The sequence below is a fragment of the Mizuhopecten yessoensis genome, unplaced genomic scaffold, assembly GCF_002113885.1.
Source record: "Mizuhopecten yessoensis strain PY_sf001 unplaced genomic scaffold, ASM211388v2 scaffold10829, whole genome shotgun sequence".
Taxonomy (NCBI): Eukaryota; Metazoa; Mollusca; class Bivalvia; order Pectinida; family Pectinidae; genus Mizuhopecten; species Mizuhopecten yessoensis.
This window is the reverse complement of record NW_018408742.1, coordinates 1305666-1449844: the sequence shown is the minus strand read 5'-3', so window position 1 is coordinate 1449844 and position 144179 is coordinate 1305666. Positions and strand designations below refer to the sequence as shown.

The 144179-nt window shown below is 35.8% G+C and overlaps 6 protein-coding genes across 27 annotated transcripts in view; 3 read left to right on the top strand and 3 right to left on the bottom strand.

The window, feature by feature from the left end:
- LOC110462732 overlaps positions 1–255 on the top strand; it is a 3178-nt gene extending 2923 nt beyond the window's left edge. The window contains exon 4 of one of the 2 annotated variants that reach the window (XM_021516857.1): positions 1–255. This exon is cut by the window's left edge and continues 748 nt beyond it. The gene's annotated coding sequence lies outside the window, so the exon portion shown is untranslated. The other variant, XM_021516855.1, reaches the window with a different exon arrangement.
- Positions 256–264: 9 nt separating this feature from the next.
- Positions 265–12331, bottom strand: LOC110462731 (general transcription factor IIH subunit 2-like). Its single transcript, XM_021516854.1, has 14 exons — positions 12183–12331; positions 11093–11207; positions 10413–10499; positions 9800–9905; positions 9471–9576; positions 6434–6524; positions 5366–5453; positions 4254–4330; positions 4003–4033; positions 3612–3675; positions 2407–2510; positions 1832–1940; positions 1398–1437; positions 265–492 (listed from the first exon to the last, which is right to left on the bottom strand). The coding sequence occupies exons 1-14, from the start codon at positions 12236–12238 to the stop codon at positions 352–354; spliced, it is 1215 nt and encodes a 404-aa protein (XP_021372529.1). The 5' UTR covers positions 12239–12331; the 3' UTR covers positions 265–351.
- Positions 12332–12504: 173 nt separating this feature from the next.
- LOC110462729 (dynamin-like 120 kDa protein, mitochondrial) lies at positions 12505–37619 on the top strand. Of its 3 annotated transcripts, XM_021516851.1 has the most exons (30): positions 12506–12693; positions 14544–14943; positions 15242–15373; positions 15563–15659; positions 17659–17712; positions 19052–19128; positions 19591–19647; positions 19946–20050; positions 20536–20622; positions 21291–21367; positions 21713–21830; positions 22294–22368; positions 22504–22575; positions 23143–23242; positions 24117–24247; positions 24756–24828; positions 25864–25936; positions 26424–26539; positions 26781–26845; positions 27666–27742; positions 28098–28190; positions 28785–28857; positions 29487–29642; positions 30484–30592; positions 31486–31619; positions 32604–32690; positions 33230–33346; positions 34929–35022; positions 35286–35396; positions 35765–37619. In XM_021516851.1, the coding sequence occupies exons 1-30, from the start codon at positions 12656–12658 to the stop codon at positions 35827–35829; spliced, it is 3063 nt and encodes a 1020-aa protein (XP_021372526.1). In that variant the 5' UTR covers positions 12506–12655; the 3' UTR covers positions 35830–37619. The 3 variants fall into 3 exon arrangements, with proteins under 3 accessions (XP_021372528.1, XP_021372526.1, XP_021372527.1); XM_021516852.1 differs by lacking the exon at positions 17659–17712; XM_021516853.1 differs by lacking the exons at positions 34929–35022; positions 35286–35396; positions 35765–37619 and adding an exon at positions 34518–34790 and having other exon boundaries at positions 12505–12693.
- A 4438-nt stretch (positions 37620–42057) lies between these two features.
- LOC110462727 (putative uncharacterized protein DDB_G0271606) lies at positions 42058–91371 on the bottom strand. 16 transcript variants are annotated; one of them, XM_021516841.1, is made up of 17 exons: positions 91094–91371; positions 87476–87525; positions 87027–87080; positions 85313–85463; positions 83455–83537; positions 82673–82735; positions 82059–82121; positions 80787–80849; positions 76844–76915; positions 65720–66070; positions 64598–64631; positions 64118–64209; positions 58936–59283; positions 48712–48792; positions 46537–46603; positions 45707–45847; positions 42058–44965 (listed from the first exon to the last, which is right to left on the bottom strand). In XM_021516841.1, the coding sequence occupies exons 1-16, from the start codon at positions 91272–91274 to the stop codon at positions 45738–45740; spliced, it is 1863 nt and encodes a 620-aa protein (XP_021372516.1). In that variant the 5' UTR covers positions 91275–91371; the 3' UTR covers positions 42058–44965; positions 45707–45737. The 16 variants fall into 16 exon arrangements, with proteins under 16 accessions (XP_021372516.1, XP_021372521.1, XP_021372524.1 ...); XM_021516846.1 differs by lacking the exon at positions 48712–48792; XM_021516849.1 differs by lacking the exon at positions 58936–59283.
- A 4473-nt stretch (positions 91372–95844) lies between these two features.
- Positions 95845–138284, top strand: LOC110462789 (degenerin-like protein del-10). 4 transcript variants are annotated; one of them, XM_021516963.1, is made up of 12 exons: positions 95845–95906; positions 96816–96869; positions 114609–114889; positions 121544–121711; positions 127542–127709; positions 128547–128671; positions 129452–129633; positions 131715–131868; positions 132649–132714; positions 134311–135838; positions 137622–137713; positions 138113–138284. In XM_021516963.1, the coding sequence occupies exons 3-12, from the start codon at positions 114627–114629 to the stop codon at positions 138229–138231; spliced, it is 2865 nt and encodes a 954-aa protein (XP_021372638.1). In that variant the 5' UTR covers positions 95845–95906; positions 96816–96869; positions 114609–114626; the 3' UTR covers positions 138232–138284. The 4 variants fall into 4 exon arrangements, with proteins under 4 accessions (XP_021372638.1, XP_021372637.1, XP_021372639.1 ...); XM_021516962.1 differs by lacking the exons at positions 95845–95906; positions 96816–96869 and adding an exon at positions 96883–96947; XM_021516964.1 differs by lacking the exons at positions 95845–95906; positions 96816–96869 and adding an exon at positions 110145–110203.
- Positions 138285–142161: 3877 nt separating this feature from the next.
- Positions 142162–144179, bottom strand: part of LOC110462787 (allantoinase, mitochondrial-like) — a 19574-nt gene continuing 17556 nt past the window's right edge. Inside the window, exons 10-11 of the mRNA XM_021516958.1 lie at positions 144153–144179; positions 142162–142780 (exon numbers count right to left, since the gene is read on the bottom strand). The exon at positions 144153–144179 is cut by the window's right edge and continues 6 nt beyond it. Coding sequence (XP_021372633.1) covers positions 142646–142780; positions 144153–144179 — 162 coding nt within the window. The 3' untranslated portion in view covers positions 142162–142645. The remainder of the gene's footprint in view (positions 142781–144152) is intronic.

The following is a 144179-nucleotide window of genomic DNA, read 5'->3' as shown; positions in this document are numbered from 1 at the left end:
GGTAGTTCTAGTTTGACCTACCACCCAAGTATGGTAGTTCAAGTGAAATTTTCACCTCAAGTACTTTTCTTCTAGTGGGACAGACACAAGATGATAAATAATGTATATATATACAGACAAATTTTCTAGGTAAAAGTAAATAAATACCAACAGCAGTTTTTAAGTTTTGCATATTATTCACTATTTTCAGGATGATTTTCTATTTATCATAACGTTTATTATCATTAAGTATTGCAGTCAATAGAAGAAAAAGAAAAAGAAAAAGAAAAAAGACTGATATCAGGTTTTATTTTGTTCTTTAACAGTATACAAAAATATAAAAAAAATGTAACAAATTAAAGGTACATTGTATCAGGTTAATCCGACAAACTGTTGTGAGGATTCTTGTGTTTCCCTAGAACAGGCACAGCCTGGGCAGGAATGTAGTGTCTCGTGGATAAACAGATCACAGTCTAGACAGTACAGCTGCTGACACCTCCCACACTGGTACACCTGTAATATAGGTAACAAACAGGTAAAACAGGTCACATACAGGTAATAGATCACAATCCAGACAGGCTGATATCGCCCATAATGGTACACCTGTAATACAGGTAACATACAGGTAAAACATAGGTCACATACAGGTAATAGAGGTCAGTCTAGACAGTTCAGCTGCTGATACCTCCCACACTGGTACACCTGTAATACAGGTAACAAACAGGTAAAACAGGTCACATACAGGTAATTGATCACAATCCAGACAGGCTGATATCGCCCATGTACATGTACCTCCTGGCCAAATATTAGAATCATGGACTTTTATCAAAGTCAGTAAACTTTTTACCTTTTAAAGCCCATGTCAACTCTGACCCAAGGTAGTGCTCAAAGATGACCATTGATACACAATATACTAGCCAACGTTTTGAACTGCTGGTCTACATATCGTGTCCTGCTATTATTGCTGTCGATCTAGACCTTCTGGTTATTTAGAAAATTTTGCTTGCACTTTTTAACATATTAAACCTCTGTAACCTTAAAACTAGGTCAAGGTCATTTGTATGAGGAAACTTTATAGCACTCCGTCTCGGGCACCTACTGGTCCCCGGGTTTCAGTTTTAAAGAAGAATATCTTCCAAGAATAAAGCTAGCGAATGAAAATATGAACAGAAGATGCTGCACCGTACCATAAGTTCGCAGGCATTAGTACATAGTTAACCATATATACAAACTTAAAATACACCTAGTTAATATACAGTTAATATAACAATACACACTTAATATAAAACAACAAACATGTACCCCAAAAATAACATACAGGTACAAAAGTAACCTGTGGGGCCCAGCCAGGAACACCGATACAAGTAGCATGCCGTTGATAATCAGTCTTGATTCAGTCAATGGAGATGTGTACTTACATTTGGGTCTTCCACAGCAATTTGGCATGAAAAGCAGCATCTGGAAACAAAAAGTAAAACGTTCAATAACCTTTCGGCTCCAAGTCAGTTACCCTAGTACAGGTAATGCTGTACAACAGTTACCCCAGTACAGGTAATGCTGTGCAACTCAGTCTACAGTGAAACTTGGTGTTAATTTCAAGAGGAAATAGTCATTGCAAAGTTGGAACTTGTTGTATACGGTGGATTGAAACATATATTCATCAGTTAATTCCCCTGAAGTTAAAAACTTATTTGACCTTGTTTTAAAAAGTGGGAGAAAAGTATATGTGCTTTAGAAACACTTTTGCATCATTTTATTTTGTGGAAAACTTTTTTCACATTGTTATTATGAAAACCAATAGCATTAACATCATAATTATTAGATGTAAAACTACTGTTATAAAAGTACATACACTGCTGAGTCTGTGGGTATACTAGACACTGGAGTCTCCATAAAAGTCTCCAGTGGAAACAGGTGGTGGTATGACCGTGCCAAGTGTGGTGCTGATACTAACGTCAAACCTTTAAAACAAATTCAAAGTCGTGTGTACTACGAAAATCTAGTTTATCATTACTAGACAAGATATTTTATCAATAAAACTTTTCACAAATGTGTGTGTTGGACCCTTAAAAAATGCTCCTATTTCACTCTACCCCACTTATACCTTTGTTTTATGCAAAAATTAATCCTTTTAACCCAGGGATGCTTCATACCAAATTTAGTCAGGCCTAAAGTTTCATAAATGTTCCTTAATTCAAGGGAATTCCTTAACTTAAAAGTTTCCATAGGAAAGAATTACTTTTAAGGGGCAAAGTACCAGGTGAGCTAATTGCCAAATGATGTGAAATATATAAAGAGATAGAACACACTAAAAAATGTTCAACTAGCGTGTTGCAAAATGTGATTTAAATTACTTTCATGTGTCAAGTTGCACCTCATCATTACACTTTCTACAAGGGCACTAAATAATAAACTTATACTACTTACCACAGGATTTACATTCAATGGGCAGCTCACAATATTTACTCTTACACTGGGGACAGAAATAACCACTGCTGCTAAAGCCTTGGTTCACCTTGCTGTCCAGGTGACTGAAACAAACACCACTCCATGATTATACTGCTAATGGCATGCATATTGCAGATAAAACAAATAGTGTTAATAACACAAATACTGTTAATAACATGCATAGTGTTAATAACACAAATACTGTTTATATCATGATTATAGTTAATCAATGAATACTGTTAATATCATGATTACTGTTAACAGTACACATAATATACAACATTTGATATAGTGCCCTATCTAGCTAACATAAGCCACTCTAAAGCGCTTTACAGTACATAGATATACAATTTTATACAGTCAATACAATTAGCATGTATATTAATCAATACAATATTGAGGAATTCGCAGGAGCTGCCTTATCAGGTGCTAACTACTTGTCCTATGCCACCTGGCTAATATCTCCCTATGTGTGTATGCATGTGTGTGTGCTGGAGATTTATTGTACATTTTTTTATATTATTGTACATAATATCTTAATAAATTTTGATATATATTACACTTTAATAACTATAATACATATAAATGTTAACAAATTATCCTGTTAGTAACACGCACACCGTTAATAACATAATGTTAACAACACATAAAATATTTATAACATAATCATGATGGAGACGGACGTAATGAATACGTTACAAGATATATATATATATACATTATGTTTTAAGGAATGTTCTTTTGCATTAAGATTACAACACAAGCAAAGTCCTTTCCCGATTGAACATGCTGTTCTGAATGAGAAATACTCTGACCAAAATTGTGAAAAATAAATGTATTGGTACAAAATTTCATTGGACCAGTAACAAATAAAGTTGTACTATTAAACTATTAAGGCAAACCAAAAAACAGCTTGTGTTTCAGTATCCTACCTACCCTAAGTTTTAGTGTCTTCCCTTAACTTTTTCAGTCCATTTTCAAAGAAACACTGTTGAATTCAAGATCACTGTCCTATATAAACCATATCAAAATCTTGTTTTTTCAAAAACAAAAATCAATTTTTTATCAAACTATCAAACCAAAATATTTCAAACATGTTAAAGGAAACACTTATTTTTTGTTTGGCCTTTTTACTTCTCTACATAACTATTGTCAACAGCATGAAAAACAGGTTTCGTACATACCACATACACATAGAAGCCTTCTCGCCTTTGTTCTTGTCTCCACTCAAACTGTGGTGAGGAAATCCTGTAATTATACCATACAGATCAATAAGACACAAAATAACCATGAAATTGAATCAAGAACTCTCTCAATTATCAACAGTTCATTGATAAGCACATAAAAGCACTGCTGAAATGGTAATAGAAACTATTTCTACTTTTGTTTTTTAATCGAAATCCTTGAAAAACAATTTTATCATTTCAAAATCATTTTTGAAGTGTTGCTGTTCGTCTTCGTATGAACTTATAGACAGGTAGCTGCTGGGCCAAGCAATATTATACATTTTATTAGGTATCAAAATATATTAACTTCTATACAGTTGTGTGATTGAGCCAGCACACCAATACATACCCATTTTAATCAGGGAAGATTCTGTGGTGCTCTGCAACAATATAGAAAGGAAAATGTTGTTAACCAAAAGTAACTGGACACAAAAGAATTAGTCTGTGTTTGTGGAAGATTAACAAGACAATCTACTGTATGTGATCACTTTGAAAGTAGCATCTGGTATAAAAACCAATTGAGGCGACTCATTCCGAGAAGAGAATGAATCAGGATTGGTGTCTGTAACTACTCCTAATTCTGTGTGGCAGTGTACTCACCGTTGCTGGAGGCGGTGTTACATGGGAGATAAGGAGATCTTTGTAGTGACCTTCATCCAGTATCACAAAGTATTTACCTAGAAGAAATCAGTTGTTTCATATATTTTATTGTACTATCACAGACACAGCTTAGTAAAGCTTATACACTGTACACTTCAGCATCCATAGAAAGTATGTTTTTTATTTGCCACCTTCCATTTTTCAAAACCCTCTTTTTTTCTTCTTAACAATTTCATCATGTCTCCCTCTATACATCACAAAACCTCTTTATAATAACTATGCCATGCTTGGCCAACTGATGACAACAAAATAAGTTAAAATAAAATTGGACAATTGGGTATGAAACACTGCCTGTCGGGCATCTTGTTTTAATGAATACACCCTAATAGTAACATGCACTACTAGACAACTTGATGGAGACAAAATTAGGACAAAATTCCGTAATCCCTATGGTCGAAGAAGGATTTCAAAGGTTTTACCTCTATTTTCCCTATTGGGCCCTACCCCTCTTGCCCTGGGGACCTCACCCACTATTTATACAAAATTAAGCCCCCTTAGACCAAGGATCCTCCAGACTAAATAAGGATAAAATCCCTTAATCCCTATGGTAGAAGAATGATTTTAAAAGTTTTACCTTTATTTCCGCTATTGGGCCCAGCTCCTCTGCCCCCAGGGGGCAGGGGCCCACCCACCGTTTATACAAAATTGAGTTCCCTTGGCCTAAGAATGCTCCAGACTAAATTGGGATGAAATCCCTTAATCCCTATGGTAGAAGAAGGTTTTTAAAGGTTTACCTCTATTTCTCCTATCCAGACCCACCCCTCTGCACCCACGGGGGTCACACCCACCGTTTATACAAAATTGAGTGTCCTTGGCTGAAGGATGCAGACTAAATTCAGTTGAAATCCACTAGGCTGTTCAGGACTAGTAGCGTTTTAAAGGAAAAGTTGACAGACGGATGCTGTGCCATGGCATAAGCTCACATGCCCTTCAGGCAGGTGAGCTAAAAAGATACTGAGGTCAAAATAGATGATCCATAAAGCACTACAAATGCTCTGCCTGATTGTGAGGAAATTGCTGAAAAAGTCTGATTAAGTTCCGAGTAACTTTACCGTTTGTTTCCTGACATATTCTCTTACAAACACGGACCTCGGCAGCCAGACCTATGATTGAGCATCTTACATTGTTGTCTTTCAGCAACTGTAAAGAGTTAGAACAGTGGCTTCACAAATGTACACAATGACTCTACAAACCTATTCAACTTATTACACTAATGATAAGGATCTAGACAAGTCCAATGACTGTTCACCTACACAAGTAGTAAACATCATTCACTGCCTTGTCTAGTTATACTTTAAGTCTAGTACATGTAATATTTTTAGTCATATGTTAACCTTAAAAAACCTTGGCATCTTCATACCTAAACCTTGGTATCTTCATACCTAAACCTTGGTTTAATAACCTTGGCATCTTCATACCTAAACCTTGGTATCATAACCTTGGCATCTTCATACCTAAACCTTGGTATCATAACCTTGGCATCTTCATACCTAAACCTTGGTTTCATAACCTTGGCATCTTCATACCTAAACCTTGGTATCATCAACCTTGGCATCTTCATACCCAAACCTTGGTATCATAACCTTGGCATCTTCATACCTAAACCTTGGTTTCATAACCTTGACATCTTCATACCCAAACCTTGGTATTATAACCTTGACATCTTCATAACCAAACCTTGGTTCATAACCTGCATTATCTTCGTTATTTGGATACTATAAACTGTGTGATTTAAACTCAATCAAATATTGATTTTTGCCTTTAAAATCCACACTAAACTTTATTTCACATACAATTTTAGTATGTCCTGTACCTATATTTGCCATCATGATGAATGTTGGCATGCCCTCATTTACGGAAGGTGAAAATTTGTAAATATCACCTCATGTAAAATTGTTTGTTCTGTATCAAAGTGACCTAGTCTTCACTTAATGATAAAAGCAAAGCTTTCTGTTAGGTTAATATATACATGCAAAGGTCCTTTCAATTCACACAAAAGTCTATCATTGTCATACTTTGACACAAAGTCCATCTTTGTCAGACTGTGTCCAATTTTAATTTGTTTTATATTTATTGTGATGTCTGCGGAAACTCCTGTGCGACAAGAAAGTTGAAATTACCTGTATCGTCTCCGATATATCTCCCGGATCACAGGATGTGAGACTCCCTAGGACAACTAACACTTCACGACTTGCATGACTTGGCATGTGTCTAGAAGAAAAAGAAAAGATTACAAATATCAAAAGTAAAACTATTATATTCTAACCAACATTGGTATTGAAGTCATAAAAGAATTTTAAAAGTTAAAATCACAAACTGTTTGCCTAAAACCATAAGACAATGTCTGATAAAACAGAACTTTTAACATTTGTGTTTGAGATGACTTGAACAAACAAGGCAATCCATAATCCCCTCATCAGAAAATATTTCTTTACGTACTGAGCTATAGTCCTATCTCAGGTTTTTGGATATATTGACATACACTCTTCTTGTACTTTGCATCTGCCAGACAAGACACACATGCATACAAAATCGTGTTACTCCATGTGAAATAGTGTAGAAGATTTGCTCACACAAACTTTTTCTGATGTTGAGGTCAATGATAAAACCATAGGTCACAATGACCTTCTTTTTGTGCTTGACACTTTGCAAATTCCAAAATGTATTTGCATACCAAATCTTGTTACTGCAGGTGAAATAGTGTAGAATATTTTCTGACACAAACTTTCTCTATGGTCAAAGGTCAAGCCTTAGGTCACAATGACCTATTTTTATGCTTGACACTTTGCACATCCCAAGATGTATTTGCATACCAAATCTTGTTACTCCAGGTGAAATAATGTAGAAGATATGCCCAGACAAACATGTGTGTTTAATTTGATAGATTTACAAACCAAGCATAATTTATTGGCTAAAGTTTGACTGGTAAGAAACAAAATGTTAGTGGTTAAAGTCTGAGTTTTTGATTTTGATTAGCTATAAAACCAAACGTTTGATTGAAAAAGTAAACCATAAGGCTGTGTGTTAGATTGACTTTTAAGTATGATAAATGTATGTGTTTTTTAATTAGTATGCAAATAATACATAGGCTATATTGGTGAGGATCATACATTGGCATGAATAACAGGCCTGAGAGTCTAATTGGCTAGGATATCAAACATGAGTGTCTGAATGGCTAAAATCACAAACTTGAGTGTCTGTTTGGCTACAGTCCCAAACCTGGGTGTCTGAATGGCTAAAATCACAAACTTGAGTAACAGATTGGCAAGAATCACACGCCTTGGTGTGTGTTTGGCTAGTATAGCAAACATGTGTGTCTGATTGGCTAGATTCACAACCTGGGTGTGTGTTCGGCTAGAATCACAAAATTGGGTGTCTGATTGGTTAAAATTGCAAACCTGAGAGTCTGGTTGGCTAAAATCTCAAACATGGGTGTCTGTTTGACTAAAATCACAAACCTTAGACTCTGATTGGCCAGAATCACAAACCTGAGTGTCTGGTTGGCTAAAATTGCAAACTATATATAGTATTTGGTTGGCTAAAATCATAAACCTGACCGTCTTTTTGGCGAGAATTACTAGCCTGAGTGTGTGTTTAGCTAGTATCAGAAACGTGTGTGCCTGATTGGCTAGAACCACAAAGCCGGATGTGTGAATGGCTAAAATCACAAACCTAGGGCTGGGTGCATGATTGGATTAAATCTCAAACATGAGTGTCTTTTTGGCTAGAATCACAAACCTGGTGTGTTTGGCTAAAATCACAAAATTTGGTGTCTGATTGCTTAGAAATGCAAACCTAAGTGTCTCCTTGGCTAACATTTCAAACCTGAGTGTCTGTTTGGCTAACATTTCAAACCTGAGAGTCTGGTTGGCTAAAACCACAAACCTGATAGTCTGGTTGGCTAAAACCACAAACCTGAGTGTCTGGTTGGCTAAAACCACAAACCTGAGTGTCTGGTTTGCTAAAACCACAAACCTGATAGTCTGGTTGGCTAAAACCACAAACCTAATAGTCTGGTTGGCTAAAACCACAAACCTGAGTGTCTGGTTGGCTAAAACCACAAACCTGAGAGTCTGGTTGGCTAAAACCACAAACCTGTGTCTAGTTGGCTAAAACCACAAACCTGTGTCTGGTTGGCTAAAACCAGAAACCTGAAAGTCATGTTGGCTAGAATCACAAGCCTGGGGATGTGTTTGGCTAAAATCACAAAATTTGGTGTCTGATTGCTTAGAAATGCAAACCTGAGAGTCTGGTTGGCTAACATTTCAAACCTGCGTGTCTGTTTGGCCAGAATCACAAACCCTGAGTGTCTGGTTGGCTAGAACCACAAACATAAGTGTCTGGTTTTCCAGAATCACAAACCTGAATGTCTGGTTGGCTAGAACCACAAACATAAGTGTCTGGTTGGCTAGAACCACAAACCTGAGTGTCTGGTTGGCTAAGAAAACAAACCTGAGTGTCTGGTTGGCTAGAACCACAAACATAAGTGTCTGGTTGTCCAGAATCACAAACCTGAGAGTCTGGTTGGCTAACATTTCAAACCTGCGTGTCTGTTTGGCTAGAACCACAAACCTGAGTGTCTGGTTGGCTAGAACCACAAACATAAGTGTCTGGTTGTCCAGAATCACAAACCTGCGTGTCTGTTTGGCCAGAATCACAAACTTGAGTGTCTGGTTGGCTAGAACCACAAACCTGAGTGTCTGGTTGGCTAAAACCACAAACCTGAGTGTCTGGTTGTCCAGAAACACAAACCTGAGTGTGTGGTTGTCCAGAAACACAAACCTGAGTGTCTGGTTGGCTAGAACCACAAACATAAGTGTATGGTTGTCCAGAATCACAAACCTGAGTGTCTGGTTGTCCAGAATCACAAACCTGAGTGTCTGGTTGGCTAAAACCACAAACCTGAGCGTCTGGTTGGCTAAAACCACAATCCTGAGAGTCTGGTTGGCTAAAAAACACAAACAAACCTGAGCGTCTGGTTGGCTAGAAACACAAACATAAGCGTCTGGTTGTCCAGAAACACAAACCTTAGTGGCTGGTTGGCTAAAAAACACAAACAAACCTGAGGGTCTGGTCGGCTAGAACCACAAACCTAAGTGTCTGGTTGGCTAGAACCACAAACCTGAGTGTCTGGTTGGCTAAAAAACACAAACAAACCTGAGTGTCTGGTTGGCTAGGTCAAGAGAATTCTGAAGTGATGGTTCTCCCTGGCAGGTTTTATTGACAAGAGACTGAAGTGTGGTGATGTGACGACGAGGGTTTCCTTTAAAAAATACAAGTACAATTCAAATGTTACCAAATGAAATCAGAAATACACATTAATAAAACTGATGTCTTTGGTTCACTTTAGAAACAAAACAATGTATAAATTTCATATTTGTTATAACATTTCATGATTCAATATTCCTTATATCAATATTTCATACAGTACATGTAAAATTTAATATTAATGCCCTCTTGGTTTTTAAGTTTATAAGTACACTGACCTCCCAGCTCTGCTACCTTTTCTGCCCTCTTGTTACGAGTTGTTATGATACCCAGTTGGCTAATAGGGTTCTGGTCGAAGTACTCCTCCACAAAATGTTCCAGCAGCTGTAACAATACCAAACGTTACTAGCTATAATAAACAATTCCAAATAACAGTGTAAACTCGTTTACAGGTCAGACATTATCACACAGAGGACAGTAACACAGGATTAACTCAATCATCATCAATCTGTAATGTAGACAATGGTGTAATACTTTAAATAGTTGTATACAGTGTATTAATTCTAAGTAGTTACTCTTAAGCAGTATAATAATATACAAATGTAGTACCAATATTAAATATATAATCAGAGGTGTGCAATTCTACTAGCTTAATTAATGCTTAAGGTAAGCAGACTTAGGTAAGGACTAGTGAAAATGTTCATTTAACTCTTGAAAACATAGGTCACACTAGTAGATTTTTTTTGAAAACTTTTCTACTGGCTAGTTCTCTAAATACAAAATTGTACACTATGACATCCATATATATAAAACAGTACTAAGGTTCTGCCCAAAATCTGTATTTTCTTTTCTATTACATATACACATATATAATTTTTATATCCTTTTTACCTTTAGTGTTGACGCCAGGCGCGTAGGTTTCAGGTCCTGATCTTTCATTGCATCTGAAAGATCTATGACTAAGAACAAATGTCGCATCTAGAAAGTAAACAAAACATGTCACATTTCATTTATACATGAAAACTAGGAACAATTGGTAGACAAATTTATTTGGGCTTGTCCTGTAATTAACCACAAGGGAATTTTTCACATTTTAGAAGTTATATGGACCTTTACCTCATGAAATTCAATCTTTTACTACAATTTAGATTATTCTTTCCTATGACGCTTTACACCTGTAATATTACTCAATTTTTACCATTTGAGTGTTTCTGTTTGTTTTCAAAGCGTTTTGATGTATTCAGAGGGAAAATTTTCAAAAGTGGAAAGAAAATGTTCAGATAAATTGGGTTCGGGCATTAATTTAAAGAAAAGTGGTATTTTTTTCAGCTCAGAGAAATTTTCTATGACTTTGGGGATTTCTTTCTCAAGGGGAAAATACACATATAAAGTGATATGGCCAATCAGGAATCTTTAATATTATGTTGAATCATTGAAACTGTTAAAGAAGCCTACTTTGTGTTGAAAGAGTCAAAATTAGTACAGACAAATAACCTGATTTCATGTTTTAGAGCATTATTTTCAGCCTAGGTGTACATGTGTTATGAGAGATTTCCGTGCCCCAGACATACCATTCCAAGTCTAATATTGCCAAGTTTTTCCATGAGACGCCGCCTCTTGGCCTTGTGTATGATGTCATCCACACTTGATTGGATAGTGCCATCATCATCTTCTTCAATAACTTCCCTGTAGAAACATTATATGATATCAGTTTGAAAAGGGGGATCACATATTATATTAAAGTCCTATCTTTCTGTGGGTTCAAATTTCCATAGTTTCATTAAAAGGGCTTATTCACAGAAATACATTTTCATTTTGTAGATTTCCAAAACGTAGAGCTTTTGATGAAGATTATAATACAATTGATCAGACAATATGTCACTGCCAAGACTCAGGTGGTTGTGCAGACATGATTTGTATGATAAGAAAAGAATATTATGTAATCATCTCCCACATTGGGTTATGGAAAAAATCATTCATCCTTGGGGCAAGGTAAGCAAGCATCAGATTAGATTTGACAATTTCATAAACATATCCATCTAGCTGAGCTCACCATTTTTTTAAGTTCTTAACCAAGATAAATATTTACTGCATATTTTTTTTTATTCTTAAAGCACTTCCCGCGGCAAATATCAGGGTAGATACATGTAAAGCTTTTTTTCTGTAATTAGCCTTCTTGACTTCAAGTTGGTTTGTCATATATTAGCTGCGAAAACGACAGCCAAATATCTGACGATGAGAGATTTTTTGTTATATATATATTAAAATTGTGTCATTTGTCCCAGATGAATATTTGAAATTTACACAAAACAAAAATCCTTGCAGCATCAACAAGTGTTAGTGACAGGTAAATATAGGCAATGGAGGTGATATCATTTGTCATTTGTCCAAAAATTAGTAAAACATCAGAATATTAATCAATGTTTGTACAAAGATGCACCCTACTGTTTTATTTATCAGGTTTGGTACAATCCCTCATATGTATCATAATTCTTCATTAAGGTAACAATTACTGTTGTTACAGTAGCGATTTTATTACTGAATAGGGAATAAAGTAAAATAAATGTGGAGTTGAACATGCATGAATTTTAGATCTACATGTACTTTGACATCTTACATGCACCCTATCATAATAATGAGAAAGCTGTTATAGCGTATTACCAAGTCTTTTCATATTCGGTTTCCCATCTGTATCCCTTTTCGTCTTCGTCTCCCATGGTTTATTTAGTTTTTCTGTTACTGGATCAGCATCACTCAGCATCAACAGCTTGCTTTTGATAGATTAGAGTTATGTCCCCGCGGCTTTTCACTTCCGCAAAAAATAATATGTAAATTTTGTATTTTGTGCAGTAAATACTCAAACGTCATCAAGATAAGTATTTTAAAATGGTAACATTTAATCAAATTTCACTTTAATTGTCTACATTTGTTTCGATCTGTTCATAATTGAAACAATTATTTTTTACGAAAATAAACAGATAACACAATTCTCGACTTTACGTGTGAAGGTCATTTTCGACAGGAAAGAAGCGAAACCTGAAAAATACCATGTGGATAAAATATTGAACTAGAGACAATGGAGAAAACGAAAAGCCGTTACCGTTTTCTTGAGGTTTAAAACAACAAGAACTAAGATGTTGAAGGCGAGATTGGTACTCAACGGACACTTCGGGTACCGTATGAAGCTATGACCATAGGGTACCCCCCTCCTCCATTTCCCGGTTCTTGCAGTTCATCACTTTAAATTTAGCATAAATGCTGTTGGACTTCATAGTTGATGTGTCCAAAAACTTTTCACGACCTGTATTTTTTCATTTCGCGTTTAACATGTTTTTTACTAATTTGTTTGATAACATTCGTTGGCCCCATCATTTACTACTTACATTTTACTTTTAGCAGACGCCATGACATATCAGTCTGTAAATTATTATAAAAACAAACCATAAAACTCGATCTATAACCAGGTCGTTTTGTAAAACCTTAGGATGTACGATAAAGAAACATTCAGTAATTAGGAATTTGAATGATGCCAACCATTCGAAGGGTTGATTCAGAGCCAAAGTCACTTTTAATTTATGATGAAATCCTTTGACAGAATGTCATGACACCAAAGACACTATATGTATTAATGTATTTTGGTTTTCAGTTGTGACCTTTTCGTAATTCTTCTCACAATTCATTTTAGAAGGAGTTGTCTTGAGTTGTCCCAAAAAAATACAAATAAAATGAAATCATGCAACTTTAATTTATTTATTTAACAACTATTATGAAACAACTTTTCAAACTAATGTTTATCACCCTAAAGTAAACATAGATCAAATAAAAAAAATGCATTTAAAAAATTGTCAACCCATGACTAACAAGTAAATAGACACAAAATTAAGCTTAAACATTGACCATAATAACAGGCAAAGAATGTTATTTCCAGATGTTAGGATTATTGTAGATGTTTTAAATACAAAACAATTGTTGTATGCAATTTAAGTAAAGATTACTTCATTTTCATTTTGAATGACTCAGTAATAAAGGTATAATTATGTAAGGAATTAAGAATTGTGAAAAGTCAAAAGACAAAAATTGAAGAGACCTGCACATAAGTCCAGTAGTGAATAACTTTAAGTTACATAATATAACAGTTTTTATAATTTTTAATGTAATCCCACAGTTGTTTCAGTTTGGTATTTCTCACTGTCAATATTGTGAAATAAAGCCTAAATGACTCAAATTGTTGACAGGCCATAAAACAGTACAAACACTAAAAGCCCAGTATATGTTGTTTAATGTATAATCTCCAGATTCAGATGAGTTTTAGATGCAGATATCACATGATGGTTTATATAATTAAGGGGTCATGTGTTTGTTTACTTTTGATCAACAGTCACAACAGTATGCTAAAACACTGGTGTGAAGTTTTTGGATGGTCTGACAATAAAAAACAAGTACATGTAGGTCATATTTATGCCATCAGGAAGGATCTCAAAGTCCGTCATTTTTCATCCAGATTTGGCTATACAATTAAGTCTTATGATTAGTAAACTAATATCTTTGAAATCATAAAAAAAATGAAACTGGTGGGCTTATACACATCATAGAAATAGTGTTATATTTTCAGGAAAATGTTTAGTTTTCATAAATGTCATTGAATGCTCCACAATTGAGAAAAGATAAAATAAATCAGGATTTTAAAAAAGAATTTAGTATATTAACATACCAGTTTCTTTTCTTTTTTTGATATCTTTCTTTTGAATCTTCACCAAATTAAAACTAACTCTAAATCAGTGGGTGCACATGCAATGTTAATTCCAACACATGCCCACCAACCTCACCAGATCTAGGCACAGCAATATATGTTTAGCTATGATTTACATTTACACCAGAAGCATACATAAACATGTCCCCACTGTCTTTATTTACCATATGACTACCAAGTATGTGACTTTTTTTTCTGAAGACTTGTATCTTAGATAACTGGTATGAACTTTCCCTTTTTAAATATTTTTCTTTTTCAAATTTCTTTTTTAGTCCATTGTGTCAAGTATGCCTGAGGAAAGCAGGAGAGAAGGCAATACATGATGGTAGTATCACTAATGCTCAGCGAAGCTTGGCAGTTATACCACGGTATTACACAGGCGGCCATTACTCACAGCAGCAACAGCCAGGAATGCTACTTCAACCACAAATTTTAAACATTTCTAGGTACCCATTGACTGGGCTAACAATAAAACAATTACACACAAGAATTCCACGTTCGGGGAGTGTCAACTTTCTGATCCCCAAATCATGGCTAGCTCAGGTCGGAGCAGGGGCAAATACTCGCAGTGCTGGAACTGTGGTTCGAGTCTTGACTGGTGTGGGGCGATTCCTCAAGATTCGATATCTTATGCTGGTTGGTGCCGTAGGAGGAGGTGCCTGGGCTACACAGGTAAATCAAAGCTTAAAACTTCTGCGATGAAGAATTTTTACTACCATAAATGAGTTTTTGATTGAATGTTAGTTGTTTTCAAAAATAAAGTTTTTCATTGAATGTTTCTTTGTTTATAGTATATTAGTTTTGTATTTAACTCACTAAATGCACTCAACTAGTTTAGGAAGCATTGACAATTTCTTTCGCTTCATCAGGATATTACAAGGAAAACAATTGACAAGTCAAAGATTTTGGACTTTTATTGCATAAAACAAAAGCAAAATTAATGAAGGAATATTTCTTTGCTGTATTTCAGAAAATGGATACATTTAAAGGAATGTTTCCTGATGTCTCATGGACAAAAGAGTATTTACCTGATTCAGAACAGATGGACAAGTTTATGCAATCCATAAAAGAGGCAAGAAAATCCTTGTCTCTTCCAGAAAAGGTAAAACTGGTCTCATTTATGATACGGATTAAGATTTTCTACACTTATCATAAATGTTTGAATGGTTACAGATGCTTTTTATCACAAGTCCTGTAACATAAATTTTCATTTGAAAAAAAGGATATACATGTATAAAATTAAGAGTGTTTTATGCAATGTAGATATATTATTCCCCCTCTTCTCTGTTAGGGATGGATGAAAAACAAAGTTGAAAGTTTTAAGAGGAAGCAAGAAGAAATGCTCAACAAGAAGTCTAATATGGATCTATCATCTATTCTCTCTGAGGGTACGTATATAAATGTGCCAAACGGGGGTTCCCGTCTAATTACGGAATCAAATACAAATTAACTCGGTTGGTCTTCCTCAAAACTTATTTATTAGATGTATTGCAAAGACCTGAAACACAAAGACAGCACATTAGTGAAACAGACTATACACTAGGACACTATACACGCACAGGAACTCATACCAAATCAAACACACCCTCGGTCACACAGACATTCCCATTCACACCGACACTATGCTTATTAGGCCTCCAGGTTCTTCTATAGCTATAGTATTGTAGTATTGGGGAATGACGGACTTTGAGATCCTTCCTGAAGGCATAATTATGACCTGCATGTGCTTGGTTTTTGCTCCAACCTGCGCTTTGTAGTTATAAGTAGTATGCTTAGACAACTGACCCTCACGAGTAACAGTTGTTGAATGATCGGTAGGAGAAAAGAGGTTTACCAAGAAAGCTTAGTGAGCAGGGGCAGTGAAAGTAGGGGAGAAATGCGTGCCGCTCGTCGAATGTCACTTGTCAGCACTTCATCTGTCAGATGAAGCGTGAATGTCTGAGGTCAGAGTTAACACCACAATACGATACATGACTATACAGTTCATACAGGTACACATGGGGACAACACATGACAATATATACGTATAATTACACTACAACCCAGTTGGGTTACTCATGTATTAAAAGTTCATCTTGGATATATTAAATAGTATTAGAAATCACTTGGATCAATCAATGATTGAATAATGATCATGATGAATTGCTAATAAATCCATTCAATGAAAAAATGTTGCAGTACAATTTTGCAATAGAAATGTGTAAAAAGTTTCCTTTTCTACTATTTTGGTTTGAACTGTAAAACATCTGTCAGATGAAGCGTGAATGTCTGAGGTCAGAGTTAACACCACACTATGATACATGAGTATACAGTTCATACAGGTTCACAGGGACATCACATGACAACAAATAAATGCATTCAATGAAAAATTTGCTAAACCATCCGGGTGAGCAATATGGGCCCTCCGAATCTCTTGTTACAAGTGAGATTAATTAAGAAATTCCTTTTTTTTAGTACTTTAATAACTTTATATATATACTGTAAGTCTTAAATATTGTATGGACTTGTATGTGACACACTGTGTTTTATATAGCTACACTAACTCTGTATCAGCTTCAGACATGTGTGTGCTTGATTACAACACTTACCGTATTAACATTATTACATATACCTACAAATGGTAAGTTTACTAAATTAACTTGTAGAAGCCGTGGTCGACCAAGGTTTGTTTAAAAGCATACACACATATCAATATTGTATTCATTTTTTGTAACTTTGTATTTTTAATGATTTTCAATATTTATCTAGAATACCCTATTTTCAAATGGAAGGAATGTTCATTCTTTGTATTTTCATATTTTATTTTTATTTGTATAACATACAATGTCATGTGGTCATCACATCACAATTGGGGTTTTTGTACTTCATTGTGTCTGCATCAAATCTTGCTTTCTCTATTTTGGTTGGTTGATCTTCAGTTCTGTTTGGTCTTGTCATTTCACTTACTGATGACACTCAGGGCTGCTTATGATTCAGTGGGTGTATTCATATTCCTGGCCAAACCACCAAGTTCTATACATAATAACTTCAAAAATGACTTTAAATAGATTCCGGAATTCTGGAAAATCCCATACAGTAGTTAGTTTAACCTTGACTTAATACAAATATTTTCAACTTCTATCAAAATTATGAGAAATGATTTGTATTTTATTTAGAAATGTTCACTTTGAAACTTAAGAATGATTGATATCTACCGGTATATAAAGCGTAATTGAGTCATAAAACAATCCCTTCTACAAATATGTTAAACTGTATGAATCATTCACCATCAGTGACTCTGGCTGTCGGATGTAATGAGGTTACTGTGTGGCTATGTTCTGCTGTACATATGGAGCTATACGTATACATATCCACTTGGTGTGATGATGTCCTTTTGTCCTTTGTCAGGTGTACCACAAATGCAAACAGGTGTTTTCCACCTAATGGGATCGCCGATGCCAGGTGTGTAGACTATGTGTTTTAACTTTGTCCTCCCATACTTATTTACCAGGTAAACACATTATCATTCAAAAATAATATGATCACAAAACCTTTTGACCAGTGTCAATTTTTGAAACTAACTTCACCAAAAATATTTTTGCATTGGTCTGTGATAATAAAGGGTCTAGCATTTTGTTTTGGATATTGACCTTGTTGATATTTAATGCAGTGATACATGTGGTTTCATGTTAACAAGTTGAATTTGTTGTACATTAAAATTCCTTAGTCATGTGTACATGTAATCCCAGTTTACAGCCAAGGGCCATAACTCTGTTATAACCCTAGATGAACCTGAGTTACGTATACTGACACTGCACACTTGGCAGATGGCATGACATTAGATGTGGAAATATCTCTTTGTTGTCGACGCCCAGTGCGACGACACTTGTAGCTCAGTTAGCTTTTACTGGTGACTTCAGCAGAAAGGAAACAATTGCATATCCATCTTTGTTCTATAAACTTCAGTAGAAATTCTCTGTCACATGTTATGATCGTCGTCTTCAGTGTCCTTCAAAATGCTATATATCAATATATACTTAATACTTTAATAGAAATTATCTCTCACACCCAGAAAATTTAATATAAGTTCACATCGATTTTGTTTGCAATTAGAGATATAACTTGCAAGGAAAAATATTTCAGTAGGTCTAGGGTGTTTCTAGAACTGAGTACAATTAAGGATTTATCACTTAATACCAATTACCATACCAGTTTACTAATAATATTTCATTGACTTCTAGTCAGTATTTCATATCCAGGTAATCTGATAAATGATATTGCACTAGTCTTCACAGTTTCTCTGCATGATATTACATATAGGATGTTATGCTCATATTTTTGCAATAATACTAGCATGTGGGCTGATAACTGGTGCATGATCACCTGCTGTGTTTGTTGGTACATGTATATGTACTTGGTGTGTTCCGATACTCCAACAACACCAGCAACACCAGCAGCTGGTCAAGTTTACAAATAAGAATAAAGAAAGATTTCTACACTCAAATTACTGCATCTGTTGTATCATTTTCTAGGATTATGATCCAATTTCCGTAAACCACTGACCAGCGTTATTTAAATCATTCTTTTATAATTACTTTTTTACAATAGATTTTTTTTTTAGTGAATGTTCATAGTCAAAGTTGGAATGAAATTTTGGGGTAAATAAGTAAAGTAGCACGGGCATTTTCTTCAGTTGTTGGTTCACATGCTTTTCTGCCAGCGATCCTGTTTTCCAAATCCAGTAATAGATATTATTTCTGTGAGAGGTTGGTTTGAGCTAACAATGACCTGTTTATTACAGACTCGTCAACTAAGAAGGGGGTGCTACCCCTGCTTGGGATGAGTGATAAGGCTGAAAGGACAGAAAGCAGCAAACAGGTACATCCAATGTGTGTCTGTGTGGACAGTGGTAGAAATACTGCAATATGGTTTTGGTGGTTAAGTTATCATATTAAAGCACAGTCATATTCTTATGAAAGATTTGCATGGTTATAGAAGCTCAAATATCACCAGGTATTGTTACTTCTGATATAATTCCTATACCAGCTGTATTTCTATTTTTTGTGTGCCCTATTTTTTTCCAAACATTTTTATTTCCCCAGCCAATATACATAAAATGTATAAATATTTTGATAACGGGCTGCCAGGGTTGGAGAGCTTTGAAAAAGCAAAAGATGGCAAGGAAAGAACAATATCAACCTTCCCCTGTAATACAAAACCCATACGCATCATATCCCTGTACCTGCAGATATTGTAGCCATTTTGATTTACCGCAGACCTAAATGATACCTATGGCTGTATACTGCTTTCGACCATCTCATATAACATGATTTTTTCCAGACTAAAGACCAGCAGAAGAGACTGGAGGAAACTCGAGATGAGATGATCCAGATACAGGTAGGTGTTGTTTCAGGACGGTTTAATTGGAAAATTGAAAATACCTCGCTCAATTTGTTTAATAGAATCGATCATATATAAAGTTTTAATGCTTCATGGGTGGCATATTATACAAAGAGGGAATGCTTCCTTCTATATAGTATACAAAAATATACCGAAAATTGAAGGTTAATAACTCATACTTTGAACCAGTTACATACAATACAAGTTGTCTCTATAATAAATGAACGCTGTAATGTTATGGTAAGCTATTAAATCAGATTCTTAAATTTTGTAATATTTTTCATTTTATATGCAGATTCGCTACCAGAAAGAAATAGACAGATTAGAAAAAGAAAACAAAGACCTGAAGAAAAATCTGCTGCTGAAGGAAAGCAAGGGAGGACGAAAGCGAGTGATGAAGGTTTGTAATTATTTTATATCTGTGTACATGGTAATTGTAACAGATTTACTTGAAATTCTTAAGAAATTTATTTTTATGTAAATTATTTTGGAAGTTTAGCTCACAACTCTATACATGTGGAATTCTTAATCAGATATGTGCATAGATCATCAGGCCAAGAATGAAACAAACCTATTAAATTGGATGTGGCAAAATTGTCACACGTTATCACACACGCACACACACATACACCCCACAGAATTGCCCCCCTCAGATTCAGGGGTTATTAGTTATGACTTATATGTACAGTATGGAATAATAATTTCAACAACTGTACTTTAATTAATACTACATGTAGTATATAACTTAATATGATTAGCACTTAAAAAATACTAGTTGCATTTTCTTTTGCAAGATAACTGATATTTGGAACTTTTATTTGTGCTAGTGATAAATGAGCTGAGCCACAATGAGCAATAAATAAAATGACAATGTTTGCTTTACAGAAATCCCTGATAGATATGTATTCTGAGGTACTGGATGAGCTGGCTGTGTATGATTCGAGCTATAACACACAGGATAACCTTCCCAGGGTATGTGACATATAGTGTACACTCAGTCTGGTAAAATACAGAAATAAAAATGTACTCCCGTATTACAAACAGAGACGGTGAACTAATGTAACAAGCTAATAGGGCGAAGACAAATTGGAAATATACTTGTCTTCACAAATATCAAGAAACGCAAGTCATTAGCCAGGAATCAATTTTAAATTTGGGGACAAGATATGAAATATATATTACGTATATAAAAGTAAGGGTAAACCATGGAAAAGTCAGCATTTTGGTCTCCAAAAAAAAGAGAACCATGTTTATCATGTTGTAATAAATGTTAGAAATGTTACCAGGGGTTTCAACAGTCCTATTTGAACGTGTTTGTCATAAACATGTTTCACTGCAAGTATATATTACTCATATAATGCAAGGCTGAGTAAAAATGCTAAACAATTATTGAAGGATAGCCTGCTTATGAAAGTTTGACTCTATGTTCTCTATCCCCTTTATATAAAATATACAAAGGTGATGTACCTTTGTGACCATGAATGATCAACAGCAATGTTTACAAGGTTATGATCTATAATTGAAGAAAGCCTATGTAGAAAAATAAATTCTTTACAACATAGATTTTGATAGTGTGGCGTATAAAAATTTCCACAGATTAATGTATATAACATCGGCACTGTCTGTGTGTGTGTTTGTAGGTGGTCGTCGTGGGTGACCAGAGTTCTGGTAAGACCAGTGTTCTGGAGATGATTGCCAGAGCCAGGATATTTCCAAGGTTTGTATCTAGGAAAAACTTGCAATTTTAAGTTGTTATAATTTTTTTAGAGTCCTTCAATATCTCAAAATAGTTGGATCTTGAAAAAAAACCAAGAAAATTCATTATCATAAAATTGCTAGATCTAGAAAAAAAATGGTTTGAATCTACTTCATTTGTTGATACAGTTCTCTTGTAACGTTGTGTAATACACCCAAGAACACACAGGCAAAAATATCACTTGTGTATATATATATATGCTCATATACTAAGGACCTCCCCCCAACGAGTATTGGATAATCAGGACTATAGTACATTGTAATAAAATACAATATGATAGCTGATGCTGTGATGTTTGGTCAACAGGGGTTCAGGAGAAATGATGACAAGGTCACCAGTAAAGGTCACACTTAGTGAAGGTCCCTACCATATAGCACAGTTCAAGGACAGCACCAGGGAGTTTGACCTCTCGAAAGAGTCTGAGGTATGGATAGAGCTTCAAGAAAATATCCAAATGTGGAATACAAGTATCCATAACCATTCCATATTAAGTTTAGAGTTTTGGACATTGAATATTATATGCCTTGAAAGTAAAATTTCAATTTTGTATTTGACATAAAAGGAATATGAAATTTATTTAATATTTTAAGGAAGTTTAAGTTTTTGGTAATAAATAAATGCATTTTCAGTATTGATTGCATTCATTTTGTTGAGCAATTTTCTATTGTTAAAATATAAATGAATATACATTTCAACAAAGCAAATAAGTAGATATTAAATATAATCACATCTATAAAGGGAAATTGAAATATAATTTGAAAACAATCTCAATATTATATTATCAATTTATAATGTGTGGTATCATCCGTGATAACATTGACAGAGTTTTATAAACGTAACAGATTTATATGTGACATATCTGACTGTCTACTCAAACTTATACACAGCTGGCGGCCCTCAGGAAGGAAGTGGAGCTGAGAATGAAAGCGAGCGTACAAGAGGGACAGACAGTCAGTCCAGAAGTGAGTATCTTAGGGCTGTGTTGGATTAATATTTACTGTATCTTGTAATAAGCCGAGGAGGGCAACACATAATCTGTGACTCACAGTAATGGAATGGGTTACAGTGTATAATACATTAAATTGTTTGTTTTGTAGTGTATTGCTATGACAGTGAAGGGACCTGGTCTCCCGAGGATGGTACTTGTGGATCTGCCGGGTATTATTTCTGTAAGTGTGTTATTATCTATGCACCATACTATACAAAGCAGTACTAGTAGAATGTACACATATTCTTTGAGTAGTGGAAACACTACATAATACAAACCACTTTTTAGATATTCAGAGTTGAAAGTCTCCCTTTATATAACTATCACTTCTGAAAAAGTTCTCGTTTCTTAAATATAGATAGAAACTTTAATGATTTTACAACAATTATGAAATAAGTGATTTCAACTTATATTAGTCCCTCTTTGTGGGAGAAAACCTGAACACCCACAGAAAAACACATATAGGTGGGCAGGTGAACCCATACCTATTCATGCCCTATTAAGGACATGAACCCAGATCGCCTTGGTGAAAGGCTATCCACTGCAAGACCCGCCCACGCTATTTTTAGACTTGAAAATGGTATCCATGCCAAAAATACTATAGAATATGAAAAGGTAAAATTTTCAAACAGAAATAAAGTTACTCCATACAATTTAGATGCTATTGATGGAACTTGTTACTTTATCATGCTCTGCGCTTTATATCAATAGAAGTATTACCGTTATTTACATGTGTTTCCCCTTGCAGACTGTTACTACAAAGATGGCACCTGATACAAAGGAGTCCATCAAACGCCTAGTCAGAAGTTACATGGAAAACCCCAATTCTATAGTCCTTTGTATTCAAGGTAGGCACCACACAGCTGTAGTCGTCTCATAAGGAACAACCATGTGGGACACGTGCACTCATTGACCTTTCTTATAATGACGTCAAAGTTGGCTGACGGCGCTACATCCTGACGTCTCAATCGAAAGTCCATCAAAGCTGTTTGCTTTATCTAGGTCAAATTTTAACTGGATATAGTTTCCATCATAAAATAAACGAAAAACACATGTAAACCAACCTGTTGGACCACCGCAGGAGGTACCAAATTCTTCCCAAACACTCTCAACTCATTATTTGCTGTCATAATTATCATTTAACTATTGTTTAGTTATTCACCTGATCTATTGAACGATGTTGTTTTAAACTACCTAGATATGCATGTGTAAAAGTGCAGTTGGGGTTGGGGTTGTTGGTCCGTTTCAGGAGCCGCTCGATTAGTCGATCTGGGCCCAGTTGTTCAAAAAGTGATGAGCTTAAATAGTGATTAATGCAAATTTTAATTTTTGAGTAACTTAAAAACACAACCATTGAATTAGTTACAACTTTCCAGATATCAAATGTTTAGTAAAGTGAATTTACATGCAAAATTGTGATGTTTTACCTTGAATATTGACGAAATTATCAAAGGTTGAAAAATGTCGTTAAACTGTGATTAAGCTAACCACCTTTTGAACAAATGCATCCAGGTAATTCTGTTAAACAAATATGGTCAAACTTTACGTCACCGGTTGCTCAGTTATATATTAAATGACCACTTTTATTTAACGACCAGATTTGAATTTTCCTTGGGTGGTCGCTTTATACAGATTCCACTGTAATTATTCAGACTCTGATTTTAGTGATGTTATCTGTCTGGTTTGATAGTCAGATGTGATGTATTATTTCATTTGTTGTAGATGGTTCATTAGATGCTGAGAGAAGTAATGTGACTGATCTGGTCAGTCAGATGGACCCTACTGGGCGAAGAACCATATTTGTGCTGACCAAGGTTGACTTGGCAGAAAGTAACCTGTACAACCCTGATCGTGTGAGTTACAGGAAATTCAAATTTAATTCCTTCACGAGAACTGTTAATATTTGGATCACTATAGTTTATACTGGGGAGCTTTCGCTCAGTCAAATATTCGCCCTTTGCCAATAAAATCCAAGTGCGCCAAGGGTTAATATAGCTCTTCACAGATAACCACTATATATTGCATGTTGTGTAAAAGTATTAGCTCTCATGAAAAATTCACACTAAATGGGGAGGATAAAAAAGGCGAAAGTTAAGCTGCGGCGAACAATTCCCTGTTTACAGTATTATATTTTATGGACTTTATCCAACATCGTAGTTACAAATGTAGTGAATGTTAGAAGATCTATGTATTTGCAAATGGAGTTTTGGAAACTAGAATTCACAATTCTACTAAAAGATAACACATTGGTTTAATCATTAACTAACTGGTAATTAATCTATCGAAAAAATGTATATATTTTTTATACATTAAACAAATCATAGACTGTTGAATTATAGGGAATAATACATTTTATTTCAGATCAAATCCATTCTAGAAGGACAGCTATTTCCAATGAAAGCTTTAGGGTACTTTGCAGTGGTGACTGGAAGAGGTAGATATCTTTAATAAAAAAAACTTTTGAATTTTCTTCTGTTAAAGATATATTTAATGATTCGTTAACATTAGCTTAAATTGTCGTTATATATTGTATCTGTAAGGGTTTTAACAGAGTAAACGTCCTGTTGATGTTTATTTTAGAAATTCCAGACACCAAATTGAGCTCAAGAAAAATCTGGTATCGTTACCAGATATATTTTTGATTCCGATGACTTTTACACATTACAGGTAACCAGAATGACAAAGTCTGGTATCATTACCGAATACCATTTCTGATTCTGATGACTTTTACACATTACAGGTAACCAGAATGACAAAGTCTGGTATCGTTACCGGATATATTTTTGATTCCGATGACTTTTACACATTACAGGTAACCAGAATGACAAAGTCTGGTATCATTACTGGATACAATTTCTGATTCTGATGACTTTTACACATTACAGGTAACCAGAATGACAAAGTCTGGTATCATTACCGGATACAATTTCTGATTCCGATGACTTTTACACATTACAGGTAACCAGAATGACAAAGTCTGGTATCATTACCGGATACAATTTCTGATTCTGATGACTTTTACACATTACAGGTAACCAGAATGACAAAGTCTGGTATCATTACTGGATACAATTTCTGATTCCGATGACTTTTACACATTACAGGTAACCAGAATGACAAAGTCTGGTATCATTACTGGATACAATTTCTGATTCTGATGACTTTTACACATTACAGGTAACCAGAATGACAAAGTCTGGTATCATTACCGGATACAATTTCTGATTCCGATGACTTTTACACATTACAGGTAACCAGAATGACAAAGTCTGGTATCATTACTGGATACAATTTCTGATTCTGATGACTTTTACACATTACAGGTAACCAGAATGACAAAGTCTGGTATCATTACCGGATACAATTTCTGATTCCGATGACTTTTACACATTACAGGTAACCAGAATGACAAAGTCTGGTATCATTACCGGATACAATTTCTGATTCTGATGACTTTTACACATTACAGGTAACCAGAATGACAGTATACAGACAATCAAGGACCATGAGGAGAACTTCTTTAGAAACTCCAGATTGTTCAAGTAAGTTCCTGTATAATGCTGCTGTTATAAATGCCAACACTCTTTAAAGACATATACAATCTTGATGTCAAGATCTATCTGTATTGTCAATTTTCTTCAACAAACTGGTTGGTTCAAATGCAATCCTATGTATACAGCTCTTTCTCTTCTGTAGTCAGGTACACTACACAAGATTTAGGGACTTCTTCCCCCATTGCCTAGTACATTGATACCTCAATATAATGCCTCTTGTTTCATTGCCAGGCTGCCTACTGCTATTTTAACATTTTCAGTATACTATTTTCCTTTTTCAAGAATTCTGTTATCTCTCTCTTGTTGTACAACCATTAAGATTTTCACATTAAAAGACAATACCTCCAAAGAAAATACCTCCAAGGAAATCAATAATAATGATGTAGATTGATATTCAATGCTCAGTTATTTTGATTCTAACAGAAGAGGTGTTGCCTGATACTTGAGATTATGTGTAAGTGTGATGTTTTGACAGGGAGGGCGTGTTGAAACCTACACAGATGAACACACAGAACATGAGTATGGCTGTGTCCGAACTCTTCTGGAAAATGGTGAAGGAGTCGGTGGAGCAGCAGGCGGATGCCTTCAAAGGTCAGTCATGTTGTGGGTCAAAGGTCAGAAATGTCATGGATGAAAGGTCAGATATTTTGTGGCTCAAAGGTCGGAAATGTCGTGATGTAATATTCAGACTGTGAAGTATATTCTGTTTCAACCTATTACTTTGATATTTATATTTTATGCTTAAGTAACTAGAGACATTTGAACATTTACTACAACATTGAAATAAATTGATAGTTGAGAAATATGTATAATATTTTATTATACATTCCAGCTACAAGATTCAATCTTGAAACAGAATGGAAAAACACATTCCCACGTGTTAGGGAGCTTGACCGGGTAAGTTAACTAGACATTCAGAAAATAATGACAGGACCAGGTTTGGTCAACTGTGTACTGGAATATCATTGAACTTTACAGTGTAATGTTTGTGTGAGAATAATATATGTATTTTACAAGGTATTGAAGTTAAAGTTATTATGTAAACGTGTCTGAAAAATCAATATAATTAATACAACCGCAACAAGATTGGGTAAGATTCTACAATGTATTGCTGGTTTACTGGTTTTGCCTAAACAGTTGGCTTCATCAGGACCTGTTGCGGTGTTATGAATTATATAGCTTACCCCTAGTCCTCAACTGCCCTGTACACCTTTAGGTATCCAAGTTAGGGGTACTGGAACCACCTACACTGCACATGATTACGTTGACTTCGCTACCTTAAAACTATGTGTCTGAAAAAAATAAGAAATGTTTGTGTCATACATGTAGCTGCAGTCCTAATTATGCTGGAATGACGACTAACAGTAGGATACAATACACATCACAATGTCTTTCTTTTATGCATATCATGATGCGTTTCTCCGTCCAGAAATCAAATGTATGGTTTCTTACTCAAACTTTATTGAGATTTCTTATTTCCTATGATAAAATTCTATTGGAATATTTGTTCTTATGCTTCAAGTTTGAGATTGAAATATTGTATGAAGCCCTATAGGTATCACACTATATCTAGTTTTAGTTTCATGGTTCCCTTTTACTAAATAATCTGACATTACACAAATTTTCAGAGGTATTCACCACTCAAGTTTCTTAAATTTTTAACAAAAAAAGTTGGTTTACAATGTTTTCTTGATTCATGTTTTTTTGTTACTCACAGGATGAACTATTTGACAAGGCGCGGGGTGAGATCCTGGATGAAATCATCAACCTCAGCCAGGTCACACCCAAGGAATGGTATGTAGGGGTCAAAACATTTCACGTTCACTCCTGAAGACAACAGAAATTCTCTATTTTACACTTCTCTTATACCAAGGGTAAAGCAAAGTTAATTATATGAACATGACCCAAGGAAAGGTATCCAGGTTTGTCTTAATGATTGAAAATAAGAAAAAAATGTCTTGACATATCCAATTAAGACTTATTACATTTAGATAATTTTTAACAGAATTTTCTAGTGAAGAAGTGCTAATTAATGCAATAAGTTTGACATTAATTTTGTTTGATGTAGATATGGTGAAAAAATATATCTGTACTAAATGCGCTATATTTTTTCGCATTTTAAACATTTTCTGTTTGATGTTCCACCCAGGGAGGATGCATTTACCCAGCGTCTGTGGGACAAGGCATCTACACACTTCTTTGAGAACATCTATCTTCCTGCTGCTCAGTCACAAAACTCGGGGTACGTGTTCATCTTGTCACAACACACATAGCGTCATCGTCAGAATTATTTGTTGGTTGTTTGGTTGATCTTGAATTTTGTACATGTATTTAGTTTTGGGGAGATGGTATCAAAGCAGTGTTAGAGAAAACCTTTTCAAAACTTGGGTTCCAAGCTTGCAAGAATTCATTTATCTTTGAAGTATTGAGTCCATGCCATTTTCTATCTTTTTTTTTGCATTCAGTCTTAACATTAACATCATTCTCATATTAATTTGGCCCCCCCCCCCCCCCCCCCGTTCCAATTAATATGAGAATGTTGTTAATGTGAAGACTGAATGTCAATATTACAGAAAACCTATCTGAACCCAATATGATATATGTGTACAGATTTAACAAGATGTCAGGTTGTACAAGTAAAATTACTACATATAGACATAACTATAGGTCTGTTTGACACAAGTTTACAAATTATTGTTGGACCCGTCTGGACAAAAACTGTACAAAATCATCAGTTATCAATATAACTTTGTAGTTTATGATACCTTACAAGGACATAAATATATGATACATTATATATCCATCTGTTGTAATGTGTCAAATTTTGATTTTCTAGCACATTCAATACAACAGTAGACATCCGTCTCAAACAGTGGGCGGACGCTGTGCTGCCACGTAAATGTGTAGAGGTACGTAGCTAACAAGTCCATACTGACTTATTATCTCTAACTGATTATTTCAAAATATCATGCTGTTGTCTAAAGGGCTATTTGTAGGATAACATTTGTAAGAAGAGAAATTGATAAAGCCAGAATTGACAAATCATGCTCAGAACATAAAACACTTTAGGATCTCTGTACTACTACCAATACTACTACCAAATAGTGTGACTAAGTAATAGGAACTGTTCCTTCCTGCATGATTATAGCTTTGATAAATTATTTCTAAAAAGAAAACCATACTAAATAAGTAATAAACAAAATATAATCAACAACAGTGTTTTGGTAAAAAAATAACAGCACAGGGCTAGACTTGGATTTGAACCCTGAACTTCAGACTGGTAAATTATCACTCTAACCGATTGAGCTAGCTGGTCAATGGAAGTGTCCCGGCCACACTGTTCTACAGTTCTGAACAGAAGTCAAGGGGAGGTTAGTGTATATAGTACAAACCACATTGCAGTGGGACAGGGACCTTGGGGAATGCCTTGTTTTACATTGTCACAATACATATTTAAATTTGTCAACCTTGTCAATTGCTGTTTATTTTCTTGTTCCAGTTTTGTTAAGAGGTGCTGACTATGTTCTTGACATTACAGGTGGGATGGGACACGTTACATGATGAGTTCCTAAAGTTCGTGGAGCGGGACAAGAAAAGCAAATCTCATGAAGAGCTGTTTGATAAGCTGAAACAGACAGTGATAGAGACGAGCAAGTCTAAACACATGTGGGACAGCAAGGCAGAGGATAGTCTGGTAAGTGTGTAGATAGTCATAGAGACGAGCAAGTCTAAACACATGTGAGACAGCAAGGCAGAGGATAGTCTGGTAAGTGTGTAGATAGTCATGGAGACGAGCAAGTCTAAACACATGTGGGACAGCAAGGCAGAGGATAGTCTGATAAGTGTGTAGATAGTCATGGAGACAAGCAAGTCTAAAACACATGTGGGACAGCAAGGCAGAGGATAGTCTGATAAGTGTGTAGATAGTCATGGAGACGAGCAAGTCTAAACACATGTGGGACAGCTAGGCAGAGGATAGTCTGGTAAGTGTGTAGATAGTCTACCGGAGGGTACTTAAATCTTCTTTGAAACACTGATAGGGTGGCATTAAGACTGTGGACCACATATTCAGTCCTCTCAGTCCCTGATTGGATGACATTAAGACTGATGGTCTGAAGAAACAGTCCTCTAAACCACTGATTGGTTGAAATTAAGACTGATGATCTGAAGAAACAGTCCTCTAAAACACTGATGGGTTGGCATTAAGACTGATGGCCTGAAGAAACAGTCCTCTAAAACACTGATGAGTTGGCATTAAGACTGATGGTCTGAAGAAACAGTCCTCTAAAACACTGATTGGTTGACATTAAGAAGGTTGACAATAGATACAAGCCTCTCGATTTATCATTTGATTTATCAATATTTGTCATGATATTCAAAAACTGATTGGATAATTGACATAAACAGATACACATTGATTAACCTGAAGTTTTGTGATATTGCGTCAATGATTATACCCTTATTTGCTATAGATCAAGTGTCTCGTTGTTGAGTCAGTGTTTTCTCATTATGACATTGTGTATTGTGGTTGACAGCGTGTGATCCAGGTTAACACTCTGGAGGACCGATCTGTGTCGGACAAACAGCAGTGGGACAGCGCTATACGCTTCATGGAGGAGTCCATACGCTCTCGTCTGGATCAGAGTGAGTAAAACGACCGCCACACACAATTGAAATCTAAAGCTTTTGCGAAAGGTTTATTTTTGCAGTATTTGTCACATATACCCTCATAATAAATCTTCGGCTGTAACATAATGAAATAGAACTATTATAGACTTAACCTTGACCAAACCAGTAGTCCCCACAGTTTCCATACCATTTCATCTCCTCCAAGTCATTCTATTAAAAAAATCCCCATATGGCACTATGTATACCTAAAAATTGCAATGGTCATTACATATTTATTTTTACAAGCCCACAGCCAGATTTTGCAAAATTTTACTAGTCTGACCTATATTTTCATTGTAAATTTTGAAAGTTTTCATTAGTCCTCACATAAAAGCTACTAGCCCAAGGTCTTGGGCACGTGGAAGTGTACACCTCTTACACAGGGTTAGAGCCTTTGGCTGACAGTTCTAGTTGGTATTGTTATTTTAGACCTGATATGATTTAAGGTACTGATAATTAGTACATGTATAGCAAGTTCTGTGTTGTACAAAGCAGGCCCAATATACTCCAATTCCGTCTTTGCGTATTGCAGAGTTATCTTCTCTTGTTAGCAGGTATTGATTGTCAGTCATTGGTTTGTGAGAGTAACGTCATCAATTTTTAAGAAAACGATGCAATTTTCTCACACAAACCAGTTAATGACGTAACAATCAATACCTGCTCACAAGAGAAGATAACACTGCAATACGCAAAGACAGAATAAGGTTTTATAAAATAAGTCACTCTCCTTTTATACCTCAATTAATTTCCTTTAATCTGTAATCAAATCAATCATAACCTATTTCTACTATATGATCCTGTTATACTTTTCTTATAGATTAATTGGTAGGTTTAATCAAGTATCTTATGACTTTGTGGTCCTATTGTAGCGGAGGCTCGACTCAAGGAGATGACCGGTCCAGGTGCACGGGAGCAATGGCTCCATTGGAAACACCGCACTTCTGATCACAAAAACCGTGTGGCTACCAAGGACGAGCTACAGAAGATTCTCAATTCTGACAAGGTAGGCTAGCGCTGCATTCTCATATTACCAACATTCTGACAAGGTAGGCTAGCGCTGCATTCTCATATTTCCAACATTCTGACAAGGTAGGCTAGCGCTGCATTCTCATATTACCAACCATTCTGACAGGGTAGGCTAGCACTGCATTCTCATATTACCAACATTCTGACAAAGTAGGCTAGCGCTGCATTCTCATATTACCAACCATTCTGACAAGGTAGGCTAGCGCTGCATTCTCATATTACCAACTATTCTGACAAGGTAGGCTAGCACTGCATTCTCATATTACCAACCATTCTGACAAGGTAGGCTAGCGCTGCATTCTCATATTACCAACCATTCTGACAAGGTAGGCTGCATTCTCGTATTACCAACCATTCTGACAAGGTAGGCTGCAAATTACCAACCATTCTCTATTCTGACAAGGTATTAAAAGTTGAAAAAGTCATCAGCCAGGGAAGGAAAGATTTGAAAATAATTTATTATCTTACATTTGCATAATTTTCAAATGTGAACAAGACACTTTTTTTGGGAGAAGTTACTTTATACATAACTCTTAATGTACTTACATATTTTTTTTAGCTCACAATGGTACATTAGGGGCTGTGTGCATGAAAATGTTCTTATGCTAAAACTCAGATTCTATGCTCATGTCCAATTCCTTGTCCAAGTTATAAATTACCGGTATTAAAATTTCTCATTTTTTCAATGATTTGCTGTTCAGAAACTTTTGAGAGACTTGGAAGCCAAAAAACATTTTCATTGTCTAGACTTTATATTTTGACAATGTTGCAAGATTACACAAGCTACAAGAAAGTTGGTTTGAGCACAGAATTCATGCTTATGCCTAAGAATGGTGTGTGACTACAGGCCCAGATCTCTTAGGACAATCATAAACTAACACTCCAACTCTCCTTCAAAAAATATGAATTTCTATTGATAAGGAAACAAGTGTGCTTACAGTATCTCTTTCTTTTATCACAGACTCATAAACCTGTGATAGGCCCAGATGAGCTGACCACGGTGAGACGAAACCTTCAGACAAAAGGTGTAGAGGTGGACAATGAATTTGTAAGTACCTAGTAGTGTTATCATTACCGTGTACTGGTCAAACACGATGACAGGGTTTACATGTGTCTTGTTAAAAGTCACTGTGATAGATAGCTTGCTTTCAAACAATGATATGGTTGAAAGGAGTCTTAATATCAGAAATGACGACATTGTTGACAGATATGTTATCAGACACAACCTGTAACATGTTTTACTTCAAAACAGTCAAAATGAGAATTTATTTATCATGACATTGATCATTAGTATGCAGCTTAACAAAATAGTTATTACATATTAAAGTCAATTTTACAATAGTTAAACATGGGTTCATCACAAGGAGTCCATTACACAAACATAATCTGTCTCATACACACATGTAGGCACGTCCTTAAATGACCTTAGTTCTTCATAGGACATTAAACCTACCAGCCGTCCAAGGGTAAATACTTGAAGGGGACCCGGGGGTAACAGTTTCTCAATAAACAGTGTGCCTTGTCTTTGATCATATGAAACATATATGTTTCAGTGTAGGTGTTTACTATTTGTGTCTATGTTAACAGATTAAGGAGACCTGGTACCACGTGTATAGGGGATCCTTTTTGAAGAAGGCTCTATCTCAAGCCCAGGACTGTCGCAAGGGATTCTACTACTACCAGAAGGGCTTCCAAGACTCAGGGGTAAGCTCATCCCTTGTTGTGTGGTACAGAGCTTGTGGAGTGTAATACTAACATTTACATCACAATGGGAAACGGGACATGTTGAGAGAACATAGTTCAGTGGAATGACATATTCAGTTTAATACAAGCCATGTTCAGAGATCTAGGCCACTTTCGTTTATGGCGATCCAAACGGGTGAGATAAAGTAGGATCTAGGATCTTGATCGGCCTGCAAAAAGTTTGCAGGTGCGCCAAAATATATACCCGAAAATGTTACATTTAAAAAGAGACGGACCGTTTGTTCCACACAAACAAACAGGCTCCTGGTGTCAAAGGCTCTTGCATCTCATGTTAAACAGAAGATTGATAGGTTGTAGAAATGTGTGATACAAGGTACCCAGGAATGTACAGGAACATCACACCTGTCTAGTTTAAAGCCACTAGGGGTTGGTCATTTGTGTGGAAGAACCAGTTTATCTACTTTTAAATGTTGTATGCTAATTAGGATAATTTATGATAGACTTGTAAACTTTAAAACAAACCTTGAAAGTCTTTTTGAAATAATGACAGAAAAAATCATGGTTCAGATGTCTGTTTCAATTTAATTAGCAACTTTGGTCCAATGGACAAACCGCCATTTTGAGTATGTACCATTTAGAAGGCAATAAACAAAAGTGGCCGGGACAGCTAATACAGTCTATTGCCTCTTTCTGTGCAGAACACAGGCTAAGCCAAAGGATATTACACCTCTGTATTTGTATGAGCATGTCAAGGGAAGGAAGTTTGACATTTCCCTTGTTTATCAAACTGAAATGTCACACAGTTTTGTGATAATATGACCTGTGTGTTTGGTTACAGCTTGAGTGTAATGATGTGTTACTGTTCTGGAGACTACAGAGGATGTTACATAATATGACCTGTGTGTTTTTTGTTACAGCTTGAGTGTAATTCTGTGAAACTGTTCTGGGGACTAGAATGTCACACAGATTTGAGATAATATGACCTGTGTGATTGGTTACAGCTTGAGTGTGATGATGTGGTACTGTTCGGGAGACTAGAAGGTCACACAGTTTTGTGAGAATATGACCTGTGTGTTTTTTGTTACAGCTTGAGTGTAATGATGTGGTGCTGTTCTGGAGACTAGAACGTCACACAGTTTTGTGATAATATGACCTGCGTGTTTGGTTACAGCTTGAATGTAATGATGTGGGACTGTTCTGGAGACTAGCATGTCCCACAGTTTTGTGATAATATGACCTGTGGGTTTGGTTACAGCTGGAGTGTAATGATGTGGTGCTGTTCTGGAGACTAGAATGTCCCACAGTTTTGTGATAATATGGCCTGTGTGTTTGGTTACAGCTAGACTGTAATGATGTGGTTCTGTTCTGGAGACTAGAATGTCCCACAGTTTTGAGATAATATGCCCTGTGTGTTTGGTTTCAGCTGGACTGTAATGATGTAGTACTGTTCTGGAGACTACAGAGGATGTTACATAATATGACCTGTGTGTTGGGTTACAGCTTGAGTGTGATGATGTGGTACTGTTCGGGAGACTAGAAGGTCACACAGTTTTGTGAGAATATGACCTGTGTTTGGTTACAGCTTGAATGTAATGATGTGGTACTGTTCTGGAGACTACAGAGGATGTTACAGGTCACCAGTAATGCTCTACGACAACAGGTCATGAACAATGAAGGTATTCTCCTCAACTGTCTAAACATTACTATCTTACTATATATCTCAGTGTTCACTTCCAACTAAATTTGTCTTCATATTATTTTAAAACCAGCGAAGTCTTTCAAAAGATGTTTAAATGTTCAAAATTCAATATAATTTCAAATTCTAAAGAAAACACGTCTATAGGCTTGTATGTTTTTAGCTTGTATCATCCCATCCTCACGTTTGTATTGTGTCCCTCTATCATCCTGTCCCTAAACATTAATCTGGTAATGTTGACAGCTCGGCGACTTGAGAGGATCATAAAGGATGTCCTCGAGGACTATGGGGACAACAAGGAGGTACTGTCCAAGTTATTGACCGGTCGTCGTGTCCAGCTGGCTGAGGAGCTAAGTAAGTTTCAAAGGGGGAATGCAGTGTTCAAACTTATAGTCGGTCTTTTATTTCGTGTTATTACAATGAAAATGTTGACAGAAATTCTTACAAAGCTACGGTAATGTTATTGCTCATGTAATGAAATCACAACACCGGGGCCAGTTTAATCCTTCAGATTAGCCAGGTTACACGGTTCTGTTTGCATCAAACTGTTTTCATCACTAGGTCACTTATATTTTGTCTTAGAGAAACCATATCTAGTAAATTCTTGTATTGAAAAATAAAATCATACATGCATTGCAATTCTGTATTTGAAATTCTTTGTAATTGAAAAGAAAGCCCAGAATTGTGGAATATAATTTCTACTTTATTTGCTTCTGTTACAGAGAAAGTCAGAACGATTCAAGAAAAACTAGAAGAATTTATCAATGCCTTAAACAAGGAAAAATAATGAAGCACAATACTGTGTAATAGGGTATGGTATAGTGTTGTGGAACGTGACAGTGTGCATGGTGTACTTGGTGCAGATACAGGACGCAAGCTGACATGGATTTTGTGAAAGTTTTTAATCATATTAAACACGACACTGACAGACGTTTCTAGCTTTTGTGATATGTTTGTATGGAGTGTATGTCGGTCTGTATATGCTACTGGCAATAAGTTTATTTATTGATGGACAACCATCTGGTGTATTTCGACTGACAACAGATGGATGTAGTGTATCAGGATGTTTGTATGTAATGTAGTAGCATAATATTATCGTTATCAAATAAAAGAAGAATTAACTGGAAGAAAATTTTTATTTACATAATCAATAAATTTATACCTAATATATAACTCCTATCATTATTGTTGATAAAGATCGGAGTGAGACTGTCTACAAATATCTATCTCTTGGAAATTATTCGCTTTTAAATTACATATTCTCTCAACCTCCTAATTTCATGAAAATATGCATTTCCAATTAAACCTATCTCAATACAAAGCTCAGACACAAGTCAGCAGATATACCTGGTAAAAGCACAATGTTAAGGTCAGTTTTACAAAACTGCTTTTAAGCTACAGCTTAATTATCAAATATTTTTGCTAATTTTTACATTTAATGCAATTTTTTTTAGCCAGGTGAGTAAGAACCGTCCGGCTATAGACATAACTGTAACTATTTAACCAGTAAAATTGTTTGTCTGTAGAAAGCCTTCACCTAAGACCTCTGCAAACATTTATTGTGCATTTAAGTTAATGATCACCAATGGTAAATCATAATTTGTTCTTATAGTTAATGACGTCACAATGAAAAGTTGTTGTTTTTTCTCGATATAATAGTTTAACAAAACGGTCAGATAGACACCTTGAATCTACATTGATTTTGGCAGTGGCTTTAACTTATTCAGCCCAAGAACTGCATGTTAATAAAAAGTTGTCCACATCTTTGTTTTCCTATGATGATTCAAGCTATATTTTCCTTGTTAAAGTTGTATATTCTAAGTCATTTTAAGTTACAGAATTTTAAAGCTTTGTTGGTTATATTTTGTTACTCCAATTAACTTTATATCACAATATTCATTCATTGCTATTAAATATTGTTACATTCACAAGTTAATAATCTAGATGTTTGAATCAAATGATCAGTATGATCAGTAAGGCATTTTGTCTGTTGAATAAATTTGAATACACAAGTCTTCTGCTGGATATGTATCAACATACTTTTTTCATATACAATATCGTTTATATTTAGTATTAATGTTTGAAAATTTAATTTATATACTGGGTATTTAAAATGACGAAAACCCAGAGAAACAAGCTCCAATTGTTTGTGAAGCTTTTCAGTGATTATTCATTAGTGACCATCACGGTTAGTGAAATGTTGGCTTCAGGTACTGTTTGTAAGCTGTTCAGTATGTATGTGATAAACGATCTATAGTGTCACTTATTTTACGTGCATTACAGTATGAATGTGTTCAACAGATTTTCTTTGATGTTTGTAATTCATTATATATTTAGTACCTAATCTACTCGTGTTATTAAATTGCGGTGGATATCAACTCGGCATGTTAGGAATGTAAATCTCTGCATTTACCGCAGAAGCCAGTATCTGGTGCCAATGTTTAAAAGGAGTGTGGAAAGGAAGCTAGCATCATGCTGCATATGATTCTAAATGTACTACACTGTCAAACATTTCTTCTTTTTCTGTTGATACCTGATGTAAAACAATAAAATGTCATTTAATAAATCATAACATACTTATACAGAAGTCTGAAGTTTCTTTTTGATTTGATGACTGTCAACCAAATTAATAGATATTGGTAGAAGTGCCAAGGGCCACTTCCGACTATAATAGCTGGATAAGTATGAAGACCATTAATGTAAATCTTTTTCTGATTTATTTTGTTTTAAGTCAAAGATAATATTTGAGGTTGTCGGGGTCAAATGTTAAAACACAGGTTATATTGTAAAAACGTTTTTTAAATCTTCAGCAAGTTTCTGTAAGGCCTAGGATCTCTATATTTTGCCAGAAGATAGCTTTGGTGGAGTGCTGTGAAGTTTCCTCACATCAGAGACTTTATTTTCAAGGTTATAGGGGTTAAAATCTATAAACATTATATTTTAAATGGTTCTGAAGTCATGATATTTGTATTGGTTTTGTGGACTGGTAGTGAACTCATTTTTATAAGACCCGAGGTATTGACTTGGAAACGGTTGGGATCCCTTATAATATATACATGAACATGCTACCACGATGAGCTGTGAGATCCGACTCTGCCCATGGGGACATATTCCCAAGTAATTACACTGAGGAAATTCAGCAAACCTCGAGTTAAACCATGTACCTTGTACACACAGAGATTTCCACCGGATTTACTTTATGAAGCATCTTTTGGTCCAGAAAAATGGAGAACTCTAAAACTACTTGTAGGAAGAATATTTCAGTAATTGTTGAACTATCCATGTTGAGAAAACTATTTACTATACCCTAGTTAGAGCAGTGATCTACCCAATCTACTATTTAATTGGTCCCTGATCTGCCTCAAATGATGGACCTCTGTAAACCAAAAAGGTTCATTATATATACGTATCTCTAAACTTTGCCATTCCACAAATGCTTGCCTGGAAACTTTGAATTTGAGGACTATAAACCCTGTGGGGAATTTGGATATGCTGCCTATACCCTCACTGAGTTATCTCCCTTAAAATGGTTTTATTTTGCATCATATACATGTATATGATAATGCAGAATACCTAGGTACNGGGGGGGGATATACAGCAATCGGCCTATCCGTCAGTCCGTCCATGATCCTTGAAAGCAAAACACCTCCTAAACTGTGTTGGATATATTGTTACTTTACTCAATGAAAGTACATCATATGTAGATGAGTTTGAATAAAGGAATTGGCGTTTTGAATATTTTTCCTGGAGTTCGACTTTTAACTAGTCCTTAAGTTTGCTTTAATTTTGTTTAACTTGGCAGTTAAAGAACATCAAATTGATACGTGCATGTAGAATGGCATGGAACAGCCCCTGGAACTTTAATTTCTGCTTCATTAACATTGTATGCCCAAGCGGAGGTTAACTCTATGAGCGAGTTCACAGTCTCTCTAGTTGCCAAGTCTCAATGATCATAACTAATAAGCAGACTTCACGTATTTCCTGGTGCGTAACTCTGAATGCAAGATATGTGACCATCAGGAGCTACAATGTCGGCTAAGATTGAAACTACAGATAGTCTTTGTACTTATTGTAGAACAAACAAACAACACAAGATTATCTTTTATGGCATTTTTAGGTCACCTGAGCTTTAGCTCAAGTGACCTATTGCTATCCGTTTTCGTCCGTCGTCGTCCGTCGTCCGTCGTCCGTCGTACGTCGTCCGTCGTCCGTCGTCCGTCGTCCGTCGTCCGTTAACATTTTACATTTCAAACTTAAAGTCAAGTTCTGCTGGGCCGATTGAACTGAAAGTTGATAGGAATGATCGCCTCATGGTCCTGACAAAGTGTTGTTATTTTTCGGGTCGATCAGAAATCCAATATGGCCGCCACGGCCACCATTTTGAAAACCTATTTCAAACTTAAAGTCAAGTTCTGCTGGACCGATTGAACTGAAAGTTGGTAGGAATGATCGCCTCATGGTCCTGACAAAGTGTTGTTATTTTTTGGGTCGATCAGAAATCCAATATGGCCACCACGGCCGCCATTTTGAAAACCTATTTCAAACTTAAAGTCAAGTTCTGCTGGACCGATTGAACTTAAAGTTTGTAGGAATGATCGACTCATGGTCCTGACAAAGTGTTGTTATTTTTCAGGTCAATCATAAATCCAATATGGCCGCCACGGCCACCATTTTGAAAACATATTTCAAACTTAAAGTCAAGTTCTGCTAGGCCGATTGAACTGAAACTTTGTAGGAATGATTGACTCATGGTCCTGACAAAGTGTTGTTATTTTTCAGGTCGATCAGAAATCCAATATGGCCACCACAGCTGCCATTTTGGTAAACTATTTCAAACTTAAAGTAAAGATCTACTTGGCCGATTGAACTGAAACTTTGTAGGAATGATCGAATCATGGTCCTGACAAAGTGTTGTTATTTTTCGGGTCAATCAGAAATACAATTTGGCTGCCATGGCCGCTATTTTGCTACTAAGTTCTAATAGGCCGATCTCACTTAAAATTGGTCTAGGAATGATCAGCTCATGGTCCTGACAAAGTTAAGTTAACATTATACTATTTTTTACTCAAATTGGTACATATTTCAACAACAAAAATAAATACTATAGACTCAGGTGACCGTTAAGGCCCATGGGCCTCTTGTATTCATTGCATTCACTCATTCAGTGTAAAAAAATCCCACTATAATCCCCCAGTTTAAACAGTCTCACCATACAGACATGAAAGTTTGAGGTTTATCGTCCATCTTCACCAGATATTCTAATAGTCGATGTTTTATATATATTTAACAAAAATATTTGTTTCGCCAAAAGAAGAAGCAAAGTATTAGAGTTTCAAAATGATTCTGCTCATTTTATTTTTGAAATTAGGCATTTACAGATGTACCTGTATATTGTTTCCGAGTCAATCTGCGATCCTGTGTGACAGATTGGTCCTATAAGTAAGATTATTTAAACAGTATATAGGTAAACACAAATTTTATTTCGTAGTTTTCGTACAAAAAAACAAATTACAGATTGCACAGGTGTCAGATTACTCGAGAGGAAGGATTGAACAGGTATGGTACAAGCATGTACTTAATTAACAAAATAGAATTTCCCTGAAACCCATAGATACTTAAAAGTTCCCACAATATACATGTATAAAACCAAACATATTTAAACTACACCAAAAGTTGTGAGGAAACAGTACAGTGACAATGGGGATCACTTTATAAATTGTAGATGTCACCCTGGTAAAATACTAGGCGCTTCCTACCGACATAGCCAGGGAGAAGTTCTCTAGCTGGCTCATTTATCAACTGTTTGACAAAGCCAGGGAGAAGTTCTCTAGCTAGCTGGCTCATTTATCAGCGGTTCGACATAGCCAGGGAGAAGTTCTCTAGATGGCTCATTTATCAACTATTCGACATAGCCAGGGAGAAGCTCTCTAGCTGGCTCATTTATCAACTGTTCGACATAGCCAGGGGGAAGTTCTCTAGCTGGCTCATTTATCAACTGTTTGACATAGCCAGGGAGAAGTTCTCTAGCTAGGTGGCTTATTTATCAACTGTTCGACATAGCCAGGGAGAAGTTCTCTAGCTGGCTCATTTATCAACTGTTTGACATAGCCAGGGAGAAGTTCTCTAGCTGGCTCATTTGTCAACTGTTCGACATAGCCAGGGAGAAGTTCTCTAGATGGCTCATTTATCAACTGTTTGACATAGCCAGGGAGAAGTTCTCTAGATGGCTCATTTATCAACTGTTCGACATAGCCAGGGAGAAGTTCTCTAGAAGAATACAATATACCATTTTCTCAACAGTAAGTACTAGTTAATCTTAAAAGATATTAAAACATGTTTCACCAGGTATATCAATTTGTTACTTTGTACTTTAAATTTAAAATCGATTTTCAATTTCTATCCAAACATCATTGAAATAACCACCTTCAGAGATGATTCGATTTTACAAAATTTGCTTTCCTTTTTGTTTATAGAATGTTTCAATCATTATATCATTGTAAGAAAAACTTTTTAAAGTTCTCCATAAATCACACACTGCCAAATAATATGTACCTAGAAAATATATACACTGTACACATATAATTTGTGAAAGCAGATTTGTTTAAATGCACGGGTCACCACAGCCATTTCACCTGCACCCTTGAAAACTCGTATAAATCTACATGTTCATTGCAAATATACATCCTTTCATCTTTCTGACAATTAGCATTCATGATTAAAGTCTCCATCTAATTTTTCTTTTGACCCTCTGAGAATAAATGGAACAGCGAAACTGACAACGTTGTAATAACATGGAAAGCAAACAATATATGTACATGTTTTAATGTACCGGTAACTTGCATGGATAGAATGGCAGTGGGATTCTAACAAAACGGAAATACATGTATGATTAGGCCCTTAAGACAAGGAAAGAAATATACATTTAAATTAGGCTATTATATAAAGCATCAATAAAATATATATTTATCAAATTTAGAGTATAACATGCATTAAATATTATAAAGTCACTTGTTTATTTTTACTTCAAATATGAATAATTAACCAAGCAGGCTTGTTTTCATATTCTAAAAAGAAATCAGATCGTTAAGATACATATAAGTTTTTCCTCGACAACAAGCAAAATATAAAATATTTTAAATACTTAACACTGCCTGGCGTACAGTCAACAAAGCTTCAAAGATTGCCTTCAGGATTATGTCATTCTTGTATCAATCTACATCTCAATTGTAAAAATCTCCGAAAAGTTTGGGAAAAATAAAGCATCCTGCTTCAAACATTTCTTAAGGAAACAAAACAAATGAAATTATAAACAATACCATATGTACATTTGGTAAGTACAATATTAAGCAAATATACCTCTCTTTAACACACACAAATGTACTATCATTGCTTTACAGCTAATAACATGAGACAATGCACCTGTATCAAGCCACCTTACCTCTCCTCATTCACCCCAGAAATTTCATAATGAACTATACCAACATTTGAATTGGAAAAGTTCAAATGTGTCTTCAGGGGTGAATGTGTTAGGGACATTAATTTTCTAACATAATTTTCTAAAAATAATGTTAGCTGCAAAACTTGAAATATTCCTGCAAGTTATAATTTAGACAACAAGAACATTTTTTTTTAAATTAAGTTAAAAGAGGTTTTATACCAATTTTTCAAAAGGTTTGCTTGCTGTATATAGTATGTAGCTGATTTTTGTTTTCAGTTTAAATAGTCCTTAACTCATTCACCCCTGAGGACGAATTTGAACTCTTCCAATTCAAAGGTTGGAATAGTCCATTATAAAATTTCAGGGGTGAATGAGTTAATTTGCAAAGAATTAAATTTATCTTAATGTATAATGAAGACTTGATACAACTCAGGGTCTACAAGAACACAATAAACCCAGCGCAAAGATTCATCCTCAGTAACAAACACAAATGTACAAACTTGTAACTCAAACGTCTATTCATAATGCTTTTCAATACATCTACAGTGTACATGTACACATTCTAAACAGAGGCTGGAACAACAGTAATAGCTCTAGTACTACCACATCATAGTTACTGTATAAATCAATCTAGAGTCCAATGGTATCCTTCTGGTAATATCAAATCAGATCTCGACAGTCTGGTCACAACACAATAGGAACAAACAACAGAAAAACAAACGTAAATAGATAGAGAGCACAAATACAGTACAGCAGTATTGAGATAGCATTTGTGTATGTAGCACTCATAGTTATAATAAACATTCAAGAACTGATCGTAAGCATCACTCATCCACACTCCTCCTCCCACACCCTTATATACACAGTATATAGAGATGGCTTTATTGCAGTGACACTATATCTACAGTTAGGTCATTACGGACGTAACAGGTGCTTGTTTCTCTTACATCAGACGTGTAACAGAGAGTACCTTACTCTTCCGAAAAGGCACAAAAATTATTATTATATTTATTTACATTTAGATGAAGATGTTTTGCATCACATCGATATCAGGATCAGACAGTTGGTGTATCAAAGTTTCTGTCGTTGTTCCTGATTCTTCAAATATTCACATATCTTCTATCAGGTGTATTAACTCATTCACCCCTACATATTTAAACTGGACTTGCCCAGTCATTGATTCAATTCAAATATGACTTTTGGGGTGAATGGGTGTAAGTCTTCACAGAAACATTGCCTCATGAACAAAAACATATTTTACAAATTTTATATTGCTTAAAGTAGTTCAAAATTTGATACATTAAACTCTCATTCTTACAAAATATAACGTATATTAGATATTTAATTATGTCAGATATACCAATTACATCAAACAACATTCTTTCTGCATTTGATCATATGTGTCCTTTTTTTCCAATCTTATCACAGACAGAAAAACGAAGACCTTCTCAACTCCACTTTTGTACCTGTATATCACAATGGCGATAATGGACCGTAAGATGTCGTTACAAAACCTACAGCAACGTCAGCGTAGTGTAGTGTATTTACCTACAGCTAAAATCATGTTCTTCCCATTATCTTTAACTATCAAAAAATGACTCAGAAATAATTAAAAACACCATAATCCCCAGACCTAAGCTACGGAAAATGAGGAAAATGCGAAATGATTTGGTCAGAAATATGTTTCAACTATCATGATAACAATGAGTAACAAGACAAAACAAACTCACCAGGAACTAAGAAATTACCACCAGAGTAACTATAATACTGTCCTCCTCTTCATATTGGACAGTTATCTCCCCTTCTTTGGGGTTGAAGTGTCTCCCATTACCAATGGGTATTACATAGTGAAGTAGCTTTGAGCTCTTTCTGCTTGTTTCAAATGAAACCTTACATTAGTGATGTAACAATTGTTTTATAAAAGCTTAAGATCATGTTTCATGGCAAAAATAGTATTGAACAGTTTCCAAGCCTAGAACTTGGCACAGCCTCATTCTGGACTCCACAATTTCACCGCTCGGGTTTCTCAGATTGTGATGTTCCAACATCCAAGATACATTGCTGATCAATTCTATTCATTACTGGTATATACTTTATACTATATACCTCTGGTTGATTGCATGGAATATGATTATAATAGCTTGGTCTCATAAAACATAATGTACATCTAAAAGAGATTTCCATTCAATATCAAAATAAAACACTGATCCTATTCCATTCCATGCTCAGTACGGAGGACGAGGATAGAAAATTTGTGATTTGTTTCCTGGTGATTGTGACTAAATGAACTTCATAAGACCGGGCTAGATGGTATGGCACCATTTTGACCAGCAACACACAGTTTTATTTTTTTTTAATTACTAATCTTTTAATCAGGACCTTCAGTGAGCTTGTTTCATGAAGATTGTGTATTGTGGTGTTTTCATGTTTTCATGTGCAGGCTTGGCCACGTGTGAGATTCATCCTTGGTGTTCTGATAATTTGTCTGGAACAAAAATATAGATAATTATGAATACTGTTTTCTCTGAAATAACATTGTTATTGTAATCTTAACACAGGAACAGCTTTTATCACACAAGGATCTCAACCTGTAATCCAACTTAACCTTGAACAAATGTGTTTGTAATAGGTGACTTGACTTTGAACAGGTATATCAACTGAAACTCTATTTCAGGTCATATATACCTGGGTACATGTAGTTGGAACTAATTCCAGCCTTCTATGCCCGGAATAAATAAAACTAGAAGCAAGTTTCTGCCATGTTGTCCTCTTACATTATGATTTACTGTGTAAGGTAGCATTCATCCTTAACTAAATTAACTGTAACACAAATCACATGTAAAATGTGTAAGAGGTCATATTATAATCTTTGCAAAGACATTATGTAAATACCACCCTTTTATTTGTTTCAATTATGTGCACATTGCTTGCTTAAATGTATAAAAGTGATTGCAAGCCTTTGTTGGGTTTTTTCGTTTTCACAATTATAACCATTACTATTATCCATATGTTGTAAAGCGCTTTAGAGTAATTTTACAAATTATATAGAGCGCTATATAAATGTTGTATATTATTATTATTATTATATATTGTAAGTATTATATGTACAGTGGCATGTAACCTTAATATTGGAGTCTGATTACAGGTGTAAATGATCCTTTGTCATGTGACCAGGCCAGTGGTACTGGTCAGTGCAACTGTGGGCACTATTTTTATATAACAGTACCTGAATGTCGCTGGTTGTTGTTGAAGGGGTTCTAGGGCTTGTTGGCGAACGGGTCCGGGGGGTTGTTGTCTTGTCTGTCCACCGGTTCGTCTTCCTTGTCTTTGGCATCGTAGTCATCCTCGTAGTCCCCGTCATTATTGTCTGACAAACAGTCACGTTCAGTACAATTAGGACCACACTTTGTAGATTTTTGGCATGACTTACAGAGTATATTTCATTTGATACATTTAATTTTTGTGTATCTGTAACTATATACCTTTAAATTTTCGCCCAGTCAAACTTTCACCCTCCGTCTGTGAAATCTGAATTCTCCCAGTGTTGATTTCACCTTTCATATTGAATTACTTTGTAAATTATATTGTTGACTACTTTTTGCTGTTATGATAAATTTGCATCATTCCAGAGGTTGAAAAGACGAAAAATTAAACTATAATGAAAATTTCCCGGTCTACAATTATATAAGTACAGTGAACATTGAATATTTTCACGCTGAACAATATCACCTTATCTTAAATCAGTTTTTGGACACTTGAATAGCCACATTTGATCAAGAACTACATTCCTACATGGTTTAGTAGCTCAGTTTTAAGGATTACAGACATTTTCAAGCCTAATAAGGAATTTCCACCTCCACAGAGATGAGAATGCCGACGGTATAATGCTGCAGTTATTAAATTTTCTGATATTTGCTTCCAGATCAAAGTAGAATTTTTATGTTGTTGTGAAGCTTTATACAGACATAAGGAAATGAAGGGTGAACATGACAATTTAAAGAAGACCCTGGTCATCACTTTATAACAGAAGACCCTGGTCATCACTTTATAACTTACCTCCATCTTTTCCCTCCTCTTCGTCCAACGCTTTTTTCTCTTCTTCCTCCCCATTGTCCTGGAATTTCTATAAAATCGAGGAAAAGGCATCATTATCAAGTCACTTAATTAGGATCAATGGACAAACAATGTATTGTTAATTTAAAAATATATATTAATATTTTCGATACCTTTTTAAAGAAAATGACATACATGTATATTTCTCCTTTTGAAGAAGAATAACACAAAAATAAAAGCAAATAAATCCAAGCTGCTCTTACAAGTGAAGTGCTACAATTCACCACCAGTGCAAATCATAAAGCTATTATATTTACTATACTACAGAATCTACCAATCAGGATAAACTCTACACTACAATATAACCAACCAAACAGTGACAGATCTAGAAAGGAAGTGGAGGATACACCATTAGTCTAGAAAGATGATATCCTTAATGACAGTGATGATTTTGGACAGGGATTGTTTGACAACAAAATTTTAATTTGACATTTTCAATTCCTGGGTCATCATGAATAACTATGTTAAGTTTGCTATTCTTTTCTTCATCGTAAGTATTTAAGAAGATTTGGATTAGAGCAATATTGAATAAACACAATTAACAATAAGGAAAGGGCATTCATAGGCTTTGCTTTTTGCCTATTTCCTCTTGTACCCATGATCTGAAATATTCTGAAATGAAATTCTAAACTGATAATGAAACTAGTACACAACACAACATAAACACCACACTATGTTGACAACTAGAATATAGAAAGGCAATATAATTTGCCTTTCTTTTTTTACAGAATATTCCTCTGTACTTTTTTTGTTTACATTGACCTCAGTAACTTGTTAAATCTCTTCATATATCTACATTTCCCTATGTGAAATTTCAGAAATGTTTGGCTTCTGAATGCATAAATGAGATAATCTCGGGAAATGAAAGTGTTGACAGACAATTGAACAGTTTAATTACTATGAAGCACCCGCATTTCTGGCGAGTGGCCCTGATTACAACATGACATCACACATATAACGACACGAAACTGAGGGTGATAGTCAAGTGAAAACATCACACAGGTAACACCGTTTAGATAATATTTTGAAGGGTATATTTAATCTCTCTGTTTACCTATGATGTTATCACAGTAACACTGTTTGACCTTAGACATCAACAAATCAGGATCATTAGAGTCCTGGATAACGGACAATATATTATATATACTAGCCAAACCAAGGAACATTTACAGAAAGTTTGTTGACTTGAACACATACAATCTATCCCATCTAGAATTTCTTGATGACACAATATTTCACCATTGATCTGTTAAATGAAAATAAACAAATATAATAATTTATTTATTTTGAATGCGACATATCCATGCTCAGTGATAGGCCCACCCCTTAACAAATAGATTTTAAAGATCTGATGATGGCCATGACGTCTATAAATCATCTAGATATCTGGTATAATGTCAATGAAAATATATCTGGTGTATTTGGTATATACAGTTCCAGTATAAGTCCGGTACCCATTCTAAATAAAATAATTATATATTTACTAATCACATGACATTGCATGATCTACTTTATACTAGCTTAATGAAGTGATGAATATTTCTATGTCGTTCTATGGTTTTCTTAGTGAAGCTTATTGTTGACATACAAACACTTAACAAAAACAGGACACCCTCTTTCTCTCAATATTCTATTAGGTCCTTCATGAAGAAGATCAATGCCTCTTCCTTAACATCAACCCAAGACTTCCTGGTCTGTCTGTACACATACATTTTATATAGGACAGATCGTTTATGGGTGTAATGAAGAATTGATTATGTACCTGCCTGTATCCCACCTGAGAGATTCTACAGACAAGACACGGTTTCATGAAACAATATGAGACTTAAGTGTTTGATCAGCCAATCACGTATGGCGTCACTTTTTATGACGTTGTCTGTGATTGGCTAAGTCAAGACTTAAAAACAATGCAATCTGATGCTGAAGTTTTTGCTAAGTCAATCACATATGGCATCACTTTTCATTATGCTATCTGTGATTGCTTAAGTCAAAACTTGTGATTGTTTTATGATCTCAGGGCCAGGTAGTCATCAGATTTAATTTATTTTATTTATATCTTGTCTATATTACATCTAGACTGCTGTGTATATACCGGTACATGTTTGAACACTGATCTACCTGAAATCGATCATCTACCAGTGGATTGATCCCGTTCCAGTTATCTAGGCCTTCATTGTCCTGGCCGACAAATCGATCATTCTGAAATCCAGAAGTACAGGGTAACCTCCATCTTACAACTAGCCATTCTGGTCAAAACAAGGCAGACATATCACACTAAATATACCTCATACAAACAAATAGGAGAAAAAAGAGTTGTCTACCTTGAAATATAAACATCTTGTAGAAGTTAATACTTGATCAATGGAAAAGTCAGGTAAACTGTTTAATACTGAAGTTTTAAAGAAGCAGTCCAATAATTATATACAGATCAGAGAATTATTTTATATATACAGTCAAAAATTGTGATTTAAAAGTGTAGGAGACATCACAAATCTGTTAGAGATAAATACATTAGTATTTGTGTCAGAAGTATACAATTTTACATTTAGAGTACCATGCAGCCTTAAGGCAGATATTGCCGGGCCTATATATTCATGGGAAGTGCCTGGTACTGAAACTTTTTACAAGCTCTGGTGTAAAATAAAAATGTTGGACTTCAGGCAAGTGGAATTGTATACACATATTGTGTATTGTTTTTGAAAAATCTTTTTCAACCTTGAACAATTACCAGGTAGATAAATTCGACGTAAGAGTCAAAGCTCAATGGAAGAGAACGAATGTATGCAATAAAACAAATTTAACACATGTACATTATAGGTAGAGCCGGAAATTTACTGCTTGGAAATAAAACAATAATCAAATAAAACAAATTTTGACTGTACAAAATCCATTTTTGCAGGGAAAAGATTTTATATTGATTTAATTTCAACGAACAGCCCTGTATATTGGAACAAAGGCCACTATAGCAAGGGTTGTTTATAAGTATACCACAGAAACAAGCAATATACAAAATTCAGGTTTTTTTAACAGGCATTATACACCACATTTACATTTTATATATGAGATACACTAGCCTATTAGTACATGTCTAGCAGTTAATTACACATGTCCATCTTTTTCCCAAAGCCAGTTGCATGCAACAATATTTTTGCATGAAGCATTCTATAGGACATTTTCACCAAGCCTGCATGCAGCAACAAATGTTTTGTAGTGTATAAGCATTCACCATATATATCAGACAGTATTTCAGCTCTTCAATCAGCGAAGGTATAGTAAATATGTTAATAACTGAACGTAAATACTTTGTGTACATGCAGATATATAGCTTCAGCTATTTTTACCGTCATGTGTAATTTCAAGTTAAAATGAATTATGTCAGTAAATAAACATGTACCTATCCAAAACCACCATATGCATCTACGCTTTAACTTATATTATAACCATCCATGAACCTTGACCCGAACACCATAGCAAAATTTGTACAAGTAAACAGTTAATTTTAAAATGAAAGATTTCCCTATCCTATTTTATTCTTAGCTTTGCATAGATACATATATTGTTTCAGATTAACTGGGGGGAAAATTCGAACAACTTTTCCTTCAACGAAATTTCTCTGTGGGGAAAATACAAACTTCAATGGAAAATCTCCACTTTGGGTTTAGAGTCCCAACGCTGTGTGCTGTATCTTCAATGAAGAACATGCCTGTCCATTTACTTATACATGTAATTGCAAAGAATTACATACTGGTACAAAAGAATAATTCTTATTACTCTCATTTTCACAAGAAACGTTTTTGCTATTGGGATTCAAAACCCCAGACCTTCAGTGTATAAACAGACAGCATATCTACAACACTTAACTAGTCCTATTCTTTCTTTTAGGACTTTTTGGTTGGGAATAATTTGTTCCAACTCCCTTAAAAAGCCTGCAACCTATAATCATCTTTATATAAATATTGGGGAAATAACATAAATTTTACAGTGAAATATTTTTTAAATGCCTGTGTACTGTAGGAACATGACAGTGTCAAGAAGTGTAACACAGTTATATGTACATCTCCACCCTGTACCAGTGCCTAGAGATCATATACTTACAGTAATAAGTTATATCTTGAATGGTAGGACAAAATCAACAAACAAATGCATATTGGGAGATCCTTCATAAGTACACACTAAACAGTGCAGTGTTGTAATTAGGTTATATGTTTGTAAGATTCCCTTCTCCCAGCACCCACACCTCTATTTGAACAGATCAATATAAACTAGTAGCTAACATCAATTAAAAAAGGTCATAAGAAACAAACAAATGATAAAATCCTGTAATCCCTATGGTAGAAGAATGATTACAAAGGTTTTACCTGTATTTCCCCTATTGGGCCCCGCCCTCTGCCCTTGGGGCCACGCCCAACGTTTATACAAAATTGAGTGCCCTTGACCAAATTTGGATGAAGGGATGGTAGAAGAAGAATTTTAAAGGTTTATTTCTATTTTCCCTATTCAGACCCATTTCTCTGCCCCCAGGGGGGCCACACCCGTTTATACAAAATTGAGTGCCTATGGCCCAAGGATGCTGCAGACCAAATTTAGTTAAAATCCACAAAACCGTTCTGGACTAGTAGCTTTTTAAAAGAAAAGTTAACGGACGGAGGGTTGATTGGTGTTGCGCCATGACATAAAAAAATGTTTTAATTAAATTGTGACGGGCTAAAAAATGCATGCACTAGAGGTAAAAATGCCTGATATTAAAGGTTATCAAAGTGACCTTCAGCCTAATATTAAAGGTTATCAAAATGACCTTCAGTCTGATTTTAAAGGTTATCAAAGTGACCTTCAGCCTGACATTAAAGGGAATCAGTTTTGTAATATATATACTGCCTTAAAGTTTCTTACACAACAATAAGATCTCAATGTGTAGATTAATTCCTTTTATAGAAATCCTCATTCGGATGCGAGTAGTTTACATTTTGGTATACCAGGCACCTAGTATTTCTGTAGAAGTTTTCTAGTCACATGTATATCACAGCCCTACTCCAACGCTCACAGAGATCGATGGGGAGGAATGGGGTGGAGAAAAACTAAAATCGTCTACTCTAGCTCTTTATATATATCACAAGAATACATAGCAGGAAAACAGTACTCCTAGACGCCAGGCGTGCCTTTAACTCATTGTCCCCTGAAGACACATTTGAACCCTTCCAGTTCAAAGGTTGGAATAGTTCATTATTAAATTTCAGATGTGAATGAGTTCAAGTCTCTAGCTTCTGGTGCTGTTTTTTAAGTGATAAAGCTACCCACACCACTAAACCATCTCCTTCACCATAACTAATTGATAATCTTATTCAAGCGGACAGCAACTGAACAAAAATCAACTTACCAACCGTGGGTGGATATGACTGCCGAAACCCACAATATAACGACCAACTCCAGAGGGTGCAATTCAACATTTTGTTGTGAACATAGCAGTTTATCGGCCAGTTATCAATGTCACAGAGTTAACAGAACCAGACCTGAAGTCTGTATTTAGACAGTTTACAAAATGTTGAAAACCAATCAGAAAAACTAACAAATTGTGTTGACAATTCAATTATTCGTTTCATTTTTAGTTTGTCAAAGCTACAATATATCTAGATGATTAATAAACTTTATATAACCAAGTTTGTATTGGTTTATCGTGACTACTGAAGGGATATTCCAGAGTACAATATTCATGTCTTATCAAAGTTTTACTTTCTATGCAAACAATGTACATATTAAAATTACCTTTAGCCTGATATTGTTTGTGTAGAAAGTAAAACTTTGATATTACATATTTCAAAACTGATGAGTCTTATTGAAGATATTATCCAGTCTTGTTAACAATTTGAGTCGGTCTTATATGTTATTTCTTATTTCTAATGGTTTACTCAATCAGAGTCGCAAGGTCCGAGTTCATGGAATGGCCAATCTGAGTCGATCTGTGTTAATTCTGATGTTGTGGATAATCAGAGTCAGTGGTCTTTTTATTTCTGATTTTGTTTAACGTCGGAGTCAGCCTGTAATATTTCTAATCGTGTTTGGTAATTGGAAGTTTGTCCATTTAATTTCTAAATATGTTGGCAATCAGAGCTTGGTCTGTGTTGAATCTATCAGTGATACCAGATTTGATATCAGTGAAAATCTTAAAGTAATTAAGTCAGGATTTCAGTATGTCAAAACATGTATTAAAATAATATATCATAAAAACATGTATTAAAATAATATATCATAAAAACGTATCTTCATCAAAAGGAAGGCAAAAAGAGTAAGCAATACATTTTTTTTTTTCGAATCTGATAAATCTTGAGCACAGTACTAGTACCAAAACTTTGCTTGTAATCATTGTAAAATTGTATTACACTACTAAAATTAGTTTGGTATCATAATAACTGTTTATTAAAATATCAAATCTAATCGTAATATGATGTCAAATCTGACTGTTAAAGTCAATTCTAGCTACATCTCGACTGATAACAAGAAATTCACATCAATTTCACATTATTTTATTATCATAATTTAAATATTTATTACAAAATGATTTCAAGCCTCAATCCCCTACTACAAACTAACCTACTTCCTACCTATACAACACCTGTCTATACCGCTTAATTTAGATTCTCGATGTTTACGATCATGAATGAGATATCCATATCCAACTCATTTTTACACTTCTGACATCATTTTTTTTTTATCACAGGAGTCGTCAAGGGAAATCGCCCAAAACTTGGATTTAATTTGAAAATTAAAATAGTTCTCAATTCATGACTGCAAATGAAAATTAATTGATCTTTTTCCTTGTACAATATTATTGCTGGTTTAACGTTGTGCAGATATTCCCTAGTCTCACAAGATGTGTTTATTTTGAAGTAGGTGTAAAAAGAACTATTTAAGAAAAGAGAATATTGGATGACTACAGACTGTATTCATAATCTTAATAAGAAACCCATAAGCCAGTATTGCTTTCCTGGTTTTCTTTAAGGGTACTCGATGCCATAAAGGTAAAACCCCTTCACTCATATTTAAGGCGCTATCCTTTTGCCCTATTTTGAGCCAAACATCTCTGTTGCCCATGGCAGTAGCTTAAATCTATACAATGTTGAATTCCCTTTCCCTTGGAAATTCAATACCAAATTACATGTAGGCCAAAGTCCCTTCATTTAAACCTAGTATACTTTTAAATATTAATCCCTATTTCCCTTTTGCAAGTTATACGGAAGGGCACACCCAGCATAATTCCTGTAGCCTTATAATGATCTATGCCATATTTGGTCAAAATAACTTTCTTGATAAGTTGTGTTTTATAGAAAATGTAGATTGACAATCGATGCCACACCACAGCATCAGATCACTTAGCCCTGTGGAGCATGCGAGGTAAATATTGACGAAACTAAATGAAGCAGGACAGACAGTTTTATGTCAACTAAAACCTGTTGGAATGACGAAGAGTATTGCTATAATTCTACGGTACGTGTTATATCACCAACGCATATCTTTCTTTTGAACATCAAACATTCACGGTAAAGGAAATATTCCTACAGAATAAGGCAAAACAACGATAACAAATACTGAAAAAAATAAAACCATGGAAACCAGTCCTAAACATAGAACATATACCAGGTAAAAAATAAGGTGATGGAATGTTTTTTTTGTCAATAATGTGACATAAACTTAATGAAATAAGTATCGGTGACTTAATACATATCAATATAGTGCCTTTATATAATTTGGCAGGTGTCAGCTCATGATGTTCCGAATATAGAAAACAATTGTATGTTAAATAATATAATACAGTGTAAACACAAATTCTACAGACATTTACAGTATCTAGTGTATGGTTTATGTATAGTAGTTGTGACTAAAACTATAGATTCCTTTTTGTGATCAGTAGATCATGACTTAACAGAAATGATTCTGAGACTGACATACTGTCCCTCGACTAGAGTTCTGAAACATTACTTAACAAGCAATCATCAATTCAAGCTCCATGACTGAGCTTATACAGAGTCATCGACTTGACATCTGAGACCTGGCTGATATAGAAGCCCTCTACTTAAATTCTGAGATTTCATTTACATAACACAATTAACTTAAGTTCTGACACTTTGCTTATATAGAACTCGTCAGTTCTAAGTTTATTTGAAAAACGCTTCCTTCAATTCCGAGACTTAGCCTTTAAAGCTTCCTTCAACAAAGCAGAATAGTAAATGTCAGCGTGACTTTGGAGAAAAATATCTCAAAATGTTTTACAGATGTGTTTAAGATGAAATATATGTTAATCCGTAACAAAAATCCTAAGAAATTTAACTTCAAATACACAAGCAAGTACAGGTACACTAAAAAAAATCTTTTTCATATCAGGAATGGACCACAACTAAGCACCTGTGGGTTACAGGCCGGGGGACACACTGGAAAACCAACAACTACAGAATGGGTGCTGTTAATGTAATTGTTGGGTCAGGTAAGGCTGGCTTCTATGAAATAAAAGATACAAACGTTCCTATCCTAAAAGTGTCTCTGCAAATAAATCAAAACAGAAAAAGAAATTAAGAACAGAACAAGAAAAACAACTGAAACAGAAAAAAAGGAAATATTTATACACAAGAAAGGACACAGACCAAGAGAAAAACGTAAAAAAAGAAATCCCTCGAACCTGAATGTTTCTTTACCAGGAACTTATATTACTTAACTCAATACGATGTTTATGAAATATATCTTAATAAGACTAGAATTGATTACATAGTAACTGTTTGGAAGCCTTCATAAATAATAAGATTTTTTAATGCAATGAGATGTGGATCTCTGACTTTTAGTCCTATGTATATACCTGAAGGTTGGCTACTTTTAAGTTGACGAGTCCTGAAGGGGCTCTATGGCAGCAATGCGATAATATCTTGGAAAATTCCATGCTAGCACAAGAAATCAAACCCAAACCATTTGTATAACAGGCCAGTTGCTATTTCACTGCAAAAATCTGCCCATATACACAAGGTCATGAGATCTTCATTACATCAAAAATCTTTATTTACTAACAGAAAATATCTTACATATAGCTGGTTGTGATCGGTAGATCTATAGTTCATTCTAAAGTTTTATATGGAAATAGGACAGCAACCACTATGTATCTGGGGAAAGTATTTTTGGCAATCCTTGCATCTTTATATGGACATTCTTAAAGAGTGACATTCACAGCAAAACCAGAGTCTACTGTCTTTAGATCACCAATGAGCAAAAAACTGTACAAAATATGTTACATTACTTTTTCTAAAAGCAAATAACATATAAACTTCTCAATTTGGTAATTACTTACCTATGCAGTAACATACAAACATGATTTAGACACCATTACTTTCATACGTACATCCTTGTATACTTATATGAACAATTTATCAGGCACACTCCTATGAACGACTGTAACTTATGTTTGGAATCACAGATTCAAATATTTCTATTTCCCAATTTCACATTTCTATTGATTTTTTTCTCAAAGCTTTTGCAGACCTTAAGTTACAGTAGTTTGTTTATAAAGTAAACTTTACAATTAACATGGCTATCGTAAACTATTCCTTCTAAACAACCTCTAGAAGGCGTTTTGCCAAATTCTTTGTCCGTTGTGGTTTGCTTCAACTCATTCACCCCTAAATTTCATGATGAACTATTCCAACCTTTGAATTGGAAGAGTTCAAATGTGTCTTAAGGGGTGTAGTTAATGCTATTTGGACTTTTGATTCTAGCAGTGAAGCCTTGTCAGATACACATCATCAAACACGTACACACCCATCCTGGCCGACACGTACATCCTTACAGCCTACCCTAATAACAACATAAGGCACGTGAGCATGGCACTTGAAATGTCACCCAGATTTAAAGCACAGATCAAGAAAATACAAGGCATAACATTAATGAATATAAAACATGTTTTGTGGACACGAATTTTGGTTGAACTAAAAAAAGGGTTGAAAATATTGAAGAATTATTTTTCATTCGAGCATGTCCAGGAAATACATAATATTTTATCATTTTTATCCTCTTTATACCATGATACTCATCCAATTTGTAATGAGAGCACATTTTGAGAAAAAGTTGTATTCCAGATTTCCTATCCCATTTATTTTGTATGAGGATATTTACACAATTAACAGGGTTTCTCATCCCTTTTATACACTTTTTTACTAGTTTATTTCCACATGTTAGGGGGTGCATTGTCAACACTAGCAAGATGACGGGGAAAGTGGAATTTTGTATCTTGGTTCATCAATCTAGGACGTCGACCGCTTTTTTGTTTATTCACTTTACCACCATGTCGGGGCGATGGAGTGTGTTGATCCTGATGTCCGTCAGGTATGTTGGGTGGGTCAACATTGTTGTCTTGGGGAGGGGCAGGTCCCACGTGGTTTCCGATTTTCGCACCATGCACCATTTCCCCAGCCTGATTGGAATCATCCTTCCCTTTTTTATGTTTGAAGATATTTCTGTCCATCTCGCCAGCCATATTGGAATCTGGCTTGTCTACCTTGATGTGACCACCAGGGGGCGCCACCTGATGTCCTTGTTTTTCTACATCAAGGAGATCATTATTCCTATGTGGTAAGGGTTGGTCCAAACTCTGTAGAGGAACCAATCAGATAGCTCTCACCATGACTACACCAGACAAGTCGTCACGTTATAGTAACCTAGGTAACTGTTGGCGATGTAATATTCACTGAGGATGAACCACTATTTATATTGAACTGCTCTTGCTTCTCTTCAGTGTAAAATAAGTTTAAATTTCAAGGTTTGTGGGGGATTTTCCAAATTGGTCAAAACATTTGTATTTGTAAAGAAAAATCAGATGTTTTTTCTCTTTATTAGGGTTCCGACATTAGGGGTATTATAGATATATTCAGATTATTAAATATGAAACAATTTAAAGATTCCCTTGAGGCCCTAAATGCTCACAGGTTTTTTCCCTTATTTATTTTTCTGTCTTTATTTTCTTTATTGTCTAATTTGAACTTTAATGTCTATTTAATGACAAATCAATGTCAATTTAATCTTTATGATAAATACAGACAGACTTTCTTATTGCTTCCAGAGATATTAAGGTATAAAATTGACAAAACAGACCATGGACGGATGCTGCGCTATGACATAGAATGTCCAAAGCCTCGTGAGTTAAAACCACTAACCAAGCAGAATTTAGTATGCGTGTCAACTACTCAAGAGTACACCATGAGATAACAAGAAATAGAGATCTACGAGTGTTAAAACAAACAGGTCAAACATAGAATTCCAAAGTGTATATAAAAACATGTAACATGTAACAAACAGTTTTACACAGTAAATAAAAGCATGTAACAGTTAACATAGGGAAGTCACACACACACACATTATATGTAACAACGTAACACAATTCATATCAGGTACTGCGAAGTCGAAATTTTCGTGTGTGGAAATGTTCGCATCATGACCCTTCTTTCTACCGATTGGGGTATATATGGACATTTTCACAATGGCAATAGTTTTAAAACCTATATATTTTATATATCTACAATCTATAAATAACTTTTCAGGTGTAGAAATGTTCGTAATGTGACCCTTTAAATTGATTGCGGAATCAAAAAATTTCGCGATGGCAATAGTTTGAAATCTGTATATTCTATTGACCTATAATTAACCTATAGCTATAAATAAACAGTTCCACTTGGATAGTTTTGTGCAAATCAATCACCACAGAATCGGGTGTCAAAAATGACTATTTCCACATTGCTAAAATTTCCACTTCTACAGTAATTTGTCCATCTTGGCTATGATTGATCAGTTATACAGAAAAGTTTTTGGTGAACTGCTTTATCTTTACCAATTATATTGAACAATATGCGCTACATCATATTTTGCAATATCATTCAAACAATTCTTTATGCAAATATTCCATTTCCAGTAGGATATACCGGTATTTCTTTATCAAATTAACTTTTTTTCACAAAATGTCTGTTTTTAAAATTGATCATCTTTTTTTAATCAATGAAATTAATCATTCCATCAAAAACAAATGGTTACTGATGGCAGAGAGTCTACACGATTTGCTGATCGTACCTCTTTAAACCGAGGAAGAAGGTCATGATAACATAGTATATCTAACACTGAACATTGAACATGGCTTAAATAACACATAAATTGTTCCCGAAAACCCGGACACAGTAAGACCTGTTTACTCATTCACCCCTGAAGACACATTTGAACTCCTCCAGTTCAAGGGTTGGAATAGTTTATTATGAAAATTCAGGGGTGAGTGAGTTAAGACAATACAAGTTACCACACATTGGGATTAGCCACATTTACATCGCCTACCTCTCTAAGAGGTGGAATATTTTGCTGTGGATTGTCAGCTACATTGGGTGGATCAACATTGTCGTTAGCTGGAGGAGCAGGTCCAACCTGATGATCTGCCTTGGGGTCTGGCTCCATTTCCCCGGCCTGGTTGGAATCATGCTTCTTGTTTTTCCCGGTTTTTTCATTGAGAAGATTTTTATCCATCTCACCAGCCATATTGGAATCTGGCTTGTCTACCTTGATGTGCTCCCCAGGGGGAGCCATCTGATGTTGTTGTTGCTCTGCATCCAGGACAGCGTTTGCGTCCTGTTTGACCTTTACCTGACTGGGATCAATTCCTAACTGCTTCAGGCCGCCATATTGATTCTGTAGGGTAGAGGCACCAATCAAAAAGCTTTCTCACAAACATTGGCAGTACCCAAAGTCTGTTGTCAAATGTTTTATCAATATTCTAGCTTAGTTTTATTTACTCTGCCAACTAAAATAAAAATAATATTTTTGGCATAAAAGCAACTATATCTAGTGATATTTTATTTACTTTTTGAACTCCCAGCAACCCTAAACAGTTGGTATACTGAAAGCACTTCACAAATTGGTGAAAAGATTTGAAGGTCGAAATCCTATGAACTACTGAATGGATTTGTTTAAAAAGGTAGACATGCATTTCTTGCAATCAATAAAATAGATTTTATTTTCTATAAGACTCCTGTTTCAAAATGCTTCTGCATACATCTTGAAGATCTCTTAATATTGAGATGGGAAAGTAGTAATACTGATCAGATCATAGACAATGCAAGATGATTTAAGGTATAAAAAGGATAGCACTGATCAGATGCAGCAAGGGTACAAATGTGTATAATGCATGTACAGCAAAAAGACTTCAATACTTTGAAAACATACAGCAGACCTCGACAACAGCCTCTTAGGGTATGTCTGGTACTATATGATAAATCAGGGTATTTTTTACCAGTCTGGAGTAGTGGTATAATATAAGCTTTATCTGAATTTACTCTATATCAAGATAATATATGGTGATCTACTCAATATCGTTTAATTAAATAACTATGTTGTGTATATAACAACATTTCAGCCTATAACCTAGGAAGAATGGATGCAGTTTTTTCCAACATTTGCTATAAAAAATGTATACAAAACACTGATGCCATTTTAACTAAATGGCACCATTCAGATAATTATCAGAAAATTCACTATTTCTCCATAACCAACTACACCTGCTACCCCAAACTTCTAGTACATTATATCTCTTTGTTATAGTGACTACTAGAAATACCCCACCAGATAAGTCATGTGATTTCATGGCCAGACTATAAAATTGGAATCTTAGAGCAGCTGAGCTATATGAAACCTATTACCAAATCAGACTTGCACACCTCTGTCCACAATCCTGACCAAATTATAGACATAAAAACATCCACAGGGTCAGATTAGACAAGTGATTTCTCAACCAGATAGGACAAGTGATTCCTCAACCAGATAAGACAAGTGATTCCAAACCTGATAACATGATTCCCCTAACCAGATTAGACTCACCATTCCAAAAGCAGATAAGATATGTGAATCCTTGACCCAATTAGACATGTGATTCATCGACCAGATTAGTAACTTTATTCCAAAACCAGATTAGACGTGTGATTGCTGACCAGTTTAGACATGTGAATATCTACCCATATTAGACATGTGAATATCTGACCATATTAGACATATGATTCCTGACCAGATTAGACATGTGATTCATGACCAGTTTAGACATGTGTTTCCTGACCAGTTTAGACATGTGCTTCCTGACCAGTTTAGACATGTGAATATCTACCCATATTAGACATGTGAATATCTAACCATATTAGTCATATGATTCCTGACCAGTTTAATTTAGGCATGGGATTCATGACCAGTTTAGACATGTGTTTCCTGACCAGTTTAGACATGTGAATATCTACCCATATTAGACATGTGAATATCTGACCATATTAGACATATGATTCCTGACCAGATGAGACATGTGAATCTATAACAACATTAGACATGTGATTCATCGGCCAGATTAGTAACTTTATTCCAAAACCAGATTACACATATGATTCCTGACCAGTTTAATTTAGGCATGGGATTCATGACCAGTTTAGACATGTAAATCTATAACAACATAAGACATATGATTCCTGACCAGATGAGACATGTGAATCTATAACAACATCAGACATGTGATTCATCGACCATATTAGTAACTTTATTCCAAAACCATATTAGACGTGTGATTCCTGACCAGTTTAGACATTTGATTTCTGACCAGTTTAGACATGTAAATCTATAAAAACATATAAGATATGTGATTCCTGAGCAGTTTAGACATGTAAATCTATAACAACATAAGACATGTGATTACTGACCAGTTTAGACATGTGAATCCCTAACCAGATAAGACATGTGAATCTATGACAACATAAGACATATGATTCCTGACCAGATTAGACATGTGAATCTATAACAACATCAGACATGTGATTCATCGACCATATTAGTAACTTTATTCCAAAACCAGATTAGACGTGTGATTGCTGACCAGTTTAGACATGTGATTCCTGATCAGTTAAGACTTGTAAATCTATAACAACATAAGCCATGTGATTCCTGACCAGTTTAGACATGTAATCTATAACAACATAAGACATGTGATTACTGACCAGTTTAGACATGTGAAGATCTAACCATATTAGACATGTGAATATCTAACCATATTAGTCATATGATTCCTGACCAGTTTAGACATGTCATTCCTGACCAGTTTAGACATGTAAATCTATAACAACATAAGACATGTGATTCCTGACCAGTTTAGACATGTGAATATCTAACCATATTAGACATGTGAATATCTAACCATATTAGACATATGATTCCTGACCAGTTTAGACATGTGATTCCTGACCAGTTTAGACATGTAAATCTATAACAACATATAAGATATGTGATTCCTGACCAGTTTAGACATGAATCTATAACAACATAAGACATATGATTCCTGACCAGTTTAGACATTTGATTTCTGACCAGTTTAGACATGTGATTCCTGATCAGTTAAGACTTGTAAATCTATAACAACATAAGACATATGATTCCTGACCAGTTTAGACATGTCATTCCTGACCAGTTTAGACATGTGAATCCCTAACCAGATAAGACATGTGAATCTATGACAACATAAGACATATGATTCCTGACCAGTTTAAGTTAGACATGTGATTCATGACCAGTTTAGACATGTGATTCATGACCAGTTTAGACATGTGATTCCTGACCAGTTTAGACATGTGATTCCTGACCAGTTTAGACATGTGAATCCCTAACCACATTTCCCTTTAATTTTAGCTTTGTCTTTTAAGTTCAACCAAACAGATCATCAGTATAACTTCTCTTTCATCAATGAAACATTACACATATATGGTTTTGTGTCTGTACTGTAATCATACATTTTTTAGCAGTTAACTTAATTACTCCATTTTCATATTTGAAATAATTTCAATAATGCACCAAATTACAGTTGGGCTAACTGAAGGTCCCTGTATACTGTTTCTATCTCATATATTGTATTTGTGCATGTGTCAATTCATCAATGTCCTGAATGAATTAAAATTAGATAATGTGCTAAATTTTGAATGTTTAATTTACAGTACATGATTTTGTGTCGACTTGTGAGGGATACTTGTGATACTATCGTTCTTTATCTGCAACAAAAGGCTGAATTTCTGAATATTCTGCCTAACAAAGAAAACAGGTGAGGCTAATTGATGATTTATTTTGAAAATTGTTTCATATTTCAATCTAAACAAATTTCGGACATCCATTTTTAATGTAACTATAGTGAAAAACCATAATGTACTTGGATAGAAAGGTCATGCACACCCACTCCTGAGATTAATACACAGCTGACAGCCCTATGCATTAGCGTTTTCGGCTTATTTGGCTATACTTCCAAAAGTATAAATGCAATATAATGCATCTGGTACACTAATGCAGGGTTCAAATTAACTAATATACCTGGTTTTACACATGCAAAGAAAATCAGGAAATTTGAATAAGTCAACAATATATCAGATTTTTTTGTGCGTTAATACTGTAAATCTAGCTGCTTGTATGCAGTTCTTATTTTTGCTACTATTCAGCCAAAATATTTCCACAAAAATAACGATCCAGTTAAAATATTTATTATTGGGAAGAATTAGTATAGAACCCTCTCATATTACATGTAAAACGGTTTGATTATGAGAGGGCAATAGCTAATACATTTGAAGGAAGTTTTTAAGCGAACAAAATTTTCACTTTCAGTGTTATGCTGTGAAACCTGGAGTGGACAACACCAATGATGCTACGGAGTGATTCCTATGTCGCATTCTCTTTGCAGAGAACACGAAAATCATGAACAGATAATCTACAAAATTTAAAAAAAAAATTGGTGTAAATTTGAGAAAATAATGAACCCACAAAAAAGCAGCTTTTACAGTAGCCGTTATCAGGGACATCTGTATCATATTTGGACTGAGAGAGTAAGATAGGGACTGTGTGAGTAAACAACTGTTAGAACTCAGGTTACTGCTCAATTATAGAATGTGAGCAAATATAAATACAAGGGAATCAAGCAACTGCTCCATGCATTAATCATGACAGGTAACTAGTATCATGCAACAACATCTCAATGTGCTTAGTACCTTAATCCTATTTTGTCAACAGAAACATCATTTTAATCTATCATCATAAGGCTTTTTATCCATTCAACATCTGAGAAATTTGCTAGATCAGTTTGAATTTGAAGGAAAATTATCCTAAGCAAAATCTCTATCTCTTAAGTTAGTATAAGCAGGAAAATTTGTTTCTTTTCGTGTTATTAATGTTAAATACAAAATGTCTTACTCTTCAGATATTCACATGTTAATATGTTTATCCCTTCAAATATTTACTGCAATTTATCCCTTCAAATCTTTACTGCAAAATTTTCCATCCAAATTCAAAGAAATACATAATTAGAATGAGATCAAATGAAACAAATGAAAAATCTCAAGATCCAAAACACTCAAAACAATACAGATAAAACTTTAAGATTTTTATCCATTTTTTTGGTTTATTTACACTAAGTTTAAAGAGGATGTGAGGAGACTGTAGCATGCTATATAGGAACAAGGCTTACCTTATCCCCCTGACCTGCATCCAGATTTGGAGCCTGCACTTGATGTTGCTGTTGTTGCTGTTCCATCAAATTATCGGATATTTTATGATTTCCTGAAATTAAAACCAATTTTGTAAGTCTTGAATATGTTTAAAACTAGAAAATGTCTGTAAGACATAAATGCCTCTGCTCATGGATGGGACGGAATATGCCCCCCCCCCCCCCCCCCCCCCATTTTGTGACGGTGGCATACAAATATGTTTAGTCATCTAGACACACGTTTCATTATCTCTGTCCAACTGTTATAATGACCAATTGAAATTGTCAAGGTGACTCTACATTCTTTTCTCTACTAGTACCTGGTATATGATTGACTCATTTACTTTTTGTACCCCTGAAATTTCAGAATTAAATAGTCTGACCTTTGAATTGGAAGAGTTCAAATGTGTTTCCAGGGGTGAATGCGTTAAGGTGACTACATCATCCTGTCTGATATCTTACCTACAACAGGCTGTTGCTGCATTTCCTGTACGTCCTGTAAAGATAAAACACCTGAAGATATAGTCAGTGTCGATATCATATGCTTTGTTTGTTAGTGTAGCTTGGTTTTTAATCGGAAATGGTGCATGTTGTTGCTCTGACACATATTAGTGTAAATGGACAAAATGTCCACTTTTATCATGATAAATCCCTTTAAGAGGGAATGGATGTTTTCAATATCATTGATCAAGTCTTCAGTATCAATGATATAAGAGGTAAACAAGAATTCCGCGATGCCGTACATGATACGCCCGTCAGATGTCGAATGAGCAGTTTGCCACAAAGGGCCATAAGTGAATAAAGTTATTGCGCAGAAATTGTGTTCCGACAATTCTCCAAAAGGCTGTAAGTCCGTAAACTATGGCTGAAGTTATTGAGCAGAAAGTGTTACATCAACTCTATAAAGGGCCATAACTCTCTTGATAACAGGCGGATAATGGTTATAGAACTTGTGCAAGCTTTCATAGAAATGATCCTTCCTATGAAGTTTAAAAAGGTTCTATTCAAATTTACTGAGCGGAAACCGTGTTACGTCAATTCTATAAAGGGCCATAACTCCCTTAATATGTGCAAGCTTTCATAGAAATGAACCTTCCTGTGAAGTTTGAAATTAATCCATTCAAGATTACTCAAGTTATTGAGTGGAAACTGTTTCGGAAATTCTACGAAGGGCCATAACTCCGTAAATAACTGGCAAATGATTTTGGTTATCGTCGTTGTCCGAGCGTTCATGACAATGAACCTTCCTACCAAGTTTGAAATGAATCCATTAAAAATTACTTAAGTTATTGATCGGAAACTAATGTGTGCCCACTCGAACGCACGCCTGCCCGAACACTTGAAAACATAATATGAGAAGACAACTGAAAATGAATACACCAAGGACAAACTAGGTAATAAAGTTTACCAATACATAATCGACTGGCAGACTGTGAAACTCTACATTTTACCAATATGAAATACATATGCATATCATGCCTGGTAAAGTACCATATGACCCTATTATCAGTGGATACAATATATAGCCTAACAGAACTCATGAAAGCCTCGTTGAAGAATAAATTGATAACATGACAATGTTACCTGATTTTTCTGAGCCACCAAATTGTCTCCCCCTTGTTGCTGATGATCACCGACCAAAGGGTTATCATTCCCCATCAGAAATCCCTGCTTGGGTGGCTGGCCCTGGATAGGTTGGAATTGAAGGTTTTGCTGGGCCTGCTGTCCTGGTAGCTGATTAAGTTGTGGAAGGGGATTGTTTTGTTGTAAAATACCCTGGTTTTGTTGGAGAAACCCTTGTTGTGGTAGTCCCTGTTGTGGTTGTTGTGGTTGTTGTTGTTGTTGTTGTTGTTGGAGTTGTCCCCCTTGTTGCTCAAATGGTTTCTGAGCCTGCTGAGCTTGAGCTAGCTGTAGATTCTGCTGTCTGATCTTTTCCTAAACAAAAATAAACATATCTTTGTAAAACAAATTCAAGTGGAACAACCAAATCATGTTTTCCTTTGGGATGGATTTACTAACAACTGTTACTCACAAGTGGTCAAGAGATTTTTTATGACAATCAACTATAATTATACGGATTCTGTTTCATTTAAATACCCTCCGAGCACTGTCACACTATTTTTACATTAATTTGAGATTATCTACTTTTTTTACCAGTGTCACCCTGAAAAACTCTAATAAGATACTTTTTTACAAGTCATCACACTGATACTGATATCACAGTATACTCCGGTATTCTCTTTTATATTCACATATTGCATAAAGCATTAATTCATTAAAATCATAAATATTTTGATTTGCTAACCAATATTGCATTAAAAAGTAGGACACTACATGTACATCTACTCCCAAAAGAATTACACCACATTGACCTTTTCCAAATTAATGACCTCAGCTGTTAATAGTATACCAAACCGATAAACCAACCAACCAAATTTCTTTATATACAAATGTACTTTAATGTAAATTTCATATATATTTTTATAACTCAAGCTTATGTAGGATGCTAGATATACAAATGCAAATATATTTTTCAGCCATGTAATTAAATGTAAAATAAAGAACTCCACTATTATATTTGCAGTTCCCTAGGCTAGTGTCAGCGGCTATAGCGAACATGCTTATAATTAAGTCCCCTTGTAACAGATTGTAGATCGTTGAATGGTTTGTAAGCTATTATTTGATGTTACACAGTATTTGTGACAGATGGCGACTACAGAGTGCTTCAATTACCAAATTGCAATCATTTCTGAAGACAAGGCTGAAAAAGATTAACTGCTGAATTTAACATTATCCAGTAAATGATTCGTGAAATTGTACATGTGACACCCTTCCTGCAGTGTCATCATCCAGTACTTTTCTAATAATGATATGTCACCTTATGTTACTACTTTATAAACCTGCTTTCTGAATACCAATTTTGAAAATATATGCTTTAAAATGGTATTTCTGTTTCATCACTCATCAATTGCAAGCTGAAAATTTCCGAAGTACTGATTCTTTGTATCTAATAGTATTTGGACTAACATTCCTTTTACTGTAAATCATTTCATCCCCATTCAAACAATATATCCATGAAGTTATCATTCACTTATAGGGAATACAGAGGCAGCATTCAATAAAATCAAATATGTTTTCTTTCCTTCAAACATACAACCATAAGTTCATCCTCGACAATCCAGGAGTTACGCCCACTTTTGCTGTGTTCACCCCTGGAATATGTCGTGATAGCAAAATTGAAGGCTTAGTGTGTGCCATCTTGGGGATGATACAAGAACTAGTTCTATCCTTTGATGTACATCAAAAGAATCCCATGTTAGTCCAACAGTAAAATGTACAGGCTTAAAAGTCAGATGTTGCTCCTCTGTAATCTTCAAAAGGACTAGCATCAGCCTAGTGATTGGTCAGGTTTTTTCTATCAGATACCAATCAAATAGCTAGCGGCTTGCCTTTAATATTGCTATGACATATTTGAGGGGTGCATAGAGTGAAAGTGACTGATACCCCTCGAGTAATGAGGATGCCATAAATTTGTGTAAGTGTACATGTCTACATAACTACCAATCCACAAAGTTAATATCAGCCAGGTGGAATTTGATGTGCATGCTGTGTGCCCAAACATTACCCTCCCGCAGGCATATGCATTTAATTTGAAAGTATTGAGTTTTACATGCAAAATGCAAGGTTAAAACTACCTTTGATTGACTTAGAGATTTGTTTTGTGAAAAAATACCCATTTGTTGTGGACTTATTTAACCTAGAGGTAAGGTCACAGTGACCTATATATAGTAAATTGAACATCCACGGTTGGTTTTGAAGTTTAATTCAGATGTCTTGAACAGTTTAAATTTACAGAAAAGTCATAACTTACCAAATCTTTTTTTGACTAATTTGACTTTAGACCAATTGAAAGATATTCATGATTGCATTATGTTGCACTGCACACCTCTGTGAGTGAAACATGTATACTTCACTTTTAACAAGGTATCTGGTATCAAGATACAATGTCACTGGTGATTAGAAAAGGAGTAAAATACTCAGAATTGAGCAAAATAAAATGTTTAGGGGTAAAATAAAACGTCTAGGAGTAAAATAACCTGGAAAGGAGTAAAATTTTACCCCATACGTTTTATTTTACCTCTATCCGGGTTATTTTACCCCTTTGACAAGTTAAAGTACTCCTAGATTATTATTTTACCCCCATGACGAGTTAAAGTACTCCTATTTAAGTTATTTTACCCCCCTGACGAGTTAAAGTACTCCTAGATTATTATTTTACCCCCCTGATAAGTTAAAGTACTCCTATCCGGTTTATTTTACCCCCCTAACGAATTAAAGTACTCCTAGATTATTATTTTACCCCCCTGACAAGTTAAAGTACTCCTATCCGGTTTATTTTACCCCCCTGACGAGTTATAGTACTCCCCGATTATTATTTTACCCGTAGACGTTTTATTTTACTCATTGGACTTTTAAAGTACTCGTGGCTTTTTATTTTACTCGTGGCTTTTTATTTTACCCCCTTTATTTACCTGTGCTCCACGGCAACAGGATCTGCGCTGGCGGTTAGCTAGGCCTTTGATCTAACCGGGTAGTAGCCTGTCGACCACTTCGAGCTGCCGCGGGCGGTGTCAAGCATCACCAGGTAGCTCTGTTCATGTGTGAACACTTGTCAGTCGACAGCTCGCCTCATAATTAACAACGTGTCTGTGCTTTGTTCACCTATGTTTATTTGGTGTAATCAGAATAAAACTATGGAACTGTGCCGTGTTTGTAATTTACTTCAACTTGAAACTGGTGTTTTGGAATACGTGTTTGATACATACTCGATTTATGTCAAATTAAACTTTGAAAATGTGCCGTGTTTGTTACATACTCGAACAGCGCCGTTGAAATACATGTTTAAAACTATGGAATTGAGCCGTGTTTGTAATTTACTTCGACCTGGTGTTTTGAAATACGTGTCTGTAACATAATCGAACTGTGCCGTTAAAATACATGTGTATACACTCCATTAATATGTCAAATAAAACTATGGAATTGTGCCGTGTTTGTAATATACTTCGGCCGTGTCTGTTGAAATATGTTTGCTTATTACTCGATTTGTAATAAAAATATATTTAAATACATTTATCGTGTTTGTACTTTATTCGGCCTGATGATCTAAAATACGTGTTTATTAAACACTCGATTAATATGTCAAATTAAAACTATAAAACTGTGCCGTGTTTGTAATTTACTTCGACCTGGTGTTTTGAGATACGTGTTTGTTACATACTCGAACTGTGCCGTTGAAATAATACACTCAACAAATATGTCAAATAAAACTATGGAATTGTGCCGTGTTTGTAATTGATATCGGCCTGGTGTTTTGAAATACATGTTTGATGTTTTATACACTTACTATGTCAAAATAGAACTATGGATTTGTGCCGTGTTTGTTATTTATATCGACCTGGTGTTTTGAAATAAATGTTATATACATTCTCGATTAATATGTCAAATTAAACTATAGAAACTGCGGTGTTTGTAATTTACTCCGACTTGGTGTTTTGAAATTCGTGTTTTAAACACTTGATTAATGTGTCAAAATAATACTGTGCCGCGTTTGTAATTTACTTCGACCTGGTGTTTTGAAATACGTGTTTATAACACACTCGAACTGTGCCGTTGAAATAATACACTCCATTAATATGTCAAATTAAAACTATAAAACTGTGCCGTGTTTATAATTTACTTCGACCTGGTGTTTTGAGATACGTGTTTGTTACATACTCGAACTGTGCCGTGTTTGTAAATTACTTCGACCTGGTGTTTTAAGATACGTGTTTGTTACATACTCGAACTGTGCCGTGTTTGTAATTAGCTTCCATCTGGGTTTTTTAAACATTCTCGAACTGTGCCGTGTTTGTTAATTACTTCGACCTGGTGTTTTGAAATACGTTTTTGTAACATAATCGAACTGTGACGTTAAAATACATGTTTTATACACTCCATTAACATGTCAAATAAAACTATGGAACTGTGCTGTGTTTGTAATTTACTTCGGCCGTGTCTGTTGAAATATGTTTGCTTATTAATCGATTTATAATAAAAATATATTTAAATATATGTATCGTGTTTGTACTTTGTTCGGCCTGATGATCTGAAATACGTGTATATTAAACACTCGATTAATATGTCAAATATAAACTATAAAACTGTGCCGTGTTTGTAATCTACTTCGACTTGGTGTTTTGAGATACGTGTTTGTTGCATTCTCGAACTGTGCCGTGTTTGTAATTTACTTCGACCTGGCGGTTTTTAAAATGTACGTGTTTATAACATACTCGAACTGTGCCGTGTTTGTAATTTACTTCGGCCGTGTCTGTTGAAATATGTTTGCTTATAACTCGATTTGTAATAAATATATTTATATATAAATTTGTCGTGTTTGTACTATATTCGGCCTGATGATCTGAAATACATGTTTATTAAACACTTGTGTAATATGTCAAATTAAAACTATAAAACTGTGCCGTGTTTATAATTTATTTCGACCTGGTGTTTTGAGATACTTGTTTGTTACATACTCGAACTGTGCCGTGTTTGTAAATTACTTCGACCTGGTGTTTTGAAATACGTGTTTGTAACATTGTCAAACTGTGCCGTTAAAATCCATGTTTTATGCACTTCATTAATATGTCAAATAAAACTATGGAATTGTGCCGTGTTTGTAGTTTACTTCGGCCGTGTCTGTTGAATATGTTTGCTTATTTCTCGATTTGTAATAAAAAATATATTTAAATAAATTTGTTGTGTTTGTACTTTATTCGGCCTGATGATCTGTAAAACGTGTTTATTAAACACTCGATTAATATGTCAAATTAAAACTATAAAACTGTGCCGTGTTTGTAATTTACTTCGATCTGGGGTTTTTTAAACACACTCGAACTGTGCCGTGTTTGTTAATTACTTCGACCTGGTTTTTTAAAATGTACGTGTTTGTAACATACTCGAACTGTGCCGTGTTTGTTAATTGTAAATGTATATATAATAAGGTTGAAGACAGGACGAAGACCGAATCGATATATACGTTAAAAATTACATCGGAGGGCGGTTCTATTATGGCAGGGACGTACGACGTTTATATAAGATATGCATTTAGCTTAACGGTTACACTAGAGACATATAGTATATACTTCTCTGGCTACACAGAATCAGAGACGTATATATTACAGAGACGTATATTTTACAATCTCTGTAATATATACGTCTCTGATAGAGTGATTTAAAACAAAATAATATGACGTTAGCGCTAGTTTAAAGATTCATATATTTGCAATGTACTGTAGTGTTCTAAAATCTGCTGATAAATTGCATCAGAGACGTACATATGTAATATATAAGTCTCCGATTGCATTTGTTCCTCCTATATGTTTACATGTATATTTAATACCCATGAAGCAATGTCATATCATCACTACCATTACTACAAAAATAACTTTACTGTAGAATTCAGATTTTTTATAAAAAAAAACTAATATCGTATATTATACCACGGACTTAGATCTACTCTAATTCGTTTTGAATTCGTAAATGTTTTCTTCCAACACTGGAAACAAAAAGAAACGCACCGGTACACCATACTACCTGTGTTAGTTGGAGGATCGGTTGTAAATGCCCTTTGGCCACGACATTCACAGGTAACACCTCTGAGGTAATTAGTTCACCTGTTAACTCACAGGTAGGTATCGTAAATGCCCTGTTTGACTCTATAGTATTTGAAATATGTCTTCTTTTCTGCTTATATTGATCGTTTATCCCCAAATATTAGCCAAAATACCGAAATGTCCCTTTCAGGGTACAGTCACGCCGGTTTAGGGCCTACGTTACCCTGATGGTATTTCGCGTTTTATTTATAGAACCTCGGAATTAGATTAGAAACCGTGATAGAACCACGCACCAAAATATCAACTAAATTGTATGTACCCTGGCAATTATATACCTGTTGCTGCTAAACAAAATTAAAAAGAAAGTCATGAAAAATATCCCGCTTGCGTCCCAATATAAGCACACACAAATGACCGTGCCTCGTTATTGCCTCGCATCACTTCACGCGATTTCCTGCAGTAAATCAAATCCAATTAAAACAACCCTTTCCCGACCCTAGCTTACCTTATTGTTCTCCACAGAGCAACCCTCGGAATAAGACAATATCGCTATAATTGGATAATAGGCAATTTTGATATTAGACGGGAGTCATTGTGTTTCCAGGTGACCTTGTGAAAACTCAGGTGAGTTCAAATACATGACCTTGCATCGGAAATGCATTCAGCCGTGACATCGTAAACGTAGTACACAAGCGGTGTCCGGGGGCTAAATTTACCTGTAACAGTTGCTCTAGAAACAGTTATCGCCAACGGTTTTTTCTATTGTCGACAGTAATTTAAACAAAAGCCCCACATCGACATTTTCGCCAAGAGCAGTTTCAAATCGCCAATCACGTTTTACTTTCGCCAGTGTCGATCGCCAGCGCGAGCCCTGGACTATATGATACCACGGACTTAGATCGAATATAAATCTGTGATGATACACATACATTTTTACCTTATTAGATTTACTTTAATACTTTCAAAAACATGTTTTCTTCCATAACTGGAAATAAAAAGAAACGCGACGGTACACCATACTACCTGTGTTACTTGGAGGATCGGTTATAAATGCCCTTTGGCCACGACATTCACAGGTAACACCTCCGAGGTAATTAGTTCACCTGTTAACTCACAGGTAGGTATCGTAAATGCCCTTTGGCTATAATATAAAGTGGTAAGAACTACAGGTAATTAACATACCTTTTAATTCACAGGTAAGATATTTAGGTGTGTCAACTGTATATTACTATACCTTAGCTAAAAGTTATAGTGTACATTGAATGTAGTTAATGCAGGCACGGAATACGATATCCGTTATTCAGTCTTGGAGGTATAACTTCTCTTTCTAAGGATTGATGTCTTCTTTTTTTGTCTATTGATGACTTAACCCATACAACATATATTGGTTGCTGTCATAACTTACACTGTTTTGCAAATAATATATAAATATGTAAAGGGGGCGTGTCAGAGTGGTTACACATAACAAACATGTATTTCAAAACACCAGGTCGATAAAAATAACAAACACGGCACAGTTTTATAGTTTTAATTTGACATATTAATGGAGTGTATTATTTCAATGACACAGTTCGAGTGTGTTATAAACACGTATTTCAAAACACCAGGTCGAAGTAAATTACAAACGCGGCACAGTATTATTTTGACACATTAATCAAGTGTTTAAAACACGAATTTCAAAACACCAAGTCGGAGTAAATTGCAAACACGGCAGTTTCTATAGTTTAATTTGACATATTAATCGGGAATGTATATAACATGTATTTCAAAACACCAGGCCGATATCAATTACAAACACGGCACAATTCCATTGTTTTATTTGACATATTAATTGAGTGTATTATTTCAACGGCACATTTCGAGTGTGTTATAAACACGTATTTCAAAACACCAGGTCGGAGTTAATTACAAACACGGCACAGTTCGAGTATGTTACAAACACGTAAATTTTAAAACACAAGGTCGAAGTAATTTACAAACACGGCACAGTTCGAGTATGTAACAAACACGTATCTCAAAACACCAGGTCGAAATAAATTATAAACACGGCACAGTTTTATAGTTTTAATTTAACATATTAATGGAGTGTATTATTTCAACGGCACAGTTCGAGTGTGTTATAAACACGTATTTCAAAACACCAGGCCGGAGTAAATTACAAACACGTCAGTTTCTATAGTTTTATTTTGACATAGTAAGTGTATAAAACATCAAACATGTATTTCAAAACACCAGGCCGATATCAATTACAAACACGGCACAATTCCATAGTTTTATTTGACATATTTGTTGAGTGTATTATTTCAACGGCACAGTTCGAGTATGTAACAAACACGTATCTCAAAACACCAGGTCGAAGTAAATTACAAACACGGCACAGTTTTATAGTTTTAATTTGACATATTAATCGAGTGTTTAATAAACACGTATTTTAGATCATCAGGCCGAATAAAGTACAAACACGATAAATGTATTTAAATATATTTTTATTACAAATCGAGTAATAAGCAAACATATTTCAACAGACACGGCCGAAGTATATTACAAACACGGCACAATTCCATAGTTTTATTTGACATATTAATGGAGTGTATACACATGTATTTTAACGGCACAGTTCGATTATGTTACAGACACGTATTTCAAAACACCAGGTCGAAGTAAATTACAAACACGGCTCAATTCCATAGTTTTAAACATGTATTTCAACGGCGCTGTTCGAGTATGTAACAAACACGGCACATTTTCAAAGTTTAATTTGACATAAATCGAGTATGTATCAAACACGTATTCCAAAACACCAGTTTCAAGTTGAAGTAAATTACAAACACGGCACAGTTCCATAGTTTTATTCTGATTACACCAAATAAACATAGGTGAACAAAGCACAGACACGTTGTTAATTATGAGGCGAGCTGTCGACTGACAAGTGTTCACACATGAACAGAGCTACCTGGTGATGCTTGACACCGCCCGCGGCAGCTCGAAGTGGTCGACAGGCTACTACCCGGTTAGATCAAAGGCCTAGCTAACCGCCAGCGCAGATCCTGTTGCCGTGGAGCACAGGTAAATAAAGGGGGTAAAATAAAAAGCCACGAGTAAAATAAAAAGCCACGAGTACTTTAAAAGTCCAATGAGTAAAATAAAACGTCTACGGGTAAAATAATAATCGGGGAGTACTATAACTCGTCAGGGGGGTAAAATAAACCGGATAGGAGTACTTTAACTTGTCAGGGGGGTAAAATAATAATCTAGGAGTACTTTAATTCGTTAGGGGGGTAAAATAAACCGGATAGGAGTACTTTAACTTATCAGGGGGGTAAAATAATAATCTAGGAGTACTTTAACTCGTCAGGGGGGTAAAATAACTTAAATAGGAGTACTTTAACTCGTCATGGGGGTAAAATAATAATCTAGGAGTACTTTAACTTGTCAAGGGGGTAAAATAACCTGGATAGTGGTAAAATAAAACGTATGGGGTAAAATTTTACTCCTTTCCAGGTTATTTTACTCCTAGACGTTTTATTTTACCCCTAAACATTTTATTTTGCTCAATTCTGAGTATTTTACTCCTTTTCCAATCACCAGTGTGTATAGTCCACTGATTAAAAGTTAGCAATTTTACTGACGATTTTGCACTTGTTAACCTTTGACCTAAAGATGTAGGTCACAATGACCTACACATTCTGTGGGGGATGCAGACATTCGTTAAGTGTCATTAAGAATCTTTAAAATCTAATATCACTGAAAATTTTGCATTTTTTGTACTTGACCTATGACCTTATAGTAGTGTACTGCACACTTTGATGCAGGTAGGTATACTTCAAGTTTCTGTAAGACTCGCCCTTATGGCCTCTATTGTGTTGATTTGTCGTTAAGAATTCAATAATAATAATTATACTTTAAGACACATTCAATGGTTTAGAACTAAAGACCAGGCAACATTTCACTTGAAAATTTGCACTTATTTGATATTTCATCCCAAAGGCAAGGTCACATGAGGTCAAGGTCACAGTGACCTAGTAATATGTTACTGCACACATTCTATTTGTAATGCATGCTGCCTTCGAGTTTCATCAAGATATCAGGTACAGTTAAAATGTTATAGACCAGATCTAGACGAGATTATGTTAGAAGAACCAGTACCTCCCTTTGTTTGAGACGCTTATTTGATTAGGAGTCATGAATTACACTACCTTGTAAATTAATTGCGAAATAATAAATGTGCAACTAAAATTTTGAAATCAGTATATTATCCCTTGGCTAAATGTTGTCAAACTTTATACTATAAGGTATTCCATTTATACAATGTACAGGTAGCAGTAATTTGAGGATATTGGTTTATGACTCAGTTTCTTTTTTTTTTATATCTAAATGAAATAAATCATAAATCATTAGTAAATAAAGACACAAAAAGATTGAAATGATATTCAAGAACAGAAAAATCTAATAAGACCAGCTTTGTTAAAAAAAAAAAAACACAAAAAAACAAGAGAAATTACATATAGCCTGAAAAAGAATATGTGCATATTTTAACTTTTAACAGATTCTCACCTACATGAGTATTGAGATAGGAGAAGGACAGCTAACAAAATATAGAATCAACTTAAAGATGGATTCTGGCTGATTTTCTGTATTTTAAGCATTATTATCAGGCATTTGTTACTATGATGCATCAAAGCGGTGACAGAACATACAAGGTGTAGGATATTGCTAAGTAATATCTGCAATCTCATATGCTTCAAAATCCTATCGTGACAGGATGTATTTAAATTGACCAGAAGAATATGGTCTCTCTAATTTGTGTGGTAAAGCCTTAAGGATAATAATTAGTCTACTTTCAAATCAAAGGGTTCTGGGGTTTACCTTGCCGTGAAATCAAAAGTGTGATAAATTATGTAAAGTCGTTTTTTTTATCATATCAGCACTTCTCGTTTCAATTTTCTCTCACTTTGGCAGTTATTGGTAGTAATGATTGACGAAAACCAGCTGGAACCCATCTTTAATCTAGCTAGATGAATGAAAAATGTGATTAGTGATCACATCAAAATGGCACCTTTTCGCTTTCCAAGTTTTTCAATCGTTGTTCTAACTGTGCAATCACAGTCTGTTCTGAGTAGAATTTGTCCTGTAAAATAACACACATGATAAGAAGAATGGATATGTTATTATAAATATTGTTTTTTTCTTCAACCCGCTATCAACTATTACTTTCATGTCTGTAATAAAAACAAATTGATTTATGTTAATACTGTAAAATGATTTTATCATCAGTGTTTGTCAATATGCACAAATGTAGTATGACCAACATATATAGCAGGACACAAGTAGCCTCTTCTGAATGTCCTACACGGATGTACATTTCCAATTGATTTAGAATTTAAATTACTGTAACGCAATTCTGTTAAACTGGCTTTCCTGAAAAAGATATCCAGTGATATTTGCGTTTTCTATTTCCCAAATTGTTATGATTTCATGAATCTGCATTTGTTGGATAAAATCTAGAAATTCAGAATTTTAGTTTGATTCACGCCTTCCCAAGTTCCTGATTGCCTCATGCATACCTATATGTACAAGTGGTGCTGGCATTTACTACATTTTGTAAACATGCACTGATAAAAGAAGTGTCTGTGGTGGTCATTCAAGTGATATGAGTGAAATGATGAACCTATAGCTTCTTCGGGATATGGTACCTACTGTGGACCGGTGCAACCTTAATGGTTAGATACTTTCAGTACAATACAGTAATTTTGCTTCGATCAGAAATTTGTTTTATTTTTAAGCAACCTATGATATCTAATGTAATGCCAAATAATATAGGCTACATGGTTCCTACTGTGGACCGGTGCAACCTTTTAATGGTTAGATACTTTCAGTACAATACAGTAATTTTGTTTCATTTTTAAGCAACCTATGATATCTAATGTAATGCCAAATAATATAGGTTACATGTAAATGAAGATCTATTAAAAATAGCTCTTCAATTTTTTTTCTGCAGTATGAAACTCAAAATATTTTAAGTACAGATTTGTACATGCATGAAGGTATTCTAAACTGCATTTGTTTATAACTATCTATAACAAAGCTAGATCTCCTAGTACCGACCAAGAGATCACTGTGAGTATACAGGACGTACACAGGAATGAAATTTCATGAACCGAGGAGAAATGCCGCAATAAAATATAAATAGTCACTATGGTTAATCATTTCACCCGCATACTCATATATATAAATGTTATTATGTGCCTGTGTCCTTATACCGTATCAATGGTCACTAGACAAGCTGTACAGCTAGCAGACCACATGTGCAGCTACGTATTATGTATGTTTGTGAACCTCATGTAAATATAATGGAAAGAGAAAGTAGAACCTGGTACTGCTGTATCTGCTGTCGCACAAACTGAAAGTTGTTATCATACTGGAAGAGTGTTTGCTGAAAATAATTGTTATAGTAATGTGTGAAAAATATATGCCTTATACAATATGTTCTTTTCATTTGAATTCTTTTTATTGATACATTTCAGATAAACACAAGTTGATCTGCAGCAAGCATCCTGCAAATGAAAATTAGCTGTGATGAAAAACATTATAAATAATTTGACTTCAATATCAAAGCTTAAAGCATTTCAAATAATAGTTAAACAGTTGAGTACATAGACCAACGCCCAAAAAATGAAATTACTTCTGTCTTGATGCCTGAAATAGCAAAATGTACCTAGAAAATGTACCTAGAAAATGAACACAAAATATATGACAACAGTGATTCTTTATCATATATATATATATATATACATGAATGTCTAATGACATAGGACAGTTTAACTCATTCACCGGTGCCCCTCAAAACACATTTGAACTTTTCCAATTCAATGGTTGGAATAGTTCATTATAAAATTTCAGGGGATCATTTTGAGTCTCATACACAAATATAGGATCCTCTCATTGTGACTGCATACAGTTGGATATATTCTAATTATATACAGCATGTCTAAAATTGTTGGTGCTGCACATAAGTTAGCACTTTCAGAGTTGGTGAACACTTTATAAATTATGTTGTGTGTACATTTGTTGCTTAAATCTGATTGCTGCTAAGATATGAAGGTTTACAGCATGTATGTGCCTTCATCAATTAAAATATTTCAAACACTTTGATATTAATACACCTACTATGTTTGATTGTTAAATATTGCTACAATACATTTGAACATGTACATGTATATACAGCCAACATTTTAAAAATTATTTTAACCAGAACACAATTGCGTATATAATTTATGATAAAGATATGCAAGAAAAGAATGATATACTCCAGATATGAGAGCAACACCTTATTTGATATGGCTTCATTATGTAGAGTTTTGGAAGCTAGAAGCTGGATTATTTAAAAAAATACTTATTCTGATGGAATTCTTTTGTATTTTGTGACAAGAAAATCTTTTCAATGAAATTTTTAAATGCCATATACTGTACAGTCATGTATACACTTGCCAATATACAATTCTGACAAAGTTTATTCATTAAGTACCTGATTCAGGTCCATATTGGCCCACACACCCGAGTTCTAGCACTAACATTTCTCAGACAACAATCGGGCTTCATGTGTATTGTAGTAGATTACCATACAACATGTAAACTAGCTCTTAATCGAAGCAGGGGTGTAAACAAATTTCAAAGCACTAGCAACAGGCAAGGAGACCTTAGAAATCCTTTTGCCCAAATAGTTTCTACTTGTCCCATAAAATGCATATCATATAACCCAAACAATTTTGTAAACAACTGTTCATGACATATTCTAGGAGTTTTTTTTTCTTCTAAATAACTGCAAATATTATAATATGGATTATTTACTATTTAATTGCAGTGATTTATTGATTGCTTGATTGATTCATTTACATTTCCTTAACCTATTTTTTATTTTTTATTCCCGAAATCTTGGTCCAGATATCGATCTGTCTGGTAATTAGTCACACCAATGCAACTTCCTGTTTGATAAACCCAAAACGATGTCCCTCGGGTGTTAAATAGTACATATAGTCATTCAATATGTAAGTAAATCTTTAAGTTATCCCTATTGTACAATATAGCTGGAGTTGCAGTTATTTTCATCAGCCTAAAAGTCGTCTGAAAAATCATCTGAATTGATGAAAAGACTGCTAATATTCTATTGACAAATTTTCCCCCAAAAAAAACAAGAATTAAGTTGTTTTTTTCATGAATTTTTGTTTGTTTCATAATTGTTTGAGTGTATTTTACTAAACTAAATACAGCCAGTTAAGTTAATCATTTATTCACATCTAGTTCAGGTAGGAACAGGGAAACCAATGCAAATATATATGTTTAAGAAACTATTCTAGTGAGCAACCTTTTTGCAACTTGTCTGAACACTGAAACTGGTTGTCACTGGTAAGTGGAATATTACACCCCTGCTAAGATGTATGAAGGGAAGGGAATCAATATCAAGGGGAGATAATAAGTATTAAGGTGAGATAATAAGTATTAAGGGACATAAAGCCAGCCTTCACCAGGAATGTCAAATAAAACTTCAAACTATGAACTTTGCAAATTACCATGAACTTTGAAAACTATCACACACATACGTACACTATGATGTATCAGTACTTCTTTAGATCTACATTATATATCATTATCTGTGATGTCATTTTTTCACCGATTGAAATCAGGTACGGTAAGTTAAAGATGTTTATGAGAAACTGAAACACACTTGCAATACATGAAGCAGTTATTATCATGTCATAAAATTATCATAAAATTTTGCTTTTTTATAAAGATTACTTATTTGACATCCGTGAGATAAAAGGATTCAAGAGTGTTTCAAAACAAGTTATGCAAATGAGAGAAAACTTGTTCCAGATCCATGAAAGCAACACTGATCCACACACTGAACCTTTCCATTAGCTAATCCAAGAACAGGTTTACTGGCGTCAGTAACAAAGGTCAAGCACCTACACCAACAACAAGGGAGATAACTAATGTAAAACCTTCATAGCAGCATTCTGCTTCTCTAGGTTCCTTTTCACTGCCCGATCTAAGTTAAGTTGTTGCTAAGGAAAGGCATAAATGATAATGAAAATGTGGGAAATTACATGCATTAATAATTCTAAAAGAAAATAAAATAAAATAAAAGACCTAAGTTATATGGCTCTTATATAATACGTATCTGGTAAATAGCACAATTCATTTTAAAAGACAATCTGAAACTACAATAGGCTTTAGTAGCTATAGGTATGGTATGTAAAGATATGTTTCAAATTTAAATATTGTATGCATCTTTCTAGGATAAACGCATTAACTCAAAATTGTTCCTTAAAATGATGCAAATTAAAGGTCAATTGTGTCCATGGTATGAATCTGGTAAATAGTTCAGAACAAGTAGCTACATGGGTAATAAGAAATTAATGACTGATGACGGACTCAGCGGTATGGCATAAGATCTATTTAGTTCATAGGAAAAAAAATTGCAGGGCAATAAACAATAGACTAGAGGAGGATGGATAGTTACAGGGGAATGAAAGTACATTGGACCATGCACATAGGAGGAAGGAGTTATAGGGGACGATGATATACAAGGGACTCTATCTACAAGAGGTTATAGGCATAATTTCACCGCAGGGATGTATTATGGTAAAGAGTGGCATTTATAGAAAGTCAAGTTTTATAGAAAGGATTACAGGAAGGATAAAGTAACCACTCTTCCCAAGGAAAAAGGAGGTTAAGAAAAAAAAATACTTGATTTAGGACAAGAGGATATATAGGCACCATAGAAGGCAGTGACTCTGTTGTAGTGACTACAATCAAATCCCTTGCTCAATTCATATTCATATATTTGTAAAATGCGCTAAGCTTTAATTAGGATCCGATAACATGAAGCATCTCATAAGAAATTGAAATGACATGTACGTATACTATAGCCAAGGAGTATGACGTCCTTTGAAATTCTGTGTATTTGAAAACACATGTGTTTATCTATATATATGTGATCATCCAGGTTTTGAATAACAGGTCCCTTAAACATGGACCTTAACCCTTTCTCCCCTGTAGACCATAATGGATTCATCCAGACAATGCATGGTAGAGTCTACTGAAGTTACATAGGGGTGAAAGGGTTAATTCACTTTCAGTCAGCTTCAATATTGAAGTACACATATCAATGAGTAATGAAACAAAGGATTTGATTTTAATCAGATTATGAGTTGAGCGTAAGAAAGTCCAAGAGCACAGGGAAAACAAGGAAGAATTAACTAAATCTACACCTTTACTTCTTCAATCTGCATCTCAAGTCCAGTTCTCTCCCTTACACCTGTATCAACTTGTGTCTGTGTGCAGCAATATATGGTCAATTTTTTCTTACACATCACATGTTCTTGCATTTTATTCAGATATTGTTAATGGAAATAATATCTAACATTATCACATATTTGATTGAAATCTTTACATTAGTCTTCAACAGGAAAATATCTTCATATGTGTGCAATTAGTTTTAGTTTTGCCATATCTTTATTTTTCTACATTCATCCGATTTAAACATATCCAAACTATCTGATCTGATTTTTATAATAATTAAAAGACATACATAATAGACCATTTTACTTTAACTGCAGGACATGGGTAAGCAAATCCTCATGTCAACTTGTCTCACATCATAAAAAAGTTATAACACCAAATGTGTATTTGTTACAAAAACATTGGTGTGGAGATCCACATTTTCTATTTTCTCACCAATGTTGCAGCCCAGCAGTTAAAGTAAAAGGGTCAAATATATATAATGATCACTTTTTTAGAGTATCTTGATAGTGTTTGTGCAAGGGTTTGTCTTTGATAATAAAGCACCTGCTCACCAAAGGAAAGGTTAAAACTAAAACTAAACCTTGATCTGCTGAACCTGCCGCTCTAGATTCACTCTCTCTGCCTGCTCTAGGCCCTGCTGTTTCTACTCAGTGTAAGAAAGTAGGAGTGGTGAGAACAGCGAGTGGAAATCAAAGAAATAGCAATCAAGGAATATAGCATATATATATATATATATGTAACAGTTATAGCAGATTGTGTAGTCACATCTGTTCATCAAAGAAAGAAAAATAAATAGAACAACCACCAATAAACAAATTTAAACCTCCAAAAAAACAAAAAAATCAAAAATGTTTTATTTACAGTTCAGCTCATTCTTATTTTAAAGAACTTTTGGGGGGTTTTCCCCAATTGAAAATTGCTTATGCCAGAGTGGAGAACAAGGGTCATAGCCTGCAGTAAGGGACAAGTAATATTTAACTAAACCATCATTTTTTTCTTAGACAACTTAGAGTGCTGCTCACTATATTTTTAAATTGCTTATGCCAGAGTAGAGAACAAGTGTCATAGCCTGCAGTACTGGACAAGTAATATTTAACAAACCTTCATTTTTTTCCTTAGACGACTTAAGAGTGCTGCTCACAAAATTGTTTCTTAATCAGAAATATAGTGAAAGAAAGTACCAAAAAAAGTTTAAAAAGGAAAAACAGCAAATATTTCTAGGAGAAGTAACAGACTAAAGCAGAGTTACTACATCTACACCTCCAATCTAGATCAGTTCACATACGATTTCCACAGGAATGAACGATAAGGTTTTCTCTGTGGTAATCATCACTATAACTGATAATAAAGATTATGTCATACCTGACTGTCCTTGAGTTGACCAACCAACTTGGTTACTTGTTCCGTCAAATCCTCCTTATCTCTGCCCAGATTGGCTAGTTGATCTGTCAAAACAGCCAACAGTATAACATGTTGTCTTAAAAACATAACAATCAAGCACAAAAATGTACTATAAAACTATTTTTGATTTTTCACAAAAATTCATCTGTATTTTTTTATTTGGAAATTATTCACAACCTGTGTACAAAACATTGTAACCAATGCTGCATACAACTGGGTCTATGCTACTAATGCTTTAACTTATTCATACTACCCCAACACAGGAATTAACTTTTTTTAAATTGAGAAGATGACATGATGTGTATTATGTAAAGACAAAATTCAGACTTAACACTTTTTTTTTAATCATAAAAAGACCAGAGAGTATTTACATACAATTTAACTCATTTTCAAACTTCTAGCACAGATCATCACAAGTGCAACCATGAAACACTTAGATGACAACAAAATACTGCATGACCTACAACATGGCTTCCGCACATCAACATCTTGCGAAACACAACTTATAACATTCATACAAGACCTCGCACAGAACCACAACAACAACAAACAAACAGACATTATCATAATGGACTTTGCCAAAGCCTTTGACAAAGTCACACACAAACACCTACAGTACAAACTAAAACATTTCGGCATCACTGGAACCACGTGCACTAACCTGGATCACAGACTTCCTATCATCATAAAGCACTCAAACAGTAGTACTAGAGGGCAAACACTCCGAAAAAATCCCAGTAACATCTGGAGTACCTCAAGGAACCTGTTTGGGACCAGTCCTCTTCCTCATATACATCAACGACTTCCCCGAATACATATCACAAAGTACACTAAGACTTTTTGCAGATGACAGCATACTATATAAAACAATCAACAACAAAGAGGATACAACAAAACTACATTGTACAAACAGATTTAGGTGCAGCTAGTAAATGGGAAGAGGACTGGCTCATGAAATTTCACCCAGACAAATGCACCATACTCACTATATCACCAAAACGCACACAAATTAAACACCAATGCACACACTAGAATCTTTGACTTCAAACAAATATCTAGGCATTACACTTCAAAACAACTTAAAATGGGACAAACACATAAATCGCTGGGCTTTCTGAAACGCAACCTAAAAATAAATTCACCACACATAAAAGAACATGCATATAAGGCCATTGTAAGACAAAAACCTGAATACTTCTCTTCAGTTTTGGACCCTCATTACACAAATAACATAAATCAATTAGAAAAAGTACAACGGAGAACAGCACGATACGTGTCATCCTAAACAAATACCATAACACAAGCTCAGTCACAGATATGATACACAACTTACAATGGCCAACACTACACACACACAGAGTAAGAACACACATTATTCTTCTCTACAAAATAGAACACCAACAAGTAGCAATACACACTAACAATCTCATCCCCGCAGACACCAGAACACCTCAAGGACACGACCCTAGTTACAGACATGTCTACACACCCAAAGACACATACAGACACTCATTCTTCCTATACACCATAACACAGTGGAACCTCCTACCCAAAACAATCATCCAATCAGAAACACTAGCAGAATTCAGGACATGCACCACATACTGTATAACATAATCGAACATATACAAAACCAACAACACAACTAACACTCACTGCTTTTAACCTGTTTTTATCCTATAGCAAATGGAAAAAAACAACTTTACATAACGACGCATTACAGCACAAGACCTTAACAAATCCATAATCGTCAATATTGACGGAGGAAGGATTAATATATGAAGATGAAGAACTATATTTAGAAGCTTGACCTACTTACCCCGTAAACTTGAGATTTCTAATTCTTTTTCCTGTTTAAGCTGCATATACTCCTGGTTTCTCTGATCTTCCTGTAGTTTTGTATCTTCCTTGTCCTTCTCCTTCTCTGACTGTAGTCGGCTGTAATCTGCTTGTAGATCATCATGCTGACTCTGTGGAGAAGGAAAAACAATCAATAATAATTCCAAAATAATTAAGACTGACATACTACAAATCCTTAAGTTATTGCATATAATTATTTCTAAGATTACCCTTTAAACAATACACTCCTGAGCAAATGTGTAATGAAACAATTTGTAGTAAACGAATATACATTGCTTGTGAACTGCTTAATTGTGCTGGAATTTTTCAATTAATGGTCAACTTCTTCTAGAACTAATAATTATAAGTACTGATTGTACTAGAGCTGTCGCCAGGATGGCTGACTAATATCCCTGCTTTTGCCATGTTATGTATATTTGAGAGTTATACTTCAACGTATTTAGCAGGATAAATAATATTTTTGTTAAAGGGTCAAAACCTCCACAAAAATAACTGAATGCAAATATCCCTAGGGGCATAACTCCACCAAAAAGGGTCGAAATCCCAAATTAAAATGCCAAAGCACTACTACATAAGATACCGATCATTCATGCAAAGTTTCAATAAAACCTTTTGGTTAAAGAGGAGTTGCATGGACAAGTATTTCGCACAAAGGGGCATAACTCCATCAACAAGAGTACCGCGGGGTGGAACAATATACGCCCGCCGAATGCCATATAGTGTTATATACTTTCTTACATTGAAATAAGATCTGCATCATAGCTGACATGCTATAAAAATGTAAGAGAAAATCTCCGGATAAAAAAAATCAAATACTGAAATGAACAAAGGGCAATAACTTTCGCAAAAATCGTCAAATCAAAGTTCTTTTCAAGGACACACAACAATATATCATGATTATTTAGCCTACTAAGTTTCAAAAAAATCTGTCAAAAAATGTAGAAGATCTCCAGACAAAAAATCAAATACTGAAATGAACAAAGGGCAATAACTTTTGGAACAAAATTTTACACCGGACGGACTGACGGACAATGCCATACAATAATACTCCCGTCAAATTTGACGGGCGTATAAAAAGGGTCTTAATCCCAAATTAAAATTACTTAAGGAGGAGTTTTCCGTCCGGTGAGACTGACAGACAGTACTCCCCTAACTTCGTTGTGGGGGTATAAAAAGGGACCATTATGAAAAGTTCCCATAACTACCACAAATTATATACAAATGGAAGCTAACCCTTTCACCACTGTAGACCATAATGGACTCATCCATATCAATGCATGGAAGAGTCTACTTAAGTGACATAGGGGTGAAAGGGTTAAAGTAATGTTACCAGCACCATTATACTCCTATGGTACCTACAAAATGTATCAAATTTGAATGAGATCAGTCAGTACCTAAATTTTGGCCAAAATGAGAACAGTTTTTGGAGGCCATTTTGTCAAATCTGAAAACAGAAGCTGCCATATTGATATTGCACTACCATGTAACATACATACAAAACTTTCAAAAAATTTCAACCATTCAGGGGTTGTGGTGGCCATGTTGGATCACTGATCTAAAAACGAAATGACATTTGCACCTTGCCTTCCATTCAAGAATATTCATGTGAAGGTTTGTTAAAATCTGCCCAATAGTTTTTGAGAAAAGTGGTGAAAACTACTGTTTCAACTTACCTTAAGCATTTTATGATGTTGATTCAATGTATTTAAACGGTTAATAAATTCTTTCTGAAAAAAAAGTAAATAAATTACTGCAGTGGTATTGATTACGAAACATTAAAACTACTGTAAACATGGATTTTAGCAAGTTAGTCTTTGGTTGAAAACACAAATATATATCATATATTTCATACACTGAACAGGACTGAATATTTTATCATTAAAAATTCTACTTGTCAATTGATGTTAACAAATCTTTAATTTCGACATATTTGCCCATTAAAACACTCTCGCTATATGCAATCTTATATTTAATGTCAACAAATTTTATGATGTTATTTTAAGAATGAAATGAGTAAGTTATATCCAATGGGTGATTGAACCAATTGGAATTTAAATGGAGAAAATCATGTAAATGTTGTAATAAAGATATTGCCTATATAAAATTAGATTAGTATACCCACTTTTTCATTTTCACTCCTCTGATGCATATCATCTTTAGCTGCTGTTAATTCTGTAAAAACAAGAATAATAGCTGTGATCCAAAATATTTTAAAGCGTTACAATAACATAACATTGAATACAATCAGCCAACTACAGTAGCTTATTACTTCTACATTTTTGTATGTCTCCAGATCATTTTTGACTATATTGATAGTTGCTCTATATAAATAAGGGCTCAAGGAAATATCAAAAATGTTTCTCTGTTTACACAAGTACTATTTCTGGAAAACCCTGCAGTAATACTGGAAAAAATTACCATATGAAAAAGTAGGTTTATCTATATTTACAAAAAGTGAAAAATTTGGCAAAATATTAATGCAAACCCATGTCTAACTCATTCACCCCTAAATTAAGACACATTTGAACTCTTCCAATTTAAAGGTTGGAATAGTTCATTATGAAATATCAGGGGTGAATGAGTTAATTAGCATGATTATCAATCAGGAATTTGTATACCTGAGAACAAAAATGATCAATGTATTCATTATTGTTCACCTTTGATCACTAAGCCATCAAGCAATTTAAGTCCTTATTGACTGTACAAATTTATTTTTGAAAAATCTTTAGTAAAAGTAAATATTTGCCATACAAAGGATGCCTGTTGTAATAAGGGTGCCTCTAGGGAGTTTTCGAAAAGAAAAGAAAAATGAATGAATGCCTATGATGTTATTTAAATTCTAGATTTTTCCGTCTCACATTTTTTTATTTCCAGAAATGAAGTTGTCTGTTTGGTTTTGGTAGTTGCGAGGCAACTTCTACTATCAAAAGGGAGCTGTACTCAAGAATTTTGAACAAAAAATTTTGCGATATGTAACATTATCTGCCAATAAGAGTGACCAATGTAATCTATCAGAAATAAAATGCATTTGATGTACTGCTTTATTACTGGGGAGTTCAATGTAAGAGTAAGATATAGATATTCATTTCTCCCACACTTCACAGGTACATTCCCGTTTTTGGTAGGGAAAAGATAAACCTGTCTTGATCTACCTCGATCAAGACAGCTGACACGCGTTATTACGTCACAGACAACGCACTTCTTTCGACATGACCTGTGACCCTGTGCACTTTTAGCAAAACCGATTACATATCACTTTTTACACACACGTATAATACACGTTAACAAAATATGGCAAGCTCAGCATTCCAACAGTTAACAATAGGCGAATGTGTTACCGTAGGAAAAAATGGTGAAAAGGGAAGAATTGATGATAGAACTGTGCATTGGGGTCAAAAATACAACTTTGCAGTGAAGGCATTGATACGGTCTGAAAATGTGGGAGAAAAATAATCAATCACTCCTGTGTGATGTAGACAGAGATATCTCCACCCTCAGGATGAGATATTTTTTAGGTTTAAATTAGCACTCGGCAAAGCCTTGTGTTAAAGCTAAAAACATATCTCACCCTCTGGTTGAGATATCTCTGTCTACATCACACAGGATTCTTTTAGTCTGTGCCATGGTGGAAACTAGTTAAAACACATGGATCCGGAGTTACATATATTTGTACCTGTACATGGCACCTTTTACATAAAATATAGTACAGGGTCTAGGACTAAGCACATGCTGTACAATGCATGAATAGCTAATTGTAGAATACACGCATGTATGGTTTTCTATATCTGTAAGTTACCTTCCTGGTGTCAGTTGATGTAAATTTAAATGTTAAGTTATTTCACGATAATGTAAGATTTGTAAGTACTGTAAAAGCTTCCTTCAAATAGTGTAAAAGTCACAGCTGGTCAAAGAATAAGCTTTGTGATCAATAGGCTTCCTTGATATTGTCTAAACCACATTTTGTTAACGCCTGGCTAATTTTATTCCGGTTTTGTAGCATTCTGTCCAGTTATAGGATATTTTTGTCATAAGATTTCTCCCAAGTCTGCCCTCAGTGTTTAAGTAAAAAAAAAATTAAGGCAAGCCTTAACCATCATCTTCAAACTTTTAGTATGTCCCATTACTAAACAATACGGTAGGTTCTAAATATCTGGTCGAGTTCTAAAGGAAAAGCATGAAACCAGTACGTAAATATAATGTCCTAAAACATATTGTACAATTAATATGCATTTACATGTACAGTATATGGGAACTACTTTTCCATGCCTTTGTATTTACTGATCCTAGCTCGATCACAGTACCTTGAAGTTGATATATATAATTTACTGATTTTCAGGCCGCAGATATTTGGACTCATGCTTTAAGCTTGCCCACATTTAAGAAACCACTTTATCTCAAAGTAATGATATTCATTAACATTTTGACTTGAATTCTACAAAATTGTTGTCTTATATATTTATCTATACCCCATTTTACCGCTTACAGCAATTGGAGATTCAGAGCTTTACACAATATTAACTTAACATGAGCTAAGTAGCGATATATATAATATGAACTTGATTCATTATACATTAATTATAAAGCAAGTTTAATATTAATCACTTTTGTTGGCCCGGATGTTAGTGTGCAGGGGTCTTAATGTGGGAGGAAACCGGAGTACCCGAACAAACTTCCACATGGTCTGGCAGGTTATATTACCCCATACTTTTTCTTGTTCAACCTGCCCTGGTGAAAGGCGAGTGTGTCTTCTCCCAGCCTTCACAGGTATCCTGTTTTAGCTGAGAGAGATCAGCTTGTCACTCCCTAGGGGAGATATAGCCTGGGGCAGAATAGCATGCGCAAAATTGTGACGTCATAAATTAATTAAAAGTGAATGGCAAACGTGATCGTCATTAAAAGGTGAATGGTGAACATTATGCTCTTGTTTACAAACCTAACCCTCAGCAGAGCCTCAGGTAGGACAACCGAAATAAATCACCCTGGGATTGGGCTTTTCTTTGACACACCCTCAAGGAAGGGAACTTGTTGTTTCATAATTGTTTCAGTGTATATCCCACTAAACTACATGCAGTTCAATCAAGTCTTCATTCACCTTGATTTGAGTAAATAAAGTCTATTCTACTTATCCCATCATTTTGCATTTGCCCTATCCAGCTCTTGAAGACTGGTTGTCCCAGAAATTGAGCAAGGTGTTTTTCGACACCTCTGCATCTATTTACTGTATTTTTAGGTTCATAGATTGACAGGGCTTTAAGTTTTGGTCCTTATTCCATTTATAACCGGGCCTAGGACGACCACTTTCAGTAGGTCTAGAGATGAATTAAGTATCAAGGTATGCTGTCACTGACCCTGGTGACGCGCTCACCGACATTGTTGACTACAAATGTCTGAATTAGTGTTGTGCTTTTTATGCAAGAGTTTTAGTATAATTTATGTGTGTGAATACGTATTGATGCTTTTGTAGCTTATCCAAACACAAGTACGTTATCTTCGAATCGATATGCTAAAATTAGAAAACACTATATTACGACAGCAAGACTTGACAGGTGTTCCGCTTCGCCGCACATGACGACACCCTGCTTCCTCACCTTGACTGTCAGTGTTTACAAAATGATGTTCCAAAAGAACACTGCAAAACACGTGAACAATAAACAAACGCATGCCGCTTATCAATGCGTCATCAAAATAAAAACACCAGCATGAAATAAACTAAATACGGAGTATGTTTTTGGAAATATACCTTGCAGTTGTGTACGTAGAGATTCCTGTTCCCGACGGTACCTATCTGCAATTCGTTCTGTCGATTTCAGTTTACCGCTTGTATTGTTAAAAATATAAATAAAGTAGACACCACACAAGAGTGTTGCAGAGACCACAACACCCTTGAGGAGGTTGCCATTCCGTCGACTCATGTTATTCATCTGTGCACAGCACAGATCTCACTGTCGCTTGTCAAGACTGCCTGCCAACACGACACGTTTTCATCATCACCATCAAAACAATATGGCGACGTGTCATCGCAAGGCATTCTGGGAGAAGTACCTGTATCGACTTCCTCAGGTACGACAAGAAAGCTCAGCTTTAGGCGACTACAGCGTCGGATAGTGTTGCCACGTCAACTCGATGCTGTTGACTGTTTTGATGTAAATAAGACATGCTAACAACGGACTAAACATGTTGTTCCTATTATATACGCGAGTAAATGTGCTACTTATCGATACTCAGACTTGCGAGCATTGTTAGCTTGTTTCTAGCTATAATAGTTTTTAATTAAGAAAAAATATATAAAAGCATGCTAAAATGTAATATACAACTGGTGAACAGGCGATGATATGATACACAAAAAGTAGCAAAAATCATGCTTACTTATTAAACGATATATCTATAACTCCTCCACTTTTTTGTCTGAAAAAAAATCATGGCTAATTTGACAAACTTTGAAGCGCAATATATCTACCAAAGAGTATGGGAAATAAATAAAAGATATAAACTTCCAATAAAAGCTTATATAGAATCAGCCAGCGAGGTAGTTTAGGAGCTATTTTGTAAGTTCACTTTTATGCTGTCATTTTGAAAGTGTTAGTTATATCAACACTCTAGATAGAGTATTCTTCATTAAAGGAAGAAGAACAAGAAGAAGAAGAAGAAGAAGAACAAGAACAAGAAGAACAAGAACAAGAACAAGAGAAGAAGAAGAAGAAGAAGAAGAAGAAATATGTCAGTTATCATACGAGAAGGGCATATGGGGACTACTTTTCGAGCGCGTAGTGATGTGGTGTCAATGGTACATATGTATAGGACATCTTCTTAATCCTCAATCCTAATCCTTGATACACATATCTTCTCTTCACCCATAGAATATGTGTCATGACGAAATTGAAGTCTCTTAACGGGCAACTTTGCAGTAGACTTAATGAATCGCGCGACAGCATACTGGCAAATTTGACCACGTTTTCCTTTTTCAGTTTTTATACAAAAAACCAATCAAGTAGCTAAGCGCGTGACTTTGATTTTATCATACAAAATCCCAATGATACAGTGAATGTATACATGTATTGGAAGCGAAACCATTGGATTTCTAAGATAATGTTAGGAGAACAAACTTCTCTCCCGTCACCAAAAGACGTTGAAATGGGAGACGCTTACACCAACAACAACATCAATTTAATGGAAAGATTCTAACACCAACATAAATTCCGAAATCAAATCGATGGGTGCTTACTCCTACAGACATTGATTCGGACGACGTTTACACGAACAGAAATTGAATATATGGGACAGAAATTTAATCGGGGGGTGCTTATAACGACGGATATTGAGTAGAAAGATTTAACCGCCTACAGATATTGAATGGGATGATTTTAACGCCAACAGCTATTGAATGGGATTATTCTAACACCAACAGACATTGAATGGGATGATTCTAACGCCAACAGATATTGAAAGGGATGATTTTAACGCCAACAGCTATTGAATGGGATTATTCTAACACCAACAGATATTGAATCGGTGGGTGCTTACTCCTACAGACATTTTAATGAAGAAGTTTACACTAACACAGCAACTGAATCTGGGGATGCTAACACCGACAGACATTGAATCCGAGGGATTTAATTTGGGATATCTGTATGACAGTCTTTTCACTTTTATGCAGAGCATTACACAAGCGAAGGGCACAGGACTTAAGTAACTACGATAGGCTAAGCCCTTCTTTGATCAACACAACACTCCAATAGCTAGCACTATGGTTTTGGGTCATTGTTTGTGTACTTACCAACAGGCTGGACCAAAATTCCTAATTGATATAATTCGCATGCTCGGATTTCGTGTTTCTTACTCAGAAGTTCAGCGATTTGAGTGCATTGCAGCTTACTAGTTAACACATTCGACATCCAAATGTACCGATGTCGATACACTTACCTTCTGTAGCCCCTTGGAATAAATCATGACAAAATCGTAGGCACGTAGATAGCTTTTTAATTGGTTTCATGTATCAAAACGGACTAATTACCAGGTTGATACTGTGGTATCCATCCATTAACATTATTTGTCAAGGGATATAACTCGTGTTGCCTTAAACACACATGCTGTTAATTGGACGAAGGTGTTTTTTTCTATATAACAACAAAAACAAGATGCCATTCTTTAGAAGATCAGATTCCAGTGGAGCGACATCTAACTTCAAAGTCATTATGCTGGCACGCGGTTCTTTTGATGTACATCAGAGGATCAAAATAGTCTACTGGTATTATCCGCGAGATGGCGCGTACAGAGCCTTTCATTTTGTGATGACATATTGCACGGATGTAAAGTATGAATGTCTGTCGTTAGTGAAAATCGATATCATGTCTTACCTAACAAGTTTTGTCACCGTTTGGAATTATTGCTTTCTTCCGATTCGAAATCCTGGCATTTCCGTCGTGAATGAAAGTCGCTTTGTAAGATTTAAGTAATTACCTGTCTGTATGTTATGACTTTTCTCATTAGCCAAGGAAAGTTTGTCATGACATATTCTCAGGTAAAGAATGTGTCATTGCATTTTTCTTAAGGTGAAGAAATGTGACCGGAACCATTGGATTAGGAAGATGACTGCCGAGGGAAATGATATTCCGGCGTTCATCGTGGAATCTTCGTACAATATACTGCCGTTAATGAGGACTATATTATGAATGCTCCGATGTTTTGTAAAGCATTTAAACGAATGCCCTTATATACAGACAGGTTTCCATCTGCAGCCCGCCTAATGCGTTAAATGGGCGGATTGGTCGAGTGTTTAACACTTCGGCCTTCCACGAAGACGGCCGGGGTTCGATCCTCGAAGTCGTCGTACGCATGGAATATCAGACAACTCCAACAACCCAGGTGGAGTATGAAATGGTCTGGGGTGGATGTTGCGGTATCTGTGCTGTATCATTCAAATGAGGTGGCACTATAAAAAAGATGCCGTTGGAAGCACGGTCACACTACAAAACAGAACACAATACATCTCCAGCACACACGCAGGCATACACACATAGTGAGATATTAGCGAGGTGGCATATGACTAGTAGTTAGCGCCTGATAAGGCAGCTCCTGCGAATTCCTCAAAATTGAATTAATTAATGTATTACAGTATATGCTAATTGTATTAATTGTATATCTATGTACTGTAAAGCGCTTTAGAGTGGCTTATGTTAGCTAGATAGGGCGCTATATCAAATGTTGAATATGATGTTTTATTATTTACTACAATATCGTTACAATCGACGCCAAAAGTACTTTTCATTGCAATGGAATCTTCAAGCAAGTTAAAAACTTGAGTTATGATGGCCGGGGAGATGTTGAAATTGTGGGAAATATATCAAGACTTGATATATATTGTCTTTACGTTGTTTGCTCCGATGTCCGATGTCGGGATGGTTTGGGACCATGCTGATGCGTTAGCAAAGTTCATCTCCTAGAGAACTAATTATTAACCTCCATGTCTATAATTCATCATCTTCGAAATTCCAGGGGCTACGCTCTCTACGTTCTCTACACCCCTGGAATATGTCATAGCAAAATTAGAGCCACGCGGCTAGATATTTGATTGATCTCAGGGAAAATATCTTGACCAATCGCTTGTCTGGTACATGTCCTTTGCAGATTACAGACTAGCGATACCCGACTTCAAAGCAAGTCAATTTAACCGTTGCGCTACCGCAAGATTGTTTTGATGTACAAAAAAATCTAACTTTCGTCTTGTCTCATCCACAAGGTAGCGCTTACAGAGCCTTCGATTTTGTCATGACATATTCTAAAAGTGTAGAGAACATGAATGAAATGAGACCATAACCCTTGGATTTCGAAGGTGACTGTCTTGGTATCTAATATCTCGGGTCTTTAACGTGACAACTTCGGCCTATAATGTTGATCATAACACCTGTGCGATCGCCGGAAAAGGTACTTTTCTTTGTATTGGGATCACCAAACCAAACAAAACAATGTGCTATGATGACTAGGGGGATGTTAAAGTTGTAGATATCATGACAAGATTTTATATATATCAAGGTTAATTAGCATTGGCTGCCCTGATGTCCGACGCCAGGATGGTGTGGGACCATGTAGCTGAGTCAGTAGAGTCTATATCCAGGAACCTTCCTGCCTATGATTGATATGTGGGCGAGTAACTGACGTGCATTTACACTACCACGTGATTTGTGTGCGAGTATGCAAGAAGATTTCATCAACCAATTTCTCGTGACCGAAAGCACATTGTGACCTAATACAGGTATTTGACTTTGGTGATTTCACATTATAATGACATGCCCTTGTTGATTTAGATGTGTATTATTTGATTCTTACCAACTTGCGGAATTCTGGTATTGCCATCTTCGATACTCCGGGAGTTAGGCTCACTTTCAATCTCTACACCTTTGGAATATGTCATGAAGGAACGCGGCGAGCTATTTGATTGATTTCTGGTAAAAAAAGACCTGACCAATTGCTAGGCTGATATCTCATTTATCTTTCATTTGAAGATTACAAAGGAGCGACACTCAACTAGTCCCCAACGCACAAGTGGACATAATGAGGTAAACACAATACATTTTGCGTTGATTCGACTAATTAATTAGGTACGTGATGTTAAAAGGATCTATAAACAGTATACATCAAATTTTGATTCATAAACACATGTGGTTTATATGCATGGTTTTAAAGCACCAGGGTTCGGGAAGTTTTTATAGGGTTTTCACGATAACATTAGGATAGTCTTGGATTTAATCGCGAAGTTCACATAACACACACCAGGCTTAGGAAAATCCCGCTTTGGCAGTGTCTGTTCCTATGGTGTACGCAGACCATCGACATCACCTGGTACATGGAATAAAACGATGATTTTATTTATGATAAGGACAGTTTTAAACAGTGCGAGGAATGTGTTCGTGTTACCGCGTTAAATAATGACCTGATAGTGATTTATTTCATTATGAATGTCGGTAAACTGTTTGTTATGACGCATCGGCTCACTTTTTATTGATCGTTACTGCCCACCCACCTGTTACCTGCTGATTACCATGGTATAGTGGGCAACACAGGTACGAACAATCCTATTTGTTTATAACGACTGTTTTAATTGTGAAATCGATTAATCAGCTTGGAGGAATGATCATTCGGTGATCTACGTGTTGCAACTGAGACACATAATGATATGCAAACCACAGATCCGGCGTGATATTATCAACGATTACCACATAATCGCATGTTTTCTGCAAAAAATTCAAGTGCATTTGAGTTGGCAACCTTGATTATATGCAAGGTGTATTGACACCTGAGGCTAGAACCTATATGATGCAAACAACACAACTGTATTGTCCAGAAACCTTGTGGAAACGTTGTGTTATTTGCTTATGTAAGTAGAGCCTTCAATATAGTTTTAAGTGTGGTACTTTACTTGTTCTAGTCTCACGGATATTAAGTTTTTATTGTTTACTATCCAACAGACAATCGCGGATCGGAGACTTGAGAGAAGTTGGGAAATATGGGATAACGTGATTGTGAGTAACAGTGTGTATTCGTATACAATATTTGAGATACAGCGTTTTCATTGGACGGTTTATAGCTGATAAGACAAAGTAAGTATCCTTGGTGAACATCAGGCCCCGGTTGCTTAAAGGTTGTTAGGGTTAAATAGTAGTTTTGGGGGAATTTTCTTTTGAATCAAACAAAATTAAGAACATCTGATGTTATTTTACTGCTATAAATTTCTTCAGACAGAGGCATTTGATATGTTTTAAGGATTATTCTTGCATTGAAAGCCCTTGTTTCTTATTGACAACAATTTATATTTTCACAAACTACTTGTAAAAGTTAACAATTCATTGAGCAACCGGAGCCTGAAGTTTCAGTACCATTTTTTATCAGGGTCTGGTTTTTCATAGCGTTAAACTTCAATCTGCTTTATTTTCAGAATATATTGAAATTAAATTCTAAAATGAATTTGAATATATATTTAGAATGAAGGCCTCAAGAAAAGAAACACAAAAATGGTCAATATTCAGATTTTTTTTCAAAAAGTCTTATTTCGAAAATTTGTGTTGAGCTGATCAGGGTTTGAATGATCGACTCTTTGACAGCTTTCTATTAGTTCAAGTTTCATAGGTACAAACATAGTTGCCATCATCACCTAGGCTAAGGCATCACAACAGGCGTCCACGTCATGAAGGTAACACTAACCCGTGTTGTTGTGGTTGTGGACCACATAAGTCTATGTCCAGTTTGTTGTTCTGGTTGTGGACCACATAAGTTTGTGTCCAGTTTGTCGTTTGGTTCTGGACGGTTGTGGACCACATAAGTTTGTGTCCAGTATGTTGTTGTGGTTGTGGACCACATAAGTTTATGTCCCGTCTGTTGTTGTGGTTGTGGACCACATAAGTTTATGTCCCGTCTGTTGTTGTGGTTGTGGACCACATAAGTTTGTGGCCAGTTTGTTGTTGTGGTTGTGGACCACAGAAGTCTATGTCCAGTTTGTTGTTGTTGTTGTGGACCACATAAGTTTATGTCCAGTCTGTTGTTGTGCTTGTGGACCACATAAGTTTGTGTCCAGTTTTGTTGTTGTGGTTGTGGACCCCATAAGTCTATGTCTTGTTTGTTGTTGTGGTTGTGGACCACATAAGGTTGTGTCCAGTTTGTTTTTGTGGTTGTGGACCACATAAGTTTGTGTTACGTTTGTTGTTGTGGTTGTGGACCACATAAGTTTTGTCCAGTCTGTTGTTGTGGTTCTGGACCCCATAAGTCTGTGTCCAGTTTGTTGTTGTAGTTGTGGACCACATAAGTCTATGTCCAGTTTTTTGTTGTGGTTGGGGACCACAGAAGTCTATGTCCAGTTTGTTGTTGTTGTTGTGGACCACATAAGTTTATGTCCAGTCTGTTGTTGTGCTTGTGGACCACATAAGTTTGTGTCCAGTTTGTCGTTTGGTTGTGGACCACATACGTTTGTGTCCAGTCTGTTGTTGTGGTTCAGTCTGTTGTTGTGGTTCTGGACCACATAAGTCTCTGTCCAGTTTGTTGTTGTGGTTGTGGACCTCATACGTTTGTGTCCAGTTTGTTGTTGCGGTTGTTGACCACATAAGTCTGTTTCCAGTTTGTCGTTTGGTTCTGGACCACATTAGTCTGTGTCCAGTTTGTTGTTGTGGTTGTGGCCCACATAAGTTTGTGTCCAGTCTGTTGTTGTGGTTGTGAACCACATAAGTTTGTGTCCAGTTTGTCGTTTGGTTGTGGGCCACATAAGTCTGTGTCCAATTTGTTGTTGTGGTTGTGGACAGTCTGTTGTCGTGGTTGTGGACCACATAAGTTTGTGTCCAGTTTGTCGTTTGGTTGTGGACCACATAAGTCTGTGTCCAGTTTGTTATTGTGGTTGTGGACCACATAAGTCTGTGTCCAGTTTGTTGTGGTGGGTATGGACCACATAAGTTTGTGTCCAGTTTGTCGTTTGGTTGTGGACCACATAAGTCTGTGTCCAGTCTGTTGTTTGGTTGTGGACCACATAAGTCTGTGTCCAGTTTGTTGTTGAGGTTGTGGACCGCATAAGTCTATGTCCAGTTTGTTTTTGTGGTTGTGGACCGCATAAGTCTATGTCCCTAACCCGTGTTGTTGTGGTTGTGGACCACATTAGTCTATGTCCAGTTTGTTGTTGTGGTTGGGGACCACATAAGTTTGTGTCCAGTTTGTTTTTGTGGTTGTGGACCGCATAAGTCTATGTCCCTAACCCGTGTTGTTGTGGTTGTGGACCACATAAGTCTATCTCCAGTTTGTTGTTGTGGTTGTGGACCACAGAAGTCTATGTCCAGTTTGTTGTTGTTGTTGTGGACCACATAAGTTTATGTCCAGTCTGTTGTTGTGCTTGTGGACCACATAAGTTTGTGTCCAGTTTTGTTGTTGTGGTTGTGGACCCCATAAGTATGTGTCCAGTTTGTTGTTGTGGTTGTGGACAACATCAGTTTGTGTCCAGTCTGTTGTTGTGGTTGCGGACCACATAAGTCTATGTCCAGTTTGTTGTTCTGGTTGTGGACCACATAAGTTTGTGTCCAGTTTGTCGTTTGGTTCTGGACCACATAAGTTTGTGTCTAGTTTGTTGTTGTGGTTGTGGACCACATACGTTTGTGTCCAGCTTGTTGTTGTGGTTGTGGACCACATAAGTTTATGTCCCGTCTGTTGTTGTGGTTGTGGACCACATAAATCTATGTCCAGTTTGTTGTTGTGGTTGTGGACCTCATAAGTCTATGTCCCTAACCCGTGTTGTTGTGGTTGTGGACCACATAAGTTTATGTCCCGTCTGTTGTTGTGGTTGTGGACCACATAAGTTTATGTCCCGTCTGTTGTTGTGGTTGTGGACCACATAAGTCTATCTCCAGTTTGTTGTTGTGGTTGTGGACCACAGTTTGTTGTTGTGGTTGTGGACCACATAAGGTTGTGTCCAGTTTGTTTTTGTGGTTGTGGACCTTTGTTGTTGTGGTTGTGGACCACATAAGTCTGTGTCCAGTTTGTTGTTGAGGTTGTGGACCGCATAAGTCTATGTCCAGTTTGTTTTTGTGCTTGTGGACCACATAAGTCTATGTCCAGTCTGTTGTTTTGGTTGTGGACCACATAAGTTTGTGTCCAGTATGTTGTTGTGGTTGTGGACCACATAAGTTTATGTCCCGTCTGTTGTTGTGGTTGTGGACCACATAAGTTTAGGTCCAGTCTGTTGTTGTGGTTGTGGACCACATAAGTTTGTGTACCTAGGCTAAGGCATCACAACAGGCGTCCACGTCATGAAGGTAACACTAACCCTTGTTGTTGTGGTTGTGGACCACATAAGTCTTTGTCCAGTTTGTTGTTGTGGTTGTGGACCGCATCAGTCTATGTCCAGTTTGTTTTTGTGGTTGTGGACCACATAAGTTTGTGTCGAGTTTGTCGTTTGGTTGTGGACCACATAAGTCTGTGTCCAGTCTGTTGTTTGGTTGTGGACCACATAAGTCTGTGTCCAGTCTGTTGTTTGGTTGTGGACCACATAAGTCTGTGTCCAATTTGTTGTTGTGGTTGTGGACCCCATAAGTATGTGTCCAGTTTGTTGTTGTGGTTGTGGACAACATAAGTTTGTGTCCAGTCTGTTGTTGTGGTTCTGGACCAAATAAGTCTATGTCCAGTTTGTTGTTGTGGGTGTGGACCGCATAAGTCTATGTCCAGTTTGTTTTTGTGGTTGTGGACCGCATAAGTCTATGTCCAGTCTGTTGTTGTGGGTGTGGACCACATAAGTTTGTGTCCAGTCTGTTGTGGTGGTTGTGGACCACATAAGTCTGTGTCCAGTCTGTTGTTGTGGTTGTGGACCACATAAGTTTTGTCCAGTCTGTTGTTGTGGTTCTGGACCAAATAAGTCTATGTCCAGTTTGTTGTTGTGGTTGGGGACCACAGAAGTCTATGTCCAGTTTGTTGTTGTGGTTGTGGACCACATAAGTTTATGTCCAGTCTGTTGTTGTGGTTGTGTACCACATAAGTTTGTGTCCAGTTTGTCGTTTGGTTGTGGACCACATAAGTCTGTGTCCAATTTGTTGTTGTGGTTGTGGACCCCATAAGTCTGTGTCCAGTTTGTTGTTGTGGTTGTGGACCACATAAGTCTTTGTCCAGTCTGTTGTTGTGGTTGTGAACCACATAAGTTGGTGTCCAGTTTGTCGTTTGGTTCTGGACCACATTAGTCTGTGTCCAGTTTGTTGTTGTGGTTGTTGACCTCATAAGTTTGTGTCCAGTTTGTTGTTGTGGTTATGGACCACATAAGTTTGTGTCCAGTTTTGTTGTTGTGGTTGTGGACCCCATAAGTCTGTGTGGACCACATAAGTTTATGTCCAGTCTGCTGTTGTGGTTGTGGACCACATAAGTTTATGTCCCGTCTGTTGTTGTGGTTGTGGACCACATAAGTCTTTGTCCAGTCTGTTGTTGTGGTTGTGAACCACATAAGTTGGTGTCCAGTTTGTCGTTTGGTTCTGGACCACATTAGTGTCCAGTTTGTTGTTGTGGTTGTGGACCTCATAAGTTTGTGTCCAGTTGTGGTTGTGGACCACATAAGTTTGTGTCGAGTTTGTCGTTTGGTTGTGGACCACATAGGTCTGTGTCCAATTTGTTGTTGTGGTTGTGGACAGTCTGTTGTTGTGGTTGTGGACCACATAAGTCTGTGTCCAATTTGTTGTTGTGGTTGTGGACCACATAAGTCTGTGTCAAGTTTGTTGTTGTGGTTGTGGACCACAGAAGTCTATGTCCAGTTTGTTGTTGTTGTTGTGGACCACATAAGTTTATGTCCAGTCTGCTGTTGTGGTTGTGGACCACATAAGTTTAGGTCCAGTCTGTTGTTGTGGTTGTGGACCCCATAAGTCTGTGTGGACCACATAAGTTTATGTCCAGTCTGCTGTTGTGGTTGTGGACCACATAAGTTTATGTCCCGTCTGTTGTTGTGGTTGTGGACCACATAAGTCTTTGTCCAGTCTGTTGTTGTGGTTGGTTGTGGTTGTGGACCACATAAGTTTATGTGGTTGTGGACCACATAAGTTTGTGACCAGTTTGTTGTTGTGGTTGTGGACCTCATAAGTTTTTTGTTGTTGTGGTTGTGGACCCCATACGTTTGTGTCCAGTCTGTTGTTGTGGTTGTGGACCCCATAAGTTTGTGTCCAGTCTGTTCTTGTGGTTGTGGACCCCATAAGGCTATGTCCAGTTTGTTGTTGTGGTTGTGGACCCCATAAGTCTGTGTCCAGTTTGTTGTGGTGGTTGTGGACCCCATTAGTTTGTGTCCAGTCTGTTGTTGTGGTTGTGAACCACATAAGTTTGTGTCCAGACTGTTGTTGTGGTTCTGGACCACATAAGTCTGTGTCCAGTTTGTCGTTGTGGTTGTGGACTACATAAGTTTGTGTCCAGTCTGTTGTAGTGGTTGTGGACCACATAGGTCTATGTCCAGTTTGTTGTTGTGGTTGTGGACCGCATAAGTCTATGTCCAGTTTGTTTTTGTGGTTGTGGACCACATAAGTTTGTGTCCAGTCTGTTGTTGTGGTTGTGAACCACATAAGTTTGTGTCCAGACTGTTGTTGTGGTTCTGGACCACATAAGTGTGTCCAGTTTGTTGTTGTGGTTGTGGACCACATAAGGTTGTGTCCAGTTTGTTTTTGTGGTTGTGGACCACATAAGTTTGTGTCCAGTTTGTTGTTGTGGTTGTGGACCACATAAGTCTTTGTCCAGTTTGTTGTTGTGGTTGTGGACAACATAAGTTTGTGTCCTGTCTGTTGTTGTGGTTGTGGACCACATAAGTCTATGTTCAGTCTGTTGTTGTGGTTGTGGACCACATTAGTTTGTGTCCAGTTTGTTGTTGTGGTTTTGGACCACATAAGGTTGTGTCCAGTTTGTTGTTGTGGTTTTGGACCACATAAGGTTGTGTCCAGTTTGGTTTTGTGGTTGTGGACCACATAAGTCTATGTCCAGTTTGTTGTTGTGGTTGTGGACCACAAAAGTTTGTGTCGTTGTGGACCACATAAGTTTGTGTCCAGTTTGTTGTTGTGGTTGTGGACCACAGAAGTTTGTGTCCAGTTTGTTGTTGTGGTTGTGAATCGCATAAGTCTATGTCGAGTTTGTTGTTGTGGTTGTGGACCACATAAGTCTTTGTCCAGTCTGTTGTTGTGGTTGTGGACCACATAAGTTTGTGTCCAGTTTGTCGTTTGGTTCTGGACCACATTAGTCTGTGTCCAGTTTGTTGTTGTGGTTGTGGACCTCATAAGTTTGTGTCCAGTTTGTTGTTGTGGTTGTGAATCGCATAAGTCTATGTCGAGGTTGTTGTTGCGGTTGTGGACCACATAAGTTTGTGACCAGTTTGTTGTTGTGGTTGTGGACCGCATAAGTTTGTGTCCAGTTTGTTGTTGTGGTTCTGGACCACATAAGACTGTGTCCAGTTTGTCGTTGTGGTTGTGGACCACATAAGTCTGTGTCCAGTGTGTCGTTGTGGTTGTGGACCCCATAAGTCTGTGTCCAGTCTGTTGTTGTGGTTGTGGACCACATAATTGTGGTTGTGGACCACAGAAGTTTGTGTCCAGTTTGTTGATGTGGTTGTGAATCGCATAAGTCTATGTCGAGGTTGTTGTTGCGGTTGTGGACCACATAAGTTTGTGACCAGTTTGTTGTTGTGGTTGTGGACCACATAAGATTGTGTCACGTTTGTTGTTGTGGTTGTGGACCACAAAAGTTTGTGTCGTTGTGGACCACATAAGTTTGTGTCCTGTTTGTTGTTGTGGTTTTGGTCCACATAAGTTTGTGTCCAGTTTGTCGTTTGATTCTGGACCCCATAAGTCTGTGTCCAGTTTGTCGTTTGGTTCTTGACCTCATTAGTCTGTGTCCAGTTTGTTGTTGTGGGTGTGCACCTCATAAGTTTGTGTCCAGTTTGTTGTTGTGGGTGTGCACCTCATAAGTTTGTGTCCAGTTTGTTGTTGTTGTGAACCGCATAAGTCTCTGTCCAGTTTGTTGTTGTGGTTGTGAATCGCATAAGTCTATGTCGAGGTTGTTGTTGCGGTTGTGGACCACATAAGTTTGTGACCAGTTTGTTGTTGTGGTTGTGGACCGCATAAGTTTGTGTCCAGTTTGTTGTTGTTGTTGTGGACCACATAAGTTTGTGTCACGTTTGTTGTGTGGTTGTGGACCACATAAGTCTATGTCCAGTTTGTCGTTTGGTTGTGGACCAGTTGTGGACCACATAAGTTTGTGTCACGTTTGTTGTTGTGGTTGTGGACCACAGAAGTTTGTGTCCAGTTTGTTGTTGTTGTGAACCGCATAAGTCTCTGTCCAGTTTGTTGTTGTGGTTGTGGTCCTCATAAGTTTGTGTCCAGTTTGTTCTTGTGGTTGTGGACCACATAAGTCTGGGTCCAGGTTGTTGTTGTGGTTGTGGTCCACATAAGTTTGTGTCCAGTTTGTCGTTTGGTTGTGGACCCCATAAGTTTGTGTCCAGTTTGTTGTTGTGGTTGTGGATCACATAAGTCTTTGTCCAGTTTGTTGTTGTGGTTGTGAATCGCATAAGTCTATGTCGAGGTTGTTGTTGCGGTTGTGGACCACATAAGTTTGTGACCAGTTAGTTGTTGTGGTGCTATGTCCAGTTTGTTGTTGTGGTTGTGGATCCCATAAGTCTGTGTCTACTCTGTTGTTGTGGTTGTGGACCACATAAGCCTTTGTCCAGTCTGTTGTTGTGGTTGGTGGACCACATAAGTCTGTGTCCAGTGTGTCGTTGTGGTTGTGGACCCCATAAGTTTGTGTCCAGTCTGTTCTTGTGGTTGTGGACCACATAAGTCTATGACCAGTTTGTCGTTTGGTTCTGGACCACATTAGTCTGTGTCCAGCTTGTTGTTGTGGTTGTGGACCTCATAAGTTTGTGTCCAGTTGTGGTTGTGGACCACATAAGTTTGTGTCCAGTTTGTTGTTGTTGTTGTGAACCGCATAAGTCTATGTCCAGTTTGTTGTTGTGGTTGTGGACCACATAAGTCTGTGTCCAGGTTGTTGTTGTGGTTGTGGACCACATAAGTTTGTGGCCAGTTTGTTGTTGTTGTTGTGAACCGCATAAGTCTATGGCCAGTTTGTTGTTGTGGTTGTGGACCACATAAGTTTATGTCACGTTTGTTGTTGTGGTTGTGGACCACATAAGTCTATGTCCGGTTTGTTGTTGTGGTTGTGGACCCCAGAAGTCTGTGTCCAGTTTGTTGTTGTGGTTGTGGACCGCATAAGTTTGTGTCCAGTTTGTTGTTGTTGTTGTGAACCGCATAAGTCTATGTCCAGTTTGTTGTTGTGGTTGTGGACCACGTAAGTTTGTGTCCAGTTTGTCGTTTGGTTCTGGACCCCATAAGTCTGTGTCCAGTTTGTCGTTGTGGTTGTGGACCCCATAAGTTTGTGTCCAGTTTGTTGTTGTGGTTGGGGACCACATAAGTTTGTGTCCAGTTTGTTGTTGTTGTTGTGAACCGCATAAGTCTATGTCCAGTTTGTTGTTGTGGTTGTGGACCACGTAAGTTTGTGTCCAGTCTGTTGTTGTGGTTCTGGACCACATAAGTCTGTGTCCAACATAAGTTTGTGTCCAGTTTGTTGTTGTGGTTCTGGACCACATAAGTCTGTGTCCAACATAAGGTTGTGTCCAGTTTGTTGTTGTGGTTGTGGACCACGTAAGTTTGTGTCCAGTTTGTCGTTTGGTTCTGGACCCCATAAGTCTGTGTCCAGTTTGTCGTTTGGTTCTGGACCACATAAGTCTGTGTCCAGTTTTTTTTTGTGGTTGTGGACCACATAAGTTTGTGTCCAGTCTGTTGTTGTGGTTGTGGACCACATAAGTCTGGGTCCAGGTTGTTGTTGTGGTTGTGGACCACATAAGTTTGTGGCCAGTTTGTTGTTGTTGTTGTGAACCGCATAAGTCTGTGTCCAGTTTGTTGTTGTGGTTGTTGACCACATAAGTTTGTGTCCAGTTTGTCGTTTGATTCTGGACCCCATAAGTCTGTGTCCAGGTTGTCGTTTGGTTCTGGACCACATTAGTCTGTGTCCAGTTTGTTGTTGTGGTTGGGGACCACATAAGTTTGTGTCCAGTCTGTTGTTGTGGTTGTGGACCACATAAGTCTATGTCCAGTTTGTCGTTTGGTTGTGGACCACATAAGTTTGTGTCCACTTTGTTGTTGTGGTTGTGGACCACATAAGTTTGTGGCCAGTTTGTCGTTTGATTCTGGACCCCATAAGTCTGTGTCCAGTTTGTCGTTTGGTTCTGGACCACATTAGTCTGTGTCCAGTTTGTTGTTGTCGTTGTGGACCACATAAGTCTATGTCCAGTTTGTCGTTTGGTTGTGGACCACATAAGTTTGTGTCCAGTTTGTTGTTGTGGTTGTCTATTTCCAGTTTATTGTTGTGGTTGTGGACCCCAGAAGTCTGTGTCCAGTTTGTTGTTGTGGTTGTCTATTTCCAGTTTGTTGTTGTGGTTGTAGACCATAAAGTTTGTGTCACGTTTGTTGTTGTGTTTGTGGACCACATAAGTCTATGTCCAGTCTGTTGTTGTGGTTGTGGACCCAATAAGTCTGTGTCCAGTTTGTTGTTGTGGTTGTGGACCATAAAGTTTGTGTCACGTTTGTTGTTGTGGTTGTGGACCACATAAGTCTATGTCCAGTTTGTTGTTGTGGTTGTGGACCACATAAGTTTGTGCCACATAAGTTTGTGTCCAGTTTGTCGTTTGATTCTGGACCCCATAAGTCTGTGTCCAGTTTGGCGTTTGGTTCTGGACCCCATAAGTCTGTGTCCAGTTTGTTGTTGTGATTCTATACCTCATACGTTCGTGTCCAGTTTGTTCTTGTGATTCCTGACCACATAGGTTTTTGTCTAGTTTTATTGTCGTGGTTCATTTGTATTTCCTTTACTTTGCTGTCTCTTTTGTTCTTTTTTAGGCTTTTGTATCATCGAGGTAAACATATCTCTGATATTATCTGTAGTTATAAACATAACTGAATTTGAAACGTAAACTATATGGGTTACTAATGAACGGAGCCCAACAAACAGCAGGAAGATTCTTGAAGCAGGTTCTTTGGATACAAAATCCGATTACCAACAGTTAGCAGGAACAATCTTTCAGCAGGTTCTTTCGATATAAAATTGGGTTACCAACAGTTAGCTGGAACAATCTTTAAGCAGGAACTTTCGATACAGATAAAACAAAACACACACAAATAGCTAGAAAATATCCATATACAGTTTGGAAAAAATATAAAAAGAAAAACAATTGCGAATTTCGATTATTTGCTTTCCAAATATGTTTTTATATTTGTGATGTAGTTATTGTGGTTTAATGTTTTTTCTCAATATAAAATTTGTTATTTTTCCACTTGCAAATAATGTATGATGAGAGACTGAGATTTAGAGTCGGAAATAACTACTGGAGGATGCCATTTAAAATCATTCGATATGTAATTGTGTTAAAAAACATATGCGTGATGATCCAACAGCTGATACAAAAGGATGTATCTGATAACATTTGTAACAACCTGATTTATATTGACCTTAAAACATCCTGAAGGATTTGTTTTTGTTGTGAAGGAGGAACTATTCTTTATTTAATGGAGAAGGGGTTCCCGACTCAGATGCAATGCATTGATCAGTAAATAATGGTTATGAATAAAGAAAAATATTTCGGAAATGAAACTATATATGTTGTTCAATTATCCAATACGGTATATCAGCTGAGAAGCTGTGTGAAGTCATTGTATACTAAACTAGGATGCGATATGAATTGTGTACAGAATGATCCCCCAGTGATAATGTGGCAACCCCAGTAATTTGTAAAGTAAATGTCAGACTATACATTCAGTTCTGAAACATCCGGACTTTTTTGTATGCAAAATGTCAGACAGTAATATCACAAACCTTTTTGTTACCCAAGTTGAATGAAGTGATATTTTGTATGTTGCATGACAGTGACATTACAGAGATTTCCCGTAGATATTAAGTAGATGTTTTTGTCCCGCGGAAACATTCCCTCATGACAAGTTAACATAGTTATACTTTTAAAACTATTGATTGTTTAACAAAATCTAAATTGAAGATGACACCTGCCAAAACCAGAACAGTTTTAAATAATTCTAAATGTTAAATTTTAAATCTTACGATTCTTATCCTGTATTATTTCATTTTTTTTTTTATTAAAAACAAATAAATAAAAAAAAACACGTGCATCACCATGACAATTTCTCTTTAAACTTTTATAAACGTAATAGTTCAAGAGTTAATATAATATTGAAGAAAGGATATCCTGTTTGGGAACATTTACTATTGTGATAGATATGCTGATACCTCATCACCTGCTAGACTTCGTGATATCTTTCGTAGATTAATGGAATCTTATATCTCAACCTGAGAGTAAGGTTTTGGATTTTTGTTACGAGGCTTTTGATTATTTTCTTCCACACTTTCCTACAAAAGTTAAAATGGTGAACCAAGTGCATCGCGCCATCAGCAAGGGCACATGGAATGTGTAGCAGAAATGATGACGTAACCCTGAGAACGCCGCATAAAGTGATGACACAATGGGGACATTTTCAGAATAATAGCGTGTGTGAGCTTTCTCTTCTCTGGGTAGGAAAAGAGAAGATTTTATCCTTTCCTTGCAAAAAAGAGAGTGTACCTGTGAGGCGTGGCAGAAAATAAGCATTTGTGTTGTTTATGTTATCTTGTTTTCTCTCGGTGCTAGATAAGATGAGTGGGTATCAATCGGCATTTTCGTTACATGGTTTTTCCATCATCACAGTGTAACGCTTGTTATCATAACAACATGTAAATGTTCTGGACACTGAAAACGGAGCAAGTTGTAGTGGCTATTTACGTGTTTCTGAAAGATCAGTGAACAACTTCAAGTCACCAACAAAAATAATAGTAATTGCAATCCCTGAGACCTCGAAATAGAAACTAAGAATACTGGCTCCGTTTACCTAGACCTAACCAGTGGTTAGAGAAAAATATAAAAATACTTACTAGAAAATCAAGATATCATTTTACTGCAATAGATTTTTTGAGACATATTAGATCGATGTATCGTGAGGATTTATTTTGCGTTGTATGCCTTAGTATCTGATTGACAACAATTTGAATTTTTCACTGGCCACTGGTTATCCAACATTTGAGCAACAATAGCCTGGTAGCCGCTTGCCTCTGAGTAACACTGCACACAAAACAAGCAACAATTACTTACTACTGTTTTAGTGCGATACTGAAAGACTGGGGGAAAATATATATACTTGGACGTACTTTCATAAACACAGCACACATAAGATATGCTTTATTTTCACTATTTCAAAAAAATACACCAACACAACAAATAGGCAAGTAAAACTTTATTTCAATAACTAAGATACATATTTTTTCAGTTTATTACAAAAAAAAATATGCAATGGACAGGAAACAATTTCATTTCAACAACACCTGTGTCATTGTCTCTACCAAAATCCATATACAGCAAATGCTCATGTTCACTAAATGTGACTATTTGGTATTCTACTTAAATCTCAATATGTGTTATGTGCCTCACTTAACAAGATTTTTGGAATTGGTAATATGATGGCTGCTTCTACTAACGTGATAGAGGAGGGTATCGTGGAGTTATAGTGGTTCATTTGGTTTCTATGATCAACACAGAGATACAATGCGTGAGGTCGAAATGACTTTGACAAAGAGATTGACGAACACTCCGTCAGCGGATGGTGGTGTGTCATAGAAACAGATGAGGGTAATTAGTGACTATATCTACGATGACATTTTAGCTCACGTGACCAGGCAATGTATATTACCAAATAATTATCTATATCAAGGCAATGGTAGTGGAAAATGTACAGAGCATTAGAGTAGTTCATTGACATCTATAATAAGGCTTGTCTGGACAAATGTACATGCACAATCCATGGTTAGCTTAGCGTCAAGTAATCGCTTTCCCCCCACAAGAACTTCTAAAAGTGTATGTTAACAATTAATATACAACACTGTTAGCTATATAGGATGTTTTTCTTTGCATGCACAAAACTCCGGTGATCAAATGGCACTTTTCATGTTTCACAAAAGGTCATATTTAAAAGTTAAAATTAATGCGCAATTACCATCTTTCTTTATTTTTTGAGAGGAAAATGAGCTAGCTGCACATTTTCTACACTTACTACAACCAGAGGAAATACCTTAACTGGTGTCGTAATATCATGTACAATTAGTTATCGGTTTTATGTAAGGAAGGTGTCGGGTGGAAAATCGTATTGGAAATTGATAAACTTGACATACAGCTGACAAGACTTTGAATGACCGTGGGATGCTGTTGTGTGTGATTTACACACCAGCCCTTCCTCGCGTGAGTAACCCCTTCTACACGTTTAGTTTGCAGCGGGGCACCATGATCTAACCAGACAGTGTTGAATGGGATGTCAAAACGATTCCTTTGGTGTTTATTGAGTGTAAGAAAACCACTTTAGAAGGATGAACGTATAATGATATACTACTGCGATCATCTCTAGGGAGATAGAAATGATGAACTACTACGTTTGTACGGGCTACAGAATGGAAATTATGCTTTATCATAAGTGATTTTATGTGAACGTATCGGATAAAAATGTATTTCAAAGAAACTGGTGCGATTTAAATGTGTTTTTATGGCGAAAACCAACGTGAGGTTTTGCTAATGCCAGTAATTTATATCCTCCCGGGGCAAAATATGATTCTCCGTTGATCTTCCTCAAAGGTGGGTAAACATAGTTGTCGATTATTTCCGTTCATTATTAGCAAACGATGTATTTTCTTTCATTTTTCTATCAATACTTACTTTTTTTGCCCTTTGTACTTATTCTGAGTTTAGATTCTGTCCAGTGTATTGACGATGCGTTACTTTTTATCCCTTTTTTTCTCTCCTTTGTTTTACCTCCGACTTGTTGGACAAACCTTTCAGGAGTTAGTAAACATGTTATTCAATTGTTCAGCCTTTTAATTATGACGACAATTGTGATGTCATGCTTCATGACAACAGGTATCTACCGTTTTATTCGCTAAATCAAGTATTATTTGCGACAGTTAATAATACAATTTCCTTGTTGTTGTCTGCTTTTTCCGATCTTACAGTACTAACGACACATTATAATGATACTAAAATCTACTCGAAATAAAGTTGAAAAATAGACGATGTTACAAAAAATATTGCAAGTTTTTTTCAAATTCTGTACTAGTATGGTTTATCTCACAATGATAGAAAAATATTTGGATTATAACACATTATTACTTCTTTTTGTAGTACAACCTTCCCATTATTGCACAATCTTTCCAATTTAGTGTAATCTTCCCATTGTAGTATTACCTTCCCATTATAGTAAAACCTTCCCAATATATTTAAACCTTCCCATTAAAGTAAAACATTCCCATTATAGTATTACCTTCCCATTATAGTAAAAACTTCCCATTATATTAAAAACTTCCCATTATATTTAAACCTTCCCATTATAATAAAACATTAACATTATATTTCAACCTTCCCATTATAGTAAAACCTTCCCATTATAGTAAAAACTTCCCATTATAATAAAAAAAAAAACATTATTTTAAAACCTTCCCATTATATTTAAACCTTAAACTTTCCCATTATAGTTAAACCTTCCCATTATATTTAAACCTTCCCATTATATTTAAACCTTCCCATTATAGTAAAGCCTTCCCATTATAGTTAAACCTTCCCATTATGGTATAACATTTCCATTATAGTATTACCTTCCCGTTATTGTACATTCTTCATATTATAGTACAATCTTGTTATTTAAGTAAAATTTCCCTATTATAGTACGTACAACCTTTCTACTATTGTATAATCTTCTTATTTAGGCTCAAACTTCCTATTGTAGTACAATCGTTCTATCATTGTATAACAATCTTTTATTAAAGTATAATCTTCCTATAATAGTTCAATTTTCCTATTATAGTTCATCCTTCTCATTATAGTACAACCTTCCTATTATAGTACAGCATTCCTATTCTTATAAAAATCTTTCAATAATTTATGTATTTTAATCCTCTTTAATGGTACATTGATCCTTTTATAACATAACCTTCCCACAATATGATCGTCTCCTTATAACGTGATTTTTTATTTTTTTATTATAAAATTAAATCGTTTTTATGGTAGAAAAGGGTTCATCTGTAAGAACATAAACTTCCTATTAAAGTACATGTATGCTTATCCTATGCGTTTGCTGTATCATTACATATATATTTCTCTCTTGCCTATAATAGAATAATCTTTAAACATTGACATATTTCTTTTTATATTGCCACAGTTCTATAATAAAGAGTGATGTTTAATGTACTGAAGGCATAATGTGTTTTAATATTATTTAAAATAGATTGAGAAAGGTAAGATTCCAACCTTTCCCAAGTTTCACTGAAGATTTTCCATACAAAAGCATCACATAACTTAAAATTTCCCTTAACTGCACCAATGCTAATCTAACGGTTAACGGAGCTCCCCGAGTGATATACCATTCTTGAAACTTGAGCCAGGTGTTATAAGTATTAAACTATATGAGTTTCCCCATTATTCTGTAAAACCATTTAGGCTTATCCACTATAGCTTCAGTCTGCGTACCTTACGTGGCAGGTGAGTGTTCCTGTAATAAAAAAAATAGGCTGCTACGTGAAACAATCTTTGTTCTACTCTCGTATTTTGGGTTGAAACTGAAGTATGTTTTTTGAACATTTGCTGTAAACACTAAAGCCTGTCTGGATATGAGCCAACAGTCTGTATACTATCCTTACCAGACGCCTAATCAATCTATTTGTCTATCGCTTGGCATTTAAATTCAAACTTAAATAGTGCATGATTGACACGCCGTTTAATGATTTGTGCTTAAAGCTGTTTACAAAATGGCAAAAATCCTTTCTAAAGCAGTATTATTTTAACGAAATAGTTTATTTTAATATTTGCTGATACCGGTTTTGGATAATCACAAGACTAATACACTGTGTAGATGGTGACTGTTGCTATTGAAATACAGTTTGATCTATTTTCTTCAATTCCATATACTCTTGTTCTTTTCTATGATATTTCGGTTGAGACCTTAAGTCCTACCTATGACGTCAACAGATAACATCAGTACTGACTGTAAAGTAATTTTGTTACAGTTTCTGCGTTATTGAATCCTCCTAGCACACATACTGCTCACCGATTTTCTACGGCGCAGCAGTGTATGGCACAATGTGTTGGTGGGCAGTAAAGACTATATCACGTTATGTTACTCGTGGAAAATGTTACGTAAGAACGTAACATTACTCAATAAAAAATGGATTTAAGACATTTTTGAAACATAATAATTCATATTTAAAATGCAAAACATATTGCAGTATAATTTGCAATATCGTTATCAAGATCTTGCTTTTTTCTCGTATAAGTACTATTACGTCCTCTCCTGAAAGATAACATCCGATAATGTCCTAAAATGTTTGCCAAAAGGCTGGAAGTTTTAATCTTAGTCTCAAACCTCGTCTGCCAATTTCACTCTCGGTCTCAAACCTCGTCTGCCAATAGGCTAGGAGTTTCACTCTCGGTCTCAGATCACGTCTGCCAATAGGCTGGGAGTTTCACTCTCGGTCTCAGACCACGTCTGCCAATAGGCTCGGAGTTTCACTCTCGGTCTATAACAACGTCTGCCAATAGGCTTGGAGTTTCACTCTCGGTCTCAGACCACGTCTGCCAATAGACTGGGAGTTTCACTCTGGGTCTCAGAACACGTCTGCCAATAGGCTTGGAGTTTCACTCTCGGTCTTTGACCACGGTTACCAATAGGCTTTGAGTTTTCTTCTTGGTATCAAGCTGCCTTTCTTTCCAGAATTGAAGTCCCTCGAAACCACGCCTGTCTCCAGACTGGAAATGTCCCTCTGGTCTGAAATCTACGTCTGTATCTTGCATGTGAGTGCTTCGGTCTCAAGCCACGTCTGTATCTAGGCTATAAGTTTCTCTCTCAGTCTCAAGCCATGCCCGTATCTAAGCTATATGTTTCTATCTCAGTCTCAAACCACGCCTGCATCTAGTCTTTATGTTTTCTCTCTCAGTCTCAAGCCACGCCTGTATCTTGGCTGTTTGTTTCTCTCTCAGTCCCAAGCCACGTCTGTATCTAGTATCGGATTGTCTCAAATGTCGTTGCTATTTGGCTATTTGTCTGTCACATAGTTTTATGTTTCAGAACGTTTGCGTAACACAAATGATCTAGCACAGCGACATCTATTTCATATCTCAGGAAATTATGCTATTTATATGGGGGTGAGAAGGTCGATGTTTTCATTATGCTCATTTGTGTGCCTTGTGATTTTGTCCTCACTATCCGAGTCCTCGATATAAAGACATAAAGTTACTAAAATTTGATCTAGATTTTAACAATAGCAGGTGTCGTCGATGAATCAGAATATGCTTACCCATCCGGAATATCTGGTCTTATTTTCCAGATTTTTTTTTAGGGTCGCCATGTAAATCTTTTCTTTAAGTTAAGTTAAGTTAAGTTAAGTTTATTTCCGGTTCAGGACTAGTGAAAGTCCTCTATACCAGACTCTTATATTACACAATACATAAATTTGTTAACGGATGTGTTGTAAATTCAGAATTACACAACAGCTTCATTGCATATCGACCCTGCATGTCTTATGTATGGCTGGATACTGTTACGTGCTTGCTATATACGTGTATTATCAGATTGACACCTATTAATATCATCTTTATTCTTGGATAGGTAACTTGAAGTGACACTATGCCGGAAAATAGTGGCGCAATGGACTTAAGACTAACAGACTTCCGGGAGAAGTACAGACTAGCCGATATCGATGACACGGAGCGGAATTCACCACCGGACCAGAACGGCATGCAGTGTCAAAACAAGACTGGGCAAACGAAAAGAAAATGTTCTAAGTATAAAAGACCAACTATGGACGTGGTTCTAACGGAGTTTTCAGACTCCACGACGCTACACGGTCTGCGCTATATCGCTATGAGTGATGCGTTCTTCTTCCGGCGGTATGTATATAGACCAGTTTATTTAGCATCAAACTTCAAACTGACGGGGGGGGGGGGGGGTGGAGGAGGAATGGGGGAGGGGTGTTACCCAACGCCCCTCAACCCTGGGGGCCTCCATCATTTTTATCTCTAATCTCTATATGTTCATATAAATACATCGATAAGAATTATGTATATATGCACATGGAAATCTGTTGCTGAGGAATTAAATTTCGTTTTTTTAAACATAAAAAAAAAAAATAACCTTACTCCCTATTTTTTATGTTGCTCATTGGCAGTTCAGGACAACGTATTGTCTTTCATCTTATAATGTTGTTCGGGAGAGACGTGAAGTCTAATAAAACAACCAATTCAACTACATCGCTTATACGCTACTCTTATTGTTATTTATTTTAAAATTTAAAATGTTTCTTCATTTAATTCGGTCATAGTAATCATAAAGAGACCACTTTAAAATTTTCTAAAAATAAAGAATGAAATAAGAAATTAATAATATATTTTAAATGTATAATATTATAAAAATTCAATAAAGAAAGCAATTAGCATTCAAGATAGTTTGGAAATTTGAAAGAAAAGAAAACGACTTTTGATACGAAAACTAATATGTCTAATTTCACGACAATTCATTCTTAATGAATCTTTTTCGCATACCTGATGTCCCGTTCCCACCAGAGGAAAATCATCAGACGTATTTGGTCGGATTTGGTGCGAATTGATTTCCCTGTAGACATATTATCGTGACTGGCAATTGTGTAGGAAGCATGCGTAATACATCTATTGACATAATGAGAAAATCAAAATCGGATTATTGATATGGTAAGGAACAATAGGACGGACTGTAACGTGAAGGCATTCTATTAACAGACATACCTGTCAGACAAACATAAAGCAATCAACGGCCTCCCGTTATTCCACTCTTAGCACTATCATGCTCCTACGTTTTGTTTTATCTGATAAGTCACCTCTTCTCTATGAGGTCATAGCTGTACGAGAACATGTGTTTGCTTACATCCCATCAGTCTTGTAACGTTACCTGTTGTGAAAAATACTCTACAATAGCATATTAATCATTAGATGAGTCATCACGTGATGATTATAGAAAACTCTACCCCAACTAACTGATTTACAGGACGTGTTGCGTAGTCAATTATAAAGGTATTATCTTAGAGATAAAATTAATTGCACATTTCATCTGTTTTTGTGGGCTTGACATCATTTCTCGACAGGTGCTCGTCTGCAGCCAGATATAAATAATAAGATAACACCGGGTATTATTTAATGGTAAAGAGGGGTCATCTTGCTCATTACAGTTCACAATTGGTCTGGAGTGGATGTTGCGGTATCTTTGCTGTAGCATTCAAGTGAGGTGGCACTATAAATTATGCCGTTGAAAGCACGGTCCCACTACAAACAGAACACATTACATTTCCAGCACACACGCAGGCATACACACATAGGGAGATATTAGCCAGGCGGCATAGGACTAGTAGTTAGCGCATGCTAAGGCAGCTCCTGCGAATTCCTCAAAACAAATGTATTGCTTAATGTACAAGGTATATGTTAATTGTATTAATTGTATATCTATGTACTGTAAAGCGCTTTAGAGTGGCTTTTGTTAGCTTGATAGGGCGCTATATCAAATGCTGTATATTATTATTATTATTATTATTACAATAGGGAGGAGTGGTCCATACTTAAGTGGTAGTCTAGCATGTTTTCACAAACTTTGGCAAATGATTTGAGAAGAAATATATAACAACACTCAGTATGAATATATGTTTGTATACATTTAGACATCGTCTCTAATTCTCTGTTTTGTATAAACAAGACAGTCTAAACAGGGTTTCAATGAAAACTGTCCTTACGTGAAGTAAACAATTAACTGAAAATAGCCATTAGTTTTTGTTATTGTAAAAAGAATCCCACGTTATTCAATTAAAATATATGTATGAAAGGTACGGTAAACAGGACCACACTAAACTCAACATGTTTGTGATTATCATTTAGTATGATAAACAGAATCTCACTTCATCCAAATGTACTCATAACGCATACTAACTTACCTGCAGTCTGGCTGGTAAACCTCCAAATGAACTTCATAACCTGTGCAGATTGTAGACTGATTTGGAATCTCCTGTATCGTACTGCTAAACTAAATATAGAAATGTCTACATCACCTTCTTTACGTTTTGATAATGAAATTCTCTTCATTAAGGATATACTAGTTGATCCATATACTTTTGTATTGCATTTGAAATGTTATATTACTGATTTGGATGCACGAGAGCATTTCACATATTGAACTGATCAGCAAATTTCAAGATACACCTGCATCTTTTATGTTTCCATAATCCGAAGTTCATGGTTGATAACTAGAAGTTGGCATGTATGATGACTCGGGCTAATTAAGGGTCCTTCTAGATTCACTTAAATATAACTATCGTTTGATACGTATACTTTAAAAGTGTCTCCCGCTTCACCCAGTAAACCTATGATCATTATGGTCTGATACTAATGGCCGGATCCTTCCTCTTTCAATATGTATGTAGTTATGGTTTAGTTTGGTATACAATGTCCTTCTTAACTCAATATACATGCAGCTATGGTTTGGTCTGGGAAACAGCGTCCAACTTCATTTAAACTATATATTTTATATTTTTTGCTAAGGGAAGTGGGTATTAGGGTCCCAGGATACACTAAATATGTGTACATATTACTATGGGTCTGTCTTAAATCCATATGTATATACATATAACTATGGTAGTTAGGTTTTGGCTTAACTAACTCAATATGTAAATACATATAACTATGGAAGTAAGGGTTCGTCTTAACTCAATATGTATATACATATGGTAGTTAGGGTCTGGGTTAACTCAATATGTATATTCATATAACCATGGTAGTAAGGGTCTGGCTTAAATCAATGTGCATATACATATAACTATGGTAGTTAGGGTCCGGCTTAACTCAATATGTATATACATATAACTATGGTAGTTAGGGTCCGGCTTAAATCAATATGTATATACATATAACTATGGTAGTTAGGGTATGGCTTAAATCAATATGTATATACATATAACTATGGTAGTAAGGGTCTGGCTTAAATCAATATGTATATACATATAACTATGGTAGTTAGGGTCCGGCTTAACTCAATATGTATATACATATACTTATGGTAGTTAGGGTCTGGCTTAAATCAATATGTATATACATATAACTATGGTAGTAAGGGTCTGGCTTAAATCAATATTATATACTTATAACTGTGGAAGGTAAACAAGATCTTGCTTCATTCGTTATAATATAAATAATTCAATAATTGAATTGATATTACTATTTAGTATAATTTTAAACAGGACACGTATTTAGTAGATATATATGTATTGTTGTGTATAGTTAACAAACACCAACTGTCAGTAAACATATAACTATAGTAGGTAAACAAGATCTTGCTTATTTCGTTATAATATAATTAAATAATACAATAATTGATATAACTATATAGCATCATTTTAAACAGGACACGTATTTAGTAGATATATATGTATTGTTGTGTATAGTTTACAAAAACCAACTGTCATAACTATGGTAGGTAAACAAGGTCTTGCTTCATTCGTTATAATATAAATAATATACAATAATAACTATAACCATGGATTGCCATCTTTAACAGGACACGTATTCACTTTATTTATGCATAAGTATTGTTGTTATGGTAAACAGGAACCAACTGTACTCAGTATACATATACCTATGGTTTGATAGGATCACACTCCACTCAGTGTTAAAGACCGGTATTAAGTTGCAGCTTTACAACTGATGTTATATAAATGTTTATGGCCCCTTAATTACACCAGGAAGTTCCTTTTCCACTTGAATACAAACTGCCGACTGGCAACTGTTCACCAGAACATAACGCTCCTCTTTACCTATTTTACATGATGAAATCTGCATGTTAGCATTTTTGATGAATGCACATCATGTGCGGTGCACATGTGCTACCCTGGTAGAAGCACAACATGGTATGTCTTTGATTTCTTTAGTGCAATATATGTAAACTAAATTTGTGGGGGTTTTCCCAGTTTATCTTGCATGTTATGAAGTGTTTAGTTAATTAATTCGAAACGCTCGTATCTTGAGAAATCATTCAGGGATATTATACATATAAAAAGAAATTACTTCCATGATTGTGAATTTGCCAATAAAATAAAGTCCCAATATTATAAAAAAACGATAACTGTAAAATTTGGTTTGCGAAACTAAAACAAACAATTAACAAATTATTATTTATTATAAAAAGTCGATTGTATCAAACACATTACAATTAATGGACAAAGTTGGCTGCTTAAATATATTAACTTCATTGACATTTTTGGGAAACTCATTATGTCTTTTTTTTTTTTTTTTTATTGACCTTCGTTCCAATTTTGTCTTTGCGTATTGACCGCGTAATAAACTCTATCCTCTTTTGTCTTTGTGAGTTTACCTGTGATACATTTCCCCCTATTTTTCTATGTGTAATGACCGTGTGGTGCATTTTACCTTATTTCGTCTTTGTTTATCGACAATGTTATAAATCCCCCCTTGTCTTTGTGTATTAACCGTGTAGTAAATTCTTCCCTCTTTTGTCTTCGTTTATCGATCGTGTGGTAAGTTCTTCCCTATTTTGATGCAGTACAAGTAAAGAAAATTAATTGAAATCGTTACAGCCATATTCCGCATAAACTACTAATGCTTGATGAAGTCATTATCAAAATGTTAATAAAACCCCATAAACCCTCGTGTAATCTGTCGTCATAGAATGATACTATAAAGATCGGTATCATTGCTACGTTTGCTACTTTTATCTGGTTTTCCACATATTATGATAATATGATTAATTCTTTAACTGCTTTTAAAATGTTTTCTCTATGTTACTCAGCTGTACCATACTAGGAACACTTCAGAAACACTTATTTACATTATATTATCGAATCATACTTCAGTTTACCTCTAGTTAATTTAAATCTATTGCAAAGCCAAAACGTCATTTTTATCGCACGTTATTATAATATAAAATCTTCACAATAATTCGTCTTTGTTCCGTGATATAATGGTATATTTTGTCGTGTTGTGTGGTGACGCTAGGTTATACTTTGTCTTGTGTATATATAAGGCGGTATACATTGTCACTGTGTTGACGATTTGGTATATATTGTCTACGTGTATTTACACCTGGATACAATTTTTACCCAGTGTAATTATTCTTTGTTATTTTTTTTTGTGTTGGTGTGTTGACGCTTTGGTATATTTTGTCCTTGTATGTTAACTATCTGACATTGATTGCCCTTGATATAGTGGTGTAGTTTGTCCTTGTGCTGATGCATTTTTAATGTTATAGTTTGTCTTGGTATATTGACATGGTGCTTTATAGATACTAACCTTGGCTATTGACGCTGTGATTCATTTCGCTCCTTTACATTGACGCTGTGTTATATTTGTACCTGCGTGTTGGTATGTTTTCTTATTGTGGATTGAATCTGTGATATATTTTTTGTGGTATCTTTTCCTCTAGTGTGTTGAATCTGTGATATATTTTTTGTGGTATCTTTTCTTATAGTGTGTTGAATCTGTCATATATTTTTTGTGGTATCTTTTCTTCTAGTGTGTTGAATCTGTGGTATATTTTTTATGGTATCTTTTCTTCTAGTTTGTTGAATCTGTGATATATTTTGTCCGTTCAAGATTTTGCTTGATTATATCTTGTCCTGGTATTTTAACGATATGCTAATATGTTGATCTTTAATGTTGACGCTAAGTTAAATGTTATCGATGTGTTGACGCTTTGTAATATTTTGTCCTTCTGTTTAGACATAATGTTATATTTTGTCCTGGCATGTTAACGTTGCAGTATATTCTTTTTCTTTGATGTCGAAGCTGTAGTTAATTTTGAACGTTTGCGTTGACTGTGGTATATATAAAACATATTACTGTTGAGTTCCATCACTATCAATCCATAGTTCATATTTTTGCTAACAGTACTTAGATAACTACATACTTTATGTATATAATGTGTTTATAAAATACCACTCATGTGCGTGACTCATAATATACATTTTGCACGTAATTTGTTTTAATCTGAAAAAATACATTCTTACGTATGATTAAACTACAATTTTACAGCTCAGATAGATGAAATGAAATAGCATGTGGTTAATGTGACTCTGGGTTATTTATTATTTTAGCTATGGAAATGGTTTGTCTAATTTCTCTTTGTGTATATTGAATTTGCTTTATATTCGGTTGGAACGCGTAACCTTCATATTTCCCCTTCTATTCATTTTCAATAATTTTCGGAGAATATTATTGTATCTTGTATATTCTATTATTGAAATCATTTCCTGAAGTAGTGTCTATGAAGTATCAGCGATATAATATGTCTATATTAATGTGTATTTAAACATTAACATATATTACATGATACGGAAGTTTGCTAGGTGTCACCCGACAAAATTGAAAGCAAATTATCCCAAAGACAGTCGAAGCTCAATATAATAAAGGAAATTAATTTGATAAATATGAGATGGATGATTGAGAAAGCCTGGGTAGCTAAGATTAAGCTGGATATATCCACTGCCTTAAACTACTTTATACTTCTTTTATTTATAGGTCGGTTTGGTTTCTGCTTGTCCTGGTGTGTTCCGGTGTGATGACCTTCCAGATTGTAGACAGAATTATGTACTACTATGACAACCCCGTCAATGTCAATGTCAAGATCAACTATAACCAATCGCTGTACTTCCCTGCTGTCACACTCTGCAACCAAAACACGTTCAGGTAAGGTCAATACCAAGGTCAACTATATCAGGCTGCTGTGTTTGTCCGATGTCATCATCTTTGACAAAAACATTAAGATAATGTGAATATCAAGGTCACCAATTTCTAGTCGCTGTACTTCCCTGTCATACTCCACTGTAACCAAAACTTATTCAGACAAGGTAAAAAAAGTCACAAATACCAAGATGTTGGAAATCCCTGTCTCACCCTCTCCGATCAAACTACATTCAGGTAAGTTCAAGATCAAGGCCATCTATACACTGTCGCATAATTAAACGTTCAGGTTATTACTAAGCAAAAGTCAGCTGTACCCAGTCACCGGCACCCTCAATAACAAGACAACACATGAATAAGGTCATGCTTAGCCATGCTCAGTTAATGTTAAAATCAACTTCTGTGACCTGAAACCATACAGGTTATGTAAATGCCAAATTTACCCAGACAATGTACTGTTTGATTAACCAAAAAGCGTCAAGGTGTAATTCAATGTTAACTATATGCAGTCCTCTGCATCGCATCACCAATTTTCTTCCTCAGTATGTAGAAAGCGTCATCGCACGTTTTAGATATATCACATATCACACTGTTGTCCAAATCAAACATATTTTAATATCTTCCTTTTGGGACAAATATACATGCTTTTGTTTGCCTGAATATATGATTTGGATGTCCTGTTTCCTATTTCTTTATCATTTTATATACTAGTACACTGTTAAGTTGGATGTAAGGTACATTTAGTATGTGATAACTATTATTAAAAGCTTTGTAATTTTCAGTATAAATTTAGAACGTGAACATTTGATAAGATAACATGTTGTCAGAGACCCAGCCATGGGGTATCAACATATATACCGGTAGTTTATGTAGTTTATGCTCCGTCTATCAGCTTATAATCATGATTTACATTGAGAGTTTGATACTGACATGTCTCATACTATGGATGACAGACACGGAACGCAAATTTATACTTCACGAGCGAATCAAGGGGTCGTGAAAGATTTACCAGATTCTCTTTACAGTCTATGTTTTAATTATAAGGTGATATACTATTTGTATTGCTATTCTGTATATAAACGACCCTGTATGTTTAACGATACATAACGCGGTCATAGCTTCAATCAATACTTGGGGAAATAATATGGCCGTCAAATTACATTCATTTCAACTAAATGATGTCAGAGTCAGATTGATTAAAGATATTTCAACTTATGTAAGATTGTTAGGGTACCGACTAGTATATATTTGATTTCACTATAAACACAATGAGACGCACACAAATGATAGGAAGGGGCCACAATTAGCAGTCACCGACCTAATTGCGTAGACGTAAGTTCTGATTCTACCTTGAGACACTTGTTGCTTAGCTCAACCTGCCTAGAGTGGACCATATTATTTTCTAGGTTGGTTTGTACAGTTACTGTGATTTAAGTATTTAAGTGTTACAACACTATAAATGAGCCATATAAAACACGGGCAGATACCAAGCAGACCTCTTATACGGCGACTGTCGCATGTAGACCTCGAACCAGCGACCAAGAGATGTAGGGCTAGTGATGTTCTTCTCCTACAGCCATAGTAGGTTTCCTCACTCACGACTCTCTGGATAAAACCGCTAGGAGTAGGTAAACACTGTTTGTTGCACACTATGTTTTGTGACTTCATCTCCCACGTTTGAATTCATGGCAATGGTTTCCCTATCGGAAACAGTTTAATGTATTTCCTAGGGAAACCTAAGATTTTCCCAGATAAATATGAACGTTATGGGAAAAAACGGTTACAAAGCTCATGATATTTGGTTATCATGTCTCAAATAAAAACCAAAAAACCCGGTAAACTTAATGTCTTCATACAATTTGAAAACTAACTAACTCGAATTAGATACATATGACAACAAACCATCACTGGTTGGGGAACCTCTGTCTGTCATCCCTTGAATTTGCAGCGCATTCGAATTTTTATCCTGAAATATATTAATATGGTTAACGTAGCGCTACACATGGTTTGAAGACCGGTTGATTCGAGGTTCGTATGAACATGTTGTTTTAGTGTTTACTCGGGTTCTGCTGTTGTCTTATTCGAGATGAGTTCTTATATTATTAATGTGTTGACTTTGTAGTATTTTTGCAGTTGCTTTTTCCTAATGATTCTAAATTTGTCAAGCAATTCCAATAAGTGCTATGAAAGAAATATCACTTCGGGGGTTTCAAGAATAAGTCAATAGACAAAAACATCATGAATATGAAAGTAATGTTTTTTCTCTCTCATGTTAACCAGAACACATACACATACATTTTTACTATAGGTATAACGTCAGGGGATGAACTGGTACAAACATCATGTTTGGTTCCAAACCTCACTAACTCTGTTTAAAGGCAATCATATTTGTATATGATTTCCTGTATAATGTTTAGCGTTGGTTCATGTACGTATCGCATCTGCTCGGTAGAGACGCTTTAGTTGTAAAGATAAAAAAATGATAAACAATCACCGGATCTAAATTAGTAATTGTTTTAAAATTATTCTTCCATAAGTGTTCAGGATTGAGCTTTCAAATATCCGACTTGGAGTCAAAGTCACAAGAAACTGTGCGTAATGGTCTGTGAGACGTGCGACATTTTCAAGTGTATTTGTGACGTCTGTATTCACAATATTCACCACAATCATAATCTTGTCACGTTTGAAAGAGCTGCTGAAACAATTACTTTAACGTTTGAGGAGACTTTAATGAACGATTAATTTTGTCAACCTCCAAAAGACCTGCTGAAAGCTTGGAGTCTTAAACAAAGAAATCAATGGTGAAAACTGTGAAGAATATTTTGGACAAGCGCGACACTATTCAAACATTTCAAAAGATACTCAAGCGTGTGGAATCCTGTTCACAGAAATCTTATAATGACAACCAAAGTATGAAGAAATTTCGAGATGAAAAGCAAAGCCTTCGTAAACTTAAGGAAGTACAATCAATTTTAGAAGTTATTGAAAAAGGAAGAAATATTATCCTTGCATTCACTGTTGAGGCTTAATACATAAACAGCTACAACTTGACTTTTGCACCAAATAGCAACGTCACTAAGACGGACGTAGAAGTACTTTTTGGTAGGCTTGTACCAGAATCAGTCAGTGTGAAGTCACATGACAGAAGTACTTCAATTTCAAACTTCATCTTTACAGAAATGAGATTTTCCGTGCAAAGTATATTGTCATGGGATCTCTTTCCCACAGAGGGTTCCATTCCTAAAATAACAAAATCTGAAGACAACGTCAGTATGGCTACACCAGCGCTATCGACCTTATTTCAAATACTTACGTTCCTTTGAAACAAAGATTTGCGTTCCTGAAATGAAGTCAATGGGTACATGTTCTTGCTGGTGTAGAGCGCAGATGACACAGCCCAGTTTCTGCTATTGAACGCAGCGGGTACAATTCAAAATATTCCATTCGTGATTTCGAAATGTTTGAAAACACGTTTCTAGTGTCTTGTCCTCATCTGAAATGCATCAAACATATTCTACTAGGATCCGCCGAGTCTTCTACAAGTCTTACGTTCAACACCGCCCCTCTTACTCCCATGAATATATGCTGGTCTGCATTGGGTGGTATCCTAGAAACACTGACGGATAGCACACAGGGATCAGAACAACAAGACCCAACACCGGTACTGGTGAGGTACAGTGACAAAGATGAGGAAGTAGCCCGCTCTCAGACTCATCAGGATGAACAACTCTTGCTCGCCCATCCCGGAAAGGTGTGTGCGAATGAGGCGGGATCAATTGTGGCTGTTATAAATAACGTTTCTGCTTCACAAAAAAACGCTCTGCTTTTCGATCAAAACCTCACTCTGATCTTTCGGTATGTTGTCACCGAAGTTGCTGTTCTTGCTCATCAGCAGATATCAGAATCATATAAACAGTTTTATATAACAGATGTAATTTTTGATTGCAAAGATTCTGTATTGATTGCAGAGCACTACTCCAAGACTGTTCAAGTACTGGACAATTTTGTCAATCTCCTACAGGTTCTATCGACCGAACAAGCCAGCCCATGCTCTTTGGTCTTCCTTAATAGTGTTGAAGTATGGATAGCACTTTCAAATGCTTCCTTCAGCAGGTTTGAGCGGCATAGATTGAGCATTATTAGTCTGAATAAGGTATTCGAATGTCTTTCCAGTTGGACTGCGAGCCAAGTGGTTAGACTTCTTACCGTCAAAGATCACTAGCCTTACATCCCTTGGTCGCGGGTTCGAGGTATACATGGGACAGTCGACAGGTACTGGCCGCTTGTCGGGTTTTTTTCCTCCGGGAACCCTGACCTTCCTCCACCACCAAAATCTGCCACGACCTTAAATAACCATCCAGTAGATGTCAATAGGACGAAAACAGAAACCAGTCATTTTTTTAATGTTAACATTTCAGAAACATTTTCATACACTGAATATTTCCATTACGATGCATGATATTAAGTTGAAGTGGTATTTATTCGGCTTACATGGTTATCATTTTCAATATCAACCATTTATCGGCAGACTAAGGTATTGGTAAAGAAGTAATCAGCTACCGGTCGATCAACATTTTCCATCACTTTGATTGGATAGAATTTGAAATATTGAACGTATCGGTTGAAAGATTGATGCCCTTGCCACTGTGTCCTTTTATCATGAACACACATTGATGTGAACATTAAGACTTAGCGAGCACTCAGAATGGATTTAAATCGAAATATACCAGCATTTCAAAATATAAAAACTAAAGTGCAATGTTAGCATTGTGCATTTTTTTTAAATACATTCTTTCAATCAATTAAAGATTTTTTTCATTAACTCCAGATAATGTGTCGTTTCATAACATTCTGTGCTGCTATCATAATATGTTAAAATTTGCATAGCCATAACCATCTTGATTTAAGGCCGGTATGCCTCTCCATAGTTGGTAAGAGATGAGTTAAGCACCGGATGATTTAAGTATATAGAAATGAAATTTAGACGCTAATGTGTCATTTCGTAACATTTAGTCGGACTACAGAACAAATTGACATGCTATAATGTCAGACAACTACGTAGTGAAGACATCAGTTGTAACACCTTATTTGAGACTAATCGCTATTTTTTAATTTAATTACTTAAGGTAAGTTCAGTATATCCGAATAGCATATATTACTTCGGGGCCTTTAAATATGACTTATCGGGGGTTGAAATCTAGGGTGACCTCTATGCTTTAGGGGACTTGTTCAACGTTTAACGTCTGCCAACAACATTAGTTTTAATAAGAGCGATATTTTATTGCCTGTCAGAGGATAAACTGTACACTGCATTAGGAGTCAAATACGAAAACCAATGTACCGAGCATCCAAATGTTCAATGATGGCTACAGTACTCATATTTGCCAGGTCTGCCCGACTTAAAATGAACTACTATAGCAGTTATTCGAAACCAAACGTTCCAATGCACCTGTTCAATCTAGAAACACTTGTAAACATGACATGACATATGCTAATTCAATCGACACAGACGTGGAGCAACACTTTGACAGTATCATAGTCACAAATACTGCTCGGGACAACACTCTGCACGTAAATTTTCCCTGCGAGTCGATGACAAATTAAAGCATTAGCTCAAATATTTCACAAAGGGCAAATAACTGAAAAAAACAGTTCCTAATGCAGGAATGTTTCATTTACAAAAATTAAGATTAACATCTTATATATCAATACAGTTTAAGACGGGAAAGTTTAAATTGAACAAATGATTGTTGTCTAACTAACTTTATTATGTGCATAGGTATCGTTATACATGTATTTGAAGCTCGTTTGATAATGAGATATTGTTTGTGTTAAGAGCTACGGCTGCGACAGACCAGGACTGGTACCGTCTGATTGAATCTATGTACAAGAAACCCCTCATCAATTTCAATGTGTCCCTACTAGAGACACACAACGTATCCCGTCTCGTTATCAGTGACCTATTTTGGCTCACCGGACACAAGAAGGATGACCTCATCGTAAAGTAGGTTTAACAAATGTTTCCCCTCTTTTGCTTTTTTCATCCGTGATGACATTGGCCCCATTATTTTCCAGGTAAAAATGCTATCGTACATTTAATGTTGTCATATCAATTATTTATCCGTAGTAAATTGTATTTAACATGTTAACATGTCTTAAATGTAAAAACGGCTTCACCCACGTTCAAAGTTGTCAAATGGAACAATATTTGATACTTTATCATAATAATATGTTTAAATACGCCGTTTTGATGTAAAAGGATACAGAATATATATTGTAGAAGAGTAATTGTTTACGTCATTATTAACATAATCCTATTATAGGTTTATTTGCACATCAGGTCTTCATTTATATACAAATTACGATTAAACCAAACAATTGAACTTTCAATTGTCTGTTATTTAAATAAACAAATAACAGAGGAATTAGAATGTGAAACCGATATTCAATATTGTAACTTTTTATAAAATACCGTTGCATTTTTAACTTATTTACCAAAGTCGCTGCCAGGGTTAAAGATATATTTCACCTAATCCTGTCAATCGCAACCGTCAAGGGCTTGTTAGACTTTGTAACGTCACAATGAAAATAATTGAATGACGACACATCACCCATGGTCGACGTAGCAACTAACTATTGGCTTTTACGACAGAGAACATTTTCACTTATAAACTCTTTACAAATTGTTCGGAAATAGTGATCATGTTACTATCGAGTGAAACACTATAAGAAAGGAAATTAATGGGGAGTTGCGATAAACAATATCTTGTTAAATGTTCGCATTTTATCACCAGACTAGCAGGAACTACAGATGTAAAAGTTCTATTTCTGTATTATGTAGATGTTCATGGGGAGATATACCTTGTGGTCCTGAAAACTTCACCGCTGTGCTGACAGATCACGGACTCTGTTACACCTTCAACTCCGACATAGATCCAGCTTCAACTCTAGTAACCTCCTCTTCGGGTACATGATCTAACGTTGGTGGTGATGTAGATATATTCTTCCCTTTATATCTTATTATGTTCTTAGTTGATCTTTCCATGTTGTATGTAATTTTTATAATCATACAAACAGTCTTATAAAAAAATGTGTAATTTCCCCCCCGTTTTGACCCTGAGAACACCGATGGATCCTAAAAGGACGAAACAGCTGTATGGTGCATTTTTACTCAATTTTGTCAAACTGTGTCATTTACAATGTTTATAGGTGAACTCACATGTGTGCGTCTTACGTTCATCTTACACAACTAGCTGTTAGTAATATAGGGGACATTTACATGCATGTATTAATGTGTATATGTTTTATGATATGTACACACTATGTGGTTTATGTAGTTATTCATGATTATATAAATATATAAAAATTATCAAAATAAATACAAAAAAGTGGATACCATTTAGTAATACATTTTTGCTATCCTATTACTGATTAATTATGATTGACTTTTTAATATGAGCATTGTATAGCTAAAAATATCAATTAAATATTTATATGTAATTGAAACATACATGGAATTATCTCCCCTATACCATCTGCTATATATATATATGTCTATGCTACTTATTATATATGATTTGCATCAATATTTTCTTACAAACCATTTCATTCATCTTTGTCTTTGTCATGTCAACCTAAGGAGAGAACTTATATAGGCCTAGCCTGCTGTTCAATCCTATTGTTTACTCAATAAAATATGATGAAATATGAAAATAATACATTGTTACTTCCCACATGCCATTATAGGGTCTGATGCAGGGCTCCGTTTGCTGTTGAATGTTGAACAGTATGAATACATGCCCGGTCCCAGCAGCGCAGCAGGTGTGAAGATCCTCACCCATGGGCAGCGAGATTTGGCCCGGGTCAGGGAATTGGGTATTTCCGTCCCAACGGGCACACACGCATTTGTTGGACTTCAAGTCATAGCAGTAAGTCAGACCAATCATTATCACAAAGACACAAATAATTTTCAAGCACATAATTAGAGATACAAAATCATTCAAAAGCTTAATGAACCTATTTCCAATAAAAAATATATTCTAAAAATAGTTTGTTTTGTTTTTCGTATATGCAAAAAGATCAGACATGGATTTTACCAGCTAACAGAGACCTCATACGCTAATAAATAATTCCACAGTATATGTCACGTAATCGTCATAAAAGGACCAAGTTATTTTATTGTTAGAAAATCAAAGAGATAAGGGTTCTATTTAGATTTGGAGTATTAATTAAAAGAGTTAATAAGACAATTTTGCTAATACCATTTGCCCTGCTGCAATACGCCAAGTGGAGTCAAGAGAAAAAAATACCAAGCCTCTTATTATGGCAGTCGCAAGCATCACACTCAGGAATCATTCTGATTTCTCTCCACAAAATCTTTTCTGCTCTTCTCTCCACGCCACATACAATTTGCATGTGAAATGTTGGACACTTTTACCAATTTGTAAGATAGGTTTACTGTTCAGACATGTGTCTCCAGTAACATTTTAATTAAGTAAATGATTAATGTTGGAGTCGGGATGTCAAAGGTAAGACTTGTATGTAGGTTCCTAAGACGAGTGAATAAGAAGTGATATGAATCAATCGGTAGTATACATTTGCATAAAGGGAATATTTTAGACTGATTGCAATATTTATTCTAGCCTGATTTCGTAGACGATAGCCTCTTTTCTGAAAAAAGTGATTTAAAGTTATCAAAAAAGATAACTCGTTCGAACATAAGTAATATAGATCTATTATTATGAACAGCATTCTTATCGTCTGCCCTCAGAAAACTGTTTATATTGGAAAGTTTCCAATTGTTGGATAAGACGTATCTGTCAATGTAAAATTAAGAACTTTAGAAAGAAAAAAATCTGTCTCTTGTTTTCATTAAACATTGTAATAGTTATCCAGTTTGGACCTGTATTGAGAGAGTATTAAATTGGCTTGTTTGTTAACGCATGGGACAATTCTTTTCTTTAATTGTTACTAAGGTATCAATGTGGTGAAGCTTTTTCATTATTTTCATTTCATTTCTATCTTAGTAACATAGTCTTACAAGTTTCATCAAAGATGTGAGCGATATATCTTTTAAAGTTACAGTCTGTTAGTGTTGAAGTATTGTGGTAAGGATATTTCTCTGACCTAGACAGGTGTATCCACACTATTTCCAGTGTGCGATACATAGAATCCCTCACCCACTTTGTGTGAGATAGGGGAATCGCAACTCGAAGGAGAAGATTTAAAGGTTGCCAAACAGGAAGCTTTGGAAAGTGTTTGGCAACTTTCCTTCTCCGATGGTTTGGATCTCACTACAATGGGGGTGAATTATTCTGTTTACCCTGTTCACCCATTGCGTATCATTCACATAATGTAATGTTAACGTTACAGGTAAAACTCAGGGTTGACGTGATGTTGATTGATTGTTGGAGTGCCATTATTGTATTGTTGACGTGACACATACCATTTTTATGAATAGTCTCAACCCTAACAATGATCTCTCACACCGGTAAAAGTGTGGATACACATGTCAAGGGTAAGATAAATCCTTGTCTCACCCTAGGTTTGAAATGGGGGGATCTCTCAATTCATACTAATGCACCAACGTCACGTCAACAATGCATCAACGTCTCGTTAGCCTGCAATATTAAATGATACAGAATAGGTAAACAAGGTAAAAGAAAACAGTCACCCCCTTGAGGTGATATTTCAAATCTCAACTCTAGGGAAAGATTGTTGCGTTGCCAAACACTCGGCAGAGCCTCGTGTTGGCAACTTATATCCCCCATCGGGTTGAGATTCACCTATCTTACCCCTAAGGAGGTGAGAGAGTATATCAATCATGTGTTATACTTTGACTTTTGCCTCACACCATCCTTACTTTTATTATTAGCTGTCAAACAGGTATATGTGGCTAGGGAATACTGCTGCATTGTTAAAATATATTGTTAAAGAACTTGTATTATATATATATATGTTTATATTTTGATATCTTTATATCAGTAACAATCAAATTTATGATATTTAGCTGGAGAACTTACCCCCACCCCACGGACAGTGCAGTGAGAAGGGCCTGACCTACTTTGATTACTACACGTTTGACTCGTGTCGCCTGGAATGTTTGATGTCGTACATAAATAGTCAGTGTGGCTGTCGCGACTTCTACATGCCAAGCGTTAATGGTAAGCCTTTTCCTTTCAGCAGAAAGTAGTAACCTATCAGCCTCCCCTGATTATTGAGTTTATGAATAATCCACTGCACTAGAGACTCTCTAAGGATCTTCGTACTTCAGTCAAAATTGTATGATGTCGAAACCTTTTTGCCGGCAGGGCTATTGCTTTTATAAACCATTCCTGAAAGCAGTAGGACAATCTTTAAGCGTCAGGAGTTGAATTGTTTAGCGCGAGTTTTCTAATGGAAGAGATATAATGTACACTGAGGCGAAATTGAACTGTTTTGCTCATGATATGATACCTAGCTAGGTGAAAAAATCAGTGTGTCAGGTGACCTTCATACATAGGAAGGTGACGTCATGACAGGTGCCACACTAGGTGTAGGAAGCACTTGCTGTTTCTGTGTCCTCGATTCTTGAATTCTGATGTGTTGTATATGTTCCTATATTGATAAAAGCTAATCATCTTCAATCCGGATCTCACCTACCCGTATTTCGTATCCTATTTTCTAACATTACAATATACCAGCGTACGAGTATGAATAAAGTAATTATGTTATTCCCGCCATCTTGTACAGCAAAATGCCGACACTCCATGAGGGTAGCGAATTTGATATCATTCTCTTTTCTGAGGCGAATAAAATCAAGAACTTTTTTGAAGCCGTACGTACTAGGACCCAAAATAAAGTATTTAGTATTTCATGTTGATTTTTATCAAAATATATCTTAAACACTTTCATAGTTATGTATGCACATAATGGTTTTCTCTTCTTTTTTTTTTATCTTTCAGACGAACCGAGAATATGTTCCTTAAAAGAATATTTCAGCTGTTTTCTGCCAACCAAGCAGAAATATTGTAAGAATAGAAAAAATACATATCAATTCATGAGCAACAATTTGCATAACATAAAATTATCACACGTCAATGAGAATCTTCACGCTAAGATAAGCTATTCCAATTACATTTTACAACCTCATGTTAGTATTAAATTGAAACACGGGCACTATTTAGATGCTTGATTTATTGGTACATAGATTTTGATTTTTGCGTATCCTTTATATGAATGAAATGGTTGTTTGTAACGTTTCTATAACTAGTACGATATGTACCATCTCACCTTTATCAGACAAACGACCGGCAAAGTGACTGTTAACTTTGATGCTTACAATGTATAAGAGACAAGTAGTTTTTGCGTTTTGCAAAAAGGATATACGACCCATTGTTCTCGATTTAGAGCAAGCCACTGCCGATTATCCTGATGACATTCTTTATCGCATAAAGCATGTCTCCTTTTGAATAATCCTGGTCCGACTGTTTCATTTATGACCTGTGTACGTGTACAAGAACTCATTATCATTCTCAACCATGCATTCTGAATATAAACCAACTGTTTTCGTAACTACAATGTAACTCAAATTAAGCGTCAAAACGTCGAGATAGTGAATGCGGTATTTGGCATTAAGTCATTCGAAATTCCGGAAAGAATAATATCGAAATTTCAAAAATTATTACTAAACATTATGTAGAACACAGTTATTTATTTTGAGCATCTTTAATTTGGTCTCGGATCCTTTCTAGAGGTATCAACTTCGGACACGAAACCGTCTTGTTGGCTGTCCGATGTTTGGCGCGTCACAGTTCTTGTCTCCGATTTTGTACACACATTCTCTTACAGTTTCTGTTGCTGTTTAATTGGTGTATCTGGATCTTTCTTCATCATTTTACTCTTGTCCTCCCCTTTTGGACTCTCGCACATATTTAACAAGGTACTAAATAGAGTTTACCAGATTTGATTCGTCAACTTCATAATAATAATAACAATAATGATAATAATAACAATAACAATTCGAGGTTCTTATATACCGCTTTATCTCAACCTAGTTCTTAGGTCGTCTCAAAGCGGTTCACAAATTATTATCCGTGGTTATAGGGCCTTTGCAACCAGCCAATATCTTGCTCAGCTCCCTGGGGAGCATGCAGCAGGTGCTGCTTTTCGGCGCTCACAGCTAGCATTCTATAATTCTAACACTGCCCAACCACGTACTCATTTACAGCTGAGTAGGCTGGAACAAGCGGAGTAAAGTATCTTGCTCAAAGATACAACACATTGCTGTGCCGTGCCGTGACTCGAACCCGCCACCCTTCGGTCATGAGCCCGGCATCCTACCACTAGACTACCATGCCTCCTTAATAGTCATATCGTAAAAAACACACCGTACTAGTCATCGAAACGTTACTCATGATTAGTAGCCCATATGTTTGTGTGCATTTGCTATAAGTTAACGTGGTTTTTACGGCACTTCCGTACCCTATTATAACGTCTTATTCGAGAAATAGTGAATTTGCCACGTGGATAATAAAAGATATTCAAATTTTGTACCTGTTGCTAACACGGGGTTGGATATTCCCCAAAATATACATGAAGTACAGAGCCTCTGTTTCTCTCTTCAGTGTTGTTGGTACAAACCGGAAGTCAACAGTGCACGTGCCCCACGTCCTGTAAATCACTTATGTTCGACCCTACCTTGTCATATGCTACCACTTCCCGTCATGCAGTGGACAAGATTCTTGACAAGGTTATCACGTCAAAAATAACTGAGAAGCTGACAAAAGCAAGGGAGGTAACCCATCGTATGGAGCAGGCAAAGTTGGAGAAATTCCAAACTGTTGTGTCCGCCGTTAACGACTCCTTATCAGCAGTGATGGTCTTGATTCATAAGGATATGAGAAAACGAATCGCTAAACAAGTTGAAAACGTGGAAAAGGAATCTGAAAGAATGATGGTCGCTTGGAAAGAAAAGGACTTTCTTTATAGGTACCAGGAGTATAACGTCAGAAAGAACTTCATACGCGGGAGGGACGCAATGGAAGAAAGAACACTGAACCTCTTATGTATTGGTTTCCATGAGTTTGTGTTCCTAACGGAGACGTATCTTCAGGATTTGGCTTCAGATTCATTTGAGAGTAATGCAGATGGAAGGCTAATTCTTTATACTATACTAGTTGCAAAAATAAATGATCGAATTGAAACTGCCAAGCGTGCACTGTCTAACTATACTGAACTATACAAAGCTTATCAAACAGGGACACCCTTGTTCCGGTACAAATTTCTAGGAGTTGCCAGGAAACACAATCCCATGATTGCACCAAAAATCCTCCTTAACGCTTCTCTATACCACAACCACTACGCAAGGTTACATAGTCCGCGCGTGAAGGATGATATCGAGGCTATTATTGCTTGTTTGCTTGAATACATTGACTTTCTGAACGAGGTAATGCAAACAAGCAGTCTTAACACCACAAGGATGGCTACCATAAGCGAAGACTACGTCGACGCATGTGAGAGGTTTTACCATAGTAAGAGTGTGTTTTATTACGAAAGTATAGAAAGACCTTTAAGAGTGATTTTGACGCGACGTGACAAATTTAACAAAGCAAAAACACAATATTTGGCGACAATTAAGAACATCAAGGACAATCTCTTGCAGTTGGATGGGTCCCTAGAAACTATGTCGAATTCAACGCTACATGTTTTTTCAGATCTAGTTGATCGGGCTGTAGATTATTTCACGGACCAAACGGTAAGGAAACTCGACGTTGCAAAGATGGCGGAAGAGGAAAAGGTGCATACTGCATCTATCAGCTTGAAGATGTTTTTCCAAGAGGTGCGGAGTCGCGGACATGCAATATACGATGGTTGGACTGTCCTGACGCCCACAGGACAGTCCATCTGGAAAATGATTTTAGAAGACGAGGAGATGTTGGATTATTATGTATACAGAAATATCACCGACTTCCTAGCTAACAGTACGAAAGTTTACTATGGACTTGAACTTAACTATACAATACACAGGGACACCAATGATATACGATTTATAGTTGGGCTAAGAGACAGTCACTTCCATAGCTGTTTGGATCAGATGGAGGACCATCTGTCTAACTACGTCACATCAACCCAGGTGGATCATAATGTGATCATGTAAGTTCATTAGGATGTACGCTCCAAATGGGGATCAGTTAGTGATCGTGATTGCTTTTGTTCGTTACGTGATGACTTTGTGGCATACCAGTTCTATTATACTATATAACCCTAATTCCATGACGCGGCGCCCGCCGTTGAAAATATTTCCTTTAGAAAACTATAAGTTAAGAACGAATAGAGGTGATTTGACGAAATTTGGCAAGGTTTAGGGTTATCTCTGTGAAAACGCAACTTCAAGATAATTTGTTGGCATATTGGGATGGAGAGGAAGAGTCCAAACGACGATATAGGGCCAGTCTTTAAGACTAACCCTCGAGAACGAATGAATGAATTTATTCCTTTTTTTGCCGTCCAGTAACCCCGGGCCTAGCGCATCACAACTTTTGTAAATGAATAATAATTTTGCGGGGAACATCCCTTGGGTAATTCAACATTGTATAAATGAATAGTGGGAAAGATATGGAAACAGAAGATCGGGCCCTAAAATGAAAAATGATTAAATTACAAGTTTAGGAATGTTTACCTTATTAAAGATGGGACAAGAAAAAGGACAAAAATGATTACTGGAAAACCAAGAAAGGAAGCACCTGTTTATTTTTGTTGTTGATACAGAAACCAAACAAAGCAATTATTTTACTACATCAAATGGTCATTTCGTCTATTTGTTTCAACTGTAGTTCAGATCAATCGGATCATTTTGATCCTTAGCATCACCGATGAGAAGGAGGAAAACAGCTAAATGGTGCAGGGTAATTAATCTTTCGCATACTGTATAGTTTGCCAAATTTTACAGCGCAGTCACATGTGTTTGTCGTAAGTTCATCTGTAACGTTTCTAGTTTTATTTAGCAATTGTTAACAAAATTCTGAATTTTATCATCTTTATCCAGTCACGTTTTGGCGAAATGTCCTCTCTGGCCTCTGATCGGCTGAGACATTTCCACTTCTTCTCCATTCACATCTTAATACATGATCAACTAATGGCCTGGATTCTGTTGGTTTTTTTTGGAAGCTTACATCTCTCATCTGACTGATTAAGACATTACTTACGTCTTCTCAACTTCCACTAGTCCCGTGATAATCAAACCTGACATGTATTATGTTTCTAAACATGCGCTTTTATTTTTTACTGTTGAATCCAAAAAGGCTACCCTATCCTTTTATTTTGTGTCTAATTTTCGAACATCCTCGATACTCCAATGGTTTTGCTTACTTACGCTCTCATTGTCATTGCAAAATGGAAGGCACGCGGCAAGCTTTTTGATTGGTCTCAGGATAAAACAACTGACCAATCGCTAGGCTGATACCTGTCCTTTGAAGATTACAATGGAGCGATACCAACTTCAAAGACAGTCAATTTTACCGTTACGTGACCGCGAGATTGTACATCTGATGATCAAACTAGCCTTCTTGTATCATGTACACGGTGGCGCACACCAAACTTTTTATTTTTTTCGTGATGTATTCCAGGGGTACAGAGAGCGTAACCCATGAAATTTCAAGGATGCATTATCACAAGTGTATTGTTGTCGTGACCTTTAGAATAACTTTTCATTAAAGTTAATTGACGAAACTGACATTGTATAAGAACTGAATACTTATTTCCGAATCGTTGCTTATTATGTATTGAAAATATGATTTATACTTCCAGAAATAAATACAGTTTTAAACTTACTGGATTTAATAAAGTGAAGTTAAATTTAAATCAAAACAAATTAAAATGAACGTTTCATTTTCTCAATTTTGTTTCATATATGCCTCATAAATCCTATTTATTTCAGGGACAATTATCTACAGCTGGATATATTCTACAGAGAAATGAATTACGAAGAGATACGTCAACAGAAGGCTTACGACATTTTCTCATTATTGTGTACGTATGACATCGCCTCTCAAAATATATTGTTATTATGTATGACGTCATCTCTAATGCAGCGCTCGTTATTATGAAAGACATTACCTCTAACCTTATGAAGAACATTGATATGATATCGCCTCCAATATGCCAGATATCCTTTCAAGTTTATTACTTCAACAGCTATTATAGCAACTGCAAATACAGCAGGCAATTGGGCAATTCTGAAAAATATATTAATTTACATCAATTAAATAAACTTTGGACCATTTGTAAAAACATCATCAACACATTGCTCATTCCCTTTAGCAGTCATACACTGTAAATGATAAAAAACGTTCGATAGATTTGTATTATAAATATAGAATAAATATTAATAGTCTTTGTGGTCATATTGATCTCCTTGTTTCTTTACAGGTGATATAGGGGGTTCGATGGGACTGTTTGTGGGAGCAAGTGTGATGACCATATTTGAAATTATCGACCTGTTTCTAAACCATTCGGCAGAACGATTACTGAGACAGAACAAGCGATAGTCAGTCTGTAAAACAAAAATGTATATATTTTGATAATAAAAAAAATCCACTCAATTCCAACTGTGTTAAAAAGCACTACACTTTGAACGGATCAAGTACAAATAAAATGTATGATTACATCTAAAAAAAAACCAGCCTACCTAATTACCATGCTTTGTTATGATACTTCATAATAGAATCAAATAAAACATATGGTACTTCATTGTATGCAGGCTAAACATTTACTTCAGCTTTGACAACAACATGATTTTGTTATATTCCAATTTGTGAGATGCCATAATTACGACTACTTTTCATTTTTACCTGGTATTATTTACCTAATATAAGAGGACAAATTGACTCAGCATCTAAATCGATAATAATTTTGAGTTATTATTCAAAAGTACTTTTGCTAAAAGTTGCTTATCTTTGTTATTCCAAGTACTGTCAACTTGATGTTACCTCACATTCTACATCAATAACATGACCGAGCTTTATCATTCCAAGAACTGTCAGCTAAAGGTCACCTACCATACTGCATCTACTACACTTTTAACGGATCAAGTACAAATAAAATGTATGATTATATCTTAAAATAAAATGTATGATTACATCTCATGGGCGGATTGGTCGAGTGGTTAACACTCCGGCCTTCCAAGCAGGCGGCCGGGGTTCGATCCCCGAAGTCGCAGTACGCATGGCATATTAGAGAAAGTGTTTTTTCTCCTGCCCACACAACTCCAACAACCCAGGTGGAGTATACAATGGTCTGGGGTGGGTGTTGCGATCTGTGCTGTAGCATTCAAGTGAGGTGACACTATAAATGATACCGTTAGAAGCACGGCCCCACTACAAACAGAGCACAATACATCTCCAGCACACACACATGCATACACACATAGGCAGATACTAACCAGGTGGCATAGGACAAGTAAATTGCGCCAGATAAGGCAGCTCCTGCGAATTCCTCATTATTGTATTGATTACTATATATGCTAACTGTACTGAATGTATAAAATTGTATATCTATGTACTGTAAAACGCTTTAGAGTGGCTCATGTTAGCTAGATAGGGCGCTACATCAAATATTGTATATTTATTTATTATTATTTATTTATCTATGACATGACGAATCCTCACGTTTCTAGTACTGTCAGATTGACGTTACCTAATATACAACATCTATAACATGACAGAACCTTAGTATTCCAAGTACAGTCAGCTTGACGTCAGCTTACTTACTACATCTGTAACCGAAAAATCCTCATCATGACAAGTACTGTCAGCTTGACGTCATCTTAAAAACTGCATCTATAACATAACATAACTTTATCATTCCAAGTACTGTTAGCTTCACGTTTCTTAACATCCTACATGTAAAACATGATCCTTATCATTCCTAGTATTGTCATCTTGACGTCATATCACATATTCCATTTACAACAAGATATGTCAGCTTCTCATTTCCTTACCACATGTCACGAAATACAGTAAGTATATCTCTCAAGTACTGTCAGGTTGGCATCAACTAATATACTATTGAACCTGAAATGCATAACCCATATATTCAAAATACTGTCAGCTTGACATTACTTACCATAATAAATAACATTTAATACAGAAGCTTATCATTCCAGATACTGTCAACTTGATGTCACCTAACATATCATATAACATTAAATAAAGAATTGTATCAATCCAAGTACTGTCATGTTGACGTGTCCTAACCTAACAAAGAACATTAACTGTAACACCTACATTAACCATACATCCGTGTTATTACTTATGTTAATTAGGTAACGCTCAGTACTGTCAGCTTACCATTGCTTAACATAATAAACAACATGAAATATATAACTTATATGTTCACTTGTGTACTGGCCTACCGTAACATAAACATCGATCTGAAAATCCAGATAAAGTCAATGATCACAGTTCAATGGATGAATATAATAAATATATTCATTTATATATTTGTTTAAAAATACATTTGTGTGATATAAATATAATAAACATAATTGAATCGTTACTGATAACAATATCATGCACAAGTTGGACACATTTTCTCCAGTGGTACAGGACTTATTTTTTCTGGCTGTGACAACAATCATATCGTCAAAGTGGATACTTGTGGATACAAATATAAACGAAAACAAAGTGTTGAAATAAAAAAAAACATTCATTTGAAATGCGTCATCAATTTGGCAGAGCCATCGACCTTCAACAACACTCCAGATTCAAATTTCTCTTTTTCACGGGAAGAGAGTTTACAGTCGATAATTTCATTTCACAGATACGGCAACACCTGGTTAATTAAACTTATCTGATCCAGAAAAAAATACATCAAATTATCCAATATTTTAGTTAAATAATTATCATTATCACATCTGAACCATTGTGTGATTTAATTGACATTTACATGACATCAGTGTGTCAACCAACACAGGAGATTTTCTGAGGTGTCTACTAGTAATCTAAATATGAAAGTGTTCAACCCTGGAACACTCCATGAACAAAATCACTGCAAAAAAAATCAGTTTAAGTAAAACAGGTTCTTAATTAACAGCCCCTGTACTTGTTATTATCCTTCAAATGTCTAAAAACCGAACTACATGTATTTCAACTGAGGCAATGAACTTCTAGTGAAAAAAATCAACATTTTATTAATAAGTCATGAAAACTAAATCTTTCTGATGCATTTAACATCTTATAAAGATAAAGACCTACGTTTGAAGCTGGCATAATGTAACTAAACTGGTACAAGATATCTAAGGAAAGAAAGCTGAAGTTGGTGAATATTAACTGCACTTGTTGCAAGTTTAAGGAAGTATGTCTGAGGCTGACTTCAAGTAACTCCACTGGTACAAGGTATCTGAGGAATGTAGTTTAAGTTGTTTATATTTATTGCACTTGTTGCAAGTTTAAGTACAGTTTTACAGCTTGATACGATTCTGGACCTCACAGGAACAGTTTGGACATTTCTTGGCCTTTCGACCACCACACTCATCACATGACAAACATTGATTGGAGGGAGGTGCTACAGGCTGCACTTTGTGTCTAAACATCCGTAAAAAGATTAAAAAAAAATAAAAAAAAATTGACTCTCAACTGTGAAAGTTGCTGATTGTAATATAATGAAACTTAACGGAAAAATAGAGAACTCGAAATTGTTTTGTATCGTCTTAATTGGTATCCAAACCTCTTCGGAAAAAGTACTGCGTATGCATTTAGCAAAATTATAGTTATTTCAATTTGTGCATTTGTAATAAAATAAATCAAAGCAAAAATAACTACTTGGAACGGAATAGTGACACACATTCAATCGTAAAATTTGCTGACGTTGCTTTCCAGGTGGGTTTTTTAGCGCGTCGCATCACAATGAAGGTTTAATTTAGTTTAGTTTATTCAATTTCTGAATTATTGATGTTCAGTTTTAATCTTTTATCCGTAATTTGTTCCAGACGATTTAGCGTTTGTCGTTTTACTTGTGGCAGTAAAATACCAGATCTGAAACTTGAAACAGATGTGCGAGGAAACATTACTAAGTTCTTTGAATGTTGACAAAACTGTACGCGAGGATGTCCTCCTAAGGTGCTTAAACATGGCGAAGAATTCAAACTGTTTGCTTCGTGGACTAAATGCCTACAGATATGTTCAAAACAACATTGTCTTTACAGGCACTGCAGCGGAGTCCAGAATATGAAAATGTTTTTGAAAAGTTGGAGGCATTTAAAGGCAGCGGAAGCGGGGCTGGGGTAGACAATCCTCCTCTTGTTTCTCCCTCCATTCAAAAGTCTAGCGCCGCGCCAGTTCACCAGGGATTTGGAAACCCCCGTCGTGAGAAAAATGGCGGTTCCCTTACCTCCTTCGTTGACGACCGAGGTAAAAAATCGATGACAAACATACAGACGCAAACTAAATATTGACAACGCAAGAATAGTAAAATTGTCTACATTTTATTATTTATCATCAGTCAAAGCTAGCTTAATAGCGTAAATATATTAAGTGTAAATACAAATAATTATAATATGGCAGCATCTTCAAACTGACATTGTAAATATTAAGTGGAAATACACGTTGTAAAAACGTGTTGCTCAGAGACCACCATAGAAATTAAACGGTATTACACTCGACAATATAAATTATTGTCGGTTATCTTAAGATGTAACAGGTACTCGTATATCAAAATCAAAACTTATACATATTAAACGATCTTCCATGTTCGCTTGTTAATATCGTTAATGAATGAAGACAACTTGGGTGGTCGGGTTTTGAAAGAATGTTTAAACGGTTTTTCTTAATTCCTCGCATCTCATAGAAACATTTCAACGTTTCTATAAATTATCCCCACGACAAGGAAGTATTGTATGCCTGAAAAACATTTAATTTTTCTCTAAATTCCCCATATCTCTGTGAACGACTTTCACCTGTTCTCTTAATTTTCCGTATGTCTTAGAAGCATGTTCCCTCGTGGACTCCTCACTGTAGCGTTGTTATCGTAAACTGTCGCACCACCTACTACTGTAGTCTTCACAACGCCCTGCAATTGTCTCCCTTCGTATGGCGTTAACTGGATAAGAAATTATCGTGTCAGTTGTGATTACATGATTTTTTTCAGCGATACTTTTATACAGAATTGACTTCAAAATAATATGCTTGATAAGAATTTCAAAATACCGTCTATGGAAATTTGAATGAATAGGCGGGAAATGGTGTGGCCTAGACCAATGTTATCATATCTATTGTAAGGTTTTGTATTTAATTTTTCAAGCCGGTATGAATTTTGTCGAACTGCAGATAACTGAAGATCTAAAATCTTTAGCCGTCAAAATGAGGAAAGAACGTGTATCTGGGATATCACAATCTATATATATTTAAGCATTGAACTGTTTTTGTATGGTATTTATGATCTATTTGAATGACACAGCTTTGCAAGCAAACAACATAATGCGCGCTGATTGGCAAACAATAGAACTCTGAGCTGAAAGTTAGATTTGAAATTGTTTCGCTTTTTTCCCCGGAACAAATTTAGCGCATGGATAAATACAGTGAACGCCGTAAATCCGACCTTGCCCTCCACGAGGGAGTTATTTTTGGAAGTTAATTTGAACTTTTCTCTTTGCTCATTTTGAGAAGAATCCAGACGTGAATTTATTTGTTGATTGTATGGGAATATGACTACAGTCTGTAGATTCTATAACAGCCTCATTATTTGACATGTCGTCAGAAACTGAGGAAACAGTGGCTGCGAGACGCGTGAAACTGATAGCGTTTGAAGTGAGTGATCTTGCGGCCAGAGCACAGGGGTTCATTACAAATGTCTGAAATGTTTATGTGTGCTGTGACTCATATCAGTAGGTCTGTAACACATGTGTCAGTAGGTCTATAAAATATGTGTATTTCAGACATTTGTAACGAACCCCTGTTGATCAGTTCAGTGTAACAGACGATTTTTTTGATAAATTGCATGAGCGTTAAAATTGTATCCATTGCCGGCAATGGTGATTTCAACCGATGTGCATTTTGTACGATATTGCAGACCTTGGTCTTGTTTTTGTTGTAATAAAAGTATTTTTTATTTTATTTTTTATTTTGCACATTGACATTGTCAAATCTCACAATGCCTAGCGATATATCAGCAGCCGTCATGTTTATTTACATTGGATATTGTATTTCCGGTCAGTGTTGTATTAATACGCTAAGAATTATGTCTCGTTCTGCAGGGTAATTAAAGTCCCATCAACGACACAGCTTTCAAAAAGGCTATATAGTGACAATGCCATGCAAATGTAAATATATATATATAAATGTTAATAACATCAATTTTATGATGAAATCACAATTTACTTCGCAACAAAGCTATTTGTTGTATCTGATGAAAATTTGAAAGAGTATATACTGAATCATTTTCATTTGATCATATATCAAAATAGTCTCCTCACCTTATTTTTATGACGAATCATTCCGAT

Bases quoted from the DNA above. Each gene is read 5' to 3' on its own strand.
- LOC110462731 (XM_021516854.1), bottom strand. From the start codon at position 12,238: ATGGGAGACGAAGACGAAAAGGGATACAGATGGGAAACCGAATATGAA. The intron at 10,500-11,092 runs GTATGTCTGGGG...TTTACTTTCTAG, and splicing joins GCAATATTAGACTTGGAATG to ATGCGACATTTGTTCTTAGT. The intron at 2,511-3,611 runs GTATGTACGAAA...TGTTTGTTTCAG, and splicing joins AAGGCTTCTATGTGTATGTG to TCACCTGGACAGCAAGGTGA.
- LOC110462729 (XM_021516851.1), top strand. From the start codon at position 12,656: ATGTTGAAGGCGAGATTGGTACTCAACGGACACTTCGG. The intron at 21,831-22,293 runs GTATGGATAGAG...ACTTATACACAG, and splicing joins ACCTCTCGAAAGAGTCTGAG to CTGGCGGCCCTCAGGAAGGA. The intron at 26,540-26,780 runs GTCAGTCATGTT...TATACATTCCAG, and splicing joins GCAGGCGGATGCCTTCAAAG to CTACAAGATTCAATCTTGAA.
- LOC110462727 (XM_021516834.1), bottom strand. From the start codon at position 91,274: ATGAATAACATGAGTCGACGGAATGGCAACCTCCTCAAGGGTGTTGTG. The intron at 64,210-64,597 runs GTAAGATATCAG...TTTTAATTTCAG, and splicing joins GCAGCAACAGCCTGTTGTAG to GAAATCATAAAATATCCGAT. The intron at 57,212-58,935 runs GTAGGCGATGTA...GTTCCTCTACAG, and splicing joins ATATTCCACCTCTTAGAGAG to AGTTTGGACCAACCCTTACC.
- LOC110462789 (XM_021516963.1), top strand. From the start codon at position 114,627: ATGCCGGAAAATAGTGGCGCAATGGACTTAAGACTAACAGACTTCCGG. The intron at 129,634-131,714 runs GTAAGTCAGACC...TATGATATTTAG, and splicing joins TTGGACTTCAAGTCATAGCA to CTGGAGAACTTACCCCCACC. The intron at 137,714-138,112 runs GTACGTATGACA...GTTTCTTTACAG, and splicing joins CGACATTTTCTCATTATTGT to GTGATATAGGGGGTTCGATG.